Source organism: Rutidosis leptorrhynchoides, unplaced genomic scaffold (genome assembly GCF_046630445.1).
Source record: "Rutidosis leptorrhynchoides isolate AG116_Rl617_1_P2 unplaced genomic scaffold, CSIRO_AGI_Rlap_v1 contig60, whole genome shotgun sequence".
Lineage (NCBI taxonomy): Eukaryota > Viridiplantae > Streptophyta > Magnoliopsida > Asterales > Asteraceae > Rutidosis > Rutidosis leptorrhynchoides.
The window spans coordinates 1-110,258 of NW_027266821.1; the positions used below are offsets into that span (position 1 = coordinate 1).

At 35.0% G+C, this 110,258-nt stretch overlaps 12 protein-coding genes and 3 pseudogenes across 14 annotated transcripts; 6 read left to right on the forward strand and 9 right to left on the reverse strand.

The window, feature by feature from the left end:
* Positions 1-11: 11 nt before the first annotated feature.
* On the reverse strand, positions 12-654 carry LOC139884774 (putative F-box protein At5g60060; the record flags this gene model as incomplete). The annotated part of the gene is made up of 1 exon (XM_071868760.1): positions 12-654. A coding segment is annotated over exon 1 (643 nt), but the record flags the coding sequence as incomplete, so codon positions are not given.
* A 4,783-nt stretch (positions 655-5,437) lies between these two features.
* On the reverse strand, positions 5,438-9,573 carry LOC139884777 (two-component response regulator ORR24-like; annotated as a pseudogene).
* A 2,914-nt stretch (positions 9,574-12,487) lies between these two features.
* Positions 12,488-15,039, reverse strand: LOC139884772 (uncharacterized). Of its 3 annotated transcripts, XM_071868758.1 has the most exons (6): positions 15,006-15,039; positions 14,275-14,578; positions 13,691-13,727; positions 13,293-13,529; positions 13,132-13,179; positions 12,488-12,748 (listed from the first exon to the last, which is right to left on the reverse strand). In XM_071868758.1, the coding sequence occupies exons 2-6, from the start codon at positions 14,571-14,573 to the stop codon at positions 12,488-12,490; spliced, it is 882 nt and encodes a 293-aa protein (XP_071724859.1). In that variant the 5' UTR covers positions 14,574-14,578; positions 15,006-15,039. The 3 variants fall into 3 exon arrangements, with proteins under 3 accessions (XP_071724859.1, XP_071724857.1, XP_071724858.1); XM_071868756.1 differs by lacking the exon at positions 15,006-15,039 and having other exon boundaries at positions 14,275-14,573; XM_071868757.1 differs by lacking the exon at positions 15,006-15,039 and having other exon boundaries at positions 12,730-12,741; positions 14,275-14,573.
* A 6,830-nt stretch (positions 15,040-21,869) lies between these two features.
* Positions 21,870-23,884, reverse strand: LOC139884778 (uncharacterized; annotated as a pseudogene).
* Positions 23,885-24,690: 806 nt separating this feature from the next.
* LOC139884779 (DNA-directed RNA polymerase V subunit 1-like) lies at positions 24,691-33,732 on the reverse strand. Its single transcript, XM_071868762.1, has 21 exons — positions 33,703-33,732; positions 33,194-33,257; positions 32,971-33,086; positions 32,775-32,828; positions 32,515-32,673; positions 31,604-31,762; positions 29,622-31,529; positions 29,357-29,532; positions 29,164-29,218; positions 28,922-29,046; positions 28,668-28,807; positions 28,603-28,605; positions 28,005-28,282; positions 27,650-27,823; positions 27,419-27,556; positions 26,989-27,322; positions 26,911-26,923; positions 26,558-26,755; positions 25,987-26,457; positions 25,080-25,194; positions 24,691-24,858 (listed from the first exon to the last, which is right to left on the reverse strand). Exons 1-21 carry the CDS (start codon positions 33,730-33,732, stop codon positions 24,691-24,693), a joined length of 4,878 nt encoding a protein of 1,625 aa, XP_071724863.1.
* Positions 33,733-34,203: 471 nt separating this feature from the next.
* LOC139884780 (subtilisin-like protease SBT5.4) lies at positions 34,204-37,422 on the forward strand (annotated as a pseudogene).
* A 2,690-nt stretch (positions 37,423-40,112) lies between these two features.
* Positions 40,113-41,481, forward strand: LOC139884781 (class V chitinase CHIT5b-like). The gene is made up of 2 exons (XM_071868763.1): positions 40,113-41,235; positions 41,453-41,481. Exons 1-2 carry the CDS (start codon positions 40,113-40,115, stop codon positions 41,479-41,481), a joined length of 1,152 nt encoding a protein of 383 aa, XP_071724864.1.
* Positions 41,482-43,597: 2,116 nt separating this feature from the next.
* LOC139884787 (large ribosomal subunit protein eL39z/eL39x-like) lies at positions 43,598-43,732 on the forward strand. The gene has a single exon (XM_071868769.1). It carries the CDS (start codon positions 43,598-43,600, stop codon positions 43,730-43,732), a length of 135 nt encoding a protein of 44 aa, XP_071724870.1.
* Positions 43,733-45,537: 1,805 nt separating this feature from the next.
* LOC139884773 (ATPase 8, plasma membrane-type-like) lies at positions 45,538-49,437 on the forward strand. Its single transcript, XM_071868759.1, is given in 13 exon segments — positions 45,538-45,597; positions 45,704-46,375; positions 46,534-46,860; positions 46,947-47,066; positions 47,155-47,277; positions 47,370-47,474; positions 47,566-47,875; positions 47,957-48,471; positions 48,556-48,729; positions 48,826-48,996; positions 48,998-49,009; positions 49,088-49,254; positions 49,341-49,437. Coding segments are annotated over 13 exon segments (2,853 nt in total).
* A 2,733-nt stretch (positions 49,438-52,170) lies between these two features.
* LOC139884782 (DNA damage-binding protein CMR1-like) lies at positions 52,171-54,625 on the forward strand. Its single transcript, XM_071868764.1, is given in 7 exon segments — positions 52,171-52,470; positions 52,564-53,103; positions 53,265-53,422; positions 53,424-53,607; positions 53,609-53,655; positions 54,090-54,194; positions 54,412-54,625. Coding segments are annotated over 7 exon segments (1,548 nt in total).
* A 287-nt stretch (positions 54,626-54,912) lies between these two features.
* On the reverse strand, positions 54,913-56,903 carry LOC139884783 (probable methyltransferase TCM_000331). Its single transcript, XM_071868765.1, is given in 5 exon segments — positions 54,913-55,086; positions 55,088-55,276; positions 55,464-55,718; positions 55,847-56,260; positions 56,664-56,903. Coding segments are annotated over 5 exon segments (1,272 nt in total).
* Positions 56,904-58,801: 1,898 nt separating this feature from the next.
* Positions 58,802-63,197, reverse strand: LOC139884775 (DNA replication licensing factor MCM5-like). Its single transcript, XM_071868761.1, is given in 22 exon segments — positions 58,802-58,885; positions 59,084-59,185; positions 59,279-59,408; positions 59,501-59,610; positions 59,908-59,998; positions 60,084-60,175; positions 60,403-60,498; positions 60,574-60,709; positions 60,820-60,914; positions 61,000-61,104; positions 61,253-61,333; positions 61,447-61,470; positions 61,472-61,582; positions 61,729-61,755; positions 61,757-61,835; positions 61,924-62,060; positions 62,147-62,245; positions 62,331-62,510; positions 62,667-62,731; positions 62,734-62,809; positions 62,917-63,089; positions 63,092-63,197. Coding segments are annotated over 22 exon segments (2,199 nt in total).
* A 9,959-nt stretch (positions 63,198-73,156) lies between these two features.
* Positions 73,157-82,667, reverse strand: LOC139884784 (dicer-like protein 4). Its single transcript, XM_071868766.1, is given in 30 exon segments — positions 73,157-73,307; positions 73,485-73,599; positions 73,679-73,991; positions 74,100-74,387; positions 74,389-74,427; positions 74,534-74,806; positions 74,895-75,353; positions 75,905-75,969; positions 75,972-76,010; positions 76,013-76,074; positions 76,076-76,110; positions 76,249-76,454; positions 76,888-76,988; positions 77,191-77,606; positions 77,680-77,796; positions 77,798-77,955; positions 78,067-78,329; positions 78,446-78,652; positions 78,749-78,909; positions 79,254-79,446; positions 79,800-79,896; positions 80,103-80,241; positions 80,397-80,525; positions 80,633-80,776; positions 80,901-80,965; positions 81,200-81,272; positions 81,365-81,505; positions 81,875-81,985; positions 82,178-82,355; positions 82,642-82,667. Coding segments are annotated over 29 exon segments (4,635 nt in total). The 5' UTR covers positions 82,253-82,355; positions 82,642-82,667.
* Positions 82,668-90,055: 7,388 nt separating this feature from the next.
* LOC139884785 (stearoyl-[acyl-carrier-protein] 9-desaturase, chloroplastic-like) lies at positions 90,056-91,918 on the forward strand. Its single transcript, XM_071868767.1, has 3 exons — positions 90,056-90,186; positions 90,413-90,917; positions 91,364-91,918. Exons 1-3 carry the CDS (start codon positions 90,056-90,058, stop codon positions 91,916-91,918), a joined length of 1,191 nt encoding a protein of 396 aa, XP_071724868.1.
* Positions 91,919-103,000: 11,082 nt separating this feature from the next.
* LOC139884786 (uncharacterized) lies at positions 103,001-107,180 on the reverse strand. Its single transcript, XM_071868768.1, has 9 exons — positions 106,949-107,180; positions 106,027-106,818; positions 105,836-105,939; positions 105,404-105,738; positions 104,546-104,790; positions 104,077-104,503; positions 103,908-104,020; positions 103,505-103,688; positions 103,001-103,385 (listed from the first exon to the last, which is right to left on the reverse strand). Exons 1-9 carry the CDS (start codon positions 107,178-107,180, stop codon positions 103,001-103,003), a joined length of 2,817 nt encoding a protein of 938 aa, XP_071724869.1.
* Positions 107,181-110,258: the final 3,078 nt, after the last annotated feature.

Consider the following 110,258-nt stretch of genomic DNA (forward strand, 5'->3'; position numbering starts at 1 on the left):
GTACTGCTGACCCGTTTCATTTGACCACTCATCTTCCCCTAACTTAATGTAGTTCCAATCGCTGTTAGAGGTCAAGGATTGGATAATATAATCATTCTCTGTAGATGCGGGCCTTGAAGACAGTATGACCTTGACAGGTTCTCGACACCTAGGAATAGTATTATTAACCAGCTTGAGATTGTAACTTCTCGTTACTTCTGATATCCGAAAGTCCAATGTATTGAGTTGCTTTGAGTCTGGAAATGCTTGAGGAGGAAATATGCCAATTTTCCCCCCAAATGGATTCAGAACTCTGAAACTGCCAGTACCAGTCGCTTCGACACGCACTAACCACCCCCTTTGACATGAAGAAGGTCCAATGCCATTGTATGGGGAACTCCCATGCTTGTTTACTGATGATGGCAGCTTCAGGTGATAAAAGAAGCTGGTACAGAGCTTAAAATACCCCTGGTTCTGGTTCTCAATCACACAGTAGAAATTCTTTACCGGGAGTGTAAGCTGCAAAGGAAACCTCCTTTCCGGTGGAGGGATGGAAGTTCGCCAAGACGAACAGACAGCACGGATTCTAATAGAATCTTCATCAGTGTCTAGGAGCTTCGCAATAGAAAACACGATCTCCCCAGGAAGTTCAGACCATGGAGTTGGCCGTCCCATGATTCCTGGATTATATTATTTCCACATTAACAAGGTTAGAATAAGTATAAACACATTAAAGTAATTAACAAAAAAAAAAGTCAAGCACATGAATACAAAAATTCATTACTATAAGGATAAATTAACATCAGTAAGACTGTATATAGATAAAACACATGAAATTTAACAGGATTTGTAGATCAGAAAAAGAGATGATGCTTTTTTACCGGCTAATTGATCCAAGAATGTGCTCTTCCAGACTTGAAGGCAGTCCCCTTTTTGATCAGCAGAACTGAGATGAATTATACTTCAAAATTTCAATTCCCAAAGCTACGAAGGATTTTTCAACACTAAAAGTTAATCAATTGTCGTATGTTTGGTCTGAAAAATATTTGAGATAGGACAAGGAGATATGCTCTGACTGCGCCGCACGCGTATTCATTAAGAAGAAAGGGTAAAAAGAAAACCTAATTTGTTATCCTATGATGGAAAGATTACACATCTTTTTACACTCTTGCCTGCCCCCACTCCTATCTAATCCTTTTTTGGGCTTATGTACGTGTATCGATAGATATGCAATAACATATATGCCTTATTTGTTTTTTTTTTTAGAATAGTAAAAAGAAAAGGGCAAACCCCGGAGCAATAAGGCTCCCCACTTTGGGGGTTTGCTGTTTCCGTGACTCGAATTCGTAACCTTCAGGCCACACGGGAAAGGAGCACACCTTAATTGGTTGCACCAAGGCCCACCCTCCTTATTAGAAAAAAATGTTACTAAAAAATTTATATTATAAAAACAAGTTAGCTTGAGCTTTATTCCAATCACAATGACAAGACTCATATCAAGTTTTGTGAATACTAACACGGAATTTTCGGTGCAGTAGCATTTCAGCATACCCAGTTCGGTTCATTCACAACCAGAGTATATTCTAATGGAGGCACTCATTATCGTGCATTCGATTTGTAAAATTTCAGTCACATTAGACAAGTTCCATGATCAACTTAATTAAGAGAGTGTTCAGAGCAATTACCCCATTGTGCCTGGTGGCGATTGCCTCTTTGGCACTCCTCCAAATTACACTTTCGTGTTATAGAAAGCTATGGGCCATTCAATGGGGTCTCCGTATTATCTCGTATAGGCTCTTTTCCCTGTCTAAGAATAGCTGAATTAAGTATGTTATTACAATTGAAAATGGAAACTTTAAGTACGTAAATTTGAATCAATGATCATGCTGTTGTTTCTTGAAGATTCATGGATGTTGGCGACAACTCTAATGCCTAATTCATTCAAATTCTCTATAATGCCTCTAAAACATAGAAGTATCAATTCAAGTATACCAGTCCAATAATCCATTTCACAACTTTTCCACCTAAAAATTCAAATTCGTCTTTCCAGTAAATTGTATAAAACTTTAATATATTAACTACCCACCTACTGAAACAGCTCGAAGTGCATCCAATTGAGAGCTGCGAAAACAAAGTGTAGCTTCCAAAATGCCAACGAGATTCCTTTTATGTCTTCGTCACCATCTGATTTCATTTTATTTTAGGACGAAGAAGAAGAAATTCCAACTATATATACACGTGGTCGTTTGGACTTGAAAAATGAAGAGATAAAATGGGCCCCCAATATAGGCAAATCGTTGCCCCAGTCCAGCCCTTTTTAATTTCAAGTATTTTTTTTTAATTAATTGTTTATTTTTAAAATTATTTTTTTATTAATTAATGTTTTTATTTATTGTAGTAGTATTTTTTAAAATTAATTTTCATTTTTTTTTTACTAATATTTATTAGTATCGGTGGTGTGGATTAGACAAAATGATAGAAAAATTGGTTTGACAATAATAATTTGATATACGAATAAAATTAGAAAAATATGTATAAAAATTTGAAATAATGTACATGAATTTAGGCTAAAGTATAGAATAATAGAGGTAATGTTTAATAATTAAAAATTTAAAAATACAGTTAGAAATGATTTAAAAAAAAAAAACTACTTGTAAATAAAATAAAAAATTACTTCAAGGCTTAAAGATTTAATTGACTTTTTGTGGCATCGCAATTGGAACCATGAATCGATTATAAGTTTGTTTGGGCTTGTGAATGTAAGAATTAACATTGAATCTTTAACTTTTATTACTCGTAATTACAATTCAGAGAATGAGATTTTAAGTGGGCAAACTACACTTTTTATGTAAAAAAAAATAGTATATTTAAGATAGACCTCAAAACTTTAAAATTGTAGAATTAATCCCTCACCTATTCAACTCTTCATGCAAGTACTCCTCCTTCTCCGCCCTTTGTCACAAACAAATATTCTCTTCAATCGCATTTCATTTACCCAGCTCACGATTTCAATGTCTGACAATGAATGAGCAGTACTACATGTTCTTCACGACAATGAAGGGTAAGTTGTTCTATTTTCATCACGAAGACTCCAAATTTAACTATATACACTGAGTTGTGTATCTCTGTTGCGATGGAATGATATGCTATTTGCTTGTGGAATTAGGGATGGCAATTGTATCCGAATCTGCGGAGATCCGCTAATTTTTATCCGTCATGGAGAGGATTTGGAGGGTAAAAAATCCCCATGGATACGGAGACGGATAGAACAAAATATCTATTTCATAAATGGAGGCGGAGACGGATATGAAATTTTATCCGCGGATATATCCATGGATATCCGCTATAACTATTGTATCTAATATATTTAATTAAAGATATTTTATTCACCATTGACATCAACATTTAACATGGAGCTCTTTTCTATTCAAGATGATAAAGATGTTGATGATGTAAGTAATTCTTTCAATTTAATTACGTAATATTAATCATTATACTTGATTATCTGTTTTAAAATAATTTTTCATAACAATTTTTTCTTTATGCAGGATGTTTTCAACTAGTCAAAATATTTGAAGTTCGATGCGAGTTCTCGTTACTCTTTTTTATGTCTTATTTTTCAATTCAATAAAAAGATAGCTATAACGACTTTCTATTATTTGTCAAGTTTATGTCAATTTTATTTTGAACATTGTTTGCTTAATAAATAAAATAATTTTTCATTAATTTTATTTATATCTTTCATTTATTTAATTTTAATTTTTCGCAAATATCGATGAATAAAAAAATCCGTGGATATCCATGGATATCAGTTACCCGACATGAATACGGAGACGGGTATAATTTTTTATCCATCACGGATATGGAGACGGAGGCGGAGAGTGATTATTCTAAATGGATACGGAGGTGGAGATAGTACTATCCGTTCCGAATCCGCTCCATTGCCATCCCTATGTGGAACCCAACTCTTCCAAAATTCATAGAATATGACGAGCCTTACACATTGAAAATTGATAAAATTTGTGAGTTAAGGCTGTAAAAATTATCCACCCATCACTACCCATTCACATATCCAACCCACCTCAATTTTAATGGATTTTATCAAATGGGCTTCCAATCCAATTTCATCCAACACAACCTAAAACCATCCCAATTCATTTTTATGGGTGGGTTCAATTGCCTTCCAACTTCCACAATTATAAATAAAATTTATGTCCTTATATTTTTCCTATGTTAATATACGTCCTTCATAGTTTTTAATAATGTCATATTTGGTCCATGAAACTTTTCAAAGATTGTTGTTTAGTCCTACGAAACACAACTCCGCCGCCACAACATACAACTCCGAAAAATAATCCAGCCGACGTGAAGGGCGGTGACGAATCGTAAGAACAAACCAACAATCTTTGCGAGCAGCTGACGTGAATGCATCGGAAATCCAGATTGCAAGGAAGAAGAAAATGGAAATTCATGGTTTGCTCTTACGATTCCATTTAAGCAAAAAACCAAACTTAGATAGTAATCTATGGATTTGCAATTCGATCTAATCGTAAGAGCAAAAACCAAAATAAGATAGTAATCCATGGATTTGCAATTCGATTCACTCACCGATTCAAAGAACAAGCAATTCCACTTCTTTCCCCAAATTTTCTTCTTCTTCTTCGCAGAGGCGTAAGCTCGCGGCGAGGTCCACCGCCACAGAACTCTCCGCCGACGTTAGTGATACTTTCCGTGAAGTCAGAATCTTCACCGCTGTCGGTGAGCCAGTGGTCTTCAAGGATCTCTGGGACCAAAATGAGGTTCGTTCGTGCTGCTTGAAGTTAAAAAAGTAGAAAATCTAAGTCGTGAGATTGGATGGAGAGGCAGAGAGTCTCAAGACGGAGGACGTGACGGCTTACGTGAGAGGAGACGACAGTGGCGAAGCTGAGGAGTGGTGGAGCCGTGGAGGTAGTAACGGAGCTGAGGAGCGAGGACTGAGCTTTTTATTTTACTTTTTTTTTTTAATTAAAATTTTAATGGATTTTTATTGGGTTGGATTACCCAACATAAATCACCAACTCACTCTAATGAATTGAATTTTAAAATCTAATTTTTAATTCCATGTTTATAAAAAAAATCAATTTTATGGATTGGAATGGGATGGGGTTGGAATGGAAGTTGGGCGTTGGGTGTTTTTTATAGATTAGTAGTCAGGATTGGGGTATTCTATTCTATAATAAGTTTAAGATTATTTGATTTTGGTTTTGATGGGCAAAAAGTCGAACCAGATAGATACAGTTAGCTTAATTTATGACTTGTTTTGGTTCTTCTTTCTTCTGTTTATGGCCTCTTTGAAGTTCTTGATTGAGGGGTATTCTCTAGTTTTTCAGCTCATAGATGGATTAACTCTTGTTGTAACTTTCCGAATGTGACTGTTTTTTAATCATCGATTTGTTATGAACTGCACAACTATTACAATTTAAACATCCAGAATCGTAAGTAGGACCATCAAATTAAACGAAAACGGTCGCTTTAAACATGATGGGAGTCTCAATATCATCTCAAAGAGACAAATATTGTCTTCCTTCAAATTGTTGCCCCCAACGAAGTTCAGCCAATCAGATTTACGGGCAGTGTAGAACTTAGTTTCAGGATAAAATTTATACTTGAAATTCCAAGTCCTACCATCAGCAACTTGGACGATAAAACATCCATCTGAGTCTGGAAAGTTAACCTCAGCAAAAATGTAGAGGTATATTCTGCAAAAATGAAATATCAGTACATGTAAAAAAACGATAACATCCAATGCAGCAATTCATATATACTTACAAAATAGGCGTCCTTAGAAATATTCGCCCTGGTGATAATGGTTACAAATGATGCATTTTCAGTCTTATACGCCAAGCAATTCATAGCAGCACGTTGACCAGCGGCAATGCAAACAGTACCATGTGAAGGATTGGAAAGAACAATGTAAAACCAAGGCTAGACAAGTCAAATAGCCAACAAGACAAAGCATGTCCCTGAAAATGTTGAAATAGTCACTTTGAGTGAGTGGCATTATCTAACTTTCAAGCTTCTTTCTTTCTACTTCACACAAGATTCAATCTGCATAATATCCCACGTGGATACTTAGCTTAAAATTACGATATGCATATTTGTTAATGACAGAATAACATAAAGGAAACTGTAAATGAGAATGTTATTATAGCAAAACCAAAGGAGTTTATATCAATAACAAAGCAACAAACTCAACTGTCTAATAAAAGCAAAAAACTGCATCATACTGTATAAATTAATACAACATGATGATAGAATGTCCTAGCGCCTCTCCTCTTCTCAGGGGAAAGAGTAGTCATCCACCCCAAACTCTCCATCGAAAAACAACGAATGATTTGGCTGCTGAGGCACAATTGGCGGACCCTAAAAAAGAACGAAAAAACAAGTAAATATGAGTCAAAACATGAAATCCTGTAAAAAAAAAAAGCATATACAAAACAGAGCTGGTGTAAAATAATGAGCTAGACATTTTAACTAGTAGATAATAATTACTGATCAGACTAGCATACAATGTAAATTTGTTCACAAAAGAAAAGAAGTATGTTTCTTTCAGACTAATGATTTGGGAAAAAAGAAGATAAGTTAGCATACCTGTTGCATCAGTGGGTTCAACATCTGATCCAATGGATCAAACTCATTGAAGAGGAAACCCTCCTGTGACTGCCCTTGATTCACATAGCTATCGTTGTTAGATCCCAATTTGGGAACCATAACATTCTCTTGGTCAATGCTCTGGCCAAGAGAAACAGCAACATCATCCATACCAAACGGATTATTTCCAGCCACAGCCGTTGAGAAACCGATTGGATTAATATTACCAGTCTGAGAGATATTCTGAGGTAGATTATCTCGCAAGTTATTGAAAGGCACTTGGTCATGATGACCTAACTGACCATTATTAAATGGCAAAGAATTAGGAGGGAATCTGGATCCCTGCCATGTGCCAGTAGCTCTGCTCTGATCCACAAAACTAGAACCACGGGCTCCAATGTCAAATACATTGGGATTCAATGAAGGACCGGTAACCGGAGACTGATTCCCAAATCCAACCACTCCACTTTGTGGCCCATTCCTAAATGCATTCCTAGAGGTTTGATCATTAATGGGATTGAACTCTGGATATCTTGTACTTTGTGGTAACTGGTTCAAATGGAACGGATTGCTATTCTGGTTGACCACAGTTGAATTGAGATTGCCGAGAGAAGGATTATAGGAATTGTAGAAATCTTGGGGATGACCAGGTGGCATAATGACATTGGACGACGACATTCCGGGGAGGGATAATCCAGGCTGGGAGTTTAGTCTATTGAGCATGCTGCCTGATTGATATGTTGAAACAGCAGTGTTTGGATAACTTCCGCCAGCCCCACTTAGGGTTTGATAATCCCCGTAGCCTTCCAATGTTCCAATTCGGGGCCCATATGAAGCAGCCATGTTGTCATGAGTATTAACTCTCTTAAGATAAAGCCTGTATTTCTGACAGAACATAATAACCAAAAACCGGTAAAGATTTTTCTGATGAATTCATCATAGTCTCAAACAAAAATTGTTTTAAAGTAAATTGGTCAGTCTATCTAAATTTGACATTCTCAGATTTCAAGTACCCTACATCAAGAGAATATTTCCTACTAACTGAAATATAAAAAGAAGAGGAACCATCTATACCTGTAGATGGCTTGCTACATTTTCCCTTGACAGCCCATCAACATTCATGAGCTCCAGAATTTTCTTAGGAACAGCTCCTGCATACGAGAGAAGTGAATATCAAATGAAATCTCATAACAACTATCCGAAAATAAATAAATGAAGGCCAAATAACAACTCACTACCAAGTCCCAGCTGATTAACAGCTTGAACAAACTTCTTATGCAAATGAACAGACCAAACCACACGAGGCTTCTTCGGATTCGTCGAGTTCTGATTCTCCTGTCCATTGCCCTCTACATTTTCTTCATCCTCTTCAATTTGATCCTTCCTTTTCTTAATCCCTTTTCCACCTTGGTCACCGCTACCGGAAGCCCCCGCTTCATGTCTGTTGTTGTCTCCAATGTTGTTCGGAGACTTGTTTTCGTTCCCCGGCCCAGCCTTCTTCTTCTTCTTCCTCACAACATGTTGCCATATATTTCGAAGCTCTTCAAGCCTGCAAGGCTTTGAGAGGTAGTCACAAGCGCCATGCTCCACCCCCTTCAGCACGGACTCCTTATCACTCTGAGAAGACAACACTGAAGCCAAAAAAAAAAAAAAAAAAAATTCTTTACATTAAAGACCTACTATTTGAAACCCAGCTAGAATTTAACTATGCAAATTGGGGCCAAAACTGACAATATAAGTAAAAGAATATGATTGAACATCATTGAAAGGATCAAAGTATTTTTATGCTTACTGATAACGGGCATGTCCATTTCAAGCCCCACGAGTTCTAAAAGCTTGAATCCATCCATATCTGGCATGCCTACGTCAGTGATTATGAGATCGAATCGGCTACGATCTTCCCTTAACATCTTTAGGGCCGTGACAGCCTGATCAGTGATGGTCACTGCAGAAACCATTAATGAGATGTAAATATTTATTTTGAAAGAGTATTTAACAGACAAACTTGACATAAAACCAAAAGCTAGATCAATTGTACACCTGAATGCAATCAAACATAATCTAGTTTACAGGAACAAATATCTAAACTGTTTCAAATTAACAACTACCATTAAAACCCAAAACAGAATTGAAATTAAATGAAAAGGAACCATAAGACAGACCTTCATAGTGGCATTTCCGGAGAAGGCCTTCTAGAACCATAAGACAGATTCTGTCATCATCCACGCAGAGCACGCGCATGCCCATCGGAAAGTTGTCAACAGCAGCCATTCTGCATACAAAACAGAAAAAACAGAGATCCCGATTAAAAAGACCAACAAAATAGAGAAGCTAGAAGAATTCGAGTCTGCAAAAACATGCAAAAGAAAAAAAAAAAAAAGTTCATTCTTCTGAGTCATGAAAAATGAAAACTTTGATTCAAGCCTTGAAACAGAAAACCAGAAATTCAGAGAAAATTAGAATTCCAGAGAAGAAAGACGAAAGCTTTAGAGTGAGAAAATGTACTCTGAGAACTGAGGAGGAGATGGAGAATAAAAGTGGAGGAGGGAACGTTAACACCAAAGCAAACTCAACAGAGTGACTTGACTTTGGGATTTTCTTCTTTATATATAGTACAAGAGTACAATTTAGTATTACCCGAATTTAGTTCTGTATTTTTTAATATTTAATTTTATTTTTATATTTTTGTCTTTAGCTTTATCTTCCCTTTTCTGTTATTTTCTTCCTTTCAGGATATTGGTCAAGGATAGATTATGTGTAGCATAGAAAATAAGATTATGAGTACACAACCTTGAATGCCAATTTTCTTTTTAGCAAGAGTTTTTTCTCAGTTTCTACTAACTTGGGAGAGATGAATGTAGAAATGTCTTTAAATTTGGAGAGAGAATCAAATTTGGCGCGAGGTGTATGTAAATACGACTAACGCGAGATGTATAAAAGGTCATTTTATCCTCTTAATTTGTTAAGTGTACATGATTCAAATTTGGCGCGAAAACGTACGAGTATATATACGAGTGGCGCGAAATATATAAGAGATTATCTTATCCACTTAATTTGTAGTGTAAATGTCACTTATACCCTAAGGCGATAATTTTTCACTATACCGCAAACGTGGATTCAATTAAAAGTTGATATTTTACTTCTCCAATTTAACCGAATTGAAAAGTACTCATATGACGGGTGGAATCTCTTATAATAGATTGGGTTTTTTTTTAGAATTAGACGAGAAAAATATTAGGGTTCATTTGTCGAGGTTGAAAAACTAGGGTGGACTTGAGCGGAAAAAAATGATGAAGTGGGAGAGGGTTATTGGGTCTAATGACTTAATTAGTGACTGCATCGATGAAGTTGATGAACAACGGACAATTCATACTAGACGAGTCAGGAATTTCACAAACTCCAATTAAAAGAGGGTTCACTCAATGACAAATATATTGAATAAGTGGATCGTCGTGTGGTTTAGTTTAGTTCTGGACAAGTTGATTAGAAGAAAAATACTTGGTCCATTGAATGAAATTAGAGTTTGTCATACGCTTTAAATTTTAATTTTGTGCTTTCCATGATTCACCTTCTTTTGCATCCTATTATGTAGTCATAGGACCACCAATTTGAACTTCAACATATTGTATGTTCTTGGACATCCTTATATAAGAAACATCATTCAACAATGGGAAGGACCTACTTAATTGAAGAAGGATTTAGCTCATGATTATGTCGTGAAAAAATCGTAGTGACTCTGTAAGATGTGTCTTGGCGTCGGACGACGTTCAATTGTGCACGAGATCTCGCCCTCTTTTTCTTGATCGGAGCACTTGAAGTCCCTCCCTAGTAGTATGCGAATGATGTGTATTGCCAGGCCCTTCCTTACATCGAACCATGTTAGCTTTGCATATGGTTTATAGAACTCATATAAATTTTCTTGGCTTTCAAATACCATTCCACTTCTCGGCTTCTTGATCGAGTCTGTATTGGAACCATCCACCTCATGCTCCAACCCTAAATCGCAAAATGAACAATGATGGCAGGCCAATGAATCGATATTGGTTCCATGTTTACTAACGTGAAATAAATAACATTGGATGGTTTAAATGCTCGATCAAATTCGAAACATTCATCAAGAAGTACATATGGAAGTGTGTAATTCCCAACCGATTTAGTACACCCCTTAACATCGCTAAAAAATGGGATCATAGCTCGGTTGTTTCTCATGTTACAACTACTCAAAATCAACACACATAATATTAACCATAAAAATCAAGATGAATAATCATTAGCATAAAATCTATTTTTTTCAGCTTATCTTTTTCATTAGAAAATAGATGGCGCTTTGTCATTATAACTTGATTTTTCATCGAAAATATATCTATCAGTTGGAGTCCATTATTAGCATTGTGCCAGCTTTCTTCTTCGACGAAGTCTGTGTTCAAACTCATAAGATCCATAAAACTAAAATATCATATATTTTAATACGAAAATAATAATTTTATTTATAATTGTCCACAATTATGTGTCGCATCTATTATTTTTCACATTCTTTTTCTCTTCCGTCTTTATAGTAAAATATTAGATACCTTAAATTAAAATTTCATATTGTGACATTTAAAATATGTTAGAGGAAGTATTTAAGAAAAGAGACGTGTTGCATTTTGTATATTTCGTTTCATTTATCAACGTTATAAAAAAATAAATGAATCAACAATTGGAATCGGTGGCCCTTTTTTTCATCAAAGTCAGTGACATTATCATTATACTCCATCTTTGTTATCATCACTAGCTTCTGAATACTACTGTAACTTTTCTTTTCTTTTTTCGGGAGAAAGATAAGATAAAGTTTTGAATGGTAAAAAAAAAAATTATTATTTATTGTTAGGATTTTTCATAAAGTAAATTTATTTTGGTCAAATGTTATTGTTTTGATGAAACTGATGGATGAACTGAATGATCAGTTATAACCTCGTTAAAATTTGAATGAATTCTTTTTTACTATTTTACCAGTTACTTATGGTAACTATGGACAATGTCCCAGTAACACAAATGTTAGAAGGAAAAAAAGTAAACCAATCAGGATGAGAGATGATAGAGCCCATTAAGAATGAGGACAATAAAATGGGGTTTGCACACAGTACTTGACGTAATTGATAAGCATCTCCTTCATTCATGAATCGAGAGGTTCGAGTTGTGCACAGTCCGTATATGTTATAAAAATAAATTGGGGCTTAGGATATTGAAAAATTAGCTTTCAAGTTTAATACTTGGGCTATGGTAATCTATTAAGGGCTTATTTGGTTCGTATGATAATTGATCTAATTCAGAATCAGTTTATAATAATTGGGATTTCATGAACTGCAACTGTTTTGGAAGTCTACGTTGTACGGTTTCTCGACTAAATCAATTCGTTAGTTTTAGTGGTTCAGGCTTGAACCGATGAAATTAGAACAGTTTTGATTCCCATTCATATTTGGATGTGGAAACCAACCTGAAGCCGGTTCAATAGCATATTTAGAAATCGACATTGCTACGGCAATGCTCCATCGTGGCTTTTTTGGTAGCCAACTGAGTTACAAGTTTTATTCGGCGCAATGAGGATAGTGACACTTACTCGCTCGCTCTAGCCACATTTAATAAATTACACAAAAGTTTCCTAAATTGTACATTAAAATCCACATCAAAAAGCTACGTCTGTAAGATTAATTCTCGAGGCAACACTCAAGAGAATGTGATAAATATAGCAGCTCCCCAGCCTCCCCTGCCTCAAAACCTAAATATTGGGATATCTAGAAGCAAACAAACTACTGTATATAATGATTTTTTTCTCTATGATCAGTTTCTAATACACGTCTGTTTTCGATAACAATTCGCTACTACGCTTATTCTATTTTCATTTCTTTCCAAATCTTAAGCACTTGTTGTGCTTAACTTCTGTCATACTTGACGTGGAAGTAAGTTCATTCTGAGGTGGCTTTGTGATTGCAAGCTTTTCCATGGCGTTTAAGAATTTCTTTAAATGCTTAATGTACTCTGGATATGTTTCCAGATTGCAATGCCCTCCACCTTTTACCCATAACGGATCATACTTTTCTTTTGCAAGTTCCCATAGACGCTTTCCGTGAGACAAATCAACTATATCATCAGCTGTTCCCTGCAAATTTTCAGTTAACAATTAAAAAAAACACAGAAAAGAAAAACACATCATTTTTCAATTCAAATAAGAGAATGCAAATTGCAACATGATGTAGTGAAGAGGGTAGGTAGTTGAACTTTCTAATTTCATTTTAAGATTAGCAATGAGCAAGTCGATTGTCATCCCTTGTCGTGAAACTGAAATTCTTGAATCCAATGAAAAGTCGGTATCTGAACAATAATATGCATATATTTCAAAAATGCAACAAAGTTCAAGTCATCAAAATGGGAATTACTTTTAAGTATGAATTAAGTTGGCACTGATCATGAAGTAATGGCAATTCACTAAAAGCCACAGATCTTGAAGAAGAAAGACAATGTTTGAGTTAAAAAAATACTTACATGTATAACCAAAACCGGACAGCTAACATGTCGAATTTTGTCTATATTCTGAAAAAAAGACAGAACAAGAAATTTTTTTTATTACACAACCAAGTGGCATATTCTTGTCACACAAGAGATGGATATGAATGGATGAATCCAGTGAGTAAAACTTAACTTACTTTAAATATGTCGAACCAAAATGTCATCTTGACAGGATACAAGACTCGAATGCCCGATAAAATGGCACTATGAAGAACAACCCCTCTCAATCTCTGCAACCGAGAAGCCAAGTGTACTGTGGGCCCACTTCCGACTGATTGCCCGTACAAAATCAATTCCTCTTGCTTAGTATCATACTCTCTCTTTAAACAATCGTACACTGCCTCTATGTCGTGATATGTGTTGAACTCAGACGGCTATATATCATGACCACATAAATGATCCATTATCAGTTACGTACAATCAATAAACAATTGAGTTTGAACTTGGCATTTCAATCAAAACAATCATTCCATAGAACTTCTCTGAGAGTTCATTGGATTCAAACTAAGGTAATTAGTTTCTAATATGAATATACCTTTCCAGTGGAAGCCCCATATCCTGAGTAGTCGTAGCTGCAACAATTTAAAACACAATACGTCAAACAACTATAAACAAGTAAAGGAAACAAAATACTATCAATACGAATTGATTAATTGCAGATTGATATCTTTTGTTCTTTCTGAGGGGCTTAGGAATTTGTAAAACCAATAATGGAAAAGAATCACAATGATTGCAAAGACCGATAGATAGGCCATAGATCCGAACAGGAAATTTTGACCATTTTTAACCAGGCAGTAACAATCAAATATTGAATGAAGAATATATAAAGAAAGTTCCAAACCCCATGATTGACACACAGAATGAGCTCCATATTGAAAACGAGGACGGTTAAAAACTTCATAGTTACTGTATTCATCAGGATAGAAAGTAGAAACCACAAATTTGCAACAAAGTTATTTATCCATTGTTTCTTTTACAAAGTTCAGTTCACTTAAGATTCAAATTCAATCACCAACAAGTTAAACATAAAAAAACATGATTAAACAAAATTCATAGATATCAAAATTAGCTAATCTCAATATGATAATAAAATTAAAAATAAAGGGAAATATCAAATACCTCATAATATTAACTCGAAGGTGAGCTCTAAGCTCGTTGAATAGCTCAAGCATCTGACCCAAGTCAGCAGCATTACCATGTGAATACAAAAGTGTGAATCTTGCACGAGGGTGTCTCCAAAACGTTGCCACAATTTTATTCCCACTTTTAGTATCCAACAAATGAACGTCGACGTCTTTGTCCACCGTCAGACCGGAGAATAGAACCCTGCCGTCTTCCTCCGTACCGACGTCGTACGTCGGCGGGTCTGGCGGGAAAAATGCGAATTTCGCCGCCACATTCGATGTAACATTACCCATTTCTTATATTGAAACAATTCAATTCTTTTGTTAACACTCTGTTTTTTTTGAAATTGTACTAATTGAAGGACGTACTAAGCAAAAGCATGCAAATGGGTTATCTCTATTTGTGAAAAGGAAAGTTGGGTCATTGAAAAAATGGATAAAGCTTTTGATTGATTAGTGAATGCAATGATGGCCTCCATCATCTGCGAAAAGTGAAAAAATGAAGCTTTATAATGGGTTTCTCTGTTTTAATGGATTCGTCATTTGTGAAGATAGAAAATTTTGGGAGAAGATGAAGAGAAAGTATATATTACAAGTGGGGAGATGAAAGGATCCGATCTAAACGGATGAGATTGACAGTCTGCCTGTAAATGGAGGTTGCTAGCTTTTGGTGTCTGACTTTTTGATTATATTGATTGAAGCTCGATTAAAGGAAAAAAAAAAGTTTTTTTTTTTTTTGTTGAAATGAAGAAGAAGATGATTGTTTTGGTTTTGGATTGAAATTAGGATTTAACTATTTTTGAGTTTGTGTTTATATTAACGAATAGCAGTCAATGGTCACTTTGAGAGAGAGGATATGTTTGCAAATGGCAATTCTGTCCTAGCTTAGCTAGCTAGGCCTTTGAATAAAGTAACGTGCTTTTGGATTTTTGGGGCCATATATGATATGTATATATGGCAGGGGCTCGCGCGAAATTTGGGATTTTATTGGGCCATCTATGATATATATATATATTAGTGGCAGGTGTTCGCGCTGCACTCGAGTATGTGGATCTAGTGTGGGTTAATGTCGATTTAATTTGTGTATTTTATTTTCATAACGAGAGAATGAAAGAAACAATGAAGATGGGATATCAATATAATAATTTAACTTACAACTAAATAATAAAATTGATTATGATTATAGAATATATAGATAGTAACGTGCATTCTTATTGGTGCTTCTTACATTTATTTTTTAATTTATTTTTTATTCTTCAATTATATGATACTATTAATTAGCATGTAAAGAAATAGCATCTAATACAATGTTTAAAATTAAGTCACAAATTAATTATGTAGTAAACATAAACTACCATTGAAGCCGGTAACAATGAGACGGAGCTAGTGGAATTCAGCAAACTGGTATAGATAAATTTTAGCAATTCCGAAATCTTCATAAGCTGCATGCAAATAATTTTCAGAGCTAGCCATTACAGAAATAATCATTTTAAATGGCAAAGCCACCACCATATAAATAGATCGACTATGAATTATGATTGGGATTTTAGGAATTAGACTAATATCATTCCGAAATGAATTTTGTTTTGTTGGCTATTTTAGGAAGAAGGGTATAATAAATGCACACTCACTTTCTATACAGAGTTATCTGCGGAACAAAATACTCAAACCCATTCTCTGGAGAATATTGTCCACTTGTTCTGGCAAAATGACAAAAATATTTTTAAAATATGAACGTGAAGAGTGTTTTGCGAAGAAGTTGAAAAACATGTATAACAAACACGTATCACGTATTGAAAAAATATTTTATGTTGATCTCTCCTCTATAAACTAAAAAGTTCCCAAAAATAGTAGTATTAATAAATTTTTGCATAAAAATAGTAGTAATATGTAATTACGGGCTAACGTTAATAATATAATATTCTATAAATTAATAATTTCGTTGAATAAATAAATTTTTCTGTTCTTAAAATATAACTTTTAAATTAATTTAATTTCGATAAATTAATAACCTCGATCAATTAATAAATTTTAGCATTTTCAACGGTATTAATTAACAGAGGTTTAAATGTGATGTGTGAACTATTTTATTTGTGTGATTATGTTTAGAAAAACTGCAGAAAATATCCAATCCCAAATTTTAATTTGTTTTTTTCGTAATGTGTGTTAGATTTAGATCATGCTAACAAAGAGATGATATGAAAATAGAAAAACTGGTACACTCAACTGCAAAATTTGATTAATTGAAAAGGAAAGATTATCAGTCATCTCATCAACTAGTACTAGATGTTGGTGTGATTGACTTTACAAATTTATCGACAAGTTTTTTTATTTTTGTTAATTATTACTCCTATATCAGATAAAACATTGAAGAAGAAAGGGTAATTGAGACATTATAGCGAGGCAGACAACTGGACAAGAGGGCTCTTAAAACAAGTTATTTAATGAACTGCCGGCTCCAAAAGAAATAAATTAGTACATGAAATTGAGAGGAAAAAAATAACAATAAATACTCCTCATTAGTAGATTAATCTTATCAGAAAAATAATAATTAAAGCCAGGTAAAAAAGGGTTTGATGGACGGCTGAGATTCGGTCAAAGGCTGTTGGGGTGGGGGATCTTGGAGCAGAAAGGAAATTGTCAGAGATCAGACATTCCTCCTCATTTGATTTTTTTTGTTTTTTGTTCAGAATTTTCATTCAGACAGTGTTTTACCAAAGCAGAGCATTTCTGTTTGGCTGTTCTTTGCCCTCTTCCAGGATTCACCCCAACACAACACTCCATAAATTTGAAATATTTTATTAAATAATTTAATTAGTAATTAAAACTGTAAAGAAAATTATTATTTTGAATTTTGATTTAAAAAAAAAAAAAATTGGTATCCCGACTATTATTCAAGTGGATATTAAACTTGAAAATATGGAGTTCGAAATGTTCAAAACAGATTTTTTGTGAATGAGGTGGGAACACGAAAAGGTAGTATTATCATATTAAAATAGAATGTTATGATTATAATAAGATTTAAATTAAATTCAAGGTAGACTAGACTCCATTCTAACAAAGTGTTATATGGTTTTCACGTGACTAAAATATAGCGCAAAATAAAATAAAAAATAAAAGGAAAATTTTGTTATATGGTTTGTGACAATAAGTTTGGTAATAAATAAACTTCAAAAAAACAAAATTGGTAATAAATAAATTAAAATTGACCAGCCTCTTCAAAGATATGGGACCTCAATCATTCATAAGTGGTGGACCTAATTAACCTATTTAGCAAATAAAGGAAGGGGCCTTGTAAACCCAAAAATAAAATCGAACTATAAATACAATCAAATTTCACTTATTTATATCAACACTTATCACATAAATATTTTCCTTTTTAAACTTTATAGTCAAATAGTAACATGTTTTATTATATCTACGCATCACAAAAAAAATTAATAAATAAATTAGATTTGATTAAATTTAACAATAACTGTTGTTGTTGGGAGTTGTTGTTCTCTCGATTTTCATTTGAGAATTCGAGTTTTGCTCAGTAGAGTTATGGGACGTTTTTGTTCTAAGTTAAAGTACAATTTAGAGAAATTCTTGAGAAGTTAATCCGATCGAACTGTTTAAACAGATTTGTGCGTGTTTCAGGATGCGTTGATTCTATGGCTTTTACGCCATGAATTTCTTACTCTCGAATAAAAAATAATTGTTGCTACAAATCTTTAGAGAATAAATTTTGGCTTTTGATTAATCAACCGATCGAATTTCCCAAAATTTCTACTTTATATATTAATATTAAATTAAAAATCAAAACAATTATATTTTTTATAATTTTTTTCAATTTATAATCACAATCACTTACATTATTTTATTATTAATTAATAAAAATACAAGTAACTAAAAAAAACTTCATAAGAAAAACAAAAATATTAGTTGTAGGGAGTAAAGTGTACTACCACTAGCTAGGGATCACTATGGTCAAACACATGAGGTTCATATATTATTGAGAGATGAGATGAGACTCAGTGACTCACTAGCATTAGCATAGGAGACAGCAGACAAAGTCTCAGAACTTGCCACCTAACATTCTCATCATAAATAAATAAAAGTTCTATTGGAAAAATAATATATATATATATATATATTAATCCTCAAAAAAAAGTTACAAACAATTACACGTGTTTATTTTATTATAATGATGGTATGTTAAAACAATAAAAATATTTTATTTTGATCTCAACCTTATATCACATTTGTCATTCTATGTTATGTTATTTGTATTTGACATTATTGTCAATGAGGGTTTTTTTCTTTTTTAGGTTCAAAAAAACGAGTGTTGTTTTTTTCTTTCTTTCTATCATTTGACAAATGTAAGAAAAAGAACAATGTATTAATTCTCTCATTCATCATATGCGTATAATTACTTCATTTCCTCCTCTTGCATATACAATATACTACCGTTTAATGGTTATTTTAATCAAATTGTTAATTATAACCTCATTTCCTTAATTCTTGTTATAATTTGTAGTTTACGTGTTTGAGCCGACTTCAGCTGGAGTTGGTCACTTAGAAGTAAGATCTCTTTAATTCTCAACTCCATGCATTAGAGGTGATCGAAATTTAAGATCCAAATCCAAGATTATACTCCATCCATTTAAGTATCGCTTTAGACAATTTATTTTTTATTTATGACGTTTTGTAAAAAATCAAGGCATATTTTTGTCTATTTTTCCGGACGCACCTTTATTTATAATTCCAATAATTTAAAAGTTTAATTACTTTATTTGCATAAAACACCCTATGTAACTAGTTCAGAAGTAGTCTTATTTGTCTATCTTTATTAAAATCAATCGACAAAATATCTATACTATTGAAATACTCCTTCCGTTTCACAATATTTAATGTTTTGAGTTTTAATGACATGTGTAATTAATCAAATGTATTAAAAGTATTTTTATGAAAAAATATTTCTCAAACTTCTCCAAATTGAACAAAACATCGTGCATAGTTTAAGAAATGTTTTCATTGTAATAAACAAATCACTAAGTCCGTCCGTTAGATGAAAATTCCGTACTTTTAAAAATTAATAATTTAAATATATCATAAAAAATTATGTAATATTTATTTTTATCAAATATTATTAAATATATGTCAAATATCATATCAAAAGGGAATTATTTTAATTTTATATCAATTATAATTACTTTGATTTTATTTCAAAATCTACTATCCAATTAGAACTAAAAAATTTATTTATTTTTTTAAAAAAATAATAAACATAACAAAAAGTAAAAGTCACATATCAAGATTTAATTTCTTAATAAAATTTATAATTGCATCTAATCAATTTAATTGTTCATATTATTTGAAAAATAAGATAAGCTCGTTTTAGTTAGAAATAGAAAAAAAATACAATGGATATTTATTAGGAACAATAGTTTAATAAAAAAATTTGAAAAAATAATATATATTTTAATTTTATTAGGAAATTTTTTTTAGTTAATATGTCCGTTTGAATAGAAAAAAAAAGATATGCTCGTTTTAATTAGAAAAAACAAATATAATAAATTTTAATTAGGAAAATTGTTAAATAAAAATTAGAAAAAATATAGTCTATTATAATTTTATTAGGAATGTGTTTTGATTTCCTAATTAGAATAGAAAAAAAAATATGATTGACTTAAAATTGTAACTTGAAACCTAATTAAACTCAAAATTCTAAAATACATGTGTCAAATTATTATTTATTAATAAAATATCATGTGTCGGATGTTGATTTGACAATAAAATCTGCAATTTAATTGCAATTTAATTTGTAATCGGAATAAATTAAAAAAATTATCTATGTTGTCTATAAAATTATAATTGAAACGAATTAAAAAAAATTAAAAAAATATCTCTATTATTTATAAAATATTCTCATTATATCTAATAATTAAACGTGTCATTAAAATTCAAAATATAAATAATGGGACATACCATTTTTTATATCACCTAATCATTTTCTAAAAATTTGTAACATATGTTGCCCGACATTAAGGTGATTGAAGAGAGTACTTTTTCTAGAAATCTCCGACTTTAATTAAGAGCTCTTTTACAATTATTTCAAAGTTCAAGCAAATATTTTGTCAAAGACTAGGTCTATTCTATGAGGAGTTTCTTTTAATTTTTTTTATTTTTTTTATTTTTTTTTATACTTAATACAATAATCTAATCATCCAAAATTCGTTTTTCGTGAGATGAAACGTCTTGATCATTGAGCCACGTTGTGGTTGGTTTTAAAGTTATTTTTTTGTTTAAACAAATCTATAAATGTATCAGCGCCAGCTAGACGTGGAGATGGATTACTCGGAATAATAAAGGCTAATGTAATAGTAATAATTTTGTTACTAGTGTTTCACAAACTTGAGTCGAAAGGAAGACGACTGGGTCAAAAAAGGGCATAGAATTCTTAGGAGTTGGTGCTAAAAAGAAAAAGGATTTAGGTTTTCAAAAGATGATTAATTGACAGACAGACAATAACTCGTTAAGTAGTAGTCATATTTGAAGAAATCTAGGAAATAGATAATCACACTTTCATGTGATTCCATTCATGTCAAATCTTGTCTTTGTTAGTATAAAATTAAGTAATAATTGACTTTCAAGAAAGAAAAAATTAACTAATAATCAGAAAATGAAACTTTCGGCCGTCATCTGTTTCTTAATTTGCCTAATTTATAAATCATCACATAATAATCAATCATACAAATAGATCAAAGGAGTTGATTATGCTTTGAAGATGTACGAGTCAGATGTGCCTCAAACTAATATATATAATGTTAATTGTATACCAAGAAAGAAAACTACGAATTTGCCAACACCATTAGATGCAATTAAAAAATCAGTAGGATCGATACGACGAAATATTGCAAGGGATCTTCAAAGTTTGACATGGACTATGTTAAAAGGCAATCATAGGCAAAAGCTAAATTCATCAAGCATCAAGATTTTCCAAGAATACAATTCCAATTCACTCAAAGACACTTGTAGTAACAAGAGGAGTCGACCTGAAAAGTCGAAATCAGATATACATATGTTTGTCGATGTGTGTGTATAGGAATAACACAAGATAGAGAATTAAGAGGATCCAATTTATACCAGTAGGGTCACAAACTGGTAGCATATCATATTCATTTGCAAAACAGTCGAAAAGAGAGTAACCATCAAAAGCCCATATATATTTAGTTCTTTCACTGTATTAAAGAATCCACAACGCCAAACACACCACATGGATGTAATATTAGGAGTGAAAACAAATTCCACACAGTTTTACATGATTTTCAATCCCTATCAATCAATCAGCCAACTTGTGATATATAATGTCTGGAAAAAGTACCACAGTTAAACATCACAGCGACGAATCTTGTTTTTGTTTACCTATTGCATGAATAATATCGGATTTTGATGTTATTTACATGAGAGATAAGTGGAAGTGACCATCTCAATCCAATTTGCATAATGTACAAATTTGTACATGTATTTGAACTGAGTTACAAAAGCGGCCAGCTTCTTTTAATTTTCCAGAAATTGGTCAATTTTGCTGTTCTCTAGACTTGGACTTTATCGACTCAGGATCAATTCCTGTAAAATTAAAAGAAAATGACAATTATAAGGAAGAGGTTACCTTTCCATTTTTAAATAATATATGTTCCTCTTCGAGCACAGTTTTAGCCCCAACAACTGAGACCCAATTCTCTGAAATCTTGTCCACACGTCCATTCAAGATCTCAACCACTGTAAAAGCTCTGATTGTGCCACTGGGCTCGGCTTTCGGCTGACTCATGGAGCTTTTGCTGACGTCGTTTCCTTGATTTGTAATAATTCTGACCCTAGGAACGATGGCTCCATTCAGATATATAGTGTTGTCGTCCCCAACGACAATCATTTTTCGTACACTATTTCCATCCATCTGCCAACTGTTTATGCATGTGACCGAAAATAACCAATGGGATGAATTTTGTACTCTCTTTCAACTGAGATATGGCCAGCTCTAGATCTGTAACAGGAGATGTTACTATTAGCATAATACACAGAACAGTTTATCCCAATCATGAATAATCATATAATATGCCAATTCATGTTTTTATTTGATGTTTTTTAGAAGAACCACCGGAAAACAATATCTAATCTCTTATGCAACAGAAAGTTTTCATGCATACACATCACTTAGGCCATAATAATAACAGGAGAGCTATACACCTATATTTGACAAAAGGATAGAGAAACGTCAGGAATTATGTACACATATACCTGGATCACCATGATCGCACCTCCAGAGACCCAATCTTTTCCACAAATGTCATTCAAATTAGAGCCAAGACCTGACAAAAGACGAAAAAATCGTTTTCATTAAAAAAAGTCGCCCCATTTTTTTTTTAAAAAAGATGATCTTTGCATCCATCTTAGGAAAGGCAATTCACCTGTCGGTCCATTATGAGCAAGAAATATAACCATATGCTCTTTTGGAGTTCCCGAAGCTGCATTGTATATTCTCTTAGCACTTTCATTCATGTCTCGCACTCCATATCTATAAATAAAAATGCAGATATGGTGATCTTAGAATGTGAAAGCCATTTTTATTCCCTTTTAAACATTCCGAAACCACATGTTAACATCCAGTAAACTAGAATACAAAGAAGATATAATGGCAGCTTCACAAATACAAACCTTGCTACTAGAAGGTTCTTGCGAAAGAGCCGTTCACCGCCACAAGAAAATGGCCGTCCACCAACTACACTCAGTTTCAATGAGGGAAATTCAAGACGTTTGTAGCCTACATGCTCTGCACCAAGACTGAGTGTTGCAAAACAAACTTTTATTCAGTAACCATATCGTTTTCGGGCTGAACATTTTGAGTAGTAGTAGCTCTGCCTCTAAGCATTAGACTTATATAGATAACTTAAGGGATATTAGCAAGAAATTCATATATTACTGTTATTATTAGTAAGAAACACGAAACATGTGATGAACGATTTGGAGTTTATGATTTAACACATACCATTCAAGCTGAAGTTGAACCTTGTCTTTTTTCCTGAAATCCAAGTCGATGACAAACGAGTTAATCTTCATCGATAATGCATTTGTACATCAAACAAGAATATCATAACTCAAAAAGGAGAAACATTCAATTCAATCAACAAGATATTAGTATCTTTTAAAACTTACTTGCTAGAGAACTGCTGAGTTCCCCAAGCATCATGATTCCCCAAAATAACTGCTTTCGGAAAATCAAGACGAGCAATACTCTCAACCAACTCAACATTCTCATTACCAAAATCACCTAAATTGACAGGGAAGACAAATTAGCTTTTCAAAAATGATTTTCCCATTTTACTCAATGTGTGAGCATAAACTACCTGTGAAAAGAACTAAATCAGGCTGGAGCAATTGAAGTGCTTTAGTATCTTCTAGTAGATTCCAATCGTCATGCTTTCAATAATAAGAATCAATCAACAAATTAAAGCCAAAAGAAAAGAAAATTGCCAACTAAAAGCTTCAGATGGAGAGAGAGAGAGAGAAATAGGGACACTTACGACGTCTCCGACGACGGCAATCCGGACTGGAGAACTTGCCATAGAGGCGGCAACGGTGGTGGCGGGGACGGTGGTGGATTTTGGTGAAGAAAAGAGAGAGAAGAAGCAGAGTGTAGGTGCGTGAAGTGACGCGCTTATCATGTCTTCCTCTTATTAAGTTTATTTAATTATTTTATTTTGCCTCCCACGCGCGCGTTTGTATATGTGTGCTGACTTTGTAATTTAAAAAATCAAGGACGTGGGCTCCTGTAATAAAGAGTTTGGACGATTTGCCACTGTCCGATTCGAATAATTTTGCTTAGTTGACTTCAGACTCTGTCTAACTAGTTTCCGTAATTGGTCGATGTGGACCCTGAATCGAACTGAATACGGATCGGATCAAATTTCGGTTGAATTGAATCGGTTTTGGATTAGTTCTTATAAAGGAGGCGAGTCGAAAAGATCATCATGGTTGAATTGGTCGGTTCAATCCTGGAGGATATCTATCTGAATTTCCATCAAAAGATCTGTTATAATAAATCAACGGTCAGGCAAAATGAACAGAGCAAAATAAAAAGACCATCAAGAAATAATTCCTAAAGTAAATGTGTACTCCATTAGATAATCCGATCTAAATGCCTGACTGATTCAATAATCATCATCAGGACTAAAACATAATATAATATCTTCAAAAGGACTAAAACATAATCTACCTGGAGGCCCCTAATGTTGTGAGAAAATGACCGCTCTTGTACAAATATAACCCTATCATCACAACGAGTCCCTTCCTATCCGAACAATTCGCTTCGTCACAGTCTTAGAAGCTAGCGTCTTTCCTGTTAAATACTCCAGTACCTGTGATATCCTTTCTAACTTTCTTTTGAGAAATATTTGGAATTGAAGTCTTGAGCAAAATCTGGATATTTCTCCTTGACAAAATTCTCCAGACATTTCCGGTATGAGAAATCTTGTCGCACTCCATCTGTGGACGCTACGAAAAAGCAGCTTGTGCTCTCGAAACTAGTATGCTTATTTACCTGCACATCAAGTAATTAAATGGAATCATTTACTCATCGGCCCCATTTTTTTTTTTTTTTTATCGTTTTTCATGAATGAGTCCTTTAATTTTCTGTGACTGAATTGGTCTTTACAAAAGTATATTACGCCTTGTCCAAGAATCAATTCATGGAAAATCAATGAGATCTTTCATAGCAAAAAAGTATATGAAGTGTAAACAAACAAGACCATAAGTCTTTACCAATAAGTGATCGATTCCAGCTCCAATTTTCCTAGCTTTTTCTGGACGGTAATTTAAGACATTCTCCACAATAAATGCTTGATGCTCGGCAGAAAGAGTGTCTCCGTCGTTGTACCTAGCACAAAAAAAGTTAACCAATCAAGACTTTTCCAACAAAAATACAGTAATAAACAAACAAAAATCCTAATGCATGCTTACCCAGAATGATGCAATACATTTCTTATAGACAGCATTAAAGGCTCAATAGTTGCCAAAATTTCCTGCTCATCAGAGGTGAAGGAATCCTTTCGTTTTCTGGTTAGAGTAAATAAACTTGGGTCTTGGCGTTCTTGACTTGGTGGTTTAAAATACTTGGCCACAAATTCTTCTGCTAACTCAGGATATTTTTCCTTGATGAAATTCTGAAGACACTTGAGATATGAGAAACCTTGTTTTACCCCGTCTGTGGTCACTAGGTGAAAGCATCTACTTTGCTGGTATTTCACATGTTTGCCCACCTGTTGCATCAAGCCCAGAGTACAAGATATGTTACGTAAAAAAAATTGTCGAATCAGACTTCTTAAAATTAGACAAACAAAATGAATATGGTCGGAATTTTATTATGGAAAGGATGTCTTCCACAGAAAAGATATGGCCTGAAAACTAAAAAACAGAATAAATTCTTACCATTTAGTGATCTATCCCAGCTCCCATCACTTCTTTATCTGAATGCTATTTCAAGACATTGTGCACAATATAAGCTTGATCTTCAGCAGATATATGTTCTCCATCACTGTACCTTGCATAGAACAGTTATTCATTCAGGAACTCCAAAATCAATAATATAAAATAATAAAAGTACATATCTCCTGTTCAGCAGTAGCCTTACGAGGCTTCTAACATCTATCTATATATACCTAATTCTTACCTGGAATTGTTCATTATATTTTGGACAGACTGCATGAGAGGCTCAATAGTGGAAAAGATCTTCTGTTCTTCAGAGGTGAATGAATCCAGCCTTTTTCCGGTGACAGTAACCAATCCAGGGACATTAGAATCATTCACGTTTCTAGGAGGGCATTCCTTCATACTTTTCCAATCACTGTTTCCCCAAGGTCTTTTTCGGGTTTGTTCTTGAGAACTCGATCCCCATCCACTATCAAAAGCTCTCCAGCCACTGCCTGTAGGCGTTCCCCACCCTTCAGACCCTTTATTTTCATCTTGGGCTTGGAAAGAATCTTTCTTTCTTGCTCCCCAAGCATCAGATTTATTTTTTGATTTCACGGCATTTGCTCCCCAACCACCACCATCACTATCAAATCCCCAAGCACCAGAATCATCATTCCCAGTAGTTTGAACACTAGATTTCATTCCCCAAGCATTAGAACATTCATTTCCACTATTTTGAACATTAGAATTCGATGCCCAATTACATGCTTTTTCAGGAGGTTTGATGAAGTCTGTATCTTGTACACTAGAGTTGCAATCATTTGACTTGCCTTGCTTTCCAGACTTTGATCCAGTCACCACCAGAGTTTTTACTTCCCCAACCAACAACATTTTCTTTTTCTTCGGCCCTGATGGGAGCTGAACCTTGTTTTTTGGATCCCCATCCACCAGATGTTACATTCTCTTCCATGGCTTTGGCAGATGACAAATCTTGTTTTGTTCCCCAGCCAATATCAGCAGCATCCATCCTGAACAAACACAAATAACAATCAAATAATTCAAGTATTCGAGGCGCAGAAATGTAAATCCAGTTAGAAATATTATGCAATGCTATTAAGTTCTACTTCAATCAAGCCAAGAGAAGAATAACAAATTCCTTGCTCATAAAGCAGTTTCATTATGCCAGTCTATTAGTGCTAACGCCAAGAATATATCAGATAGATGATAATATATCATTAGTTCGTTTCTATTATTAGCAGACCTCTCATCAGTTTCTTCAGCTTTTTTCTCAGACTTGGATCCCCAGCCAGCAGAATCCCCCCATCCACCAGTTGTTTGGTTATCCGCTTGTGCTTTATCAGCATTTCTGTTCCCCAACCAGCTGAAACATTCCGAGATTCATCCATATCTTCAAAAACTGGTTTTTCAGAGCCTTCATGCGCCGGGGATAGATTCCAGTCCATGTTATCATCCTCAAAGTCAAGCTCGTCAAGGTCCACGCCTAAACAACCTGTATTTGGATCTTCACCCTTGGTGCTCCTAACTACGTTTAAGAAGTCATACACATTAATCTGATCCACTTGCTTGAAACCCACCTGAAAAACAAAAGCAGAAATATCAAGATATATACATCACTAGAAATTTCTTCATTGGCATTGAGAAAATGTCTAATATCCAAAAAAAAAACTTACTTCATCATCCAACAGAATATCAAACAGTGTTCCTGTACCGAGAGCTACATGTTTACCCCATGCACAAGAGGCAACAATACTCTGTAAAGAATCAACATGGCACTTTTCAGCGGCTCTATCAAAAGTTTTTCTTGGAGTCTAAACATGCATTAAAGGAGTTAGACAGAAAGATATCTAAGAATAATCCATACAATATATAGAAAACTTCAACAAGTCTTGCTTAAAGCTTACAAAATGTGTAGCTTCTGTAAATGGTACTTGGATGTTCAACAGTCGAGCAAATGCTTTAAATCCACCCGTGGTGAATCCAATCAAATTCCCTGCACTTGTCATGCTGTTTGCCAACAGTATGAGGTGCTCTTTAAGAAGGCCCCGTGATACAGATCTAATCATTGTTGAGAGGCGCTGCACAATCAACCACAAAGAAATTTTTAAATAAAAACTAAAATAAAATAAAGCCTCTCATGAATAAAGCTACTACATTTTTAATCAAAAAATAAAATAAAATAAAGCTACTGCATTTTAAAAAGTACTAATAACAGCTTCCATAATAAGAGGTTTTGATGGGAAATAATATAAAAGGTACCTGAACTGCCAGATTGAAAGAAGCCGAAATCCCAAGTAGTTCTTCAACTTGCTTTATTGCATAAGGAACCGAACATGTAGTGTCAATGAGGTGAAGCAATGGAAGACACGAATTGAGAGCAACCCGCCAAGCATCTCCAGTTCCCTTGACAAATGCTTTCTCGACCACAATTTCAACAGCAATTTCACTCTTCTGGTTCTTGGAGGAGCGGTTATTTATCCAGCTTGGTGCCTTAGGAGCAACCCAGATTATGTTTACTGAGAAAACCCGAGGGTCACCTGTTCATAGAAACAAAATATCTATGAAAAACACATTCCATAGACCTGAAAATCACGTTTATATCATGAACCTTACATAAAAGCCAACCCACTCTCTGATACACATTAGAACTAATTGTATCTACTAAAATTCTTTGGCAAGTTTTTCAATGAAACCAATGATTTTCTATATAAAACAACCAAATTTAAAAAGGAAGCAAGGCATCAAAATGGTTTTCATTCATTCAGTTCTAATTGAATATAGAAATTTTATTTAGTTCTGCACAAAATGGGTGGATATATAGACAAACAATAAAATGGTTCATCTTTTCTATGTAGGCCCTCTAGATTGAATGAGGAAAGAATAATGAAAAGAGTTACAGCAAAGGAAAAAAAAAAAAAACACTGATGATTGTGTCGAGTAGTACTGGGCAAATCCAATCAGCAAGGATTTCCGGAGGTCTCTCCAAATCTTGCCCAAAGAACACCAAGCAAGGCATACCGGAGGGCTTATCTTCACCAGAATGATGGAAACAGCAACATTCACTAAACATGTGCAAAAAGACAAAATTTAGAGTAAGAGAAAAATGTTGCAATCCTCAGTCACTAGACTTTGTCAGTAATAAAATGGCAATTAAAGCTTTCCCACATGAAAACTACCTTACAGACAAAGATTTCCCCTTAAAAACATTGCCATTTTTCTTGTTCTTCTGAAATGCAGTAAGCTTCTCCTGGCACTTATGCAGAACATCTTGGATATTGATATTCCACTCTTTCATCTTTTCCTGTTCAAAAAAATTCCAGAAACTGGAGACATAAGTAGCTGAAATACAAACAATGATCAAAGGAGAGAAAAATAAATGCATAAACGAATGGCTGGTTTTTCATGTGAAGGAAAGAACCTTGTTCAGATGAAGATGACCAGCAAGCCCTGATTGAACATCTAAACTTTTGTATCTGCTTATAAGAAATGCCATTATATTGAGGCACTTTAACACCAATAAAAGTTATTTCCGACACATAAGAACCAAAAATGATTTTTGCATATACACAAAATACATACAGTATATGATAACAAATAAAAAGTCAGCTTACTCGATCAGGAACTCGACAGTAGCATCTCTCAGACTCGCTTTCTTTAGATGATTTTTTATTAGCATTGCCCCATTTTCTCGACAGTACTTTCTCCCAAAGGTACAGTAATTTAAGTAAATTATATCACGACGATCAGTCAGATCATTCTTGAAATTGACTCTGCAAAGAAGTACTTCCTAGATAGAGCATTAAAGCCATCAATGTCAGTATGCAGCAAAAGGAATGAAATTTAATAACTTATTACCAAGAAACATGAACAAATTACCTTCATCAGCTCCCATGTGGAAGTACTTTTTGGAGTAGAATCCAGTACTGCCTTGTATGCTGGATTTGAGATTGCTGTAGCAGCCAACACGCCAACATGCTCACAAGCAGGAAATAAACTTTCAGAAGCCTTTGTACCATACTCAAACTGAATTATTGAGTTGCTGCACACATTTCTAACGGTACCATCGTAGCAGATGACTACATCCCTAAGAAATGCCATCAATTTCTTGAAAAGAGTTCCCGGTTCGGCCAATCCTCTTGATGACCGAACCATAGCTTCCCTTGCCGATATGGAGTGAACCATAACCTCAAATGGGTCCAATCCAGTAAAGAAACATCCTTCAACCAGCCCATGCTGTAAAGATGGGTAATCCAACTTCTCATTATACTTACCATCAAAATGGCAAGCTATATCTTCAACCAGGGTTTTCGAATAGAACTTTCCTCTGTCTGAAATTTGCAAACCCAAGAAGCCAACTTGTTGGACTATCTTATCAACAGCAGATTCACTCTTGGCATCAATTAGTACACCAAGTCCAGATGACTTCAGAATAAATTTTGAAATCGGAGATTTTGCGTGATGAATGTGGTTCTCCAATTGCATTTCTGCCCGTTCATCGTATGTTGACCTCAAACTGCCAATTAAGGGAGAAATGACTTTAATATCCTGGTAAATGTAATCAAGAGCAGGCTTGGATATATAAAAGTCTTCCAAGCTGACACTGAATCCTTCAGAATTTACGTGCTCCATCAACATAGGCTGCAATAAGTCTAAGAATTTCAGAACTGCTTCTGGGCCCTTCTCAAAGAAGATGGAATGTACAATCTCACTAGTTACCGATTGTACAGCCTCCCTGGTATAATAAATTTTTAAGAAATCACTGTCCTTGATCAAGTACCTATCCCCTTCACAGTCAAATTGTGGTGGCAAGGAAGTCTGCAGCATTTGCAAAGTGGTCCAGAAAGGACCCGGAGATTTTGGTTTGAATGGTTCAGATTTCAGCACTGCAGGTGGTGGCAAAGGGGAGTATACGAACATTGCCAGCTGTTGTGCCACAGCTCTATCCAGTAAACACGACTTAAACAACAGTTTAAGTGACAATGTGGAATCTGTCGCCAGCTGCAAATTCAGGGTTCCATTATGTGAGGTAAGCAGCTGCTTTTCCACTGAAAGTAGCTCCAGGACTTCGGCTTTCGCGGCAGTAGACTGAGGATAGAAGACATGAATGGCATCACCGTCAAAGTCAGCTCCTAGGAGACCACAAATCAACAGATTGATCTTCACTGTGTGGTCATCATGAACATAAACATACAGTGCTTGTAAGCAGTGCTTCTGTGTTGAAGGAGGTCGGTTGACGAAAACATGGTCACCATCCATGATGCGGCGACGGACAATCTGACCATGTCTCAGGAAGGTGTGTCCTGTAGAACCTTCCCTGAGAGAATAGCCATTAGAGCCTTCCCTGAGAGAATATTCACCATCCCAATATGCGAGGCACAACTTTTTGTCCACTAGCTCTTGAAGATACTTGATGCTGTGGACAGTGACTCTCTCCTCAAAAGTGATCCCCTGAGCTATTTCAAAGGGGATGCCAATCTCATTCACCCTCTTGTAAGAATCCCCAGTGATGACACGCCTTGAGGAGAAGCCGGAGCCCTTGCTTATGAACAGAGTTTTCATCTTGCCAAGCCAGGCTTTGTTTGAAGAGCCGCCAGAATCACCAAATGGCCTACTGGCATCATTTGGTCCCTTTGAAGTTCCTCGAACTTCAAAGTACTGGAGGATAATGGATTGCAGCTCAATGGCCTCCACTTCATGAGACTTGAAATTAGGTGTTCCTGACCTCGAACTCCTAATTATTTCACATAGCCTCAATATTTTCTTCAGCATCGCCATAGACGGGTCCTAAAACAAAAAACAAGAAAGCAAGGAAATTAATTGCTGAAGTTTGGTCACAACAGAAGAGTATGATAACATACACGACTTACCGCTGACATGCCATCAGAGACATGTTGTGCTGATAGACAATTAGGTGGGACAGGCAAAGACGACAGGATATAGCTCTCTTGAGGGAAAAATGCTTTGGCAGCAAGCTTCTTTCTAGTGTCCTGAGGGATTCTTTTAAGCACTTCCGCCACCTGTCACATATCAAAGACCCATAAATACAAAGTAACAAGAATTCTATACAACACTCCTAACTGAACTACTTTCAAGAATGGCAAAGTCACTGCACAAACAATTAGCTATGTTGAGTAAAATAATTTAGCCGCTCTTCTTAATTTCACACACTTAGAAAGAATTTGTCTCGCATCATAAGGTTGAATCTGTATTAGGATAATAATAATAGGTTTTAACGTTTAATACGTTTTAACGTTTAACTGCGTGATCCATTCATTCATCAAGCCACCCAAGAATAAAGCAACAAACAGAAGGATCCCAAGTCTAGGGAAAAATAAAAAGTTGTAATAGAAAAACAGAATCAAGGATTAGCTGCGTACAACTAGAAGAGAATTTTTTTCGGAAAGCAAACAAAAAAGCAATAACAGAAAAAACAGAAGGGAAATGTCATCAGAGGAAGAGTTCATTAATATATAGTGATCCATTCATCAAAACCACCCAAGAATAAAGCAAATAAACAGACCGATCCTAAGTCCACGGAAAAATAAAAAGTTGTAATAAAAAAATAGAATCAAGGATTTGCTGAATTGTAACTAAAAAAGAAATTGATCCAGAAAGCAAACAAACTAGCAATAAAAAAAAATAACATAAAACAGAAGTGAAGTATCATCAGAGGGAGAGTTCATTAACATACCAGACACCAAATTAACGAAGTACAATAGGAAGAAAATACCAAGGAATGCGATGAGCAAAGTGCCAAATTTAAACTAACCTCAGAAGGAAGCAAAGTTCGAGTAACACCTTCACCATACCGAAAGCCATATCTTTCTAGAAAGTGCCAGTCTATTCTAGACTTGGATGGTGCCTTCAACTCCAGATATAGAGCACCATCTGTCGTTTTGACCTCTCTAACAGTGACTTGCGGGGAATCCTACAAGAAGGAAAATGAAAGCACTGAGGACAATAAGAAAACAAACAAAAAATTAAGTAAAGCACAAAACATGTCTTCAACAAAGAAAACTATGTCCTCGCCTCACAACAGGAAGCCAACAATCTTTCTGCTATGCCACTGCTTTTTCCAGGGAACTGAAACATAGAAGGACAAGGATTACAATGTGGAATGCTCTAAATAGTTAGATAGACAATTCTAACTCCGTTTCATTTTCAAAGCTCTAAGATTAGATAAACCTAGCTAGGATATACTTAAAAGTAAACACTGAGAAAGTACCCCAATCTTTTTCATCTTTAAGCATTTCAAGCACAGTAAACTGAGCATACGCTTCAGTTCACTAACATGGGTAGGATGATAAATGGGTGTCGGCAACTCTATATATCCAAAATTCCCTGTACCAAAATAAACAAAACGGTACCGCCCATTATTTGCACACCATCAAAAGAGAGAAACAAAGTGCATGTAGTGGAATCATCAAAAGAGAAAATTATTTACTGACCATCACATTGTCCAGGCTCTGAAGTCCCACAAGACTCGAAGCAGAGGTAGTCGTGACTAATGAGCTTGTATTGTACAGCAAAATAAATGTTTTTCTTTTTTTACTCTCTCTTTCTATGTCTTTTCAGTTTCTAGTTCTAGAAAGGAAAAAAAAGGAAATCGTGGAGTACCAGGTTCGACTCATTTTAAATTTGAATCGATTCAGTTTCATATACCAGATCAAAATCGACCCAAAACCAATTTGGGGAATCAAGTTTAAGACCCTGCCCTGAACTACCAGATTCGACTAACGGTCCGTATTTCCTTTTTAGGAAATTGATTGATTGTTATTACTATCTTTTTTAAAGCAATCATCTTTTTTGTATTTTTCATGGTTCAAAGCAATCACCTATTTATCACGTATTCGAATTGATAAGATTGATATAGATTTAGATTTATTAATTAACGGGCCAAAAAGAAACATTGATATTGATATATTTATTTATTTATGTAGATTTGTTAAAATAAAACCTGACCAAGATATTTTGCAGGAAGGGACATGTTTTCTAATACAATCCTAGAAATTAAATCCCTTGCTAGTTCTTTGGCATCTTGTAATTTTGTTTATTTGGCTAGAAAGGATAATCGTATTGCCAATTGTTTGCTAATCTTAAGAGCAATGGGATGGGTCGATTATCACCTTTATTGCTTTGTAGCTAACAAGATATGATTAATTAAATTCCCTTTGGTATTCAATATATATATATGTATGTATATATCCTAATGGACTTTTTGTTTTCCTTCAAAATTATCCTAATGGAATTAGTCTTTTAGTTTAACTCATAGAAGAAAAGTGTAAGTCATATACAATTAATAATTAACGATAGAGAATGAGTTAACATAAGACTCTTCTACTGATCATTAGAATTGGGTATATTTATACACGACCTTAATTTACTTTACTTCTAAACTACTTAAACAGAGAATTTCAACACTAATTTACTGTGTTGAATTTCTTTGAAACACACAATCATGTCATCGGCTCTGAAATTCGCTTGCTTCTTGTTATCCCTAGTTCTTTTCTCTTCGTTTCTCGAACATGTTTCTGCAGATAAAAAGGTAATTAATTAATGTTTATGTAATTATATGTATTCTAAAGTTTTTCAGAGTAATTCCTATTAGTTTATTTAACTTTTTGCTCATTCTATAGACATACGTAGTGTATCTGGGAGCGCATCGTCATGGTCTAGAAGATCCTGATCAAATCTCCGACATCCACTACGATATCCTAGGATCCGTTTTAGGAAGGTAATATTGAATCCTAGGAATTAATATATTACATGACATATAACTAATGAAGTTCTTTTGATTGAACTTTAATTTGATATTTATGTTCGTGCATATATATGCAGCCGCGAGAATGCAAGAGATTCCATATTCTACTCGTACACAAAGAGCGTCAATGGTTTTGCTGCCAAACTTCACGAGGAGGACGCGTTCCAGGTTGCGCAGCATCCTGACGTCGTGTCAGTTTTCGTGAGCAAAGGAAAAAATTGCATACAACAAATTCCTGGGAATTCATGAAACTTGAGAAGCATGGTGTGCCCCTTCCTCGTTCTTTGTGGAAAAAAGCTAATTATGGAAAAGATATAATTATCGCCAATCTCGACACCGGTATATATACATTTTTTCCTTTTCGCAACTCTTTCAAGAAAAAAAAAATTTGATCAAAATCTAGTTGATGTGAATTAACTCTTTTAATTCAACTTTCCGGTAATTTTGAACTCAAACTCTAATGAATGCATGGTGCAGGAGTTTGGCCGGAATCAAAGAGCTTTAGCGACGAAGGGTATGGACCTGTTCCATCAAGCTGGAAAGGAGGTTGTCAGAACAACACAAAGGAAGGAGTTAAATGCAACAGGTTTCACTTTCAGAATACTAATCATACTTTAAAAAATTGATCACTTGTATTCAAAACCGCGAAATTAATTAAAACGATTTTGTTTCAGGAAACTGATTACTGCAAATGTCTATCCACATGGCTACATACAAGCAGGGAACGACCTAGCACCAGGAAATTTTACAGCACGAGATCACGCAGGTCACGGAACTCATACACTCTCAACTGCCGGGGGTAATTTCGTCAGAGCAAATTACTATGGAGCGGACCTAGGAATCATCAAAGGCGGGGCCCCAAAATCTCGGGTGGCAGCTTACAAGGTTTGCTTTCCTCCAACCAAAGAAGGAGATGAATGCTATGATGCTGACATCCTAAAAGCGTTTGCCGCTGCCACCGAAGACAAACCCGACGTCATATCCATGTCGGTTGGTGGGGATCCCATTGATTATGCTAAGGACAGCATTGCGATCGGGTCGTACCATGCTGTTATGAATAATATTGTGGTAGTCTGCTCTGGTGGGAATTCGGGACCGGCGCCTGGAACTATATCGAACGTTGCACCCTGGATTATAACCGTCGCCGCCAGTACACAAAGTAGGGAATATGACGCTTCTGTCGTGTTAGGAAATGGAAAACGCTTCACGGTATGTATATCATATTCTTGTTTTATTAACAATAGTTCTATTCTATTTTATGAAATCCTCAATTTTGTGTAATTTCGTAAATAATCATTTTGTTGTGTTCGAATTCCAGGGACGAAGTCTTACTAAGAATGACTTACCGAAAGGAAATTTATACCCTCTAATTAGCTCTGTACAAGCTAAAGCCGCGAACGCAACAGTTGAAGATGCGTAAGTAGATCATATAGCTTTTTTCTTGCGACATTTATTTTGAAACAGATGTAATAATTAAATTGGCTTGATCAATTGCATATGCAGTACCCTTTGCATGGAAGGATCATTGGATTCCACAAAGGCGAAGGGTAAAATCGTGGCTTGTCTTCGGGGAATTACTGCTAGAGTAGCAAAGGCACAAGCGGCACATTCGGCTGGTGCTGTTGGGATGATTCTTTGCAACGATGAGGCCACTGGAAATGATCTTGAATCTGATACTATGGTCATCCCTTCAACACATGTCAATTATGAATCCGGACAAGCCATCTTTGCATACATCAATTCTACAACGTACGTATACATTATTCTCTAATTCCTTTCTTATCTCATCTAAATACATATACACTTGTTAGGGACGTCGTCGATCTTATTTATATATTTTTCGTGGCAGTAAACCTCAAGCATACTTGACAAGCCCCGAAGCAAATTTGGATGTAAAACCGGCTCCATTTAATTCTAATTTCTCTTCCGTTGGACCAAATACTATTACACCCGAAATCCTCAAGGTAATTCAATTATAATCATGTTGTTTAATTTCCTAATTCTATGAATACTGGTTTTAAATATTGAATTAAATATACTAACTAAGTTTCGTTTTTTGAAATATTTATATAGCCTGACCTTACAGCGCCTGGGGTTGATATCCTATCTTCATTCAAGTATGAAGAAGATCCAGAAGAAGCTCCCTTAGGAAAGACAAATTTTGTCTTCATGTCCGGTACGTCTATGTCGTGCCCTCATGTCGCTGGAGTTGCCGCCCTTCTTAGGAAAATCCACCCCGATTGGAGCCCTGCTGCAATTAGATCAGCACTTGTAACCAGTGGTAAGTAACTTGTTTAACCATAAATTCTAATGTGTACTGGTTAGATCTATTTCCTAATGAGTATTTTAATTTTGTGGGGTACCGCAGCTAGAACTAGAGACAACACGGGACATGGAATGCTAACCGATAACAATGGAGTCCTTGAGAAGGGAACACCTTTCAACCATGGACATGGTCATCTGAGACCCAACAGCGCGGCAGATCCTGGTCTAGTCTACGACTTAACCGAGACCGATTACCTAGACTTTCTATGTGCCCAAGGATACAACCAAACCATGATGAAATATTTCACTTCAAAGCCCTATCAATGTCCGGATGGATTTAAAATCCGGGACTTTAACTATCCCTCAATTTCCCTCGTTAACGTCACCAACGAAGGAGTAACCGTCACCCGGAAAGTGAAGAATGTCAGTAAGCCGGCAACATATGCAGTTAAAATCCGTGAACCGGCTGGTTATTCAGTTTCCGTTGAGCCGAAAACTTTGACATTTGAGAAGATGGGAGAAGAGAAGAGCTTTAAGGTGACTATTAAGGCGTCAAAGGGTGCAGCTAAAGGTTATGAGTTCGGCGCGATGACGTGGACAGACGGAAAGCATTATGTCAGGAGTCCTATTGTGGTTTCAGCCGCTGCTTAGAATAGTTTAATTAGTTATATTTCGTTTTCATTATGTCAATTTTTCATTCACAATCATTTAGCTTTTTACCTTAATTTTTTTATCCTTTAATTTACTCGGTATTGAACCCTATTCAATACCTTAGGAAATGAATCTGCATACAATTATACAAAAGCTTAGAAAAGAGTTTGTGTTTTTGCTCTGTTTACTCTTTTTTCATTCGTTTATCTTCTCAATCAGAGTATTTACTTAAGGATAGTATATCCTACTCTAAATTTAGTACTCCCTCTGTCTCAGAAAAAATCCTACTAGGAATTCAGTTTCCCAGCAATCGGCTTTAGGTACTTAATTCTGCTAGGTTTTCTTATTAGAGCAGGATTGTATTTGCTCTTAGTTGTACGATTAGACCTTCAAGGATAGATATTGTTGAGACGATTGAGGGGCCATTGACTAGATAGCATCAATGACGGGGATCTCAATTAAAGTTGTTTCATTAGTGAAAGTTGAAATCCCCAAAAAATTTCCTGAAAAGTGAAATGTCTATCCCAATTTAATGGAAAATTGCATATTTGGCTCGATTGGAAATTGAATTGTAAACCAACGTTACATTATCACTATCCTTATCGATTTTTTCATCATTATGGACGAAATTTGGATTTGCAATATACTCCCGTTGAACGAGAACAGGATTGCTAGGAATTTTTATAGGAATAGGATCATCACTACCCCGAACTTGGCTAGAATTAATATTTATGAACCGGTGTACCATAATGAATTCTGATTAACTGGGATATCGCGGACTTTTGGATCCAAGCTTCCCAAAATCCTCCGTCTTCCTCTGAGCCGAAATAATGGCTAACAATCTTCATGATCCTAGAATAATCTTCAATTTTATCTTTAATTTCCTAGAGAGCTTTTAAATTTTGAAAAATTCACTAGGATGATTTATTTTTTATTTTCTTAAAAAAAAAAACTTATTAAACAAAAAATATAAATTTGTAAATAAATATGATGTCGGTTTTGACATATTATTCCAAATGAATATATATACTTTTTCCCTGCAAGATGTTTTAAACAATCTTATTGCAGCTATACATAATACAATATATACATACAAGATACAATTCAAAATTTAGAACTCTAATCAGATTAATAGCATCCTAATAAACACACAATTTGAAAGTTTTAAATACACAAACAGAATTCAAATTAATAGTATATGTATATACACATTGTTAAACATTGCCGGCACGATTGGTTGTACCAATGACGGTAACTTGTCCCTCCGAGAGACTGCTGCCAGAGAGGGTCGGAGCATCAGTGGGGCCAGTACCTTTTTTGGGGTTGACTTGGAGGTGTCCCTCGGTGCCATAACCTTGACATTTGTAGTCCTCCAAATCTGTGTATTTAAGATACGGACTGCTTTCCATTGGCAGCCCTTCGTGTACTGACGCTTTAGTTTTCTCTTCCTCCTGCTCGGCGTCTCTAGTTCTCGACATTTGTGCGCTGTTATTCGACATAACTCTCTATCTTTCTTCGATCGGCTTAATGAATTTGTTTGTGTAAAATAATTAATTGGCTTTTGAATATTATAAATCCATTTTAATTCCTACTTATATGCTTGCACAAGAGAAATATTGACATCCATTAATTAATTTTCTAGCTTTCCAAAATTGGTGTCAAAACACCTCCCTACATTTGCTGAGACACACTTGACTTCTACAAACCATGCATTACATTCCGACTTTCTAGTTTTCTAAGCTTGTTTTGCATTTGCAATCGGAGTCGGATGACCTATTTTTTACTAGTACGTACTATATATAATTTAAATCTTAGAATGCATGCTATGACAGGATTTTCCCCTCTATATTTAGTTGTACAGGTGGTCGTTATTGCATTACTTATTTCTACATCCATTACTACCTCCCTACTTATGTATCACGATAGATGATAATTTATATTTTTATATCGGTAGGTATAATGAATGGATATATTAATACCATGCAATATCTGATTTGTCTTTTCTTGTTTTTTATTTTCACTTGTCTTTTCATGCTCTTTTACTACTCCTTCCATCCTAATTATATGTCATCCTAATTATATGTCATCTTTTTTATATAAAAAATGTAACAATTAATTAGAAACGGAGATAATAGAAAATGACATAAGATGACAGCATAGGATATAAGCTAAAGTTTAAATTTTAATTAAATCACAATTTAATAAATACGTGTTTTAGGTACAGATTCATATATAGAATTATCGAATTAACTTGTCTGATTAGGCTTATTATTTCAAATATTCTTGGAAATTATCTCAAATAGAAGTGAATTCAACAAACTACATAACCTAATACCGATAAAGATGTTACATTTGACCAACAGGCAACAAATAACAGGTCAGTTTTTTTTTTTTGTTTTCTTTTGGAGCGTCGGCATTATAGTATAATAACTAATTTAAGCTGTACATTTCAAGCAACCAATCCATATGAACATCAACATTTATACTTCATAGTCAAAATTTGCGTTTAAATCTATTATTTTGATACCTTTGATGAACACAACCGTCCAAACAAAATTAATCAAAAGTGTTTCCTTTAAATACTAACATCTATATCATTAATAATGTTCAAATGATAATAAGAAAAATATATAGATCTATAATTCCTCATATATAATCTTGTGAACCATTAAGTAGACTTTACTAAAGAAATGGTAATCCTAAACAAAATTTTACACTTCTGGTTCATTGCCATTATTTTCTTGACCACCACCGGTGGTGGCGATATGCGGTCGATGCAGCCGCAGGCACCAGTCAAAGGTGCTTACTGGCCTTCATGGAAGGAATCAGAATTTTCACCATCCAATATTAACACAACATTTTATACCCATATATACTATGCATTTCTCGTGCCCGATAATATTACCAACAAATTCGAAATATCCGATTCAACCGCGGAACTCCTTTCAAACTTCACCACCACGCTTCGTCACAAGACACCGCCAGTGAAGACGCTTATTTCCTTCGGCGGAGGCGGATCAGATGAGGTCACAAAATTGCTTGCTCTCATAGCGTCAGACTCTAAACTAAGTGAGACTTTCATAATTTCATCTTTTGAAGTAGCAAGGAAATTCGGGTTTGATGGGCTGGATCCTGATTGGGAATCTCCTTCAAGCCCAAAAGAGATGAAAGATTTGGCCCGTTTACTAAAACAATGGCGAAAGGCTATTAAGAAAGAGGCCAAGGCCACGAATCAGCCGCCCCTATTGCTAACCGCCGCCGTGTACTTTTCCGTCGATTTCTTCCTAGACGATGTATATCGATCCTTCCCGACGGGCTCAATTCGTCGAAACTTAGACTGGATTAACGTAATGGCATACGACTATCACGGTGCATGGGACCCGTCGATGACCGGAGCCCTAGCTGCATTGTATGATAAAAGTACAAATGTAAGCACGAGTCATGGGCTCCGGTCATGGATTCGGGCCGGAGTACCGCCTGGAAAGATATGTATGGGTTTACCACTCTATGGAAGGACTTGGACTCTAAAAGACCCAAATTCACATGGAATTGGGTCGGCAGCAATTCTTGCTGGGCCAGGAGATGGTTTGTTGACTTATTCAGAGGTGGTGGAGTTCAATAACAAGTATAATGCCACGGTGCTGTATGATATAGACTCGGTGTCGACATATTCGTTTGTTGGATCGTCGTGGATCGGGTACGATGATCCGATATCCACGACCATTAAGATTGGGTTTGCTCAGGCCCTTGGACTTCGTGGATACTTCTTTTGGGCTCTGAGTTTCGAAAAGGATTTCGAAATCTCAACTTACGGTAATGTTCTTTATTCCAATTATTATTACGTGATGATTCAAATTAGTCGAGCTGGTTTTGAAACAGGGATTGACAATCTATGTTCAAAAAACTATAAAGATTTTATTTTTTGCATTTCCAAATCATAAGCTTCAAGTAATCATGTATTAGCACTCATATTTTTTTTCTCCTTAATTGTTGTGCTTATTGATTTTGGTATTGTTGATAATATTTGCAGCTTCACGAGCATGGGTGATGACAGAATGAGAAAAAAAAAACCCTAATTGCCATTGGAATGAGCTATTTCTTGCCAACATCTCTTATTTGGCTCTTTTTATTTTACTTATGTACTGTACTGCATGGTAGGCCGGCTTTTTTTCATTTACACAAATATTAAAAGCACAAATATCATAATACTTGATTCAATTTCTGTCTAGTTAGCAATGAAATTTTAGTTTTTCATGTACGTAAATGAATTCTTATAGTCAGAGGCTCACAACAGATTTTCTCACGTTTTACTACCAACCCAACGACAAGACGCACATTTTAGTGACTAACACATAATAAAAAAAGTGGCAAGTAATTTAGTACAGAGGGAATAGAAAACAGTGGATGATTGCGTAGAGAAAGGCCAAAAACTCAGTTGCTTAACACATAATAAAAAAGGTGATATAAATTCAAATAATATAATTTTTTTTTGCCGTTTTAATTTTATTAATCGTGGTGGTAATAGGTTGGCTCACGTGTCTACGCATTATATTTCTATTGTTATATTGGTATTTTTTGCTTGTAATAATTTGCCACATAATGTGGATGACTTTGTCCGTTTGGACGATTTTCTAATTTAATAAATTAATAAAATTAAATTTTTTTAAAAAAGGAGAAAATAGCACATCTTCGCAAGATTACCGTCCACTAATTGACATGTAACATGTTCCGTTGTTTTGTTTCTTAACAAAAGAAGTTGATTATCTATTGGTGTTTAACTGTTTATTTAAATACCCACACATTACATTATTTATCATAATCAAAATTCAAATCTTCGAATTCGATCACCTTTCGTTTAACCTTAAGAATGGAAAACTCGTTTGCAAAGAACATAAATGAAGTACTCGAATATACATACATTCATCAATATTGACAGCATTTGGGGCTATAGAGCACATGGAAATTACAATTGTTGTATCTTTCACCAACGCACTTCCTTCCCTCACTGGTTTCATACTTTCAAATAGCCATAAAAAAAAAAAAAAGTTGACATGTTTCACCTACCCACGGACCTTTGCCGTTATTTTTATGACCTTTTATACCCTTTCCGTTAACTTTAGCACACACATGGCATAATCAACCGATTAAAACAACGACACTTATATGTGTATAATATCTATCTATATATCTATGTAATACTGAAGAGCTATTTTTCTTCGTTTATGGATCCTCCCAAAATTTCAAGATTAGTATCCAAACAATATTTTTTTTAAAAAAGAAGTTATTCAACAATAAAAAAAAATTAAAATAACTGAAATAAGACAATTATTTATTTTATGTTCTACCATTATATTCTATTGGCTAATTAATTAACTTCGAGTTTGATTATGTGTATTGTCTTGAATTATGAAATTATCAAATTTTAAGTCGGAGGTAATTTAATCCAAAACACATATTTAGTCAATTTATTTTTATTAAATAAAAATTAATTTTTCAGCCGTAAAATTAATGACATGAATATTAAATTTTACGTTGACAAAAAATTCCACATCATACAAACATTTGTCGTACACAAATTGATTGTATTGTTCACGTTGCTTGATTTAACGGAATAATGTACCCTACCGACGGCAATATTTAACGGTATAGAAGTATAGAAATCTAACATTAAAAAAAAAGGGGTGTAAAATGTAACTCCGAAATAATAATGGTATAAAGCTCGTGATTGAGATTAAATGGGATTTAAAGTACAATTTTCTTAATAAAAATCTGCAAGTGATCATCTTCACAATCGTTCAAAAACCCACAACCCTAGCTCGAACTGGAAATTGGCCCACATATCATATGGGCCTACGTTAACACAATAAAGGCCCAAAATAAACGGCCCAGTATTTAATCAGTCTCATTTGACCACTTGACCAACTATATATTAGAATCATATCGAGCTAGGGTTTGTTCATACCTTTGGGGTTTTCACTTTGTAGCAGCAGCAGGTCTCCGCCTTCTCCGCGAAGATGGTACGATTATCTTTCACTCTCTCTGAATTTTCTGCAAATTTAACATGTCATTTGTATGCAATTTCACCTTAGATCCGTTAATTGTTTGTTCTGTGTTGTGGGTTTTTGAACGATTGTGTATTTGTATTTGGTTTTTGTAGCCGTCACACAAGTCGTTCATGATCAAGAAGAAGCTTGCGAAGAAGATGAGGCAGAACAGGCCAATCCCTCACTGGATCCGTATGAGGACCGACAATACCATCAGGTACAACGCGAAACGCAGGCATTGGCGCCGTACTAAGCTCGGATTCTAAGGTGGATGATGAGAAACCTATGATGATGATTTGATTGTTTTCAAGTTTTGGAATGTGGAAAAACAGTGTTTTTGTGGTAGTTCTTTTTTAAGTGTTAGTGTATTCTGCATTTCTATCCTTATTATAAGACCTTATGTTACTTTTGTTGAATCAATCAAGTTATTTTATGGATTATGATATGTGGTATGTGTAGTATGTTGGTCTGGCTGAAGAAGTAGAGTAAATTCTGCTACCGATAAAATGCTTTGCATTTGCAGCACTTCCCTACTCTTTCTGCCTTACTACCACAGTTGTTTCAACCATACCCCTTTAAGCCATTTCTGTTCACATCCCGCTACCTGTAGTATTATATTGTGAATGAACACTTGCTGTATTATTTAGTGGAAACTGTCGTTAGAGTTATCATCAGTAGTGATTCCGAATGAATCAGTCTGCTGGAAGTCTTTCCTAGAATAGTTCCTCCATGGCGGTTTGCCTAGAACACTATACTTCCCAGCTTTACAATTCTAGTTTTGAGTTGAGAATTATCGGGATTTATTATTAGGGAGTGGCATCTCTAAATAACAGGACTATCGCTTATGTGCTGTCGATATTATTGTCAAATTGACGCAACTTATTCATTAGAATCCGAAAGCCAGTGTATCTTCACATAACTGAGTTGTTTGATAGATAGATTGTCAAATGCATGTCGATAATCCTCTTTCCGATTTCTATGATCGATGGCATTGGTGTACGAATAATTGACGGTGTCTTCAAAACATTTGACTGGTTGATTACTCTGTAGACATGTTTTGAGTACAATTTCTTAATGTCTTGTGCTGTTAATATGTATTCTATCCATAAATGCAAAAAATTCCTTATCTTGAGGTTAAGCTCTAAAGGAGGAATGAAGAAAGCAACGGTGGGGAGTGAATTTCAAAGAATTCTTTCAGGATTGGAGCTATATTTAGTTTGATTTAATTTTAGATTAAATTTTATTCTATTTTTCTTGATTAATTGGACTCAACTTAAAATCGAATTTAGAATCACGAAACTCATTACAAAGAGTGGATTTTATTGAGACGAAAATCTATCATGATTATTGATTAGGCGTTTTTGTCCCGTAACCATTTCACAGTGGAAAAAAAAAAACAAACAAAGTAAGGAACACTCGATTTGTACATATTGTATTTTCGGAAAATGCACATCAGTGAAGTTTCTACTATTTCTGAGTAACCTAATGTAGGGTTGATTAATGTGTAGTATCATTATCTTTTAAAGACTATTTCTAATTTCTAGTGATTAGCTGGTTTAATTAACGGAATGTACAGCGATAAGATAAGTAATTGCAAAATGTAATACGTGTTTAAGATTAATACAGTGGGGATTCAGATTATATTATCTGGATAATTTCGAGCGAGTTTAAAGGGAAATGAAACAAAGAATAGAAATAACAAAAAGTGATAACACCAGAAGCCAAGCCAGCAAATGAAAGCTAAGACAAAAACAACGAAAAGAGTGGCACGCCCACAAACACTTCCGAACTGTCTGTTCGACCATTCACTCATAATTTCTGTCTCTGTGTCCATGGAAAAACTCAGACACATTTTTTTCCCCATATAAATACGTTTTTGGTCTCCCACTTTCAACCCCTGCTCTCATATCTTCATAAAAACTTTCTCATTGTCTTTCTTCTCTTTCTCTCTGTCTCTCCGCCGACCTAATGGTTTGTCCAAAGGTTCAAGGAGAGACATAGCTTTTAACTAGTTTAAATATATAGATAAAGATACATACATATATATAGTGTATACTACTGATTAGTAGTCATGGCTTCTGGTGGTGGTGACATCTCCTTGGAGGAGATCAGGAACAAGAATGTTGATCTTGTAAGAACAATGAAAATTATGAACCACATTTTCTAATCAGAGGTTGTAAAAATTAAATGTTTCTGTGTGTTTGCTAGCAATCAGTGATTTCGTGTTATTTGTGCAGGAGAAAATTCCAGTGGAAAAAGTGTTCGAGCAGCTAAAATGTACGAGAGAAGGTTTAAGTTCCGGTGAAGGGGAAAAGAGGCTACAAGTTTTCGGCCACAACAAGCTCGAGGAAAAGAAAGAGAGTAAACTCTTAAAGTTCTTAGGTTTCATGTGGAACCCTCTGTCTTGGGTGATGGAAGTCGCAGCCATCATGGCAATCGCCTTGGCCAATGGCGGTGGAAGGCCTGCAGACTGGCAGGACTTTGTCGGTATATTGGTTCTTCTCATCATCAACTCTACCATTAGTTTCATCGAGGAGAACAATGCCGGGAATGCCGCGGCGGCTCTGATGGCTGGCCTTGCCCCTAAGACTAAGGTATTGAGGGATGGAAAGTGGAGTGAGCAGGAAGCAGCAATCTTGGTGCCTGGAGATATTGTTAGTATTAAGTTGGGAGATATTGTCCCTGCTGATGCTCGCCTTCTAGAAGGCGATCCTTTAAAGATTGATCAATCTGCTCTCACAGGTGAGTCCCTTCCTGTTACCAAGAATCCGGGCGATGAGATATTCTCCGGTTCGACTTGTAAACAAGGAGAGATTGAGGCCATTGTTATTGCCACTGGTGTACATACCTTCTTCGGAAAGGCTGCTCATCTTGTGGACAGCACCAACAATGTGGGTCACTTCCAAAAGGTAATTATAGAGAGCTAATACTCCTCATCAAATTGCTTTTCAGGTAATGAGAAAAAGACTAAAACACCCTTTTGAAAATCTAGAATGGGATGAAGTTCACGTTTTGTCTGTATACATGAAGTTGTGACTGAATTATGACATTGGATTGATATTATCAGGTATTGACAGCTATTGGTAATTTCTGCATATGCTCTATTGGGGTTGGTATGCTTATTGAGATCATAGTTATGTATCCAATCCAAAAGAGATCATATAGAGATGGTATTGACAACCTCTTGGTGCTATTGATCGGAGGCATCCCAATTGCCATGCCCACAGTCTTGTCTGTGACAATGGCGATTGGGTCCCACCGTCTGTCGCAACAAGGTGCCATCACTAAGAGGATGACTGCCATCGAAGAAATGGCCGGTATGGATGTTCTCTGCAGTGACAAAACCGGAACTCTCACCCTCAACAAGCTTACAGTAGACAAGAGCCTCATAGAGGTTTGTGATTTTAAACGATATTCCCTCCTCCGTCCCAAAATACACGTCACTTTTCCAGCTATGTATACTTATCATTTTATCTGCAGGTATTCTCTAAGGATATGGACAGCGACCATCTGATGTTGCTTGCTGCTAGGGCGTCGAGGGTTGAAAACCAGGATGCTATCGATGCTTCAATTGTAGGAATGTTGGCTGATCCTAAGGAGGTAATAATAATTCAGGAAGTTAAAATGAAATTTTGAATTTTTTAATAAATTGTTCCTGATTTCTTTTGCTTGGAGTTTTCTCTTTCAGGCAAGAGCTGGAATTACTGAAGTGCATTTCTTCTCGTTCAATCCGGTTGACAAGCGCACAGCGATCACCTACATTGACCAAAATGGAAACTGGCACAGAAGCAGCAAGGGAGCTCCTGAGCAGGTCGAAATAGTTCTATGCAAGATATAAAAAAACTAACACAAAATTGATGCAAGTCACATTTTTTAATTTCTAATCTATTTTTTGGACAACAGATCATTGACCTTTGTGAACTCAAAGGAGAAGTTTTGAAGAAGGCGCATAAGGTCATCGACGGCTTCGCTGAACGTGGCCTTAGATCCTTGGGAGTTGCACGCCAGGTAAACTGAATTACTAATTAACTGTTTTTATGGTTTTCGAGTTTTTTTTCCCTTTTTTCTAACAGCAGCCCACGGTTCAATGGTTTTTCAGACAGTCTTCGAGAAGGACAAGGAGAGTGCTGGTGAGCCATGGGAATTCATTGGTCTGTTGCCTCTGTTTGATCCACCAAGGCATGATTCTGCCGAGACAATCAAACGTGCATTGGAACTTGGTGTCAATGTTAAGATGATCACTGGAGACCAACTTGCCATTGGTAAAGAAACTGGTCGTAGGCTCGGAATGGGCACCAACATGTACCCCTCTTCCTCCCTCCTTGGCCAGAGCAGCGATGCCGCCATCGCCTCCATAACCGTTGAAGAACTCATTGAGAAGGCCGATGGTTTCGCCGGAGTTTTCCCAGGTAATGTGGCAAAAAATTTCATATAGTCCTAAAACTTTTTAAATGGTTACAATTGATTCAAACTTGTTTCTTATAATGCAGAGCACAAGTATGAGATTGTGAAGAAACTTCAAGAGAGGAAGCACATTTGTGGAATGACAGGAGATGGTGTGAACGACGCCCCGGCCTTAAAGAAAGCCAATATTGGTATCGCGGTCGCAGATTCAACCGACGCAGCTAGGGGTGCGTCAGATATCGTCTTGACGGAACCTGGATTAAGTGTGATCGTCAGCGCCGTGTTGACGAGTCGATCCATCTTCCAGAGAATGAAGAACTACACGATCTATGCTGTCTCCATCACAATTCGCATTGTTTTGGGATTCATGCTCGTAGCTCTCATCTGGAAGTTTGACTTTTCTCCATTCATGGTCTTGATTATTGCTATCCTCAATGATGGTACTATTATGACCATCTCTAAGGATAGAGTGAAGCCATCTCTAGCTCCGGATTCATGGAAGCTCAAGGAAATCTTTGCTACTGGAATTGTTCTTGGAACCTACATGGCGATAATGACAGTTGTCTTCTTTTATCTTGTTCATGACACTAACATCTTTTCTGTAAGTAAAATGCCAATCAACTTTCTAAATGATAGAAAGAAGAGCACGGACTTGATCACTAACTATATATCTTGAAATTTGCAGGATAAATTTAATCTAATGCCGATTGGTGATAACCCAGAACAGCTTAATTCTGCAGTCTACCTTCAAGTAAGTATCATTAGTCAGGCACTCATTTTCGTGACAAGGTCAAGGAGCTGGTCTTTTGTCGAACTTCCTGGTCTGCTTCTGTTGGGTGCCTTCCTTGCAGCACAATTGGTCAGTAAAAAATATCCTTTTCCCTTAAAATTCCCAGGTTGGATGATGTAATATAATTTCATATCCAGAAATTAACATTCTTTGGATTGATTCCAGGTGGCTACTCTGATCGCTGTGTATGCAAGCTGGGAATTCGCAAGGATCGATGGAATTGGATGGGAATGGGCTGGAGCTATCTGGGTTTATAGCATTGTCACTTATGTTCCTCTTGACATCCTCAAATTCATGATTCGTTATGCCTTGACCGGAAAAGCTTGGGACAATTTGAATCCAAAACAAGGTTTGTAATTATGAACAAAATTAAATCATATTGCTTTATTTTATTGTATTGCTGCTAACTGAATATGATTAATTGTAGACTGCATTCACAACTAAGAAGGACTATGGAAAGGAAGAGAGAGAGGCGCAATGGGCGGCAGCTCAGCGTACACGTCACGGTCTCCAAAAACCAGAACCAGTCTTCAACGACAACCACGATACGTCTGATATGGCTGAGCAGGCTAAGAGGAGAGCCGAAATAGCAAGGTAACTTGCGAGGCAAGTAATTGGTTTCTTGTATAACAATCTTTTATGAAAAAGAACATTACTTGAAAATGTAATTGTATTGGCAGGTTGAGAGAGGTTCACACTCTAAAGGGTCATGTTGAATCAGTGGTGAAGCTCAAGGGAATAGATATTGATACAATTCAACAACACTACACTGTTTAAGAGACGAATAGAGGGAGAGAGAAGAGAACGTGCGAGAAAAACTAAATCCGAAATGAGCATAGGCAGAAAATGGAGTAATAGAGCCAAAATTAACCAGGGAAATATTAAGAAGATTCATCAATCATGGCGGATTTTCTTTATATTCTGTATATATATAATTAAAATTTATTTTGGTTTGCTTATGTAAGAGGGAATGAGAGGTGAATTTGATATATTGACAAATGAAGATTAGAGCTAGCAAATGCATGTATTAAAATGTACTATTAATGTAAGCATTTGTCTCATAATTTGAGATTACTAACAAAAAAAGAATAACACTTATTTTCACGTGAATATCTTTGTGCTCTATAGACTCCCTTCCCTTCTTTTAAGCTAATCCCATAAATTGTTCATGGAGTCCAAATAGCTTGATCTAATGCTATTCTAGAGATGGATTATTGCGCGAAAGTAATCCTTAAATTTTGGTCTATGCTAACGTTTTACTTTTTTGTATTTTTTTTTAAAGTTCTTCAAATTATTACTAAATATTTACTACCTCCATATCACCATATGAAGTTTTGATTAGTTTTACACGATAAGGATATTTTTGTTATAGAAATATTACTTAAAATTTCTCAAATATAGCAAAACATCGTATATAATTTAATAATTATTTTTTACGATAAAAATACCCAAACACATCTGATTAATTATATCATATAAATTAATCAAAGTATCATATATTATGAGACGGAATAAGTATTTAGATCGCTGACCTAAGTTAAAAAATTAGATGATTCAAAATATATGTAATGATAAACTTTTTCGGAATAAATTTAATTACTTACTTTAGTTTGAAATTGAATATTAATTAAAATTTTCTGCAATGTTAATCAATCGTTATTTATTTCTTTTTACTTTTAAGTTGAATCGGGTACTTTTCTTAATCATATTCAAGATAAAAAAGATTAAATTATCTAAAACTAAATTATTATTCCTTATATTGACCAACCTGTAATTTTAATTTAAAAATATTCTATTAAATATATAAAGATTTAAGTTTAATTTTCTTTATTAAACACTCCATATGTCTTTGAATAGATATCGTTTTTTATATTTTTACGCATATCAATTATCAATATAATAATATTATTAAATATTATATTAGTTACAGTATAAATTTGACAATTCACATAATATATTCCTTTAAAAATCTAAAATGATAATAATTTTCAGTCAAAAACCAAAACTATTCGTATATGGAAGTAAGTACCGATTAAGACGTGAGGAAGACAAGAAAATAGAAAATATTAGTATTACATGTATAGAAATGAAGTCTTAATATAAGGGAGAGGAAAACAAAAAGAAACATTTGTACGAGGAAGAGAAAAAAAGTGAAAACATGGACGCGCTACTTTTGTGTACAGTAGCATGAAAAGGTGAACATCATGTAGTCCGACTGGTTTTTACATAGCCGGTCTTATTAATTACATGTAGAATCGGTAATGGGATTGCCGGTCATACTAATTACATGTAGAACCGATAATACCATTGCCGGTCTTGACCCAAAAAAAAAAAGAAAAAATTTACTCTATGACCGGCAATGCCATTGCCGGTCTTGACCCAAAATAAAAAAAAGAAAAAAAATTTACTCCTGAGTTGTAGGCTTGTTCATCATTTTTATTCCCACTTATAGGCTTCTTCAAGAGTTTTTTTTTTTCGAGTTGTAGGCTTGTTCATTTCAAGAGATTAATTAAACTTTGATCCAAAATTGCCGGTCTTGACCAAAAAAAAAAATAAAAAATTTTACTTCGAGTTGTAGGCTTGTTCGTCATTTTTTTTCCCACTTGTAGGCTTGTTCAAGAACTTTTTTTTTTCGAATTGTAGACTTGTTCATTTCAAGAGATTATTTAAACTTTGACCCAAAAAAAAAATTTACTCTATGACCGGCAATGGCATTGCCAGTCTTGACCCAAAAAAAAAAATTTACTCTATGACCGGCTTTGAGAAGGCCGGTCCTAGGGAAAATCAAGTAAGTATTTGTAGGATAATTAACACTAATTAATCAGTCCGACCGACTATGGGAAAACCGGTCGGACTACAAATGTTCACCTCCGTCCCGTTCCGTTTCAAAACGTTCACGTTTTTTTTTTTTTCATATACATTTGTAATTTTCTCGTGAAAACATGTCCAAAATATTCCAGCGCCAAAATATATTATTAAATTAAAAAACCAGATTTATTTATCGATATACTTCATGATTATCCAATTGGACACGTATAGCCGAATAACAAAACTCACCTCTGTTGTACTTCTGCGGTCTCTGTCTGTGTTCCGATCCAACTGAATTCAGCTTCAGCTCGTAAGAATGGCGCCATAGCTAACAAACTACGAGCGAATCAGACTCGACAACATTAAGCGAAACCAGGAAATGATTGCTACTCTCAAAATCAAATCAAAAGTCGATTAACTCGCTGCTCCGACCAAGCGTCAAAGGTCTATCTCTTTAAAACCCATGTTTTATTTTCAATCTATAGTGTTAAAAATTGAATCTTTATTGTAATTGGTACTTTGTATATTCCAATTTCACTGTATTCAGTTGTAATGAATCTGCCTGCCTGCATGTATTGGAGTGAGTGATTCCATGTGTCGGATTTTCAAAATCCATGTTTTGATTTTGGGCGATTTTGTTATTGCAGAGTTGAAAAGACACCAAAAGTGAGTAGAATAAAAAAGCTAGAGGGTGCAGTAGTAATGCGTAGATCTCTGCGTGCTCAAAACATCTCACTGGAATTAGAGGGTTTGGGTGACGATGATCCTGAAGAATCGACACCACCAAAGTCCCCAATAAGGTCGCCATCCTCGGATCCACCAAAGTCACCAAGTCCGGAGGGGCCATCTCCACATGACGAGTGTCCACTGCAGATGAAAGATGTTTTCACTGGTAAAGGCTCTAACGGAAAGTTCATCAGGCTTATATTAGATGTTGGTAAGAAATCTCAAATGTGTTCTCCTGTCAAACGACCGTTTGGTGAAGTTAAGACGTTGAAAGAAGTGAGGCCTAGTGTTTTAAATGAGGAAGATAACAATTGTATAGGCTCTTCACTCGAATCTGAGCTGAGTGAGGTTAAAACTGGTACATGACAGGAAAAAGGAGATGTCTTGTGTGACTCAATCAGAAAGGAGTCTGATGAGAATATGCCTAGCAAAGATGATTTGTTGAGCGGTTCAAATTTGGAAAATAACAGTTTCATACGCTCTTCACTCGAGCTTAGTGAGATTGAGATTAAATCTGGTATAGCCTCAATCAATAAGGAGTCTGATGAGAAGATACCTAGTAAAGATGATTTGGTGAGCGGTTTGAAACAAGAAAGCAGTACTTTTGGGGTGAATAATGTTAAACTAGCAAAGGGTGAGTATGAATCTCGTAGTAGCTCTCATAATTTGGAATCTTTGAGTTTGGATGAAAAGAATATAGCAAGGCTTGTCTGTGGGAGGATAATGTCTGTGAAGTTTTTGCCTTGTAACGATTTGAGGATGGTTACAGTGGGCGACGTGTCAGGAAATGTTGCATTTTGGAATATGGACTCCAATGGTGATGGTGAAGACAATAATGGGATCTTTTTATACCGACCTCATCCAGGTGCTGTTTCAGGGATCGTGGTTCAACAACCTTGTCTTTCTAAGGTACTTCCAATATCCACATTCTATATATCTATGTGCTATTGTATTGAATGAGTTTAATGGATACTTACAAGTTTCAAATATATCTTGGACTAAGTCTAATACCAAGTATTCACAAACTTCATGTTGCCTTTATGAATTGATTCTTCTTGATCTGAGTGCAGATCTTTACAAGTTGCCACGGTGGTTTTGTCAGGTTGATGGATGCTGAGAAGGAGGCGTTTGATCTTATATACTCGAGTGATGATTCAATATTTTCTCTATCACAACGACCAAATGATGCACATAGCTTATATTTCTGCAAAGGTCAAGGAATGTTTAACAGGAAAAAGCTTGGGAGAGTTGAATCTTCATAAATCCCGGATTAACACCATAGATTTTAGCTCAACAAACAATAACATTATGGCTACTAGTTCTTCTGATGGGACTGCTCGTATATGGGATGTAAGATATATGAACACAGCCAAACCAAAAGCTTTGAAGGTCATAGATGATGGAAGGCCTATTTTACTCGTTTTACTTCTCACCTTCTGGACTCTCCCTTGCAACCACAAGGTTTGCTCTATTATGTATTTACTTTGATATTTTGACTTGCACATTGGAAAACCATGTCCCTGTTTAAATTCGCATTTCCGTTCTGTTATTATTGTAATTTTTTGAAAATATTAGAGAGTACAACACAATTGTTATATTTCGTATACATGTTCATAGCCTTACTATTATCTAAACTGATCATGCTTAAAAGTGAAACAAACTTTGGCAATTGCTTGAAAGAGAGACTTATTATTCTATTGGATGCCTTCACCCTTCCCCTACTTTTTCACCTTTACATATCCTTTAAGTTCTGACCAATGTGAGTGTAAAGTGGGGTTTTTACTATCAACATTCCTGCTTTATGGTTTTCTTCAGTCCTTTGTGATTAGTTCCTATTTCATTTGATCGGTAAAATGAGAACTCATTATGGTTTTCTTCGTTTTCCTTGTTTGCAGTTCCGGTGGCACTGTGGGTATAGTGAATGGTGCCAACTTTGAGGATGCATTTTCTATGGGTTTCCATGATAAAGAGGATGGCGGTGCATGGCTTTCTACTTTCAGGTATCAACTTTTTCAAGTTGCTGGTATATGGCTTCACTGGTTTTAGAATATTAAGCCTAGCGCTGATTCATTCTTCTAGAATTTCACTTTGCATTGTAAATTTGGAATGATATTTTCTAAAATGATTGAAGTATATCAGATTATGAGACATTGTACAATTATGCTATAACTGTAAATGCAAGTTAGGTCAGTTACTAATCCTATATATACTTGACAGAGCGACGTGGGGTTGGGATGACTCTCATCTCTTCCTTGGCAACATGAAAAAGGGAGTTGATGTCATCTCAACTGGTCAAAGAAGAACAATAAAGAAATTACAAAGCCAACTCTTGACTGCAAATCCATGCAAATTTGATGCACATCCATACCAATTGGGTATGCTAGCAGGAGTCACCGGAGGAGGCCAGGTTTATGTGTGGACAAGAAGCTAATTAATTAATAGAAGCTTTTGAATGATTGCTTAGTTTAGGTTTATAGGTATCTCTTAATGTGCCGGATAAATTGTCTCTGTAGAGAGTTTTTGGAGGCTTTTGAAGAATTCCTGCCACAGAACTAGTTAGCTTTACAGAATTTTTGCTGTAATGATGGCGATCGATTGTGTTCTATAGTTCGACGCCTATTTCTGTAAAGCGAAGTAAAATCGTATCCTTTAATTGGATGTCCGATGAATTGAACAAAGCTCTGTTGAACAATTACAATTGAACTTATTTTTGTTCAGCTAATGCTTTGTCAAGGAAATAACCATGATTGTGTTTTTTGCCTTCTCCAAAAGCCAATTCTCGCCAAGAAGCTTTGCATACTTTGAGAACAAACTGTCAATCACAGAAGCTCCAAAATGTTTGGTAAAAATTGGTTCTAAGCCAGCCCTCACATAATTTGAAGCATTTTTTCCTACTTTCAATCTCATTGAAAATAAAATCTTCATTGGTGTCATTATCTCTTGGATCGTTATTGATTTGAAACATCTCGAACCTGTCGATAGTGAAGGATCCCTCAATTTCAACAATCTCCCTCACTTCTTCTTCGTGAGGCGTATATATAGGCACATTGAACAAATCAATGTCATCCTCTTCAATCAGCCCCTAAAACAATCAAAAGGCAATGAATTAGGTAGCACACATGCTATTATTTAAAATATAATGCCAGACGTTCCAAATTCAATGAGATATCGGCCATTCACACTGACAACATGGCATGTATCGCACAAATTCTCGTTTGGATTACCGAATGTTATATAAAAAAGATAAATATTGCATTATATATATATACCTCGTCAACCAATTCATAGAGGCATTTTGCTAAAATCTCCCAATAATAGCAACAATCTCTACTAGCAGATGGATCTATCATAGTTCTCCCAATGAATGCGATAACCATTCTTCCATTAGACACCATTTCTTGAGAGCGTAGGCGTAAAAACGAGTGGAAATCTTTTCGATATTGCTTTAGATAAGCCTCATGTACAGTAGAACAACTTGTCTTTGCCATATATATGTTTCCCTTGTTCATGAGACCATCTGGAACCTAGTTTACACAATTCCTTAATTTGTAGCTAGGTTAATTATAATCACAAAGATATCACTTGACTCGAAAGGGATTCGCTCAAGTGACATATATTTTGGGACAAAGGGAGTGCATACATATATACTAACCTTGGAGAGCCAGTGAATAGAGTATGAAGAATGAACAAAATGTAAGCTGTTGTTAGGAAAAAGTCTTCCATAGAAGGATCCAGGAAGTCCTGATATAAAACAAGAACTCAGGAATCCACATTTCTCTTTCTCGAGCTTTTCATAAAAAACAGGAAGTGACTTGAAAACTGTGTTGCAGTCATTTCCTGGAAGATCATTTAGGAACACTTGAAAGTCGGGAGTTTTCGCTAGTTTTTCTTGTTGACAAATCCTATAGACCGCATCTATGATATACGATATTGTCAAAAGGGTATTAGGTCCAGAAGAACATCCCAAATCCACTACATTAAAGCACTTTGGAAAAGCGGAGCCAGTTCTTAACATGCTTTTGATCGCTTCTTCTAGGACTGGCTTGGCCTTCTTTATCGCAATCTCCTGAAAAACATCAACATACATATATATATATATATATGAACATATAAATTTAATTATTATTACTTCCACTAGAAGTCAGATTTTTTTTTTCTGGGGTAAGGGTTACTGTTTTATTTGCTATATAGGAGTATAAATGAATCTCTCGTACTATGAAAATTGTATCTAGGATCGACTCGATTGTACATGTTAAACAACAATCTAAAAATTATTACCTCTATCTCACAATACATGATGGTTTAATTCTTGTAGCATGTGTAATTTACATTTGCCACAAAAATCAAGGCATCATGTATTTTGAGACGGAGGGAGTAATAGCAATGGCTGAATGTAATTTTATATCCTAATTACTTTGCATTCGGTTTTAATTCAATAGGAGTAACAAATGAGAGATTGCAATTAAGACCTGGAGGAGGGAATGTTTGGAGTAACTATGTTCCCCATCTCCTACATTCATGTGAAGAATATTTCCTACAACATGCTTGGCTTCATCTCGCCTAATAGTCAATCTCCCTCTTCTTAGTACTCCGTTTTGGGCACCAGAACCTGATGTGGAACTTACCAGAACTTGGTGGTGGACGTCAAGGAGGACTGCCGTACTAGAATGGTCGAAGAACGGATGCGCATGACGAAAAAGTTTGTACATGCTTTCTATTCACTTGCTATATTTAGTTTAGGAGATGAAAAATATATAAACCCAAGCTCCTCATCAAATAAATAAATACTGATAGTAGCGGAGTTTCTGACGTTTTCGTCACGTTTATTTCCATGAAAAAGTCTCTATCAGACATAAGAACTGTATGGTTCTTAAAATCTCGATGATGATATGAAAAGGTAACCTTAAAAATACAGAAAATAACGCATCAATTTTGTCAAAGTTAACATTTAGAAATGTCTAAGTTTGACAACCCTCAATTGGGTCACGGAAATTTGAGATGTATTACCTAATGGGCTTCTCATAGACTCATGATAAATCAAAATAATTACCCTATAATCCGGTGATTAACTCTAGTACAGAGAGTAATATTGTTTATTTGATCATGGTGTATTGATCTGTGCACTAATTTATATCCATTTTTTTTTCAATTAACATGATGGTGTTTGACTGTATGATGCTATAGTTTGAGTCATATATATATTTATGTAAGAAAATCGAATCATGTGGATGTCCGATCGATGAATTCAATAGTTGATTTTTTGTGGTTAACATAGAAAATAAGTCTGCAAAAAGCAGTTCTTAGGCTTACCCAATTCATGTCCTGTCACTTTGAGCATACTTATTCAAGTAGATAGAACCCATGGAACAGCGATCTTCTAATGTCGATTAGATATTGCTAGACATTAATGTTGTCATGAGGCGTGTGAGCTGTATAAATTTCAAAGTTAGAAAATTGTTAAGATGATGTGGTAGGTAGCTAGGGAAATGATTACACCACATATTCCATTTGGAAATCCACAACTTCAATTTTGCACCCAGCACAATGATAATTGAACTTATTTTGTTCGGCTAATATTTTGTCAAGGAAATACTCCCTCCGTCTCAAAATATTGCCCAATTATATTCAATCTCCTGGACTAAGCACTCCGTTTTGGGCACCAGATCGAACCTGACTTGCTACGGAAGTCTTTCAAGACTGGTACTAGACGGCAGTCCCAAAGTTACATGCAAAATATTGACGGATGGGCAGTACACGCCAAGTTAATCCTGACTGTACTGTCAATTGGGTAAGGGAATGTACATAGCCATACATTTCGTTATCTTTGTTTGGGCCAAGACTGTCTTGCATATCATGCGACATTGCATGTCAACATATAAGGAGTCCCATCCCAATACCAACAAATAAATAAATACTGATAGTAACTGTGATTGCTTTCTTTCTGAAAACTTTCCACGTTTGTTTCCATGAAAAAGATACATACGATACTAAACCCAACTGTATTTATGATCGGTTCTTTTGTCCAAATCGATACTTTCTCCGTCTCTCGATATAAGTTTTTTGAAGGATTAACACACAGAACAAGATAATAAGAGAAATACAACATATTTTGATCTAAATAATGCATAAAAACCATTATTTTTTAGACAAAATAAAAAGTTTAAAAAAATATATTGAGAGACAGGGAATAATTTAGTACTGATCGCAGCTGTTCTTTGCTTTCTTTCTGAAATTTTTGTCACGTTTATTCCCATGAAAAAGTCTCACTCCTACGAACTGTAAAATATATAGTTAATTACGGTTGCTTGTCTCTCCAAATTGATAATTTAGTGTCAGAATTGAATTGTTGGGGGGGTAGTTGATTAGGATATGCTTCTTTTGTGAAAGTCTTCCAACAATAGTCTGAGTGTAACAATCTAAAAGTTCCCTTTTTGAGTAATCTTATCACATACTTTAACAAGCAAATCGTCTGGAACGCACCAAACGAAATCAATTAGCATTAGTGTTACATAATTTAGCTAGCTAAAAACAGTCACATTACATTTGAAAATGGGACCACTAGACGACTTGCCACTACTACTGATATTTTGGTAAACAAACAGCTAAATTATGCTTGTCGTACAATGAACCGGCCTTCTCTCCCTTGTTCAATTTCACCTCTCTGGTGCATGATTAGAAGTGCTCGTCTTATCTGACATTTCCAAAATACAACAAAATATCAGATACGTCACAACATGAAGATTAGAGTTGCTTGGGGTACAAGGCACAACCCAATGTGTAGCTGTTATGGGTTATCTAAATAAAACAGGGTCTTTATCATCTCTTTGAAGGCACTTTAGTTAAGTGATTCTGTTATTTTATAAAGCAAGAAAACAATCCAAATACTTACAATTGATTCATTCAATCCCATTCTCACGAGTTCATCCATCAGCCTTCGTACAGCTATCCTGGTTCCAATAGCTGTCCGTCTCTTTATTTGTGCTTCAGCTTGCTATAATGTAGAAAAGTAAATAAAAGTTTAGATAAACTGGACCAGAGAAAGATAAATGATATAATGAAGATTGCATTTTCATCCCTTACAAACCTTGATCTCATTGGCAGTCTCAGCACTAGGGTTTATTTGTTGATTTATTCCTGAACGTGCTGCATCTATTGTGGAAACATTAAAAAGGCGTATTGCTTCCTTGACATCGTCGTCAGTGGCAACATGAGACCTAAATTGATTGAACACGAAATCAGCTACATTGAGAAACCTCTCCTAGAGACACGGATACACACAGTTAATGCATAAGACCAGTATACTTACAATTTCATTTTCGCAAGAGACTCGCTTAATCTTACAATAGCTTCAAGCTGCCTAACAGTAATAGGAATTACAGCTGATTCTCCAGTTTCATTTGCTTGCTGCCTCATGTTCTACAAGAATCAACATAAAACGTAGGCTACACCCTTTAGCAGATAAAAGATAAAGGATATCCATCTAATTTAACAATATACAATGCTAACTTGCCTCCAATTGGATAAAGTGAGAATGATAATAATTACTCTATAATAGTACATCGACTAATGTATCACATACTTTGTCGTGTTGATCTGAATACATAATATCTATTTTCGTCAAGACTATGCAACTAAAGATTTAAAATGAGTGAACACAAGTGTATAATTTCATGAACCAGCCCCTACTCTATAGAAGCAGGATTGCTAGGGTACCTGTCTGATTGTGACATATGCTTCCGCCAGCATTTTAGATGCAGATTCTGACAGGCGAGGATGACACTCTGTTCGACAATATTGTAGGTACCTTCAAATGTAACTCAGAAAATGTGAGAATAATATAAAGCGGCAATGGATACTCTATAAGGCAAATGCGTTTTCATATTATATACCTCTTCAGCCAATTCTCTTGGGTAGAAGTTCTTGTATCACTCGAGGCTGCGCCAGCTGAAGCATGAATTTTTACGATATGGCTAGCTATAATCTGCAACGGATGAAATATAGATGAAGTCAGCACATGGAAGGGCATTAGAAGACTACATTCATACATTTTTTCTTTTGTCGTGTTATTAAACTGTAAAAGTATCAACTGGAAGAATAGAACAATCGGTGATATTAAAAAATATATATAGTCCTGTTGGAATGTGAAATAGCTAGATATAGAGTTACTGCAAAAGAACATACTATATTGAGGAACCGTTAAAAATTTACCTTATCTTGACTGTACATCCTGATGTCCTTGACAATAAAAATTAAATCAAATCTGGAGAGAATTGTTGTCTGCAGATCAATATTATCCTGAGCGGTCTGACAAACAAATCACTCTTATAAGTGAGATTTCTTGCAAGATAGAAGCAAATGGAAGCAAAGTAGAATACATACCTTGAGGTCATCATAACGTCCTGATGGAGGGTTAGCAGCTGCTAGCACAGAGGTTCTAGAATTGAGAACTGTTGTTATTCCTGCCTTTGCAATGGATATGGTTTGCTGCTCCATGGCTTCGTGAATAGCAACCCTGAAGAACATCATGTGTTAACTATTAACTCTGAAAACACCAGCAAGTAGTAATAACTTGATGATAGAAGAAAAGTGGACCGTCATGATCTAGCCACAGTATTATTTACCTGTCTTCTGGGTCTCATTTTATCAAACTCGTCAATACAGACAACACCTCCATCTGCCAAAACCATAGCCCCCTCCTTCAAATATATCATAAATTCACGCTACATATACAAATCACAAGTTGTTAGAAGTCATACGATTAAGGAAAAACTGTTTCTTTACACGCTAGACCAGATTGAAACTTACAGAACCGCCATCTTGGACCACAGAAGCTGTAAGACCAGCAGCTGAGGACCCTTTCCCTGATGTATAAACAGCAATTGGAGCTGTCTTCTCTACAAATTTGAGAAACTTCAAGGAAAAAATCACAAAAGCAGCAGCCAAGTCAGTATCAGTGAAAAGAAAGAGAATATTTTCAACATAAACTATATGAAAGTCTTTGTAAATTGTTGTAAATCAAAGCAACGTGTTTTAAACTACAGTTTACAAATTTTAAGACTAACCTGGATTTAGCTGTGGAAGGATCCCCCAGAAGTAACACATTAATATCACCTCTCAATTTCACACCATCTGGCAAATTCTGCATGTATAGAATATTATTATGAGTAACCAACTCTAATCACCCAAAACTTGATGGAAATCAGAAAAAAGCTGGAACATACTAATGAATGACATTAAAATTTCAATATATACCTTCCTAGAGCCTCCAAACAGAAGGGCAAGCAACCGCCTTTTTCACATCGTTGTGACCAAATATAGAGGGAGCGACCTTAGAGCAGATTGTTTGATATACATCTTGTTGTTGTGCGAATTTTTTGAATTCTTCAATCTGCAAACAAAGCACTTCATCAAATGTCTATGTCAACTACTTGTCAAGTTAAATATGCATCACCATCTATTGCAGTGACAGATATATGAACCATAATTTTAATAGAGATGCTGTGAGGAATGGATTGCTAAGGTTTTGGCACTTGCCTCTTCCTGAGTGAAAGCAGCAGGACCCCCGAGAACTGGCCTCATTTGCCCCTTCTATTCCTACAACCCTAATATATGGCTGCCTAACTGCGACGGCTCCTTTGTGTCTGCACAATTTTATGGGTGAAGAACAGGTAGGCATAAAGAAAACAGGAATCAAACAATGTCAGATATCCCAAAAATGTCAAGCCTTACGAGGTGGCTGAGTTGGCAGCTTGAAAGATACTATATATCCCCATGATGGTCAATCTTGTACCAGGGACAATTGTCTGAACAAGATGACGATCTATAGAAAGAAGCATGTTCCTTGGAAGTTCCCCAGTGGGCACATCCTTCAATATCCAAGTAAATACCATCAGTATGACCAAGCCTAAAACTAACTTTAGATCAGCAAAAACTCAATAAACACGACCATTACCTCAGGATTCTCCTGCAGCTTCAATGTTTGTTGATCAACATATTTGCTCTTATCAGGAACGACAATCCATGGGTCAAGAGGACAAGGTTCTTCACCAGGCTGTAAAAAATAATACCAACAAACAAAGTCAAGCTCATGCCAGCAATAAAGAATAATGCATAGTAACAGTGGATACGAGGGAAACCTGAGGAGCATGATCACATGAACGGGGAATGATTGCTCCTCCAAGGCCTGGACGGCATGGAACTTCCCTAGTGTTTTTACAGTTCTTACATACTAGAAGAACATAAGTTGCCTTTGCTTTAACCCTTGAAGCAGCTATGGTAATCCCGGTTATCTTAACCAATTTCGAAATATATTGAGCCTAATAATCCATCACAAAGAAAAGAAAAAATAGAAGTATTGGTTAGAGAAACAAAGAAAGCTGGCTATCTCAACCCAACAAACAAAAGAAATAAGGAAATCACTGGAGCCTAATGGAAAGAAGCTGAGACGCATAACACCATTGAATAGAGCTTACCCCAAGCAAGCGAATAGAGGAAGGATCCTCTTTTGAAGAGAGTAGAATCTGGACATCACCAGTTCTGGCTCCACCATTTCCCCAGTCTCTCCTGCAACTTTCAACTTTAAACTTGCCAAAACTTCAGCTGCTGCCACCTCAAACTACACCCAAAATAGGAAATCCATTCAATCACAACCAAACATCACAACAAAATCCGCAAACCACGATGAATTATAGATCAGAGGTTGGGTGAAATTGAGAGGTTTACCAAGGGAAGGTAATCGGCAGGTGAGGAGCGGAGAAGGGAGGGGAGATCAGCATCGAATGCGAGAAGATCTTCGAGATTGATGAGCAAGAACTTAGCGTTGTTAACAAGGCTCTCTCTGTAAGGAAACACATTTTTGTCGCTCTCAAAGTTCCGGATGAATTCCTTAAATTCCGGAGAACCGAGTGGCGGCTGGCGTTTCCTGCGGCCGCCTCCTCCGACCCAGATTCAGGAAACTGGGCTTGATCACTGTAGTAGACTGCTCCTTCGTCCCAACCCGACATTTTTTTTTGCGTTTCTCTCTCTAGAAATGGTGACTCCTTTTCGTTTGTGCAGATTTGCGAGGGTTTTGGGAGTTGAGGAAAGCTATGTGGTCATTCTTTTGGCGGGAAGAATTTGGCGGAATGTACGGTGACGTGGCTTTTAAACATCTAAAAAATACAAATGCATCATAAAATCATAGAACGTAAACAAAATATAATGTTTTTTGTCAAAGATAAACATTTGTAGTATAACCGGAAATGGGATTTCCGGTTATATCATGTCATTAATTAAGAAAAATCATTAATTAAAAACATCGTTTCAACTATTTACAAAAATACTCCCAAGTTTTGATAAAAAAGCATAATAGTCCCTATATTATGAATTCTGTTTTACGTAACCAATTAATCGACTTAAGACAAAAAACTAATATCCAAATGCATGATAAAAATCTATGAAGACAATATACAACACTTTCAAGGATTATTAAGAGCACACCATAAAATGAAAACAATACATTACGCAGGATATCTTATAAATCAATACGAACATACTAGACAAATATTAAAAAAGGAGAAAAAATATCTGGAAACTTTAGAAACATTAAAAGTACAATTAGAAACTACATGATGGCAATAACATCTGATATAGTAAAAATAAAAGAAGATTTAAATGATATTAAAAATGAGTTAAAAGAAAAACTAAATAATCTAGAATATATGATTATGAAAATAAGAAAACTATTGAAGAATCATTTTCTATAATAAATGAATACATAAATCAACAAAAATCAAAAGACATATATTAAGAAATTAATAATTCAAAAAATTGTCTTAAAAATATTAAAAATTTATTAGAAAATCAGAATGAGAAAATTTTTCAGAAGGAGGGAGATATTATAGAAAAATTAAACGAAGAGTTATATAAATTTAAAAAATTAAATTCAGAAAAAGAAAAATCCATAATTCAATACCTGAATATCCAACAAGAAATCATTATTACAAAACCTAAAAGAATAATCACTCTAGAATTACCTCGTAGAATCGTATAATGGAACAAGAAAATATATCAGACCAAATATCAGAAGTTAGACAACTTCTGTCTCAACTAAAAATTATTGAAGAAGAAAAGGAAACTTATTAGCAATAAAAATTATAATATAAATGATGATAAAGAAGAAGTAGTATATGGGTATGAATCAGAAGATGATTTACCGTTTAGAATGAAACTAGAAGAAATTCCGGAATCAACTTCAGGTCATAAAAGAAGAAGAGAATTTTATCATAATGATTATATGAACGAAAAAGGATATACTAGACAAAATGACAAATGGAAAAAATTTTCTGATGAATATACACCATCAATAAAAACTAATATAGATATTCTAAATCTAGACTGTGTTCAAAAATAAAGAAGAAGCTTTTAACTCTTTGGATAAATAACACAGGGTTATTAATTCAACTAGAGAAAATATTTCAAGATTTTAATCCTAATCTAGTCTGGACTTTTGTTACTTACAAAGTAACAGGATCCGTGAAAAACTATTTACAAACTTTATCACAAGCACAAATAGATATTTTACTAAGAGAAAAAACAACAAACTCAGAAGTTTTCTTCATATTAGTAGATACCATAAATAGAGAATTCCTAGGAAAAGATGATGTAGATAAGAAAAAAGCGACTGAAGCCGCTGAAGCAGAAAAAACTTTATGGCATCTTAATAATATACAAATTTGCAATATGTGTGATCTAGAATCTTATACATGTGAATTTCAAAAATACTATTATAAATTACCTGCGGAATCTAGAGAAGTACATAAAGAAACATATCTAAATAAATTACCATGGCCAATAAGTAAAACTATAAAAGATATATATATGGCAGAAGTATCAAACAATAGAATAGCTCATACATTAGGAGGAGCTATAGAAATAACTCAAAATTATATAGCTGAACAATGTTTACAACGATCTATAAAAAATCAACTTAAACATCCTATCGGACAACTATGTTGTAAAAATAATCCTAGAATACCTGGTAATTATGGATGTAGCAAAGAAAAAAAAATCATAAAAAAATATAGATGGAAGAAATTCCCGAAAAATAAATATAGAAAATACAACTATAAGAAAAATAACTTTAGAAAAAGAAAGTTTTTCAAAAGAAGATTACCATATAAAAAAAGAAAAATATTGCCCTGAAAATAAGAAAACATGTAGATGCTGGCTATGTAATGAAGAAGGTCATTATGCAAATAAATGTCCTAATAAAAAGAAAATTGAAAATAAAGAAAAATTAAAAATATTAAATATAGCGATAGAAAATCATCTAGAATCAATAGAAGATTCAGATTCTGAAATAAAAGAAATATATGAACTAGTATCTAATAGTAGTCAGTCTTATGATTCAGAAGAAGATTATTCATCTTCAAATGAATAAACCTAATCCTAATTGTACATTCATAGAAATAAAATATAAAGAAAAGTTTTATGATGCATATATAGATACAGGAGCAACTTTGTGTTTTGCTTCAGCAAAAATTCCATTTCAATGGAAAAAACTACAAAAACCGTTAGTAATATCAATAGCAGATGGTAGTAAACATCTTATATGGAAATCATCATTTTTTAATAAAATAAAAATAAGAAATTATATATTTATAGTACCATCGATATATCAACAAGAATCAGGCTTACCTATAATAATAGGAAATAATTTTCTAAAATTATATCAACCATTTTGTCAATACTTGCATCATATAGAGCTAACTGCACCATCTTACAAAAATCAGAAAAGTACAGTTATAAAAATACCAATATTAGTAAGGTTAAATAAATTACAAATTACTCAAAAACTTAATGTTATAAATGAAAGATTAGGTATACCTATAGAATTACAAAAAGAAGTTGAAAATCTATTAGAAGATGTATGTAGTGATAATCCACTAGATCAGAATAAAAATAAAAATCAGGAACTAATAGAAATAAAATTAAGAGATCCTAATCAAGAAGTAAATGTAGAAAATAAAATCCCATATTCAAAAATTGATGTAGAAGAATTTACAAAAGAATGTGCTGAACTTCTAGAAAAAGGAATATTAGAAGAATCAACTAGTAGGCATGCTGCACCCGCATTTTATGTAGAAAATCATAATGAAATAAAACGAGAAAAAAAATGGTGATTAATTACACAAAAATGAATGAAGCAACAATAGGAGATGCTTACAAACTACCTAGAAAAGATTATATACTTCCGAAAATTAGAGGAGTCATTGGTTTAGTACTTTAGATGCTAAATCAGGTTTTTGACAGTTAAGATTGCATGATAATACTAAACTATTAACAGCCTTTACTTGTCCTCCCCATAAACATTATCAATGGACAGTATTGCCATTCGGGTTAAAACAAGCACCAGGAATTTATCAAAGATTTATGAATAAAAACCTAAAGGGATTAGAAGAATTTTGTCTAGTATATATAGATGATATACTAATCTATACAAATAATACATTAGAAGATCACTACCAGAAATTAAAAATAGTCTTAGAAAGAGTCAAAGAAAGAGGATTAGTTCTAAGTAAAAAGAAAGCGGTAGTTGCCAAAAATGAAATAAACTATTTAGGACTAACTATATCCGGAAATGGAGAATTAAAGTTACAAGATAATGTAATAGAAAAATTAAATAGTTTTCCTTCAAAAATAGAAGATAGAAAACAATTGCAAAGGTTTCTAGGATCCCTGAACTACATTTCAGATCAAGGATTTTTCAGATCCTTAGCTAAAAAAAGAAGGCTACTACAAAAGAAATTAAGTACAAAGGTCTTATGGACATGGAATATTAATGATTCAATACTTATTGACAAGCTGAAAAATGCTTGTAAAAATCTTCCAAAGTTATACAATCCACAAAGTGATGATTATCTGATTGTGGAAACAGACGCCTCTCAAGAAACTTGGGCTGGCTGTATGAAAGCAAAAATCAATATACAGACTGAAAAGTCAAATAATAATAAAGAAGTCGAAAGACTGTGCAAATATATATCGGGACTTTCTCAGAAACTGAGCAAAGATATCCAATACATGAAAAGGAGACACTTGCTTGTCTCAAAATATTAAGAAAATGGAGAATCGAACTTCTTACTAAAGAATTCGAACTCCGTACTGACAGTAAATATCTTACAGGTTTTATCCATTACAAAATAAAGAGCAACTATAATCAAGGAAGACTAATCAGGTGGCAGCTCGAATTGAGACAATTCCCAGCCATCACAAAATACATAAAATCAGAACAAAACGTCATTGCCGATACATTAACAAGAGAATGGAAGCAATCATCAAAGGAATGATGGACCAGATCGAAATCAAAGAAAAAGAATAGTTTAGAAACAGACTGAAATACAACAACTTGAAGCGGCAATCACTCAGTTAGGAGGCCATATTCAAGCATCAGAATCACTCAACACAAGCGTGGTGGATCCATCCTTTTCCTCACCAACAACAAAAACAAAACTACTGATCCAACATCATCAGCAACTACAACACTCCATTAACAGTACACTATGATACTACCAGATCATCCCCAGAAAAAGTTCTATGCTATATTCAATGGACCGATGAAGGGAGTATATGATCATTGGCATAAGGTTTCTCCTTTTGTTACTGGTCAGTCTAATATCCAACACCATCATTTACAACCAGAGAAGAAGCCCAAAAAGCCTATGAAGAATACCAAATCCAACAAATTCAAACAGAAACCCCCTATTATAAATCCAAACTACTTTCTTCACCATCATCTTCATCCAGACATTCAGGAAAAATGACCTCAATAGGTAAAATTCCCAACTCTAGCATCTTCAATATTCCTACTAGAGAAGAAAAGCACAAAGCCAAACAACCATCACTTTCATCATTTAATGAGTGTTATTCAATGCTCAGTCATTATTCAGAAAAAGAAATGAGTCAACATTTTTACCCAACTGTCAAAATAAATTCTAGCCCAAAAGCAGTATTTCTCCCTGATACAAATCCTTTAACACTATATAAATTCTTTATTCATGGCCTAATAGATACTATCTACCTAAAAGGCACCAATTTGCTCTCAGAGTTTCCTTTAGGACCAGCCAGTGCAATAAGAAACTATATGACCCGTATTGGAAAGGACAGAGAAGGAAAGGATAGGGAAATATTCATAAAAATATATAGCTCTTTTCCAGTTTTCAACAAGGATAAAATACTAGTCCCAAGTTATGCGGTCATGGCTCTAGGAATATCAAACAAGAACTACCCACCAAGAGATGGACCAACTAGTCGATTACTAACGGAAGATGAGATTGAAGAACTTAATGCCAAATACTTTGCTGGAATATTAAGAAACACTGGAAAAATCGATACCTATGGAAAATATTTTATAAACTATAGAAGTGAAAATATTCTAATCCATTCAAGGCACAGTCAAGAAATAAGTGATGAAGGAATTAAGAGCAATTCAGATATTCGAAGGATCATTTTCGGATTTCTCTGGACCATTAGCACATCTTCCTCAAAGGACAAAAGAAATGATATGCATTCTCCTACATAGCAATAGAGATAATAATTCTTCAGACTCTATCTCTATAATAATGGAAGAAGACAAAAAAGAAAAAGAAGACAAGGAAGAAAAGCCATCCACCCAAAAGGAATCCAAAGATGAAATAATGACAACCACTATCTAAAGCAAAAAAAAGATGTCCTTCCACTCAGCCCACAAGAATCCAAAGAAAAAATAATCACATCCACTAGTTAAAGTAAGATGTAGACATTTGTGTCTTCTTGTAAAAAACGTAAGCCCTGATGTAAATTTTCTAAGGGCATCAATAATACAACAATAATGTAATATCTAGGGGCGTTAAGTGGAATATAGTCCACTCAGTTTATGTATAAATATGTGTTCTCTGGTTCATTCAGAACTCAGAGTTTATTGAGTAAAATAAAATTCTCCTTTGTTTGTTTGATAACAAACCAACGTTTTGATTTCCCGTTTATAGGAAATCTGTTTTACTAAGCAAATACCCAAAAAATTAGCAAACAATATTATACCAAACACACAAACATCAAGCAATCTATTATCAAGGAAACAAGACAATCATCTGCAAAAGCATTCAAAAAGCATAAGGATTCAGGTATGGATTCGCCAACTGATACACTTGATTTATCTTTAATTGAAAATTCTAGTACTGCATAATTATTTGCTTTACAAAATGAAACTAATCAAAAAATAACTCAACTAGAAGAAATAATTTCCGATTGCAAACAGAAAGTAGATATAGAAAAAATTAAAGAAATAGAAATATCATTCAGAAGAAAATTACCTTCTGATCTAGCAAAAAAAATAGCAACTAGATATAAGATGTATCTATTTTCATTAATTGATAATTCATATAAGAAGATAGAAGAAAATATGGATATATTAACCTATATTGAAATACAATTAGAATATCTGTACGAAACTAATATGTATTACGATACTGAAGCATTAGAAGCAGATTGGTCTGACCAATCTATTTAGAATATATTAAGCGTTTGTATTTCTATCCTATTAATAAAAATCTATTTATTTTCTTTCAATTAGCCAATTATTCAATTTCTACTCCGCATCAAATTTCTGGTATCAGAGTTAGAAGAAAGAAAATGAGTTATATTCACAATATAGCACAAGAAATATATGTAATGAAAATAGAGAAAAACAGCCCAGATCTGAATAGTTTAATAGATTACTGTGAAGAATATATAGAAAGGTGTTTTACGACCTTAGAATTATTATGGAATTAGGTAATGAAAATATTAGAGCTTTAAATATTTTACGATCAGAACTATCACAAAAAAATTGATCTCTACTGCATTATGCTAGAACAACTCAGACTTTATAATAGTTAAAAATAGAAAAGAAATAGCTTCATCTTCGTCAACAATTAATACTATAGACTATTTAGATCTACAAGAAGAAAAAAGTACATTTAAAAGAGATATCTTAGTTAACAAAAATATAATCAAAAAAATTAAAAAAGAAGAATTAAATCTAAAAGAATGACAAGATATAAAAAATTCATTAAGAAATCTTCTAAGTAGGAAAAATATTCTTTACTTTGGAAAAATTACTGCAGAATATCCAATAGAAATTTCAACTACGACTGGAGAAACTAGTATACCTATTATAAGTGGTAGTGAAATTAAAGAAAAAATTGATAAGTTAAAAATAAAACAAGCAGAAAAAGATAAAATAGACTATATTCATATATCAACTGTTCAGATTCTAATAAAATCAACATTCATGGAAGGAATAGATTCACTAATAAGATTAGCAATCTGTGATGATAGAATTCAAGACCCACGAGATAGAATAATAGGAATAGTAAATGGAAATTTAGCATATACAAAATTAAAATTTAATGTATCACTTCAACTAGGAATACCTTTATGCACAGAAAATCTAGATAGGTCATTAATAATAGCATATAAATTCATTAATAATAGCATATAAATTTTACAGAAATAATCTAATGGCTAAAGAAGACTACCCATTCACTATAACTTATGAAATAGGATATGCTTTATCAAATAGTCATCATAGTATACAATTTAAGGATAAAGATAAAATTTATTTAGAAGATCTATTCGGTATAACAGCTAAAGTATGAACAATAAAAACAACACTAATTAGTTCAGTACCGAGAATAGATAATACAATAATAAAAGAACAAATATTTTGTAGGCCAAGTATGAAATTAATTAGAGATAATATTAACTACATAGCAGATGAAGAATCATCGTCTTCCAAAAATAATAATATACAAAATGAATTATCAAAATTAAACAATCACCTACTAACAATAGAATCTAAGTTAGAAAGAACCTTATAAGGACCAAACTTTAAATCTATACATTTTATAAGGATTAATTTATATTATTAGACAAAAACAAAACAGAAAAGATAAATGCGGGACCCACGAACAGTAATTAATTAGTAAAAACAGTATGACCGTGAATGGAGTTTCCGGTCCAACTACTTGATGTTCACCTTCCAAGATTAACATGTATAAAAGTAATACACCTTTTAAACATGTGCAAGGCGCGTGACATATTAATTTTAGGGATAATGACCCTGGAGGTCCTTGAACTCATGCTAGATTATCAACCAGGTCCTGGAACTTCACCCACTAACAATATCATTCTTGTACTCTCAATCCATCGGGTGGGGCTAAATCCACCGTATAAAAGGCTAAATCCATCGGATTTATAGTTACTTGACCAATTTATCCCTTTTTAATTAATTAATCTCTTAAAATTCTCATCAAATTCAGACGAAAATTATTTTGGACTTGCTTTCTACCTGCTCACCGTTGTCGTTCTATTTCTTAGGTATTCCTTCGAGATAATTACATTTTTAGCACTTTAAATTAATTTAGCTAACAAATCATTATCTCGTGAATTTTTTTAACAAATTTGTACAATTTCATTAAATCCTTAACAAAATCATACCTACCGTAAAAAATCGTTGACGTGGCAACAAAAATCGGTTAAGTCTACCCAGTCATCACCACCTAGACTTACACGTCACCTTGCTCAAAAGTTTGATACGTAAGCGTCATCAACCTTGCTCAAAAGTTTTCCAGAAGAATCCGGCCAACACCAATGGCGGTGCCACGATCAGACATCGTCGGATTCCAGAAAATTTTATATAGCCGGACTCGTTTTGACGAGGTGAACATCATGGTGGTGTCGGATTTTCCAAATTCAAAATCCGTTTAACGTAGATCTAAGCTTAAAGCTTCGGCTCCCGCACCTTTAAGCTTAGATCTATGCAAGACGGTTTTGAATTTGAAAAATCCGACATCACCATGATGTTCACCTCGTCGAAATGAGTCCGGCTATACAAAATTTTCCGAAATCCGACGACGTCTGACGGTGGCGCCGCTAAAAGTGGCGGCCGGATCGCCATTGGGGGTGGCCGGATTCTTCTGGAAAACTTTTGAGCAAGGTTGATGACGCTTACGTGTCAAATTTGCTGACTCATCAAGGTGACGTGTAAGTCTAGGTGGCGATGACTGGTAGACTTCACGGATTTTTGATGCCACGTCAGCGATATTTGACGGTAGGTATGATTTTGAGGATTTAACGGAATTGTACCAATTTATTAAAAAAAATTCGCGAAATATTGATTTGTTAGCTAAATTAATTTTGAAATACTAAAAATGCAATTATCTCGATTTCCTTCTACTTTAATTAATATTACTCTCAACAAGGGAAAAAAAGAAGCAGAATAAAAGTAAAACCATTCAGTAAGAAAATTTGTTTCGTTTGATTTTTGCTCGAGCTGGATGATGAAAAATTATCATGTGGGTGTATTTTTTATTTTCCTTGAAGCAAGAGTGTCTTTCTAAGAGTGTCTTTCTAAAAGAAAAGTAACAATAAATCTAGGGGATTTAGCGTTTTATCCGGTAAATTCAGCCCCACCCTAATCTATCTATCAAGTTAGTCTCTCACGTTAAATGGACGTTAATTATGCTGACATGACAATTAACAACCGATAAAATTTAACATGTTATCATGACAAAAACGTTATGAAACGTGTCATATGATTGGGCTTATGCTTATGTCACGCCACATGTAATTTAAACATGTGATTAAGAATCAAATAAATAATTATTTATTGACGTTCGCGACAAGATTCAGACCTTTTATCTCTCGATAAAAAAGACGACGCCTTAATCATTAGATCATGACCTTGTTTGGAACCACATCAAGATGATGGTTTTCCGAAATTTAATTACATTTCGATATTATCTAGTTGAAAGTTTTTGGATACAACAGCAGCCATAAATACTTATATATATAATCTACATGCATTCCTCATCTACAGCCACTAGTATCTATATCTACATTCAGAAGTCTGATAAACTATGTTAGACTGGAGTTACTCTAATCTGGAAAGCTAAAAAGTTTCCACTCAGTGCAAATATCCTAAAACCCCCAATTGCCAAAGTACACCCTCAGCGGCACTCTCCTCTGCACTCTTCTTCTTGGTCCGAGTTTCGCCTATACACTCAAAGAGCCTTTCTGGCGCTTCTTCAATATCCACCACAACCTTTATCGTAAATCTGAATCAAAAATGAAAACCAATGAGAATGTATATTATGCAAGTGAAAATTGTTGGTGGAGATTCATGATCAGACCATATTATTACAAAAGTGTGACGAGGGAAACGGATCAGTAAAGGAATGACATAATCATAAAAGATTAGGAATTAACAATTAAAATAAATAATGGAGCCTTACGATTTTAGGTGACTCGGTCCTTCCTCTTTGAAAACTTCAAACAAGGGTGGTTTCCAACAGTTTGCAGCACAGAGCTCATACAGACGTTGTATGGCTGATTTATGATGCCACATACCTGAAAACATGATCTGACAAGAATAAGATAATTGATTCACAATTAAGATATTTAATTACTGCCAAGTACATGAACAAACCTCTAGTCTGCGAATCAGTTTCGTTATTGGTATTGGCAGCTATCTGACTTGGCTGTTCTTTCACAAAATCATTTCGAAGACGTTTAGTAAGAGCTACAATGGTAGGTGAACAAGAATCAGCCACATCATTCGTAGGATCGAATTTTCGGTTGCTCTGAGACGATTCATTCATTTTCGATTGGTCGACTGCAATTGGATCGGGAATATCAACATCTATGGGCTCTTCATTGTACCCAATGAGTATTGCTTCTTCCTTGGGGGTAGATTTTAAAATATCTTCCAGAGACTTGCACCTGGACCTATAACCTTCAACCTGCATGAGAATATCGAAACAAGCCCGTAAACTTATCGAAACTACAGTTTCATCGCCATCAAAATCAGCAATAGACGAATGGTGTGTGTATCTTCAAACTAGCATTACCTTCAGCTTTGCATATAACACGCGGGCAGCATTTTTGGAAGCATCTTTTTTGTTTTCGTTGCTTGCTGAAGAAGCATAAGATAGATTTCCCTTGCTCACTTTAGCTTCGACCAAAAAACTTTTACCCTTCTTAATTGCTGAAAAATTCAGTTCGAAGTTGTGAGATTGGCTGAGTTCATGAAGTACCCTGACGGGATCCATCTGCATACTGGAGAAGGCTTTAGTTGGATCTAAGAAGGAGATCATTATTTCCCAAATGTGGTTTAAATTGAACCCGGTGTCAAGAAAAGATGGCACCCACACAAGACTCCACCACATCACCAAGTACCTGGATTACATGATGTTAAATAAAATAAAAATCGCTTTAGTATACAGACTTTTTACTCGCCAAGATACAAAAACATAGATGAAGTATACGAGTCTATCATGAATACCTTTGGACATTCTGGCTCTAGAAGAAGTGCACTTTGAGATGAAGATGATTTAATGAAGTTCACATAAGTTTTTATGGCCTGAGAAAGGTAATCAGATCCATAAAGAAGATATTCATGAAAGGATCGTTCCACTGCTACATTTGCGAAGGCCTTATTATTCACACACACGTATCTCAGATCAGTGAGATGCCCTGGCTTTAACTTTGGGTAGACTGAAAATAGGTATGATGTAATCAAGTAATCCAAGACAGCATCTCCAAGGAACTCCAATCTCTGAAAGAACCATCATATAAGATTGTTGCATAATTAATATCGGTTTAACTCATTGAACCAGAAGAAAAACAGACTACAGCATACATACCTGATAACAGCCTCCTCCACGATTATTGTAAGAAGGGTGTAAAAATGCCTGAAGAAGGAGTCCTTTATGGCGAAAACTATATCCCAGCAATTTTTCTAGGGAGGTAAGATCAATGTGTTCAGCAAGTGGCATATAAATATGGCTGTCCAGACAAGCTCTAGTAACTTGTGAAGCTTCAAAGTCTATGGGGATGCCAATCCATCTAAGAAAAGAAGTTGCTGCTCTGAAGCCACCATCAACTAGAAAAGCGCCGATCAGAGCTTCCGTCGCATCGGCAATTGTTTTCTTATGTAACCAATGATGACCTTTGCTGCAAGCAATTTCAATACCAGAAGAATGGCCATCGCTGTAATCTTGAGAATGAAGACTAACTTCAGATTCCTTGTTACAAATTACACGGCAGGGGCGACCCAAAGCATAGAATTGGGAGGGATCAAATGATTGGTCACGTATGTAAACCTGAAGAGTGTGGAGAAATCAATGCACATGAAAAACTAAACAGAAATACAATTGAATATTTATATGAGGGCAGCCATTCTATTGCTATACCAATAATGTTTATTTGTTTCTAAAACTGTAAAGCCTACGACTTCTTGAAACAATACGAAGTATGAGTCCATGTCGTTGGGGGGGGGGGGAGGTAAATCAACTGTTATGCAGAAACAAGTCTCTCACCCATATTCATGTCTATTATAGATTGTTTCAGCTTGGCTGTCTTCCAACCCCATTTTGGAACTTAAGAAATATGATCATCAAATTCAGTGGCAATACCACTGTTATTTCTTTCTACTCACTATCTCGAGCAAAGGAGTATATGCATGTTCACAAAGATTTTTTTCTTAGAAAAACTACTGTAAAAGTAAAATTACACAAAGTAAGAAAACAAACTCCAGTAAGCAAGTGTTAATACTTAAAAGGACTTATAGTTAATTTAGCAATTCCAAATAATATCATACACTTCATCCCTATCAAAATAGTAATAATTAAAATCCAAAAAAAAACCACCATACCTGTAAGCTATTTTCAGTGGCCAGCTTCAATAAATTTGAATTACTTATAGCATTAGACCGTTTTTCGTAAGCTGACCTTCATCAACAGAAGTATGCATAATAAAAGGTGTCGACCAACTACAAATTTGAGAAAAGAGTCGCCCAATACTTCAAGCCTTTCTAGAGATGACGCTCTGGCAATTTTCTGTGGTGAGTGCTTCAAGAACCTAATATCAGATCGGGCATGTTGTCAGGAATAAAGTCCCAAACGGACACAATTAATAGGATAAAGGTACAATGGGTAATGACCAAGATTGTTACTAAAGTCTGCAGTTTAGGAATTGGAAGTTGAAAATAAGTCTTACACGGTTGGCATTAACTTCAGCTGCCTCTGGAAATGCAGCACATAATTTCTGCTTCAGTTCAATGGCCACAAGCAAGCTCTGTAACCGATGCATTAACGACGGTAACAACGATAGCGAACTGCCAATATCCTTGGAGAAGCCTATTATCTTCATCTCCAACAGCTCAGGCATCAACTCAATGAAGTGCTCCTCAAGTTCACGTGATTCTGTTTTAGAAAAGTAAAAACTTCTAAGAAAATATTAAAATGGCTTTTGGACTCAAACTTACAAGCAAAAGTTAAAGTTGAAGAAGAGAAGAGAAGATTATAAAAGTCTACACTAGATATTCTAATAAAATTTCAATCAGGAAGACTTTGGTTTTATTTACACTTTGCTACATTAGACAGATCGGTAAGAATCTTATAACATAAACCTATTCATCGCTTGGTGCAAACAAATATTGAACGAAAATTCTGCAGGAATGAGAATGAGATTTTGAAATATTCAGCTTAAATATGTAACGAAACAGAACAAGCAAACAAAAAAGTACCAAGCAAGACCCAAAGCTGAAAGCAGTGTAAAAAGTTTGTTCCAAGCACAAACGACTGCAAACCAAACCAACAAAAGAAAGAAGGAAAAAAGAAGAAAAAAAAAATATACCTGAATCCTCTAACCCTCGATTGTGGAGCAAATTGTGCAAGTTAAACAGTTGTTTGACGCGCAGAGGTGGTTGCTTGGGATGTTTGAGATGTTGTCCAGAGCTAAATCAAAACATAGATGAAAGGTATCCTTATGAGTAAAAGAGAAACATAACTGAAAGTGACTACAAACTTTTCAAAACAGCTGCCACTGAGTATCTACACTATTACGGTCAATGCTTACACAGCAGGGACATCATAAAATTCAAAACAATCACACATTAAATATTGAATTGATTTATTAGTAGCATAAAGGTCCAGATACTTGCGTTAATGTGCCTGAATCCTTAAGGGACCATAGGCATTCTTTTTCTGAACCACATTCGTCACAAAGAAAAATAATTTTCTGAGCGGGCAGTACACCAAACTGTTTTCAACATCACTTATACTCCAGCAACCATTAGCCAATTGTAAATGACCCTCAGAGGAAAGAATTTCATGGTCTGTAGCCATGGCTGGAGTCCTGAAGATTGGTGATGACAGACACTTTCTCACAGTTTTCCAATCTACAGTTACTGAGTTTAGATAATCACGAGAGAGGACAGGAAGTAACAGGTAGGAGGTCGATGAATGATATACATCTGAATCCATCCTTCCAAGGGGAACAGAGTCTGCAACCAGTTCAGATCGATCAAGGATGACTTTGAGGAACATTTCTTGAAATTGTTGAGCTTTTAAGATCTGCAAAAGGCCAATAGAGAATTGTAAGACTATAATTGTCGTGTAAAACTTTCATGAGAAAATTAATCATTACCTCTTCCTTGTCAAATCTCTTAACTCCAACTGGGACAAGCTTTGACTTGACATATCTACCATGGGAAAGATGAAGATCAAGCTCCATCGTCGCTGCTTCTTGTGGGAGAGATTCCTTTGAGAAAAAGAGCAAATTTTCGGTAGTCTCTATCTTCAGGAACAGGCAAAAGTTTTATATAATAACAGCTAAGATGGACAGAATCCCTTGTGTTGGTCCAAGATCCTTTAAGTGCAGCAGGAACTAACATCTCGCACAGTTCTCCTCTAGAACTCTTATCTGCAGAAAAAAAAGAACACATCAAAGATAATTTTCAGTGACAGATTTAGATAATAAGTAAAACAAAGCGACAAGTTAGCTAAAAATAGAGCGAGGAGTTATTTTCCCAACCTTCAGATCTGGCACTATCCATGTCCTCTGACTCTTCCTCATTCCCATCATCTAGTTGTTGTGGTAACAGAAAGTCAGACAAGACACCCAATTTATGCAACTCTTCAATCGCTTTCAGACAAGCATCTTTCTTGGCAGCTTCCATTGAAGGATGTGGTGTACCGACAACTTGATGCAATGTAGCATTTGAAGGTAAAATTATATTGCAGATGGTTCCCCCTTGATCATCAAAATAATAGAATGTTGGCTTTGGGTCAAAGAATCTGTACAAAAACCACATAAGATAAAAGGAAACGAGTACAGAATTATCACATAGCATTCATATTTCCATATGCCAAAATTTGTTTAATAAACCAAAGTTGAACTGATATAGGCATACTCATCATGTGGAAGTTTTGAGCAATAATGGTGGAGCAAGGAGACACTATATCCAGAACTGATAGAGGCACCCGAAGACTCAACTTTGTAAATCCTATCTTCGAAACCGGCAAATATCTCTGTAGATGATCGGTCGGAGATTTCTACATTCATACGACTTTCATCATTTTTGAAACTATCTATCAGATTTAGTTCCCTCTGGTTGCCACTACAATGCATAGAAAACACTAACAGAGAGTCATTCCTCCATAAGAGAAGACAAGGAAGTTGTTAAACAGAAATAGCATGCAATTGGGAAACTAACCTATCAACCAGGAAAGCATATTCAGACTGAGGCATTCTTGCGCGGCCTCTTGATTGAATAAAACTAGACACAGTTTGTGGAAGATCAAACCTTATCACAAGACAGCATGTTTGAATATCAAGTCCTTCTTCGCCAACTTTAGTTGCAACTAAAAGGTTCAACTGCCAGAACAGTGAAGTTATTACTACTCATAAACCTAACTTTCTAGAGAAAATAGTGATAATTAAATGTTTGTTTCAGCAGAATGCATGTGACAAACAATCATCAGTTCACTGTTAAAGTACTGCCTTGAATATGCAATAACACTAGAAATACTCAACAAGGTAGCATCAGATGGCTTAGCTAGTAAATACGAAGGGTGTGAAGGGTCTTGTTCTCAGGTCCAAGTCGGCTTATAATGTCCAGACAACAGCAAAAAAGGAAGAATCGACACTTTAAAACGCTAAGACCCATAAGTATAAGGTATACCCAAATTTTAACACCTTAAGAGAAAATAGAGTATCACCTCACCAGACCGAAACTTGTCAAGAATAGAATTCATTTCCTTTCTAGACATACTCTTTAAATTGGCATGGATCCCAACAAGAAAACCGCACCTCCAAGATGTTAAGAACTTGAGGTTTTGAAGTATGTGTGACAAAGAACGGGCAGTAACAATTCTATTTACAAATATTATACACTTCATATCTTGTTGTGGCCTGGAAATGGAAAAGTATAATTTGTCAGATAATACTACCAATTCATTTCCATACTAGAGATTAAAGTATCTAAGGCACAGAGAGACAAAAAAATCATAAATTTTCAATCAAAAAATTAAATAAAATACAGAAACATTAAGACTTGATTCTTTTATAGGCTGGCATTTCCGGATCTCATTTTATCTTAGATTCTCACAATTTTGATTTTAACAGAAAGATTTAAGTTTACAAGAATTAGCATTCCTCGAAGATAAGAGCCGAGAGACCCAAAATGAATATAAGCAACTGACCAATACTAACTAGAAGTTAGAGCAACAGAAACTCAGAAAGAAGATGCAAAGAGCCAAACCAACCTGAATGTGGAAAGAATGCCAATAAGGCACAAAAGCTTGCTTGAGAAGAACGGTTGCTTCGAATATTCTATGCATGACAAATCTGATTCAGGCCCATCTACAACAGGTGCAAAAACAATATTCATGTTAACCATTGCTTCATACATTTGATGGAGAAAGAACCATGATGATTGATGAATAAATAAAATCATATGCAATATCATTTTCTGAAGTCAGTAACAAATAAACTACAGACAAGGACAAAACTTCAGCAACATGAAGGTGGAAGCTTTAGCCAAAAAAATTCTGAATATTTCAACATACCCTTTGTGCAATCAGAAGCAAAGATTTCAGCAGCTTGACCCAGATATCTATCAGATAACAAGTCATGAGAGAGATTTTCTTCTGCTTCTACCAAGGCACTTCTTTCGGAGGGATCACCAGTCAATAGAATGCGACTAGCCTTCAAGGAAAAGGAAAAAGAAAAGGAAAAAAAGTATTTAGTTTTACACCAGATAACTCCGCAAAAGCTTACTTGTAATGCACCGAACAACCCAATATGTAACAAATAAATAATAGAATAATAATAAGGCATTGCTTAATCCCACTAAAGCTTACTTGTAATGCTCCCAACAGGCCAAGATTTTCCAAGCAAAATACTATATTATCATGCACCCTGGAAAGCAGCTTTTTGGTGCTCCGTAGACTTTGATGATCACCCATAGTTCGGCCAAGCATTGATATGCACTTAAATGTCACAAAAATATAGAAAAAATAAAAGAAAGGTCAATTGGAGAAGCGGACAAAAGAAATAGAAGGTATCAGAATTTTGACAAGGGAACACAACCAAATACCTGCTGTTTCAACTCGTCAAGTTTTTTGTAATAACTCAAGTAGCAGTTAGAGGTTCCATTCATACTAGGACAGTAATGATATACTCTAACCACCGGAGATGCTACATATCTTTCCAATTCTGCTGAATCTTCCACTGAATACACCTACAAAAAGGGTATAATTATTAATGGTTAAGCGCAAAAATACAATCATATGTATCAGCCTTTATAGAAACTCCTCACAAAGAAATTACCATGACACGTAAAGATCCATTTTGAGTAAACTAACCTTAGCATCAAGTAGATCTTCAAGACTATTGAGAACTTTTGGTAACTCTTCAGGACTTAGAGCACCTGGAAAATGCAAAACAGAACAATAATCAGCACAGTTGTTCCCCGTCAATAAACCAATCTAACACCACTCATCTATACCCCATGCATTTCTCTCTCTCTCACTCCAGGCTCAGGAAAATATAGAAGAAAATGAGACATTACAGTTCACAAGCAAGCAAGTTCATTAAAAAACAACTTGGGCCAGATATCATCCATTAGGTTTTATAAGAGAAGCAAGCAGGCTGTATTATTTACCTTTCCCAACCACTGGAGATGCAGTCATACCAAAAACACGAGGAGGTTTTGTTGCATTACTTTTGTAGAAAACCTACATAAATTAATCAAGATAATCTAAGATTAGCAGGCAAGTCTCATTGACTGTTAGAAAACTTAAGATTCGTGCAAAGTGTCATCCTTTACTTTCATGATTTCTGCATAAGGATGGTTGCTCTTGATTTGAGCATGATGACATTCGTCAAATATGAGAAGGGCAATTGATTCCATCGTGATAAAGCAATGATATAAACTTCGCAGCAGTATTTGTGGGGTCATAACAAAAATCTGCAAAGAACAATTGAGGCAATAAAGTGTGTAAATGAAAGTAATGCTGCAGGGAAGACATATACCCCTAGTAATGACAAAGGAGAATGCAAAAATACTGCAAAGGGTTTTAAAACTTCTTTTGCAGATTTTATAAGGAAATTTAAATTGGCGAAGAGGATGTGCAATGTAACAAAAATCAAAACAACAGCAAGCCAATTTTAAATGCTGGCGATGACAGATGCTTAACAATTTATCTACACACATCAACTTTAGTAAGTTATTTTAAATATATGAAATAACATCAAATGTCATCCAAATACGTGCAATGAAGAATGGTGTCAGGTTTAAAGAAAATGAAGGGTTTTGAACAATTGAGTACCATATTACCTCATTTTCCTCAACCACTTTCAGCCAATCTTGGTGATTCTTAAGCTTCTTGGTGCTCCCACAAAAGACCCCAACCTTAAAATCAATGGAGTCTTCTATAACCCTAGCTTGCTACAAAAGTACAGTGAATTTGACTGAGAACCACAATGAAAGGAGGAACAGGACAGCTTCATATTTAGTAAACACAAGAAATATACGATCTCCAAACACATTTGCTCGACCAGTTGGACCCCAAAAGTTTTCAAAATTTTAAATTAATTTCATATATCAGCATATTAAGGATGTTGTTAGAGAGACAAATACCTGCTCAACAAGTGCATTTGTTGGAGCGAGAAAGACACAAATTTTCTTCTGAGGTTTCTTTATCAAGTGGCCCATCTCGTGAATTAGAAGCACAGCTATATGGGTTTTCCCACAACCAGTTCCCAAATAGACTATGATGTTTTCCTCAAGCGCCTTCTTGCACAACTCCAGTTGATACCTTCATAAAATTAAACTTTGAATTTTAAACAAACAACAGTACTTGTCCATAGTCCATTAAAAGCAAACAGAATGTTTTGTCCCATAAATCACATAAATTTCTTTCAACTGCAAAATGTACAACCAGAACAAATATAGAAAACTAAACACAAACCCAATTACACATAAGAAAATCCTCCATCACTTCCACAACATAACAAACAAAAAGGTTGAACCTTTAATCACACTCAAAACTAATTGAAGAAAATCAAATAACAAAAACCATTCGAACATGAAAATGGACTTACTTCCGAGCAATTTTTCTGGGGTCTTTTCCGGAGGCTGAACTGGTCGATATTGCTTCAGTGATCGGCGTCGAAGAAGGGTTTTCGCCGTCCGACATAGATTTTCAGTGATGAACGGTTGGTTGGTGCTGATTATCGTTCTGGGTAACTGCTAAGTTATGGTTTGCTTGCTTAAAACAGTTGCTACTAACCAGAGTACGAAGTTATATGTCTGTTTTCCGAGAAACAGAGGGTAAAGAAGAGTAGTCAATTTATAAAGAGAGAAAATTTAGATTTTTTTTAGTCAATTGAGTTTCAAAGAGAAGAAAAAAAAAAAGGCAATTGAATGGGGACAAAAAGAATAAAGTCTTTAGTAAGTTGTATATTTTTATTTTTTCTTCATTGATACTCCATTTAAGATATTTTTACTTTTTAAATTTATTATAAATTTGATATATTTAAATAATAATGATGATTAAATACATTAAATTTATAATGAATTTAAAAAGTCAAAATGTCTTCTATTTGTATACGAGAGAGTATATTCTTATTTTTTTTCCATTGTATACTTTTATTTTTTCTTCATTGATATATTCTTATTCTTTTTCCATTCGTTTTCTATCTTTAATTTATTTATTTACAGCTGCCGAAAAAAGGCAATATTTATTTTCTCTTCTTTTGGAAAATTTACAGGTTCATTTTTCAAATTAATTGCAAACGCTCCACCGATTTTGATTGTTATAATAATATATTACTTATTTTGTTTTTGAATTTGAATTTCTTTTTAAGGTCGGAACATTGCATCTCATCATTTTCTAATTTATATAATAATGGAGAAAAAATAAAATCAAAATTTTATCCATTTGGAAAGATTTTTTTTGGATTTTTTCTAGACGAAAAAAAAATTATATCTATAGCATTATAATTATGGAAAGAAAATAAAATAAATCTAATTATTTATTCAATTGAAAAGAAAATAAATCTAATTACAAGTTCAAGACAAAACGCAATTTTAATTTTGTTTCTTTTCATTTTGTTGAGAAAGATGCAAATCATCATCTTATATAGACAATAGAAAAAAAAATCAATTTGTTCTAATTATAAATTTTATTGTAAAATCAACATCCGACACATGTCATTTTATTAATGAATAGTAATTTGACACATGTATATAAGAATTTTAAGTTTAATTAGGTTTCAAGTTAAAATTTTAAGTCAATAATATTATAATAATTTTATTCCTAATCAATTTTCTATCTATTATTTAAAAAATTATTCCTAATAAAATTCATATATTCGTTTCTCCTATTCCTAATCAAAACGGACACATCTTCTTTTTTCCTATTCTATTATTCCTAATTAAATTATAATATATATTTTTTTCTAATTTTTTAATTAAACTATTGTTCCTCACAAAAATCGGTTATATTTTTTTCTTCTAATTCTTAACTAAAACGGGTATATATTATTTTCAAACAATGGGAACAAGTAAATTGATTAGATACAATTATAAATTTTATTATGAAATTAAATCTTGATATATAAATTTTACTTTTTGTTATGTTTATTATTTTTGAAAACAAAATAAATTTTAAATTTAATTGGATTGTAGATTTTGAAATCAAATCAAAATAATTAGAACTGATATGAAGTTAAAATAATTTTTTTATAATAAAAAATTTTATTTTAATATAATACTTTACAGAGATTTAATAATATTTAATAAAAATAATTATTATATAATTTTTAATATGATGTATATTTAAATTATAAATTTTTAAAGTTACAGACTTTCTGTCTAACGGACGGGCCCACCGACTTGTATAGACAATAGAGAGACTTTTTCAATTTGTTCCAATTGCAAATTTTATTGTCAAATCAACATCCGACACATGACGTTTTATTGATAAATAGTAATTTGACACATGTATGTTAGAACTTTGAGTTTAATTAGGTTTCAAGTTACAATTTTAACTCAATCATATTTTTTTTCCTATTCTAATTAGAAAATCAAACACAATAAAATTATACTACATTATATTTATTTATTTATTTTATTTAACAATTTTTTCTGATTAAAGTCCATTATATTTTTTTTTCTATCGGCAAAAATCTATAAAAACAAAGTTTTAAAATTAGAGCATGAGGCTCCCATTAATTTAGCTTTATTGACCAATCAGATTTTTTTTTTAATTACTAATAATACAACTTTTAAAAAATGAATCAGAGTGCCTTTTCCGAAACGGTGCATTGGTTCGCAAAGGGTGCTCTACATTTTTAATCGGCAAAGCTACAAACATCCAGGGTATACCTAAAATATACCATATGAATTAGAGTAAACAATGGTGAGAATATCAAAATTCATCATCCATATGAAACGGGTATGAAACCGAGTTAAAAGCATAGAGGGCATGTAGGCGAAGTTACAAAACATAGAGGGTATATCATATCTAATCAAGATTGCAGAACTATCAGATACTACTTGCTTTCTTCATCGCTACTTTGATCAAAGATCAAGTGATTTATATTCCTTTCAAGAGGAGGAAGTCCATCTTCGGAGTCATCAAAATCGACATCATCGTCAGTTTTCTTTTGTATTAATAAAAGAAGAATGAATTGACTAACAACAAAGACAAGATTTTTGCCATATATTCATGGTTTAGATAGTATGTTGTAGCCATTCTCGGCAAATTTGCATGCTTCAACAACTTAACTAAGACCATAACCATAATTACCAAGATGCATTGCCTGTAATCGAGTTCATATGAATAACAATGTTGTTTCATGAATATTTTGGTGTTTATCATGAATCATAATGAAAAAGAAAATTGAGAGTAGGATTACGATGATGAATTTAGAACGGTAAAGTTTGCTCTTTTCTTATTATCTTTATCAAATTTCAAAGTATTTCTACCTCTTGATCGGATCTTGTGAGGTATGCTTGTATCTTTTTATAAATTATCTTCTAAAATTTTAATTATGTTTAAAATATAAATAGGAATTTTATTATTTTATTGTTTTCAGTTTCTCTCGGATGCTCATTGGTGCAAGAACTTGCCCATCTTTACTTGCACCAATTTTATGAGCAACCTCCTTCAAAAGTTGAAATCTTCCGATTTTATTTGTAGTTTATATAGTATAACCTCGATAAAATAATATTCAATAAAATAATAAATTTTTTCGGTCCCAACATACAATTTTAAGGGAAGTCATATATCGATAAATTAATACCTCGCTTACATAATAAATCTCTTTAGTCCCGACAATATTAATTTAAAGAGGTTCTGTATCTTGTACCATTCACACATCTTAATTATCATGATATTGATATATCATAAGTGAGGTCAATTGAAAATAAATCAAACTCATTATTTATGTTGAATTCATAAAATTTAAATAATTTATTATAAAATGATAATTATTTTACGGAATCCGGGGCAACGCCTGGGTAATACTCTAGTTCCTAATTAAAATGGGCACATCTTATTTTTTTTTCTATTAAACTATTATTCCTAATAAAAATTCGTTGTATTCTTTTTTTCCTTATTGCTAACTAAAATTGGCATATCTTATTTTTCAAACAATAGGAATAACTAAATTGATTAGATGCAATTATAAATTTTATTATGAAATCAACTCTTGATATGTGATTTTTACTTTTTGCTATGCTTATTATTTTTGAAAACAAAATAATTTTTTGTAATTCTAATAGGATTGTAGATTTTGAAATAAAATCAAAATAATTATAATCGATAATAAAATTAAAATAATTCCATTTTAATATGATATTTGACATATATTTAATAATGTTTAATACATATAATTATTATATAATTCTTTTATGATACATTTAAATTATTATTTTTTAAAGGTACGAATTTCCCTTTCAACGGACGGACCCACTAACATGTAAAGTAAAATATTGTTTAGCGCATTTGTCGGAACTTAGGTTTATTTCTTTTATTTCTAATAATTTATCTTGTCTTGAAGACCGTTTGGTAATTAATGATCTCAACAATACGTAATGAAATATGATCGTTGAAAAAAAAAAAAGAGTTTGTAACTAAAACTTAAAGAAACATAATTTTACTGAGAATAAGAATTGGTGTTTTATTGTAGTACTTCACAAATAGAGCAGAAAAGTCACTGTCGTGCCTTAAAAATTTTGGGTTGTTTTTATTATGTTTTGGTTTTGAAGTGGTTGTGGATATACAGTGAGCCTTCAATTAACCCAACGTATCATGTTTCAAACAATTACATGATTCAATCCAGTTTAGCAAAAGAAGCGTAATCAAGTGATAATTATTATAAAAGAAAGATTTAGTGCTGATGTCAGGGATCTAATTGATTAGATTTCATAATCTTATATAGAGATTTTTAATTTGTTTTAATTACAAATTTAATTACAAATTTTATTATCAAATCAATATCCGACACATGACGTTTTATTAACGAATAATAATTTGATACATATATTTTAGAATTTTGAATTTAATTAGATTTCAAGTGTTTTAAGTCAATAATATTTTTTTTCCTATTCTAATTAAAAAATCAAAGCACAATAACAACATAATGATTCTTAATAAAATTCTATCAATTATTTTTTCTAATATAACAATTTTATTCTTAATCAATTTTTTATATATTATTTAAAAAATTATTCCTAATAAAATTATAATACACTATATTTTTTTTTTAATTTTCTTATTAAATAATTTATCTAATAAAAATTTATTATATTATTTTTTTATATTCCTAATTAAAGCGAACATGTCTTTTATTTTTCTATTTAAATGGACATATAAATTTTATTATGAAATCAAATCTTGATATGCAACTTTTACTTTTTGCTATGTTTATTATTTTTGAAAATAAAATAAATTTTTAATTCAAAGATTGTAGATTTTAAAATAAAATCAAAATAATTATAATTGATATATTTCAAAATAATTATTTTTTTTATAATATTTGACATATATTTAATAATATTTAATACGAATAATTATTATATAATTTTTTATATGATATATTTAAATTATTAATTTTTAAAAACACGAATTTTCCAACGGACGGACCCAATAACCCAAAAATCAAAATGTTGAAATATAAAAGAGAGCAGAAATGCAGATGAGAGAGGGACGCCGAGACGGGTTCGGGGACGGCAAATGCTGCTCTACTTTAAAATTTAACAGTTGGATCCCTAAACTAAAAATTCAATCAAATTAATCCATATCATGATAGAATCTACCCTAAATACCTTTTGTAGTCCCTTGGGCCCCTACTCTCATATACTAAACTAAACTATGTTATTCATTTTAACTATAAACAATTAACTCCCTTTGAAAAAAAAAAACAATTAACTAAATTCTTTCGATAATGTTCGAAAGAATTTAGTTACAAACTATCCTGAATGGCAAGAACATAAAGCTAGCCATTTGCTTGTTGTAGCAAAACCCTAGCAGGCAGAGCTCTTTGGGAGCTCAGAGACCCCCTCAAAACAAAATTCTTTAATTTATAGTATAATTTATTCAAAATGATTGCATAATTTATGAAAAAATGATCCATAGTCTTTGCATTATTATTATTATTATTTTTAAAAAGGAACCCATAGTCTTTAGTTTTTTAAAAAATTATATAAATGATCTCATTGTATTCCAGGTCTTAGCTCTGCCCTTGGGACAACCCGATAAAATTCTTATGCCTTGCATTTCCTACACAGCTCCTCATCTGTTGGTTTCCCACTCGATTCGATTCGCAAAACCGATATTCCTATATATTGAATCTGATGAATTCACGATTCTTAGAACATCGTCAATGGAAAATCGTGGAAGGCCAATGAAGGATTCCAACTTCCATCGGTCTTTATTACCTCTTCGGAAGTTGAATTTATGATAAGGAAGAAGCAATTGAGATAAACTATACTAGTATTTTCTTATTTGATTCAATTAATAATTACAAAGACAATTGATATATCTATTTATTTATACATAAAAATGAAATTAATCTAGAATGATTTAGTATTAAAACAGTATATAACATCTTATTACTGCCCTTTGATCTCCGGCTAGCGTGAGCGTGAAGCAATTGGGGAAGAAGCATGATGGTCGAATCGAAGTGACAAAACAGAGGAAATACCGTTTGTTGGGTTTTGCCTATGTTTGGGCCAACAGTAAGGGTATAGGGTATGGCCCAAAAACAAGAGAAGTCTGTCAATGTGGAGTCCAAACACATGAAAGTCAAAATCCCTGGAAACTATTACAACTGGATATGGACTTCATAAACGTAGTTAGGGAGCTCCTTTCAAATCTTAGAGCATACATAGATCAACATAATTCAACAGTTTATAAGGATCCAATTGTAGAATGAAACTGTAAAAAAGGACTCTTCTGTAATTCCCAAACACCACAAGAAGAGGGCTTTTCAATTACGGATTCAAATTAGTCAATTGATACTTGCAGCTTGCTTATATCATCACTGCAAATCTCTCCAACCTTCAATTCTTCGATTCGTGAATTTTTTAATCTTTTCCATAATTCAACATTTAGTCCTTGAAGACTGTTTCAGCTACACTGACGCTCTTCTCTGTAGAAAAGCTGGAGTTTGTTGCAGGATTCTTGAAGCTCGCATTGTCTTGCTTTTAACCTATCCAGTTTCTCATTTCTACATTTGAAACAACCTATGATGATGAAATTAATTTGTGTAGGAGTTACACTCATTTGTTACAAGTACTTTTTTTCCTTTAGGAAAGCCGGGCTTTAATTAATTGGAGTTTCGCCAAATACATACAGTGTCGTGTATTGTGATAATGCCTTCGAGCTGAGGTTTCAAATATATATTTTTTCCAAATTAAGTTTTAAATGTGATTACATCTCCCAAGTACATTGTTGTTGTTTTTTTCTTTTGTTATAACCTCTGGGCTTGTCCCAAGTTCCAATCCAACTAGTCATTCACTCAGTTTTAAAGTTAAAGTTTGAACTCCTACATTAATATATTACGTGTAGACAATGTATATTAGACGTGCATCCATGCCCAATTGATATCCGCTCACCCTCTTTCTCACAAATCACAATTAAACGAAAGGTTCCACTTTTATGATAATCGGCTTTTCTCATTACGTTTAATATTCGTTATTGAAAGAAAAATGGGTATATTTATAGGCTTATAGTATAAAATAAAGGAAAATATATATTAAATGTGGCAGGATCATAAAGTCTTTATTTATTTATTTATTTTAAATGTAAAATAGAAAAAAAAAAAAAAAAAGAAGAGGAAGGGTTCAATTTACAAGCAAAAGCAATATGTCTATTTAATTAAGAAGGTGACGGCGACACTCAAGTTTCTTTCTCACTTTACTAGTTTGCTTCTCCAGCAGTTTCATTCATTTGCTTCTTCTTATTCATCTTGAAGCTGGTAATTAGGAACACAAATTGAAAAACAAATGGCTTTGATGCTTAACCAAACCGCCATTCCATCCTGCTTATCTTTGTTAACGCCAAAGCCTACTTCTACTCACAAGCTCAAGTCTCCAAAAATTCTGATCATGGCTTCAAATCCTCACGATGCCCTGAAGTGAGTCTCTCTCTCAAAATATGAGTTAGATCTGTTTTGAAAAAAAAGTAAAAATAAAAGTTGTGTTCTAGATATGTTGAAAATGATTTTTCCTTCTCTAAATCTTTTTTTTATTCATATATATAATATATTTTTTTCTAGAGACATGTATCTCAAATATTTTTACGGAATTTTTCAAGTAGCTAGCTAGTGTGTGATCATTTTCTTAATGTATCTAAATTAACAGAGACCGGGTTAAAAAGCCAAACATATATGTTCCTCACGGAAAGGTGCATAATCAAGTTACTCATTCTTTGCCACCGGAAAAGGTAGAAATCATCAAATCATTGGAGAATTGGGCTGAGGAAAATATCTTGACTCTCCTAAAGCCTGTTGAGAAATGTTGGCAGCCACAAGATTTTCTACCAAAGCCAGACACCGAAGTTTTCCATGACCATGTGAAAGAGTTGAAGATGAGAGCTAAAGAACTTCCTGATGACTATTTTGTTGTGTTGATTGGAGATATGATCACTGAAGAAGCTCTTCCTACTTACCTGGCTTTCCTTAATACATGGGATGGAGTTAGAGATGAGACAGGAGCTAGCCCTAGTCCTTGGGCAGTTTGGAATAGGGCTTGGACAGCTGAAGAGAATAGGCATGGTGACCTTCTCAACAAATATATTTACCTAACTGGCCGAGTTGACATGAGACAAATTGAGAAGACAATTCAATATCTCATTGGCGCTGGAATGGTAAGTATTTAGAGTTTCTTTCCACCCTCATTTAGTAGTACTCCTGTTTGTTTTTGTTTCTAAAATTTTAATGATGCTCACTTCATCCCAAGTTAACCGTCAAAATTAAATCAAATTGACATGGGGATGGAGGGAGTAAAAAATCTAAGTATATGATCTATGAATGAATGAATATATATATATATATATATATTTAACTGAAATTCGAGATGGGGAGTAAAATTTGGAGTTTGTTTAGAATTAAGAAAGTGTTCCCACCTTAAGTTTGTATATCATTAATTGACAAATGAACATGTTTAAAATTCATCCAATCGTTGAAATTTAAAGAGCACGATTAAAAGTGATTTGCTTGCTTAAGGTAGGAAATCCATACCAAAAATGTGTCGGCTTCCCTTCATCAAAGGAATTTATTTGAATAATTTTTATTTTATTATTTTTCTCCCTAGGATGGTAAAACAGAAAACAACCCTTACCTCGGTTTCATCTACGCTTCATTCCAAGAAAGGGCAACATTCATTTCTCATGGTAATACTGCTAGGCTAGCCAAACATCATGGGGATTTGAAATTAGCACAAGTATGTGGCATCATAGCTTCTGATGAGAAACGCCATGAAATAGCCTACACAAAAATTGTACAGAAGCTATTTGAGATCGACCCTAATGGCACTATCTTGGCCTTAGCTGACATGATGAAGAAGAAAATTGTAATGCCAGCTCACATGATGTTTGATGGCCAGGATGGTAATCTTTTCGAGAATTATGCAGCCGTAGCCCAACGGATTGGAGTCTATACTGCCAAAGACTATGCTGATATCTTTGAATATCTTAATGGAAGATGGAAAGTAGAATATCTCACGGGACTTTCTGGTGATGGCCGCCAAGCTCAAGATTTCTTATGCGGATTGACTGCAAGGTTTCGGAAGTTGGAAGAGAGAGTTCAAAGAAAGGCAAAGCAAACATCCAATGTTCATTTCAGTTGGATCTTTGGTAGAGAAGTTTAAAATCCAATTCCAGAACGTATTTAAGTATATATTATATATGTTCCGTGTGAGAAGATATGGCCGGGTTGATAATCGTTTATGTTAAGGAATATAATTACTGGAGAATATAATTTTAGATGAATATATATGTATATCTACACTAAGGAATTGAGCCATATTAAAACAAAGGTTTGTTGGTCAAGCGGTTATCCGTGTGGAATATTTATAATACTCTCTTTTGTAATAGCTAGAATCTCTAGACTCTGGGACATTGGAACTCTTTCTTGTAATTGCCTCGAACACTACTATTAGATCGTTTAAGAATGGCGCTTTCCCTCTCACGTACGATTAATCTTAAGATTCCGACCCCTCAAATTTTATCCGGCGATTCGGGGATAACTGACTTAAATAATCTCACCACCTTAAATCCTTAATGCAAGATTTTCTTAATAAAATTTAACCTTTTATAAAAATAAAATAAAAAATAAAATAGTTGTGCTTGTGCTCCTTAAATCCTTAATGCAAGATTTTCTTAATAAAATTTAATCTTTTATAAAAATAAAAAATAAAAGAAATAGACGTGCTTGTGCTCCTCTGATGGAGATCAATGATGGTAGGCCATAATTGCAAATAATACTATTTTATTTTATTTTCATTGAAGAAGCAAACAAATATTCTACGTTCAAACAACTTATTAGCATCGTAAAGATAATGGAATCTAATAATAGAAGAATTAAAGAAAATGCCATACATATGTATTTTAGACAAAACATTGCAGATTTTGACCTAGCTATTGGCATTACATTAATTTGTCTCCAATTTTACTTCAAAAGAACAGTAAATTAAATAAAGAAAATGGGGCATGTAGACCCCTAAATACATTGTCTTTTAACGTAAATAATTCCATTTCACTTAGAAGACGTCATTTGCTACAAGCCAGCAACAGTCTAAAGGTGCAGCTGGAAAATATGTGGCCAGCTAATAAAGAGACATTGGGCACGCTACTAATGTACATGTAAATCCTAGAAGGAGAACATAAAAAACTTTTCCCGGATTCAACGTTTACGGAACGAGTAATTGTCATTAGGGAGTTGGGATTAATTATAATCCCGTAATTTGCGTTCACGGAATGAGGTTTTTAATTTTTTTGTCAATAATTATTGTCTAATGATTAAGCAATCACTTAATTGAAATCATGCCGGAAACGTAATATTCACTTGAAACCGTAAACCTAATTTACGGAATGATTAAAACCGTAAACATGATACACAGAATCAACCTAAAACCGTAAACGTGATACACGGAATCAACCTAAAACCGTAAACGTGATACACGGAATCAACCTAAAACCGTAAATCTAATACACGGAATCAAACTAAAACCGTGAATCTAATACACGGAATCAAACTGAAATAAACCGTGAATCTAATACACGGAATGAACCTAAAACCGTACACAAGTTTTACGGAATAACCATTCCGGAAATTCGTTTACGGTTACATTTTTCCTATATAACCGCTCATCCCGGTTCTTACTTTCATATATTTCATATCTTTTGCTTCGACTTTCTTTCGGTTAATTTTGAAATTTTTAATTTTAAATTTATTTCAATATTTTTTGAATTTTATTATTTTTAATTTATATTCAATATGTCTTCCTATTTAAATTATACTGGAGGAGTTCCGTACAATTGTGGATGACAAGGTCGTGGTGGGTAGCATTCCCGACGCAACGTATTTCATCAATGGTATGTTGAGTTATGATGATTTTTCTCAAGTAATGTGCGATTATGCCGGCATCGAAAGAGAACGGGTACATTTGAATCTTATCTATGTTTATGCGGTTGGTAAGGTGAAAAGGCAGTGTATCGTAATTAATGATGATGCTACATTATCATTGATGTATCAACATCATTCTTGGAGTCGTGACTTGTTCATCAGCCACCATCTGATTCGTAATTCTGGCCAGACATCAAGATTGAATGTCGGTGGAGAAGGTAGTAGTAGGCCTCGTGGACGACGGAGATACGCCTCATCCGACGAGGATTACAATGTTCCCCGCCGAACAGATTATCATGTGTTCAGCAACATGGATGGGCCCGACGAGGTAACAAACCGCCGAATTCCTAGTGCTCCAGAATTATACAATGGTGACCCTAGTACCATAAAGCTGGGGACGCATTTTTCTAACAAGGAAGAGCTTCATGTGCGCTAGCGATATGGTCTACTAGGCGTGGAGCAGAATATCGAGTGACGGCCTCAGACCGGAAAACATGGGCTGCAGAATGCGTAAATCGTCCAAACAAACGTACAAAGCAGCCGTATGACGGTATTGTATGCAACTGGAAGATCCGGGCTTCTTTCAAGAGGGAATCTCGCACGTGGCAAATAACTGTCTGGTGCGACGGGCACAACTGTGACGGAGCGAACAACGAACGTGAGGACAGGAATATTTCGCAAGCTCACGTTGCCCACGTCATAGTGGATAAGATTCACGACCGTCCAAATTACCCGATTAAATCCATTATTTCCGACTGTGAAGCAGCATTTGGCTGTAAAATTGGGAAAAAAAAAGCTTGGGACGGTAAGCGAGTGGCGATGAACCAGGTATATGGAGATTGGGAGACAAATTTTCGCCAACTGCCCAGTTACATGCGAGCTCTTCAACAATGTAACGATGGATCGAAAGTCCAGTGGAAGTTCAAGAAGGAGGACGGGAATGTGCATAATAGGAGAAGATTTTCAGGTAAAATTCGTATTACCGGTAACGGTTATTTGAATACCTACACCGAGTAATGATTATTTTTATTTTTTTCAGGTACGTATTTTGGCATTTTGGTGCCACTAAACTCACATTTCATCACAGTCCACCGGTGGTGACTGTCGATGCAACGCATCTTCGCGGGGCCTACAAGGGTAAGGCGATTGTTGCGGTAGTGAAGACTGCTAACAACAGAGTCGTGCCAGTCGCCTATGCCATCGTAGATGAGGAGACGAACCACAGTTGGTACTGGTTCTTAAAATATCTAAAAATCTATGTTCTACTAGATACGTTTACATGCATCATCTCTGATCGTCATTCGGGCATCTTGTCTGCTATCGTGAAACTCGATAGGAAATTTCCAAATTGGGGAGTTCACAGGTGTTGGTCAAAGCTCTTTAATTATAATTTTAAATTTAAACTATTATACGAAATATAATTTGCTTCTGAACAGGTACTGCATGGAGCACGTTCGTGCCAATCTTATGGCAAGCGTCCCAAAGAAGAAAGGATTATATGCCTTAACTTGGGCTGTGGGGACCGAGTTGGATGAGGCTAAATATATGAAGGCATGGGCTGATCTTATAAAAACGAGCCAGGCTGCAGCAACATATCTGCAACGAATTCCTCTAGAGAAGTGGACATTGTTCCTAGACGGATTTCACCGATGGGGAACAACGACGTCGAACGACGTCGAGAGTTACAATAACGTTCTCAGAGGCGACCGTTTCTTGCCGATCAGGGCGTTCGTTCAAGCCACGCACGCTAAAGCTATGGCGATATTTGCAGACGAATTGACGAAAATAAACAGATACAGATCATCGACGCTGGCACCAATACCAACGGAAACATTCGATGCCAATAAGATGCATTCCAGATGGTATTCAGTCTCGTTGTATCCAAATGCTCCCGGACGCGTTCAGTGTCAGATCCTCCGCCGTTGCGTCTCGGAGTTGAGGGTCGTGAACATACTGTACAATTTGACATGGGCTCATGCACATGTTTAGCTTGGAATACCTACAGGATTCCTTGTGCTCATGCAATGGCCGTTGCAAAGGTACTCCACGTCCGGCGTCTAGACCTGGTTCATCGTTGTTACACTAGAGATGGTTGGAGACAACAATTCAGCGGCGTATTTGGTCCTCTTCCACATCACTGGCCCGAATCTGATTTTTTGCTCCTACCAGACGACAGTCGCATGGTTCATTATACAGGTCGTGGTCGCAAAAGAGTTAACAAGCGACTGCGGGGCGCGAGGGACTTCGCGAACATGACCGGTAGAAGACCACGAGGGTGTACTAATTGCAACGGCAGAGACCACCACAGAAGAACATGCCCGTTTAGTCATTCATCGGCGGATAGACTGCCGTTGAACATGTTGCACGACCCATACGAATTCATGGTAATGCGCCCTCTGGATGATGACGACTATGATGACGACGGTGAAGATGACGACGATGATTACGATGATGATGGCAACGACGATGATGATGACAGCGACGATGGTGATGAGGATGAGGATGAGGATGATGCCGAGGATGCAGATGATGATGATGAGTATGATACAGATTAGTATTAGTTTTTTTTTCTAAATAACAACAAATTGTAAAAATAAATTTATATTATAAATAAAACAGTTAGATCTTAACAATTTACATTTATTCTACTTCAATAATAGCTCATATGCCGCCGTAGTATAACCAACTGCTTCTTTTTTTGTTCTGACCGCGACCTATACGATCTTGTCGCTGCAATTCAATCTCTTCCGCAGATGGTTCGCCACTACGACTCTGAATATCTAAGAATTACGATAATATAAAACAGTTAGATTTATCAATAACTATATATAATAACAGAAAGTGATAAATATAAATGGATTACAAAAATATACATACCATGAACCGGTTCACCTCCGTGCACCCCTGCGTACTCAGCAAAACCTGTTACTCTGTCAGTGGACGTGTCGGAAGGCCCTGAGAACCCGACCCGATGCCTAACCCAATATGTACATCCCCAGCAACTGAGTGACGACTATGATCGTAAGTAGCAGCCTGTTGCTCCGTCTGCACCGGACCGAAAAGACTATCGACGAATGAGTACTCCGTAGGTTGTGCAGCCGTGGTTGACACTGGGAACTGCTGATAGGGGGAAGTGGTATCCGCTAATTCCTCGTTAGTAAATGGCCGAGTGTTCAGAATATCTGTGAAGTTCATTTGCGACGAGAACAAGTCATCGCTCTGCAATGGCTGTGACTCTGGCATGGCCACATTACCCCCTGAATGGTGAGATGATGTAGAATGGCGGGATGAACCACTATGACGTGAGGAACCAGCAGGGCGATGGTCCACCCTAAAATCAGATATCGAATGACGAGCAGGTCCAGTAGGTCCAACAGGTCCAGCAGGAGGAGGTACCTCGGGTGGGGGACGTCTGACACGTCTACCACCCCCATCATTCGACCCCCGATCCTCCGCAAGAGTGATCTCCGCCTGTGGAGGCTGGTAATCTTGACTGGGATTCACATGCACGACGGGCTGGGTCGGGATCGCGGGCTCTTCCTGTATGGGCATGCCGGTCGCCTCCATCACAGACCGAATTCATGACAAAAGCAGAAGCTAATTAATCAAAAAAGGCAAAAGCGAAAATCAATTGAATCGGTCCAAACTAACCGAACCGATCCAAACCATTTAAATCGGTCCAAACCAACTGCACCGATCCAAACCATTTGAACCGGTCCAAACCGTTTGAACCAATCCAGACCAACTGAACCGGTCCAAACCGAATGAACTGGTCCAAACCGAATGAACCGGTCCAAACCGAATGAACCGGTCTAAACCGATTGAACCGGTCCAAATCAATTCACACTGAACCGAACCAATTCAAACTGAAATGAGCCTAATCAAATGAATCGACCAGGATCTACTAAACCGACCACAACCTACTGAACCGATCAGAACCGAGTGAACCAACCGGAACCAATATAATCGACCCGAATCAGTCAAACCGACCCGAAACTGGCGAACCAACCATAACCTACTGAACCTATCCGAACCCAATCAACCAAACTGAACCGAAAAATCGACCCTACTAACACGAACCGACCCAAACCAGCAAATCAGAACAGAACCAATTAAAACAATCCAACCAAAATTGAACCGACAAGAACCAACCAAACCGAAAAATCGAACCGACGGAAACAAACTAAACCCACAACACGATTCCACAACGAATCGAAACAAAACGAAACATATATCAAACCAATAAATCGAATCGTAACAAAAACAAACGGAATCTATAAAATGTAACCAAAATCCGAACAAAATTATGAAAAAAAAATCAAAAGCATATTTTTTCGAGTACAACTTACATGAGAGGAATTTTTATATGAAAATGGAGAATTGAGAAGGTTTGACGAAGCTCCGGCCGGATTTTTGGAGAGAATTTCGGTGTGGAGTAGTTTGAGAGATTGATCGGCTGTGGAAGAAGAAGAGGAGAAGAAGAGTTAGACTTGTTCCGTAAACGAAACAAACGGTATAAAGGATTTCCTTGTCCCGTAAACGTAATTTACGGAATGACGATATTTTTGTTTGACCCGGAAACGTAGTTTACGGGAATAACCTTGTCCCGTAAACGTCATTTACGGAATGACGATATTTTTGTTTGACCCGGAACCTAGTTTACGGTATAAGGGCTCTTTATTCCCCAAACCGACATGTGTATGGCATGCACCATTGACCCGTATTTCTAGTTTACGGAATCAAATTTTTTGAACTGGTGCCGTATATCGAGTACACGGAATCACTTAATGGTAATTAACTAGTGTCATTAAGATCGTCGTCCCGTAAACTTGAATTCCGGGACGAGTACAGATGTTTACCCGAACCGCATTTTCAATAAAATGTTGACTTAATTTTTTTCCCCACACAATTATAATTTCCTGCATCTATCTTCCATTTTAATTATTTAAGTGGAATGTACACAACGTGGCAGTATCCTCCCTGCATTTATGGAGGATCAATCCCATAATCTTTAAAATAAAACTTCACTCGAATAACCACTTAGTCAACAAACCTTAATTTGAGATTATATAATGTTATACATTATAAGAGGAATCAAATGATATCTTATGTTGAAGCTAGTTTATTAGGAAGCCAAAGTCCACGACAACTAGGTTTTTTAAGGGGGAGGAAAGTTTATTAATTAATTAAACTCATGCTTGGGGTTTGTTCAAGAAAATCCTATTGAGAAAATACAGAAAAGCTCGGTGTGATATAATTTTTATTCAAAGGAATGTTTAGCTCTAACCAGTGATATGTTTATGCTTCTTAATTATCTTATAAATCCAAATTAGGAATATTTGCAAAATTTTCACCTGTGTGTGTCTCGATCCGAGCACAGGACAAGGCCATATGAGAGGTATGGAGCCAAAATGGGCGGTAATTTGTATGAGAGGTTACAAATTAACGCGACGGAAGGTGATAAATAGTAAGAATATGTATTAAGATCGAAGACAACCGCGAGTTTTAATGGTAGATCATGCATGCATATATTAAATTAATTATATATAGATATTTAGCAAATTAATTTGATAAACTAATCAAACACACTCCTACCTCCGATGCGAACGTCTTGTGTGATAGCTATCCATCGGATGGTGATGACCACCGAATAACTGGGACATCCAAAACCATGAGGGAGGTGGAGGAGAGGATACGATTTAGATTTTCAAGCGAGCGAGAGAGAAAGAGTGATCAGGGGTCTTGGAATTATATATAAAGTAAAAGCTGTCCAATTATGAATTAAATATCATCTAAAATAAAATAGCCGAAATTAATGTTGTACTTTTGATTGCTAATTAAATATCCAATACATACCTCTAATGACAAATAAATGATGTAGTTTTAAACAAATGATCAAGAATAGAAAATGCAAGAAAATGAAGAGGTAGAGCCAGGATGCTTCGATTTGCTGAAGGAAAGCCTTGATATGGATTGGAAAATGTAGCCACGTTTCCAGGCCGCGAGAATACAACCTAGTGCATTAATGTTGGAGGAAAACCAGTTTAATTACAAGTCCTGGATTCTGAAACTGATAATTAGTTGGTTTTTCTACCCGGGGCAAGATTCACACCTCATAAACATTTGATAATCTTTAGTATTTTAGGAAGATTGCAAACATACAACTATGAAAATTAACTCAAAATGTAAAAAAATTATATATTACTATTATAGCTATATTTTGATTAAATTTAAATTATTGGATGATCCTTGAACCCTCGAACCTCGACGAGCTCAAGAACTCAAGAAACAAAGATGAAGAACACAGCAAAATAGACACAGAAAAACGATTTGCAAAAAACAGAGATTAAGAACGCTGATACACTAAAACAGGATTGTAATCATATCCTTCCATGATCGATTTGATTCTAATCCTAATTCTATGGCTAAATGTTGGTATCTAGGGTGTTTGGAACCTAAATCTAGTTTTGGATAAACGGAATTCTAAGGCTTCACTCACCAATGCAACCAAGCTTTTAAACTGAGAAAATAAAGGCGAAAATGGCGATTTCAAATTTGTATTTCATTACCATTCTTAAGAAAAAAACGATTACAGAATGAATGCTTATATAGTCGATCACTCACTGACCTAGCTGACTTGAAATTTAAATTAGAATTACAGCCTGGATTTTAAGGAAAACCAGAAAACCAAAAACGGTAAAGTGGAAACTAGAAATGTTATTCTCCTCACACGATTTCGTTTTTCCTCTCAATTACAGCCTGTAGATTAACTCTAGACTAAGTCATAGGGCATCTTCAAGTAGAATAGCACTGTAAAATAGGAAAAATAATGGACTGAACTTCATCTTTCTTCCTCGCGACAAAGACGCCATTTTTGTTTACTTTTTGCTTGACTTTCGTTCTGGGGCTTAAACAAGACAGTAGCAGCATTTGAACCTCTTCTACATACAACTAAAAACTTAAACGAAGCTTAACTTTGCTGAAAACAACTCTGAAATTTGAATTTCGTCTCCGACTTGACGAAGAAGTAACACAAAGCTTCAAACCCACTTGACACCATCTTCATTTCAACTTCAGAACTTTTGTTTAAACAATCAGACACCTTCAATGGGAGTATCCTCATTGTTTCTGAATCAATGAATTCAACTGCCATAGCTTATAACGACAATGCTCGATTTCCGTTCTTCAGTACACAACTCGAACATACATTATGAACTTCAGACCATATCAGTCTAAATTGAGCTTAACAACTACTTCATATCATCTAAACGAAGCTACCCATATCACCAATTTATTGATTACTGCAGAAATTAAAGATTCAGACTCAAATTTAAAGATAGAATCCTAACCAAATTGAGGCTTTTTGATTTAGGGATTTGCGGGCCAATTGCTCTTAGAGGTGTTGTAGACGACATCCTCCTGAGCATTTTGGTGGGTCGCCTGAGCTCCGACTATGCTCCGGCCGCTCCGCAGATCGTCTAGACTGATTTCCGCCGATAGATTTTCTAAAATGCTGGAGACATCCCTGAATTTTCCCGCAGTTACAACACAGTTCTCAAGCTTTTGACGATGTGCAGTTTCGTCCTTTCTGCAGAAACTTCTTTCTTCTTCTCTGTTCGATCTTTCAGGGCATTGTTTTGGTTGATTCTTCTTCGAGAACTCTACTAACATCTTGTCAAATGCTTTCACGATCGAACTGTCAAAAACAGACTCGTCTATAATTGCTTTCTTCTTCTTCAAGCTTGATTGCTTCTGCAGAAAGTCCTTTGCAGGTTTCTTTTCTTTCTTGGCAGCTACCATTTGAGCTTCTATGATCTCAACCTCCTCGAGATGATCTATTCCAACATAAATTACATATTCAACTTTTCATTAATATTTATATTCTATTTTTAAAACCGATAACTCATAGCAGGATAAATCGTTGAATTCCATTGAAGGAACCTTAAAATTGAAACAATATATGTATAGAAGATGCAAAGACTAAAAAGTTACCTGGTAGTCGCCAAGCGTGTGCGTCTTGAAACCTGCTGCACAGTAATCAAAATAGTATTCCCAAGTCCGAATGAACTTTTCGTGGAACCCCAATGCTAGAATTTCACTAGAAGAAATTTAAAGAGAAAAATTGAATTTATTAACATAAAATAAGAAATAAACAATTGATTACCACGTGAAGAAAAATTTCATAAAGTTCTTATACTATATACTACCTCTGCTTTTCCATAAAATTTTTCCTCAAACATCTTAGTGTTTGGTGGTAATGTATTCCTATATTTTCCAGGTGCTTCACACTGCAGTTTGAAAAATATGTCAAAGTTTTAATCATTTCCAAGAACTGTTATTAAAATTGAAAACTGAGGCTCTATTATATAGTTCATACGAGAGTATCGATGCTGAAGCCATTGCTGATGTTTACATACTCAAAGAAGGCACGCATGCTCCAGGAAATATGTATTCTTTTATAAAGTCTAAACTTCTTCTATACTCATCATAACGTTCGTCTGGTGTCGATATAAACTAAATGGAAAATGTAGTTTTTCTTAGTATGATTAGCAACTTAAGACTAGGAAACAATGAATTTCAGAATGGGTTTTTCGAGGTCATGATGATCACTGTAACACTAGAAGCCCGTTGTTTGCCAAAAAAGAGTCACAGCAACCAAAGAATTCTTCCATGTATTCATGGCTGTTAATTGAGAAGATTAGAAGAAAACTCTATTTTCTTATTGATTATGATAAATGATTTACAACTATATTTATAGTTTAATTCTAACTAATTCTCAACTGATTTAACTGCATTTTAACTAACTAAAATTAACTTTCCCGCCAAAAATTCTGTTCACTAACTAGCTGGGCCAAGTGTGTCTGTGGGCTTCGTGTGATCTTCGGCCCATCTCAATCAGCTGATTTTCCTTTGTGAAATGACGTCGTCTTTAACTCTTTATAACAAAACGTCGTCGTCTTCATTCTCCTGCTTGCTTCTTCTTCAAACCTCAACGGTCACCTGCAGATTGTTACTTCAACACCCCTCCTCAAGCTGCAGGTTTGAAGATATCCCTCATTCCTATTTTCTCCATCAAATGCTCTTGTTGAGTTGATCCCAAAACTTTCGTAAAGATATCAGCAGGCTGTTCTTCACTTCTAATGTGACTCGTTTTAATCAATTTCGCCTGAATTTGTTCTCTGATAAGATGGCAGTCTATCTCTATGTGTTTCGTTCTTTCGTGATATATTGGATTGGCAGCAATGTGAAGCGCGGCTTGATTGTCACAGAACAACTCAACTGGTTTACTGATTTTTACCCCCAATTCTCCAATCATTCCACGAATTCAGGTGAGTTCACATATTGTATCTGCCATTGTCCTGTACTCTGCTTTTGCTGATGATCTTGAAATTGTTTTCTGCTTTCTTGATTTCCAGGAGATGATTGATTCACCCAGTTTTATGCAGAATCCAGTGATCGATCGTCGGCTGAGTATGCAGGATGCCCAGTCCAAGTCACAGTATGCTCGTAATTCAGGTGAGTTCTCCTTTGGCATGAACAAACCCTTTCCTGGGATCCCTTCTTGATATATTTGATGATTCTGAGAGCTGCTTGTAAGTGAGACTCCTTTGGCTGATGCATGAACATGACTTATGTGATTCACTGAGTATGCAATGTCTGGTCTAGTGATGGTCAGGTATTGGAGTCTTCCAACTAGTCTCTTATATTCACTAGGATTGTCAAGTAACTTGTCTGTGATGTGATTTTATCATCTGCCTGCCTTTTGATTAAATCATCATACTACTTGATTGTGAGTTTCAAATTCTGCTCGAATGGTGTAGACACTGACCTAGCTGCACTTAGTCCTGTATCACTGATGAGTTCCAAAGCATATTTCCTTTGATTCATTATGATTCCTGAATCTGATCTGCTAACCTCCATTCCAAGGAAGTATTTTAAGTCACCAAGATCCTTCAGTTTGAAATGACTGTGCAATGTCTGTTTCAGTTCATCAATCATTTTTGCACTATTCCCTGTGATTAACAAGTCATCCACATAGATTAGTAGGATTACCTTGTTCTCTTCTTCATCCTTAGTGAAAAGAGAATAATCATGCTTGCTTTGCTTGTAGCCTGAATTAACTAATGCTGCTGTGATTTTGTGATTCCACTGCCTTGATGCTTGTTTAAGACCATATAAGGATTTGCTCAATTTACAAACTAACTGCTTGCCCCCTCATGAATTGAGCAAACCTTGTGGTAGAGACATATAAACTTCTTCTTCCAAATCACCTTGTAAGAATGCATTGTCCACATCCATGTGACAAACTGGCCAGCAGTGTTTAGCAGCAAGAGAAAGCACAGTTCTAACTGTAACATGCTTTACCACAGGAGAAAAGTTTCCTTATAGTTAATGCCATACCTCTGTTTGAATCCTTTAGCCACCAATCTAGCCTTGAATCTTTCAATCTCTCCAGTTGCATGATATTTGACTTTAAAAACCCATTTGCAGCCAATAGGTGTTTTTGTGTTAGGCAGAGGGATAATGGACCATGTCTTGTTGTTTTGCAAAGCCTGTAATTCTGTGTTAATTGCAGCAACCCATCTAGGATCTTTTATAGCATCTTCATAATGAATAGGCTCTTGAATAGCATCCAGTTTGGCAATGAAGGACTGATACTGTGGTTTGAGGTTTGAATAATAGAGATGATTCTGAATTGGATAAGTGCATGAAGCTGTATAATCTTTCAACCATATGGATGGTTGTCGATTTCTAGCTGATTTCCTGAGCTGTAACTTTTCAGGATGTGGACAAGGCTGGTTCAAGACCCCAACAGGCTGCACAAGCCCTGCTGGCCGGGCATCACCCTATGAAGGGAGCTCATCAGCACCTTCCAAAGGAAGTGACTGGGCATCACCTCCACAAGAGAGCTCGTCAGTTTCCTCATCCACCATTAGTTGTGAGTCTGAATTATACAAATCAGATGAAGCAGGATTACTTGCAGAAGAAGAATCCCGTGAAGGATGAAATGCTGGCAATGGAGGCATCACAAAAGGAGGATCAAGAAAGAGAGGATGCATAAGACCATGTGATAGAGGTGAAGGCACATAATCCTTAATAGAGAAAGGAAAATTTCTTCATGAAAGGTAACATTCCTGTTAACCAAGAACTGTTTAGTTTCTAGGTTATAAAGTATGTAGCCCTTTTGATTTGTAGGATATCCCATGAAAACACATAAATGAGACCTTAATGCAAACTTATCTATCAACAGTGGTACCTTGGCATAAGCTAGGCAACCCAGTACCCTTAGCTCTGTGATATCATGCTGTTTCTTATATAGGAGAACAAATGGTATATTGTTTTGTATGATTGAAGATAGAAACCTGTTGATCAGATATACTGCTGTTTGAACACAAATACCCTAAAACTGGATGGGTATAGAAGTCTGAAACCTCAATGCCCTAGCCACCTCCAAAATATGCTTATGCTTTCTTTCAACAACCCATTCTGTTGTGGATTATAGAGACAAGAGAGTTGATGATGAATACCTAGAGAAACAAAAAATCTTGACATTGTTTGCTCATGAATTCTCCACCATTGTCTGATCTAACAACTTTCACAGTTGTAGAAAATTGATTGTTTGCATATAGGATGAAACCACTAAGCAACCTAAACACATCTAGTTTAGAGTGCATTAGGAAAACCCAAGTATATCTACTGTTTTTTTATCAACTATAGTAAGAAAAACCTATGTCCTTGATGTGTAGGAATCCTATAAGGGCCCCATATGTCAACATGAAGTAATGCAAGAACAAAATGAGTTCTGCTAGTGCTTAAAGAGAATGGAATTTTATGATGCTTAGCTTTAGAACAAACCAAACAATAAGAGAAACTTTCTTTATTCACTTCAATGTTATTGGATACAAGTAATTGAGTTAAAGAAGTGAAATTGAGATGGCCTAACTTTTTATTAGTACAGGAATTTGCACAAAAATTTGAAGACGGGATAGGAGAATGAGACTGAAAATAGTAGAGACCATTTGTTTCTTTACCAATTCCTCGTACCATTCCAGTGGGAATGTCCTGAATCAGGCAAAAATCAGGATAGAAAGAAACAAAGCATTGTGAGTCTTTAGCTATTTTGTGAACAGAAAAGAAGATTATGATGAAAAGCAATAACATGTAGAACATTTGTAAGATGAATATGAGGAAGAATGCTAAGAGATCCTGATTGTGAAATGGATGCATTATGGCCAGTAGGTAAATGCACAAACTTAGGTGATGCTATATTGGAAACATTATGCAAACCATCATTAGAATTAATCATATGATTTGTAGCACCACTGTCAATTATCCAGGTCCTAAACATACCTGATGAATTGACTGTGTTTGCAGCAGAATCATAAGTTGTAGCAACATTTGCAGATGGAGGAGCTAATCCAGAAAGCATCCTAAGAATCTGAGAGTACTGATCTTGAGAAAAAACAAGAAGAGGAGTTGGGCTAAAAGGATCCAATGTAGTCCGAGCAGACTGTGTTTGAGAAGATGAAGCAACAGAAGAATCATTAACAGCATCAACATTATGTGCACGAGCATCAGACTTGCCTCTGGTAAACTTAAAATCAGGTGAAAAACCAACTAATCTGTAACAGTCAGCCCTTCTTATGCCCTTTAATCCCACAATGATCACAGGTGCCAATAATTTCTTCTTGATGCCAGACGAAGAAGCTCCATTAAAAGACTTAGATGAAGAATAGAGAGCAGTAGAATCATATGTTGAAGCCTGAGTAAGAGCAGCAGATGGAGTAAATGAACGTTGAGCTTCTTCCTGTCTGATCATAGCATATACCACAGATAAACGAGGTAGAGGAAGCATAATGAGAATCTGACCTCGAATTGGAATATAGGCTTCATTAAGACCCATTAAGAACTGATGTGTTTTTATTTCCTCAAAAACAGCATAAATCAGAGCTGCCTGAGCAGGATCGATGATCGCCAATGGGAGAGTACAGTCCAATTCATCCCATAATGCTCGAAGTCGATTGAAGTAACTGTCTATCGAAAAATTACTCTGGTAAGTCGTTGAAATTTGATGACGTAAGAAAAAAATTCGAGTCCCATCAATTTTATTGAACCGATCTTCCAGATCAGCCCAAGCTGCAGCTGCATTCACATAATAGTTGATAATAACATGAACTTCACGATTCACATTTCGTAAAATCCAAGAGAGAACCAGAGCATTGCAGTAGTCCCATTGTTCATGAAGATGAGGATCAAAATTGCTCCTTCTTGCAGGTATCGGTGAGGAATCCAAGCTTGTGCTTCGTCAAAACCTGGTTTTTGAATGAATGGCTCCAACGGCCAAAGTTCTCTATTCCAGTAAGAACTTCCTCGACAGAAACATAGCTCGCATTTTCCAAAGGATGATAATAAAGCGGATGATTAAAATCAATTGAAGACGATGAAGCATGAACAGAAGTAGAAGAAGATGGAAGAGAAAATGAAGAACTCGGAATCTCCGCCATTGTTAGAGCTTCGAAGAAGCGATTTTTTTTTGTAAAAAATGAGTTGATAGTGTGATTATGGCTCTGATACCATGTTAATTGAGAAGATTAGAGGAAAATTCTATTTTCTTATTGATTATGATCAATGATTTACAACTATATTTATAGCTTAATTCTAACTAATTCCTAACTGATTTAGCTGTATTTTAACTAACTAAAAACTAATTTTTTCGTCAAAAATTTTGTTCACTAACTAGCTGGGCCAAGTGTGTCTATGGGCTTCATGTGATCTTCGGCCATCTCAATCAACTGATTTTCCTTTGTGAAACGACGTCATCTTCAACTCTTTATAACAAAACGTCGTCGTCTTCATTCTCTTGCTTGCTTCTTCTTCAAACCTCAACAATCACCTGCAGATTGTTACTTCAACAATGGCCAACAGCTTCTATCATCTCACTAATTAAAAATAAAAAAAATACAACTTAATTTGTTTGGAAAGTTTGAGGATTATTTAAATATTACAGATAATTAAACTTAGGTACATACCAAGATATCACTCTATCGAATTTGTGTGATTTAGGCAATTGTCTATAGTCGCATAGATGAAACTTTATACGGCCTGATACCAAATTGATCATGTTAGGTCAAATATAATTAATATGACGCTTTTCTAGCTAGAGAAATTAAGTACTTTTCGATATTAACATTATAATTAAGAGTACTAGATTCTCTCAATTATAAATACCTCGAGGCCAGCTTCCATCACTTTAGCTTTTGCATATTTAAGTTGTTCCATAGACAAACTTATCCCGGTATATTTGCAACCGGTTCGTTTTACAACTTCAATTGCTAGGCTGCCCCAGCGACATCCTATCTCTAGAACCTCATGGTTTTTGCCGATTCTTGCCTGGATTAATCGTTGGTAGAGAGCGTGAAATTATATACTTAGTTTTCTGGATATGATGCACATTCCTAATGAATTTTAAATTAATCCGGTTAGGAATGGTAAGTGAAAATGCTACCTAAATGTATAGGGAAAGCTCCAAGTACTCTCCTTTCATCAAATGTTGTCTGGTTTCCTAGGATTTCCAAAGCATCCGGTGCATGAACAGCCAATATGCAGCCATCATACCTTTTGAGGGATGCTCCGTCACAGGATATGGTGCAGCCCCCATCTTCAGTTGTAAAGACGGAACCTATGTTACTACTTGTTCTTATTTCACACCGAGACTCTCCAATTGTTCCCGGACCTGGATTTCTCAAATAAAATTATATGAAAAACACATATTATTTCATTTTGTGAGGCATAAAGGTTTGAAGAAGGATTTTGGACATACTTGTTAACATAACATTGTGATCGCCCTCTTACTGTTAGCCACTGTGGGCGACCAAACAGCTGCATAGTGAAAGAAATTCATAATATTATAATATTTTAAAACATAACCAATTGTGACCTGAAATAAGTTTCAATTTTTTTTTTCCAAGACCGACTTGAGATGTAATTCCTAAATTTCAAACAAGTACATACTTGAAGTAAATGATGGTTATGACAGAAGGAAAGAACAGAATATGCTGAAAAGCTCATAACCCTTCTGCTGGGCAAGACATACCGAACTGCATAGTGGAATCTGTAGAAATACAATGGGACCATTAATATTGGTCCTGAAAATAAAAAGCATTAGCTGACATTAATTTGGGCATGTGAACCAGTGGTAGGATGTATGTACTCATAGTCACAAGTCGTGGGATCGAATCCACATAAACTCGTCAAAAAAGAAACCCATTATCACTATGTTCGTGGAACGAGTTGTTCGTAAAGCTTTGGAAGTTCGCTTTGTTTCCTCACTTGATCAGATTGCCGATATCTTCACCAAGCCGCTCTCTGCTCCGCGATTCCGTCTTCTCGCTTCCAAGCTCCGTGTTCATCCATTATCCGTTCGCTTGAGGGGGGCTATAGAGAATATTCCAGATACTGAAGTAGATCCAAATTCAGTCATCAAGAATTAGACATCAATTAGGAGATAATATATTTTAGTTTATTACTTGCTCATTAAATATTCAATTGTATTCCTATATATTTTGTACGTCTCCTTCATAATTTAATAACATAAAAATAATATTTTTCTATCAATAGTTCTAACATCAAGCCTTTCAAGATATCTACGAAAAGAATAATAACGAACAAAAAGGAGAAGAGAAAACATGATCAGTAGAGTAGACAGGACGGTCAAATATTGCATTGTCCAAAGAATTTATAAATCAATATATATAGAAAAAGAAAAGGCTTCTGTAGGATGTCAAATTACCGGATGACATCGTCCTTGAACTTGAGAATCTCGCGAATCATCTGCCAAAAGTATGGATTAACGGCGTTCTTTTTCTGTGCGAACAAACCTGAGAGTCCATTTCTTCTGCCCCACTCACAGCCATTGCCATTTTCTAAGCTCACCGCGAATGACATGTCAGATAACTCCATATCAATTCCTAGACTCTCAAAGAACTCCATCATGTTTGGGCACGTAACCTGTCATTTCAATCGCACGAACACCCTATATATTTGTTAGCAATCTTCTAGTTCTAGAAGTTAGTTAATATATGTCCACTTTCATTAAGATTTGCATAATTTCATATTTACTTTTCTGTAGAGGTCACACAATGTAGGAAGTTGCTAACTAAGATTTTTTTTTTCAAATGTTTTTTTTTTTGATGTTCCTTTTTTTTTTTTTTTTTTTTTTTTTTTCAAATGTTGAGGAAGCTAGAAATTGGTAAGAAATCATTTTTGAACACTCCTAGCCTAAATAACTATTATTTTCTTTTTATAATACTGATACCGAATTGAATTAATTATAATTAGAATGATTTAATGGGGCTTTGATCGACCTTTTCGTTTTTCCTTGATGGGTTCGATTTTTAACCGAAGATGCAAACCGCGAATTGATAAAGTAATTGGCACTTCAATTTTAGAAATGCTACAGAAAATCCTAAAATGAGGTTCGAACCAAGTCATTAACGAAGCTTGGGTGAAAAGTGGGAAAAATAATTAAATATTTGCAGTTTTCTTATTTTTACTTGTTCGATCAGGAACTTCTTGACCGACGG

Coding starts and splice junctions, on each gene's coding strand:
- LOC139884781 (XM_071868763.1), top strand. CDS start 40,113: ATGGTAATCCTAAACAAAATTTTACACTTCTGGTTCATTGCCATTATT. Junction 41,236..41,452: donor TTTCGAAATCTCAACTTACG/GTAATGTTCTTT, acceptor TAATATTTGCAG/CTTCACGAGCATGGGTGATG.
- LOC139884787 (XM_071868769.1), top strand. CDS start 43,598: ATGATCAAGAAGAAGCTTGCGAAGAAGATGAGGCAGAACAGGCCAATC.
- LOC139884779 (XM_071868762.1), bottom strand. CDS start 33,732: ATGTCCCTTCCTGCAAAATATCTTGGTCAG. Junction 31,530..31,603: donor GCATGTCAGCGGTAAGTCGT/GTATGTTATCAT, acceptor TTTTTGTTTTAG/GACCCGTCTATGGCGATGCT. Junction 29,219..29,356: donor ACTGTCGAGTTCCTGATCGA/GTAAGCTGACTT, acceptor TCTTATAAGCAG/ATACAAAAGTTTAGATGTTC.
- LOC139884772 (XM_071868758.1), bottom strand. CDS start 14,573: ATGGGTAATGTTACATCGAATGTGGCGGCGAAATTCGCATTTTTCCCG. Junction 13,728..14,274: donor CTTCGAGTTAATATTATGAG/GTATTTGATATT, acceptor AAATTGTTGCAG/CTACGACTACTCAGGATATG. Junction 12,749..13,131: donor GTCCGGTTTTGGTTATACAT/GTAAGTATTTTT, acceptor GAAAATTTGCAG/GGAACAGCTGATGATATAGT.
- LOC139884786 (XM_071868768.1), bottom strand. CDS start 107,180: ATGGCGGAGATTCCGAGTTCTTCATTTTCTCTTCCATCTTCTTCTACT. Junction 105,940..106,026: donor AAACACAGTCAATTCATCAG/GTATGTTTAGGA, acceptor TTTCCAATATAG/CATCACCTAAGTTTGTGCAT. Junction 105,739..105,835: donor ATCTTACAAATGTTCTACAT/GTTATTGCTTTT, acceptor TGCCTGATTCAG/GACATTCCCACTGGAATGGT.
- LOC139884785 (XM_071868767.1), top strand. CDS start 90,056: ATGGCTTTGATGCTTAACCAAACCGCCATTCCATCCTGCTTATCTTTG. Junction 90,187..90,412: donor AATCCTCACGATGCCCTGAA/GTGAGTCTCTCT, acceptor CTAAATTAACAG/AGACCGGGTTAAAAAGCCAA. Junction 90,918..91,363: donor ATCTCATTGGCGCTGGAATG/GTAAGTATTTAG, acceptor TTTTCTCCCTAG/GATGGTAAAACAGAAAACAA.